Source organism: Lycium barbarum, chromosome 12, assembly GCF_019175385.1.
Source record: "Lycium barbarum isolate Lr01 chromosome 12, ASM1917538v2, whole genome shotgun sequence".
NCBI lineage: Eukaryota > Viridiplantae > Streptophyta > Magnoliopsida > Solanales > Solanaceae > Lycium > Lycium barbarum.
In genome coordinates, this window is record NC_083348.1 from 89,460,355 (window position 1) to 89,603,541 (window position 143,187).

Genomic DNA, 143,187 nt, shown 5'->3' on the forward strand with positions numbered 1-143,187 from the left:
AATGAAAGAATTATTATTTAGAGGTTACGAGAAGAATGTGCATGAATATTGAATTAATGGAGAAAAGAGTTACAAGAATATTATTACCACATTCTTCCACTAAATAAATGAGTAATGAAGTAGTGGTCAATGAAAATGTTATGGCAAAAAAACCCGTAGGAAATGGAGTAACATTCTGCCTCTTAGCATGCAGAAGTTATTAGGACATAGTAGACACTTTATGACACATTTTTTTAATATTATGCTAATAAGTACCATCAATATATATTTGCATAAAAACAGTGTAAACTAATAATGTCAAAAAAAAAAGTGTATCCCATATTAAAAAATCAAATAATATTCATGTAACTTCCAAAGTATCTCATTAAGTCAATAATGATGGATTCATTGCCACATGCGTATCAATCCATTAGTGGGATCAAATGAAATTATTGTACAGCAAAAAACATGGACTCCATATTATTGCTTTTCTTCAAAAGGTTAAGTAGCCAAACCATACAATTTTCATTCTTTTTTTATATTAGTCTGAGATCTAATCTAGATATTGAACTGTTATATTTACTATTCCGCCGTGTCATTTATTTGTTATGTTTACTAAAATAAATATACTTAAAATATTTATATTTTAAAATAAGATAGAATTTAATTATTTTTTTATTTTTTATTCTTACTTTAATAATTGTGAAAAGAGATTAATATCATAAAAAAAAAATCAAATGGAGATTAAATAATGAAAAAGGTAAATTTGTCAAATTATAATTCTAATCGATGTTTTCTTAAAAAACCATGCAAAAGACAACATGACAAGTAAAATGAGCTAAACCGAGATTATTTACCAAAAATTAAAAAATAGTATTTCTTCGTTTAAATAGAAAATCAATTTCTACTTTGTTTCATTTTAAACATGTAAAATTAATTTAATAATTTGAATTAGAATTATTTAAATCAAAATTTGATAAAAATAATAATAAGTATTTTACACCTTTAAATTAATCGAATTAAAACTGAAAGTATCAACTGATGCTTAAATATTGTTATTGTTTTATCTCAAAGAGAGGAAAATAGTTTCCTTTTAAACAAGTCTTCTTTTTTAAAAAATATTAATAAATTTTTGCCGATTTTGTATTTGTAGCAAACACTAATATAATAAAGTTTTAGATACGGAGCACAAACTACAATGTTATATTAATCGTGTTTTGAATATATATATATTCAAAACACGATCAAAAATGCCCCTCAACTATTGAAAATGGATCAATTTTACCCTCCATTTGCAAATGGGGTTAAATATACCCGGACCGTTAATGAAATGGGTCATATATACCCTTTGAAACTAACAGACATCCATGTCATAATTTACCCATTTTAAATTTATTTATTTGCTGACATGGACTGTCACTTTGCAATAAAACATACTCCACCCTTTTAAAACTTAATTTTTTTCTTCATCTTTATTCTTTGCTGGGTCCTTCAATCTATTCTCACTCTGCTTCCGTCCTCCTTTTTTGTAAGGAAGAAATGAGCATTTATTTAATTGGAATTTCACCTCCAAATTTTTTTACTTCCTGTATTTAGTCGCGGATTCATCGACATCACTCCAACTTGACGAAACATATTATCAAACTGAACTTTTTTTTTTTTGTTTTACCGAGAATCGAATTCAAGCATTCCAAATTTTCATCTCATTCAGAGGAAAAAGAACAAAAAACAAGCATAAAATTATAAACAAATTTAATGAAATTGACAAAACATGAATTATCCATTTTCAACAAAAAAGAACTCTTAGACTCCAAGCTCATCTGGGTCAAGTTGACAACTTTCTCTCTCGAGTATGCTATATTGCTTTGCTTTACTCCTAACACTTACCCACCTCCTTATGTCAGTCACCCTCATTTTCTTTCTAATCTAATGTATATATGCATTTCAATTTCAATACGGAATCAAATGATCCTAAAACAATTTTTCCGCGAAAATCAACATTTTCACACATATTTACACTTCAATATAAAATTGTTTCCTTGAATTTCTCTCTCGCTCTCATCCCGGTATTCTGTTCGATGGATACACTATTCAGAGAAGTTTAGCTTCCGGAGGTAACAAACTAACAATGGATATACGACCAGGTTTCCCAGTAAGGCTGAAATCCAACCATTGAAGTATAAGAATTCTTCAAAGATGAAAAAAAAAGTTTTAAGTTTAGAAAAAAGGTGGGGTATGTTTTATTACATAGTGACAGCCCAAGTCAGCAAATAAATAAATTAAAAATGGGTAAAATTATGACATGGAGGTCTGTTAAGTGTTGGGCCCGTGCTGCATAGGCCGTCTGGTCTTACATATAAATCCAAATATTATGCATTTATTGAGCTAGTTTAAACTAAGAGTATGATTTTTTTCGGTGTGGCCGCCCTTAGCATTGTGTTTGCTTTATTTTATCACTAAAACTCGACCACCTTTTGATAGTTCTAATCTGAAAAGTCACATATTTCATTTTTTTATTTTTATTTAAAGCTGTATATAGTGAATATCAAGTTGAAGAATCTTAATTCTTAAATCTTCTATGGCTTTTCAATGTGCATTAAATATCTAAGGTCCCCCACTATCATTCATTTCCTGGATTAAATATGGTTGAGGCTTAGATAAAAGTGCTTCTAACCCTTTTGAAATTCTAAGGGGCAAGACTTTCATATTCTATCAATTAAGTTTTATCAGTGGGCACTCCATAGCCAGAGGTATCTTTTCCCCATTATTGTTATTTTTATCCTGATACCTGCGTTGATATTAATAAGACTTGCTGTGGGGAAAAAAACATCTACTAACTGGAATATAACGTTGTCGTTTACCATCGAGGCCCTTGTCTGTCTCCTCTTAAAACCAAAAAAATAAAATAACATATGATAGCAAACCCACTAAGGACTCGGATATAATAATTTGACTACTCCTACAAGTACATAGGAGTATTATAATAGAGTCCGGCGCCTAAATGGACTAAAGTTTTCAAAAGGAGTTGTGAAATATATTATAGACCACAGGGGATTAATTGTGCAGCCCTACACGATTTATCGCCAAACTTTAACGCCTCATTATTAGTCTGTTAACTAAAAAAAAAAAAATAGCAAATCGTGTATCATAACATAATTTGCCAAAATTTCATTTTGCAAATCGTATTATGGTACACGATTTGCACCTCTTTTTTTAAAAAAATAAAAATTTGATGTTAACTTATTTTTTATTTTTCATGTGTTGTCACTGTAGATATCGAAATTTTACCGTATTTGAAATAGAACTCTACAAGACGAGTCCAATCCATCTTCAAACTTTAATGTTCATTAGGGCTTCTTGGAGGCTACTCTACCCTAAACCCTAGATTAAACCTATATAAAGGGACACACATTCCCTTGAAAAGACATCTCAAATATCCCATAAACTCTTGGTATTTACAAAGAGATCAAGATCTCAAATATTCCATAAATTCATGGGTATTCAAAAAGAGGTCAATATGTGGTCGGATATTTCTTGACAACCAAATACTTCAAGAAGATCCACAATATCCTTTCATGGAGATCAAATACATCCCAAGAAAGTCCACATATCCAAATCCAAATCATCTTACATTCGAGAAATAAGCTACTAACGACCCTCGAATTACAGAGAAATATTAAGAGAGAAGAATCAAGGGAGTAAACAGATTTTGTACCCGCAATATTTATCGATCACTACAACATAAGACATCTATAGCTACGAAATCTTAGCTATGAATTTAAAAACCGTGGCTAATATCTAATAATAGCCACAAAATTTAAAATTTCGTGGCTATCTACAAATTTGTTAAAAAATTTAGCCACGAAATTAAATTGACAAAGCTAATTTCTCATTTTTGCTATATTTGCTAACAATCGTGGCAATAAACACCTAAATGGCTACAACTTTATTGCTATGAAAAAGTTCTGTAGCTAAATTATCACTTTTTTCCACGAGCTTAAACTACTGTAGCAATAGTTAACCTTTTAGCCACATAAATTATTTGAAACAAAATGTTGTAGCTAAATAAATATTTTAGCTTCAAGATATAAGAAATTGTGGCAATAGTTAAATGATATAGCCGCAAAACTTTAGCTATAATAAAATTTCGTAGCTAATTATTAATTTTTTGCCACGAATTGAAATTTACTGTAGTAATAGTAACTTTTTAGCCACAATAAATTATTTGGAACAAAACATTGTAGATAAATAAGTATTTTTGCTTCAAGTTATAAAAAAATTATGGCAATAGTCCAATGATATAGGCACAAACTTTCTTGTTGTAATAAAACTTCGTAGCTAATTATCAGTTTTTGCCACGAGTTGAAACTTGTTGTAGCAATAATAATTTTTAGCCACAAAAAATTATTTAAAATAAAATATCATAGCTAAATAAATATTTTTGCTTTGAGTACTAATAAATCGTTGAACACTTGAATTAATAGCGCTATAATCATCAGTTCCGAGTTTTGATTCGATGTCTTCAATAGTATCATTAGCTAAGATGACATCAGTTTTGGTAATATCAATATTATAATTAAAAAAACATCAACCTTATCTAATAACGTGTGAATAACTAAATATATATAGAGGTTAAACAACTATAATATTGTATAATTGCACTGTATAACATACTATATTTGTTTAATTTGGACAATAGAAAGTGTTATTAGATTCAAACTACTATGTTCTTGTATATTTGTTTATCACTGTTGTATCTACTTTAAATAAATAAAAGTTGTCAAATTAAGGGGTTAAGGCTATTTTAATAACTTGATAGTTATTCAGGAATCTAATTAAAGCACGAAAAAAATAAGAATTTTAATATAATTGACAAATGAGCATATAACAAACTAGCAATATTATTTAAGATGAAAATAGTTTTTAAAGAAAGATATAATTTAATTATGAAATCTATCGCTAATTTGACGCTAATATTTTAAAAATAAATGTCGTTGCTAACAATATTATATATAATAATTGTTTGTAGACAATATTGTTTTCACCATATAGACTATAATTTTCTAATTATGTAAACTATAAGAATATGTTTTCTTACACCTAGTTACACTAACAATGAAAAATTTAATGTGGTTGAATATGTAAGTCCATTAACAAAACGATTATATTATAATATACTTATTAAATAAGTATTATCTATAAGTTTCAAATATAATTAAATTAACAATAGAATTTTATCAAATTAATAATTTAAGTAACAAATTATAAAGAATTTAAACAACTATGTTTATAATGGTTTGGTGCTTTACTAATTTAATCTAGACATAAAAAAAATTGGTCCATTACTACTTTAATAGTTTATTAATCATATAATACTAAAAGTGGAAAGTCATATAATTGAAAGTTGGATCACTATTCGCTTCTTTTATCTTCCACATTAATAGTAATAATTTTGCACAACGTTTTCACCCCATTTTTATCTTTCTTGGCTTTTCATATCCGTCTACACTATCTACAAATTGCACAGCAAATGACAGATCTAGAGCCTGTTTAGAAAGCCACCAGGTAATTGGAATTGAGTGTAATTATGTGTAATTACACAGTACTTGACATTTTTGTTTGACCAAGTAATTTCATGGTTAGATGGGAATTGAGCGTAATTGAGAGGATGTAACTACACTCTCCAATTCTCGGAGGAGGGGGTGCTCTGTGCTATTATTCTAATTTTTGAAACTACACCTCTTAACATTAGAAGGAATGTTCATTAACAAACTTGGTATATAATGAGTGATGTTATTAAAGCAGAATTTCGTCGTAAATAAAGTTATATACTTATATTTCTCCTTTACGTTAGAACTTACTTATGTTATGTTGAATTTGACTTAAGAGTATTATGTTAAGCTTTTTCTATTGGATTTTGAATTTAGGTTATGTTTTCGATTTTACTTTATTTGCTTTAGTATTATTGACTTGTTATTTCACATTCCATAATGTTTATTTTTCACTTACAGTTGATATATTTTTTTTGGTCAAACATTTGAATAATGTTAAGGAATTATTTTTATAAATATTAATTTTTTTGTCAAACATCCAATCCATGATGTTCTCACAAAAAAGTCTGTTTTTAATTTTTAAAATTAATTAAAATTATAATATTATTAATTTAAAAAGTATATATCAATTATTTGTTACAATATCAGTTACAAATATATGATTATTAATTAATATATTTTCAAGAAACAATGTGTTGTTAAATACCTAAAGAAACAACGTGTTGTTAAAATACCTAATTTAATATCATTTATAAAGGCACATATGTTTCAAATAATTAATTTATTTTGTCCTGCTTAATGTAGTTATGATTCTTTCTGTTTTTTTTATAGGTATACTTAATTGTCATTGTTGTTATCTTATTTACATTATCGTATTTGCATATAAAGAAGTAAAAAAAAAAATAGAAGACATATATAAAACAAGAAAAGAATGGCAATTAACTAAAGCTAAAAATCCAAAACCTAATCCTCGTATTTTTTTACCTCCAGCCGTCACACCCCTCTACGGTTCCTTATTCCCTTTGTCAATTCCACCCCAAATCTTATTCCATATCAAAAAATCATAAGGGGTTTTCTGGTGTTATGTAATGGAGTTGGGTAAATGACTAATCAATTTTTTTTTTTTTAGAATGGAAGGGCAAAAGTATTGCATATATTTTAAGTGATGGTTCCTCTGTATTAAATTTACATCAGCAAGATCTTCATAAATGGTCTATCATAAATTTGAAGCGGGTCTTTTTTCTTTTTGAATATGATTCTTTGTCTATTTTCTTTTCATGCAGATCTATTTATTGGTTACTTTCTCTCATCCTCTTTATTGTTTTTAATGTATACTTCAACTTTCATTTGTAACTTTTGTTGGATTCGGTAGAAGCATTTTTATTCTTCCTCTTAGTTATTAATAGAGAAGAGAAAAGTTTGAAACTTTATGTTCCTTTGTAAGATTGGTATACCAATAATATATTATTTTTTTTGGTTGAAGGTTTTGAAATGCGATTAAGGAGATGCTATTGATCGCTTTTGATAGAATTGTCTTGATCTTTCTCCAAGGTAGGTGGTTATTGATTTTTCTACTTAATATTCGCAATTTATCAAGTGGTAACGATTGAAATGTATTCTGATATCTGGAGTTTTTCTATCAATTTTAAGATTAGTGAGAGTTTCATTATGAAAATACATGAGGAGTTTTCATGAGAAGTTCATTCATGTATTTGTCATAATATATGATCGACTGTTACATATACTTATATAATCATTTAATTTATGTTTCTGATATTAATTTACTTTATCAAAATTAACAGGTACATTTATGGAATTACTATAGCAGAAGCAATGACAAACTAGAGGGTAGATATTGATCAAAGTAAGATTGGAGGCTGCGTGGGAGGAGCGAAATCAGAAGGTTGTGCGGCTTTGAGTCTCAAGCAAGATACTACTATTGTAATTGGTGTCATAGAAGAATTATGTATTGTGAATGTTTGAAATTTTAGATATGTAACTAACTATATGTAAATTGAAACTTACTCTATATGTAAATTGAAACTTACTCTGGAATACAATTTTTTTCATTTGTATAGAGGAATTCTTCTAATTAACATTGCTTGTGGGTTATTCTTTAATTTGTAGCGATGAATTTTTTTAGTTCGTAGCTAATTATTATATATATAATCACCAAAAATAGGGCCACACAGTTTTACTTTTCGTGGCATATGAAGAAAACATTTAGCTATAATTTATACATTTCATGGCCAAAAAAATGGATTTTTAGTTACATTTAAAAATATTTGTGGCAAATACTTCAATTTATAGCTATAGATTCTTGAACTTGTAGCTAAATACAATATTATTGCCACGAGACTAAAGTATCAAAAATAGCCACCAAATTTGTATTTTCATGGCAAATAAACTAAAAATTTTGCCACAAAAGAACACATTGTAGCTACTACATAAATATTGCTACAAGTTTTAATTGTCGTGGCAAAAGGATATAATTATTTGCTATAAATATATTTTCCGTGGCAAGAATATTTTATACTCACAGCTACAACACAAAAAAATATTCGTAGCAATAAGTATTAGTCCTCAGCCACGGATCATGTAAAGTCCGTAGTTAACTTTTAGCTACGCTACATTTTGCTACGGATGCTACGGAAAAAAATATTGTGGCTAAAGTGTTTAGCCACAAATTTTTTCATATTTAGCTACAATGTGTTTCGTAGCCATAGATGCCTTATGTTGTAGTGGATAAAATATATGTTTCTTCATATTTTATTTGTGGTTATAATTTATTTCCGCATATTAAAATTTGTTGCAAACAGTCACATTTGATTCAAAAATATTTTACCTCAAACAAAGTCATACAATAATTAAAAATTTATGAAATAATATGTAAAAATACAAAATACAATTTTTAAAAATACAAAATACAATTATTATTTTTAATAAACGTCTCACATTATCTGAGTAAAACGTCACACAATTAAGACAATAACATATTCGTAGAAAATTACATAAGGAAATAACGACGTACAACCTAGGAAAAAACATAATAACGAAAAAAAACAACAACTACTGATTTCGCAAGGGGCAACGATTCTTGTTTTGACCCGTTTCCTTGCACGTAAGTACTACACTTCCTAACCATGCAAACACTGAATATGAGCGAACTTCAGGAGCGCGGAGTACACGTAGAAATGGATATAGCACATGCTTGCATGGTTAGAAGGTGTAGTACGTGCAAGGAAACGAGTCATAACAAGAATCGTTGCCCATTGCGAAATCAATAGTTGTTGTTGTTTTTTCGTTATTATGTTTTTTTTCCTAAGTTGTAAGTTGTTATTTCCTTATGTAATTTTCTACCAATATGTTGTTGTCTTAATTGAGTGACGTTTTATTCAGCTAACGTGTGATGTTTATTAAACTTTTTTTTTTTTGTATTTTGTATTTTTAATTATTTCATAAATTTTTAATTATTGATGACTTTGTTTGAGGTAAAATATTTTTGAATCAAATGTGACAACAAATGAAAAATAAGTTAACAACAAGATTTTTTTTTTCAAACAAATCGTGTACCATAACATGATCTGCTGTTTAATTTTTTTTTTTAGTTAACAGACGATAACAAGGCGTTAAAGTTTGGGGTAAATCGTGTAGGGCGGCAGGATTAACCCCCTTTGGTCTATAATAAATTTCACAACCCATTTTGAAAACTTCGATCCATTTTTATGCCATTTAGGCGCCGGACTCTATCATAATACTCATACCAAACTAAAAAGAACTACAGTCTAGTGAAAGACCATTAGTAGAGTATTACATACAATATACTAGTATAGCACTTAGAATTTTAGCATTTAATTATGGTTAATTAACACACAAAATTTGCATGTTTGTGTAAGCACAGGTAAATATTTACTTTAATAATGGTAGAGTTAGATTTAAGATTTTACACACCATCCAGTGTGTGAAGACTGCTGATTATCAGTAAACACAATCTTTCATATGCCAATTAAAAAAAAAAATTGCAACCAAAATCTCTTTATGTGATCCATGAGAGCTTTGAGATGTGACAGATCTTTTTTCTTTTTAGTTTCAGTTTTTTCTTTTAGTTTTTTTTTTCCAAGGTTTTAAGGATAAGAATCTTTGTTAGATTCTGAGCATTTTTGCCAGACATCTAAATGTGAAAGTAGTTAACAGCCATGAGGCATCCATAAAAGCAGATTGGAGAGAGGATATTTGTGGAGAGAATAAGAGAACACCAATATTTTTGGAGTTGGGATATACTCTTATCACATTTCTTGGTAATGAACAAATCGGAATTCACACAGCTTGTTTTAGAGTCAAACTAATTATTAATTGCTTAGAGTTGAATTTTTCATCTAGCCATCTAATTTAGGGACCCGTTTGGATATAATTGTCATGTAAGTTATGCAGAGTTTATATACTTGAAACCAAATATTTGTGCTGATAATGTAGAGTTGCATGCGTAATATAAACTTTTCACTACTTTGAATATATTACAATATCTGTTTTTTTCACCTAAATTATGTCAGGAGATTATCCCCAAATCTTTCGCAAAATATACAAGTAGAAGCCACAAATCTTAATTCGTCAAAAGCAAATTAAATCTAAACCAGAATCTAAAGAAACATTTGACTGGTCAGAAATGCACATTCTCTCACCACCACGATTCTTCCTTTCTCTTGCCCGCCACATGCATGACCCAAGCGCTGATGCACAACTGGATCCATCATCCAATGATATTACGCCACGTCATACTACATTCAAAATCGAAATCACGTCCAGGTTCAATGAACCTATAAGGCCGCCCTGTCTTCGGGTTCCCTTTTAATACTTGTCACCATGTTTTCATCTTTGTTCAAACACAGAGCCTTCTTCTTCCCTATATTTTCACAAAGAAATATTTAGTGTTTCTTTGGTTGAAACAAATCTTTCTTTGTATTGTTTGTGTGTTGATATCTCTCTCTCAAAATGGCTTTGGCTTTCACTTCTTCATCTGCTATTCATGCTTCTACTTCATCTTCTTCTTATCAACAGCCAAAAGGTACCCCCTTTACCTTTTTTTCCTTTCTAAGTTTTAATCTTTATCCTACAATGTGATAATTTGTAGCATTTGGGTTTCAAGTTTCTTGAATTATTCTTTCAGATTTTGGCTTATTTTTTACTTCAAATTTCAATTACCCTTTTCTTGTTCCTTTCAAAGTTTTAGTGTTTATCCTAGAATGTCATTATTTGAAGCATTTTACCATCTGGATTCGAATTTTCTTTCAGATTTTTTCTTTAAAGTTTCAATTTTTATCCTTATTGTTGGATCAATTTAGCATCTGGGTTAGAATTCTTATTTCAGATTTGTGCTGTATTTGAATTTCTTATTTGGATAATGCATCTGGGTTGAAAAATTCTTTTGATCTTTTTTCAGATTTTAAAGTTGTTTTTCCCTTCAAAGTTTCAATTTTGAGCTCAATATTTGTGGAAGAATTTTGCATCTGGGTTCATATATTCTTGGGTTCTTAAAAAGTTTTGGCTTTTACTTATTTATTTATTTATTCTTTTTTGTGTTTGCAGTATCACAATTGGGTACCTTTCAGCCATTGGATAGGGCTCAAATCTTGTCGACTGCTTTGAATTCAAGGAGACGATTGGCAATGAAGCCATTGAATGCTGAGCCTAAGAGGAATGATTCAATAGTTCCCTCAGCAGCAACCATTATGGCTCCTGGTATATTGATTTTGTGATTGCATGTGTTTGTTTTGATGATGTTGAAGGATGGAACTAAATGTTTGTTTTTTGGTGAATTTGCAGAGGTAATTGAGAAAGCTGACGAAGAGGACTTTGAGAAATTGGCTAAGGAGCTTCAAAATGCTTCTCCTCTTGAGATTATGGACAAGGCCCTTGAGAAATTTGGGGATGACATTGCTATTGCTTTCAGGTACTTGTTTTTTTTAAATCTAGCTTCAGTATAAGTGAGTTTGTTCACCCAATTATGTTGTTGATGTTTTCTATGATAGTATACGAAAATCCACTTTAATTAATGTGCATAATAAATGTAGAGAAAACAAACAGTGGCTTCTTGTAACGGAGAAGGTTCATGATTTGGGGACAAAGAAAACTTTGATCATCATAGCTATCTTCATGATGCTTATTTCTATTTCTTCGATTTCATATTTTGTATATGTTAACTGAGCATTTCCTTATAGAGATCACATGAGTTTTTGAATGCTTTCAAGCTAGAATACTGATGAATTTTAGTATTTGAAGCGAACGGAAAGTTTTTTATTTTTTAAACGTTACATGTGAATTGCCTGAGAAAGAAAATCATGCTATATCATAAAAGTGGATTGTTATGAACCTTGCTGATCATGTCATGGACTTCTGCTGAATTACTCCTTGATTAATGCCAAGAGGCACTCGTTTTTGCTTTGCGAAGTTTTCTAATTCTTCTTTTTTGCACACTATCTGTATTTTGTTTGAAACTTTGTTATGAATATCGTGGTGAATCCAAAGCCTCTAGAATAGCATTTCATTTGTTAACAAGTATAGCATTATGTTCAGCTTCCTGATATGTGTGACTTCACTTGTCCATCAAAATGTCTTCATTTGAGAGCTCTCTCTCCTTTATTTTCTAGCAAAATGACGACCTTGCAAAGTGATTCTCTTCCTAATGCTGCTCTCTGATGATTTCCTTATTCTGCAGTGGTGCTGAAGATGTTGCTTTGATAGAGTATGCACATTTAACTGGTCGACCATTCAGAGTTTTCAGTCTTGATACTGGGAGGTTGAATCCGGAGACGTACCAATTATTTGACACAGTGGAGAAGCACTATGGTATTCGCATTGAGTACATGTTCCCTGATTCAGTTGAAGTTCAGGCCCTAGTTAGGAGCAAAGGTCTTTTCTCTTTCTATGAGGATGGCCACCAAGAGTGCTGCCGTGTAAGGAAGGTTAGGCCTCTGAGGAGAGCCCTCAAGGGCTTACGCGCATGGATCACAGGGCAACGTAAAGATCAGTCCCCTGGAACTCGATCAGAAATCCCCGTTGTTCAAGTGGACCCTTCTTTTGAGGGATTGGATGGTGGTGCTGGTAGCTTGGTGAAGTGGAACCCCGTGGCTAATGTGGACGGAAGTGATATTTGGAACTTCCTGCGAGCCATGAATGTGCCAGTGAACTCATTACATTCACAAGGTTATGTCTCCATTGGATGCGAACCTTGCACAAGGCCGGTCCTCCCTGGGCAACACGAGAGAGAGGGAAGATGGTGGTGGGAAGATGCCAAGGCCAAGGAGTGTGGCTTGCACAAGGGCAACATCAAGGATGAAAGTGTAAATGGCACTGTCCAAACAAATGGTACTGCTACTGTTGCTGATATTTTTGATACCAAGGACATTGTTACCTTGAGTAAGCCTGGAGTTGAGAATCTACTAAAATTGGAAGACCGAAGAGAGCCTTGGCTCGTCGTTCTTTATGCACCTTGGTGCCAATTTTGCCAGGCAATGGAAGGATCCTATGTTGAATTGGCTGAGAAGTTGGCTGGTTCCGGTGTGAAGGTCGGGAAATTTAGGGCGGATGGTGAGCAGAAAGCATTCGCACAGCAAGAATTGCAACTCGGAAGCTTCCCTACAATACTCTTCTTTCCAAAGCACACTTCAAAGCCCATTAAGTACCCTTCAGAGAAGAGGGATGTAGACTCCTTGCTGGCTTTTGTGAATGCTCTCAGATGAAAGGCAAATGGTGCTTGATCAATCACCATTGTTTTCACAAAGGAGTAATACAAGAGGGAGAGATAGGGTTGGTAGAATATAGTGAAGAATGGTGGCTAAGTGCACATTCCTCTTTGGCCCTTTTTAAGTTTTTCTTGTATAGTGTTGGTATATGGCGGCTCTCCATTCTCCTCTGCATTTTATTTTCCTTAGTTCCTTTCTTAAGACTAATAAATTCGCACTTTCCCATCCTTCTCAAGTAGAGAAGTATATATGTCTGGGGGCTCAATTTTGTGGGTTGAAGAAATGAGTTTTCTCATGTTTACTTTCTCCATATAATAGATTTTGTCCATCTTCTCTCATTCTTGATCTAATTCTCCTGTCTCTATTATTAAGAACAACTCTTACTTTTGATAGTAGATTCTCTATTGTATTTATCCGAATTCATTCACTTTGTTAATTGCGTGTAACCAATTGACGGGGAAAAACTTTCTATGTTTTCAGTATAATAGACTAAGACTAATGCATTCTACTATGGAAAATCCATATACCATGTGTTATGCAACCAACCAAACATTTACAATCTCTTCAATTTTTGGCCCACACAGAACTTCTTGTTAATCTCTGTCTCTGTTAGCAAGCAGGGCGTAAAATTTTGACAACACAAATGTTGTAGCTGCAACCAACTTTAGACTAGACTCTAGAATTATAACACCCCATATTTTCGGGCTAAGGTTTAGCCTGTAATATGGGGATATCACGGAACCAAGATGGGAGGTGTAGAAAGTGTTTGGAAATACCTTTTCATCCATATAAGGATCAGGTCAATCAGAGCTATGTGCAAAAAGTTATGCACGTTTTACTAAAGAGCTATCAGTGGTGCTCGTCCACGGGCATGCAACGCGTGCAGACTGACGACCCAAGGCCATGTCTCGCGCAGGCGGACAACGAAGCGAGGTCCATTGCGTGCCTGTGCGCGTGCCCCTGCGTGCGCTGCTTGGGCACGCAAAATGTCCACCTTGACGTGCGATCCCTGCAACCATTTTAAGTGCGTTTTTCTTGATTTTTATTCCGTTCTTCACTTCTTCAAACCCTAGCACGAATTTTCTCTCCTCTCCTCATCCTCCCACATCAAGGTAAGGTTCTTCCGTGAATACTAAGCGAAATCCTACTCTACAATCCTAAGGTTTTCAAGAAAATCCTTCTCAAGGGTTAAAGTGAAGGAATTGAAGTTCTTCATCAAAAGTTGGATTTTCCTTTGGGTTTGAAGCTAATAAGGTATGTAAGACTTTCCTATCCTAATCGATTATAGATTTGAATTGGTGATTATGGACTGTAAGTTCTTGAGAGATAGTGGGTTAGATAGTAAGAAATATATGAACTATTGTATGGTTTGGATTGTTGACTTAGGATTGTTGTAATCATATGGGTGACGAAGAATGATGTTAATTATATCTATTTGAGATTGTAGAATCACCTAGAAGCAAGAGAATGAGAATTGGGTGGAGAAAACACCATTAGTAAGGGTTATGAAGCTTTATGCCCACGAAGCGTTTGATAAATGCTTAGATGACTAAAGCATGGATATTATTGCTAATATGGAATCCCTTTGACTTGTATTGCTATAGATTAAACTTGAAAGGGTTGACGAACGTTGTACTACGCTCAAAAGCAAGAAAGTTAAGGTATGTGAGGCTAACTCTCTATGTTTGGGATGTTAATGATTCTCCCCACGCTATGTTTCTTTTACAACATTATGAATTGCCTCAGAAATATAGTTCAGCTTAGTCTCCTTGAATAGTTGCAAAACTTCTATTCCCTAGTTTCGTAGCTTGTTCATGACTTTCATTCCCAACGTTGTGAACCCAGAACGTAATCAAATTACTTGTGTTTTATACCCATGAGTCTCAGTCTAGAAACTCAGCATGTTTATAAACTAGTTAAAGTTTTAGTTCTCATAAACAGTTCATAAATTCATGTCTCAGCTAGTATAGTAATAGTCAGTACTGCATCAGCACCTTGGTATGCTTGAATGTCTCAGTATAAATTCATGCTCAATATCTCATATCAGTATTTCATTATGACTCTCAAAGCCATGTTAGTATGATTTCATGTCTCAGGGTAGTAATGCTCAGATTGCTTACGAACAGTTTGCTTTTAACTCCATAATGAGTTCATGAATACATGTCTCAGTCTAGTTCTATTCAGTATTATGTAGTCCAACATGATTCCATATTTCAGTATTATGCATTATAGTATGACTTTAAGCTCCTTGATATTCAATGAGTCTCAGCTATGAAAAAACAGTATGTTTAAACTCCTTAATCAGTTCAGAAATAGATGTCCCAGTTCAGTGCTGACCAGTAGTTCAACATCATGTATTATAGTATGATTCTCAGTTCTTGATTTTAAATTCCTGAATGTTGAACACATGTATTTGGGCCTGAGGCCGTAGTTTATGTTTTATACATCTTTGGGCCTCGGGCCGCAGTTATGTATACGTATAATTGGGCCAGAGGCAGCAGCTTGTGCACATATATATTGGGCCTGAGGCCGCAGGTTATTTACTCAGATAAACAAATGGTTTCTCATCAAGGTAGGGAGTACTTATGTTCAGTTTCAGTTTCAGTACTTATTACATGTTTATTGATTTGGATTGCCCTTTCCCCGAGCACCCCACTTACAGTTCTTTCTTTCAGTTGCTTTACATACAAGTGCAATTCAAATATACTGACATCCCTTTTGCCTGGAGCCTGCATCTCGCGATGCAGGTAACGATTTACAGGACGACGCATATGCTCGCTAGTATCTCCAGTATCAGCTGATTGGTGAACCCCAATTCTTTCGGGGCCTTATATTACTTTACAGTCTTTTAGTATTTACAGACAGTCAGTGTTTTCAGTACTTCATTAGAGACTTCGTAGACTAGAGTAACAGTTAGACAGAGTCGCAGGCTTTTCATGTTAAGCTATGTTGGCTACAGTTATGCTTCAGACTTATATTAGCATTTCCGCACTTTAATTATGTATCATTCAGACTTTCAGTATATCAGCATCACAGCATGTGTTAGTTTATTTTCCGCATTCAGTATGTTAATGCTACCACTTGTTGATACAGTCAGCCAGTTGATTCGCTCGGTCACATGTAATCAGACATCGAGTGCCGTGTTACGTCTAGGCCCAGGTTCGGGGCGTGACAAGAATTATGCTGATATTAAAATGATTGGTTTTTGTGGTGGATATGATTAGGAAAGGAAAAGGTTAGGAGAAGGTATTTGAATATGTTGATATTTTTTGTGCTCTATTGTTGAATTAATAATTTACAGCAAATAAGCTGCTATTTGATGCAATGAACGCAAAAAAGGAAGAAGAATAATTAATGATAACTCATTAACAATACATTTTGTCTTGTATTTGTTCCTTCTTGCCTCAAGTTCGCATTTTACCAATCTGAGTCTTAATACTATATTAAGGGGCCGTTTGGTTTGAACACAAATTATGATGGGATTAATTATGTTGGAATAAGTTATATTGAGATTATTTATGTTGGATTAGTTATCCTGACATAATTTTTTATTGATTGTTTGGTTTGTTGTATTAAAAATAATATGCATTGCATAACTTTTAAGAAAAAGTTATTTGTTTACAAAAATACCCTCCACCTTATGTAGTAAAAAAAAGGGTTTTGAGAACCTCGAGTCAATTTCACTGTTTTATCCTGGGATAAGTTATCCAGGATTACTATTCCACCCTCTGATGGCTATAAGTTATCCCAGCACTATTTTTAATCCTGGGATAACTTATCCCACGATTAGTAGCCAAACAAAGGATAAGGTTGTACTAAATTTTTATCTCATCACTATTTTTGCTTATCCATCGTACCAAACCATCCCTAAGGGGTCGTTTGGTAGATAGTCGAAATTATCTCGGGATTATAATTCCGGGACTAATTTATCCCATCTATTGGGATTATTTTATACCATCTAAATGTATAAAATAATCCCAGTATAAGTGGGATAAGAAGGTATAAGCTGAAATATTCCAACACTAATTCTTGTACCATGTTTGGTACAAGGTATAAATTTATCCCAGAATAAATTCTTCTACCAAACATGATATAAAAATTAGTGCTGGGATATCCCAGCTTATACCTTCTACCACCGAACGACCCCTAAGAGTTTCGTAAGCTTGAAAAGTATTTCTACTTATATGATGATTTGGAAAAGAATTAAATTCCATTTTCATCTAATAAATTATTTCAGAGACTTAACTATTTATTCTTACCATTAAAGGAAGTATTTATCTCTTCTTAGTTCAAAATCTTAATATTAGCTCATTCCATGTTTAATTTTTTAACATATAGTAATAATTTTATTCATTAAGAATTCTATTTGCAAAGAATAGAAAAATTGATCAGATATTTCACTTTTGAATTTTGTGTTTGTAAATACGTGGGTGATATTTTCTTTTCTTTTTTCTCAGTAGAAAGTACATTGGTGTTTTTAGAATATCTACGATATTCTAAAAACCCATATCTCGATTTGTACTAAGTTTTTACTCTTTTTTTATTTTTTTATTCGAAAAATACAAATTTAATCAAACCTAAACAGAATACAAAATGGTCGACACTTTTCCTAGTACGAATTAAAAGTTTTTGAAATTTATACTCCTATATCTAAATTGAGTTGAAAGTGAAAATTTTATTCTGAAAAAAAAACAAGGAAAAGAAGAACCCTAGGCAACGCAGGGTTTCCCATTAAAGTAGTGCTTGCCAGGGACTTTAGTGTTTTGGTCTGTTTGATTTTGTCTTTACAGGTGCTTGGTGGTTCATTTTTCTTCCTCCCGGATTGCCCCTGAGGTGAAATTTAATTTCCTGTCTTTTCTAAGCTTTCCCTGCTCTGTGCACTATTCTGCAGACAAGTTTGAATTGCCTTCTGTTTTAAAGGGGTTTGGTTTTCTCTGTGATAGCAAGTGGGAATTGGAAAAACTTATTCTAGGAGAGAAGAGTTGGGTTGTTTGGAACAAAGATTGACATCGATATAGTACACGTTTAAAATGAGATAGTGCCTTTTTCTTTAGCTAAATCTATCTAGTCACATATTGAGCTTTCAGTGATATATAGAAGAAAACAGTTGATTTTAGGTGGGCTTCTTAGTTATTTCTCCTACTTGCCCAAGATAAATCTCCTCTTTCTTTCTGTATTTGACATCTGTTTGTCCTCTTTCTTGTTTCATTGGTATTTCATGTATCTCTATTTTCAGTATTCTTGTGGTTTCTGCTTGATTTCACCTTGGTTGTAGCAATAAAGTTTGCATCTTCTGATTCTTTTATCCATGTTCAATTATTGTCAAATGATCTTCTGATTCTTTTATCCTTCACCGTTGACACCCAATTTTGTCACTTCTTTACTTCAATTTATTTCTTTGAGCTTCTAAATTTACTGACGAGCTAAATACTTTAGTTTCACTATTTTATTTTTACTGCTACTACTATTAATATCGCTACTTTTATTTTCAACATTACGAGCATTACTTTATCACAAATTTTAAATGGTTTGTCATCGTTTCATTTTTGGGTTTGGACTTGTTAAATTAATTACAAGACAACACTTTGTAAAATCTTTTTTTTTCTACACATTAATTATTAATTGCCTTCACATAGTATATATTGTACTAGTTGTTAAATTAGAAGTTCAAAAATAATTAAATAGAGGAGGAAAAATCAACAATTTTCAGCCAAATTATCCATTTCAGTACCCAACGGACCAGCCCAATTCCTACATCCGTTACCTCTACCCGATCCAGCCCACTTATTTTTTTTCTTCCTAAAACCTAATCCCTTTCTCTTTACTTCCTCTTTCTCCTTCAGCCGCCTCCCTCACCTCTCTCTGTTTCACTTCCCTTTGTCCCCCGCTCCTTCGTGTCTCTCTCTCTTCAATTTTCCCCATAAAAGGGGACTCCACTATCTTCTCTAGGAGAGATTTCGGAAACGGAAAAACCGCATTTCTTTTTTTTGAGCAAGAAACCTGATCAACTTAGAAAAATCGATACTTTACGATCCTCAACATTTGTATTTTACTCTAAATCCAGGATTTTGTTCAAATCCCATTCTGTTTTCAGCCACTTTAACCACTCCTAATTATTTTGCATTTCTCAATCACTATACTTGAGAACACCCACTTGAAAATTAAGTCGTTTTACTCTTTTGGCTTGTTACCTTAAGATCGAGTGTAGATTGGGACTCGAAGCCCCACTTCGCTGCACCCGCGAGAGGTAAACCCAATACCTTTATTCGCTCTGTCTTCCGTTTGAGATGGTGGCAATGAAATATGACTACTGTTTTTTTAGTTTGGTTAATTTGGGATTCTGTTTTCTTTTGTGTTGCGTTTGAATCATGCTGTTGAAGTATTATGAGGAAGCTCTGCTTATGTGATTCGTATTCTCGGATATTGTAAAAATCATATTCGTTTGTTTAAATTCGAGGTCATATTTTCTGGCTGCATGTCGTCTAAAGTATGAGTTCGTGAGTGTTCCAGAATTTTTGCCTTATGCATTAAGAGATTAATTCACATTCCCTTCGTGTATTTACTGGTCAAAAACTTATTCTGTGTTATGTGGTAGAATAGTCTAAACTCGTGTTGGAAGTCTCCCATGAGTTGGAAATTCTGTTAAGGTTAAGTTTTCTGTCAATCTGCTTCTCTAAGTCTTTTAATGTGTCTTGTTTGATATGCCTAACTATCCATGTATGTTTGATAGTAGCTAAGCAATAATATCACCTTGGTTAACTCAGCTTAGCTCCTTCCCTTCATTGTGTGATCAGGCAGCTTGGTTTATTGTCGAAAATATATGGTCTGGCTTTAGTCATTGATGTTAGTTAGATGATGTTTTTTTGGGAATTGAAATCTGAAGTTTGAGAGGGATGTGGTAAAGAAGTGCTACCTGTTAAAAAGAAAAACAAAAAAGGTAGAGAAAATTTTCTAGTGTTATATATCATAAGGTGTTGGTTAATCAGTTAACAACATATAGTATTGTCACGTTTGTAGATGTAGCAACTCCTGGCAAGAAAAAGCTTTAAATTGAATAGTTCACACTTAATGGAGAATATAGGATATTGAGAAGTTAGCAATCCTATATGATCCAATCAGACGTGATTCGACCTTCATGACACTACTCTGTTATGCCATGTTTTCATATTCTCTCTAGGTTCAAGTGGTGATAGTACCAGCCTTTGTTGTGTGTTCTTTGAATTAAGCTCAGTAGTGTTGTTGTAGAATGGGTGTAGATTGAGGAATGCTTAGGTTCTAATTACCCGACGATATATGACATCCTAGATCTTAAATTCTTTTCAACCCCAGTACTGAAACTGTCTTTTGCCCCTTTCTTTGCTTTGCCTATGATCCTCTATTTTTTACAAACCAACAGCCCCCTTGAAAAAGGATACGGGCAGAACATATTTCAGTTTCTGGTTTTGTTCTTTTTGCGTTTTGACCCTGCACAATCCACTGGTCTGCTTTAAATTTTTACATCATATATGGCTTGCCTCTCTCTATGTTCTGTTATTGGACTGGGATTTATTCCGTTAGTCATTTAAATTTATCTAGGCTGCCATTATTTATGTGATGCTTTTTTTTATCTAAGTTTCGGTTGTTGCTTTTTCTTTTTATATATACTTGAAGTATAGGTCTCATAAATCCTCACCGTACTAATCCTTTTCTTTTTCATTTTATGCATGACATCTCGCATACGAGTTCGAGGACTCGTCATCTCCCGCATTCGGTGTTGGGCTAAAAGCCCAATGGAATTTCCCTCGAGTCAGCCCCCATCAGCCCATTCGCAGCAATCTGTTAAAAATTCTGCTGGGCCGAAGCCCAACAGTAGCGGACAGCAACAGCCCTATAATGGGCTGAGCCTATTTAAATCATTCTCACTCTTCTATTTATTTTTTGTGCCTTTAATTTGTATTGCGCAACTAGTACTTTACTTGATTTGTTTGCTCTATTTGTTTGTGTGGTATTTGGTGAACAATAAGACTAATAACCGATTTTATTTAGTCATGCTAAATTTATCTACAACTAGTAAATTAAGGGAGTATTTTTATCACAGGTGGTAGTGTACTTCCTCAAGGGCAGTAGCTAAGATATTTTGGTTATTATATAGAATGTGATTTAAGTTTAGAGATTAAAATCAACAACCCAACTGCTTGAGTAAAGGAATTAATTATCGGACGAATAAAATATCCAAGAAATATTGATAAGTAGTAATAATCAAGAGTCCATAAAGAGGATACATACAACAATGCTGTTTATTGGGGATGAGTTAAGTGACACTTTGACCATAGATTTTATGCAATTCAGTTAACACAAAACAGAGAGACCCAAGTTGGAGATTTTAAGAGATTTAAGATATAGAGTTGCATCCACATTTTTAGCCTTAACTAATTAATCTAAGTCCGGTCGGTTAACCATTATTGATGGAATTTAAAGGATGCCTAATACCTTCCCTTTAGATTAGTTGAACCCGTATCTAGAATCTTTTTTGGTTTCGTAGACTTTATAATAATATCAACTTTAGATAATTACTTTAATTGACCTTAGGTGCCCTAATTCACCGTAAATAATTAGGTGGCGACTCCCAACTTTAATTAACCCCGGAATTACCGGGATGTTGTAAACTATTTTGACTCCGGTTAAAACGGGGTATGACAGTTACTACATATGCTTTAAGTGTTATCTTTCAGTTAGATAAGCTTTGTCAGTATTTTGATTAGTGCAAGCCTCCTAATACAAGGAGTACTCTTAAGAAGATAGTCACTGCAGACATGTATTTAAATTTATTGTGATGTTCAATACAAGATACAGTTTTCCATCACTTTTTCAAGTTTTTATAGACCTCCAGAAGGCAATTAAGAAAGTTGTTTTAGCGAATTGACCCTTCTCATTCATTCATTTTTCTGCATTCCTTGTTAGGTGATGGATGATAAAGTTGTACCAGAGCTTCCTGTGGATGATAAAACTGTAGCAGAGCTTACTATCCCGGAAAATGTTGCCAAATCATTTTTACTTGTGTCAAACTCATCTTCTTTAGAAAATGCACTAGAGAAGCTGATAGAAGTTGCCAAAGAGGCGGGTGGACGGTTAGATCTGTCATCCAAAAGTTTTGTCACCACTGTTCTCCGTCTCTGCCAGTCTCTGTCATCTATCTCTTACCGCTACCTCCTTTTATTGTCTCTTAAGTTACTTAGGAACCTGTGTGCTGGGGAGATAAAAAATCAGTATGAGTTTCTTCAACAAAGAGGTGTTGAAATTGTCATGGATGTTATTACATCTGTAGGACTTACTCCTGATCCTGATTGTGCGATTATTCGAGTTGGGCTGCAACTTCTGGGGAACTACTCTGTGGGTGGGGGAGAACGTCAATGTGATGTATGGTACCAATTGTTTCCTCATAAGTTCTTGAAATTTGCTGGAGTTAGAAGCAGAGAAATATGTGATCCTTTATGTATGGTCATTTACACTTGCTGTGATGGTACTGATGCACTGCTAAAAGGTTTATGTTCGGAGCAAGGGTTGCCCATTCTGATAGAAATTTTACGTACTGCATCAGCCGGTAAAGACCAGTGGTTTTTGTAACTGTGATATATTCAGAACTTTTGTTAATTGATTATTGTGGTAAGCTTATGCTTTCATACTCTTTTGCAGTTGGTTTTAAAGAAGATTGGTTAACGCTGTTGCTCTCAAAAATTTGCATTGAAGGCTCCTACATTTCGTCAATTTTCTTCAAATTACATTCATATCCTTCCATTGAGAACAATGGTGTTGTTACACATGTAGCTGATCAATTTGTTATTGAGCAACCTTATCTGTTGAGTGTACTTTCAGAGATCTTGAATGAGGGAATAGAGCATATTGTTGTTTCTGATGATTTTGCTTTAAGTATCTTTGGGATATTGAAGAGTGCTGCTGTGGTTGTTGACTTTTCAATAAGAGGGAAAGGTGGTCTTCCGACGGGGTCTGCTCCTATTGATGTTCTAGGATACTCTGTCACCATCTTGAGAGATATTTGCGCTTGTGATCACTTGACAAGCTCTAAGGAAAAAAGTTCAAAGGATGTCGTGGACGAACTTGTTTCCTCTGGGCGTATTGAATATCTTTTGGACTTGCTTCGAGATCTTGAACCGCCAACGACAATCAGGAAAGCAATGAAGCAGGATCAGATCAAGGAGGAGACAGTATCTTCTTCATTTAGGTGTTGTCCGTACCAAGGTTTCCGGAGAGATATCGTTGCCATCCTTGGAAATTGTGCTTATAGGAGAAGGCACGTCCAAGATGAGATTAGAGATAAAAATGGGATCCTTCTACTGCTACAACAGTGTGTTGTAGATGAAGATAATCCTTTCTTAAGGGAGTGGGGAATCTGGTGTGTGCGAAACCTATTGGAAGGAAATGCAGAAAACCAACGAGCTATTGCTGATTTGGAGCTTCAAGGAACTGTTGATGTTCCAGAACTTGTTGGACTTGGGCTTCGAGTAGAAGTTGATCCCGCAACTCGACGTACAAAGCTTGTAAATGTTCCATGATATGTTAAGAGATGAAAGTAAAAGTTGTCGCTCCTGGAATTGACAAACTGATTGTTCAGGAGACTTGTTTCTGGTTTGGCTTAAGAGTGATTGACAGGTTTAGGGATGGCCCATAAGAGGTAACATGCAGGACTTCATCTTACTACAATTTTAGTAATAACTTGTTTTTTTTTTTCCTTTCTGAAACTGAAATAACTTGCATTTTACCTCCTACGAGCTAGACTCAACAGCCTCCTAGGTCGAACTTGAAATTCACTTAGAGGAGAGCTTGAGCTTGATTCTTAACTATGTACTTGGAAAACACATAGTTTTGAGAGTATAGAAAATCTTCTCTTGTAATTAGGTTGTGACAAAAGCATGCAAATTGGGAGGCCATATTCTTGAACTTATTCATGCTTGTGTTTCCTGAATCTCTTTTGTTGACCTCAATAGAACACATTCATTTTGGTAGGTGGTAGGGAGGGGACTCTTTTGATTTACTCGTATTACTTCCGTCCGTTTCGTGGAAGGATCTATTTTTCTTTTCTTATTTCTGTTGCTCTCTTTGCTTTGTTTTTTGCCTTTCAAAGGGGTTTTAAATCTCTCTATGGAGAATCAGTGGGAGCTAGTGATGGTCATGTATCTTAGTGCTCGTAGAAAGAAGTAAACCATGTTGTATTTGTGTATTGTTAACTTTTTTGTTTTGTTTCAGAGTACATAACAAGGAATAAAGGAGGTGGGTATCACACCAAGGTATGAAGATTATGTTGAAGTTGTGGAGGTAAAGATGCAAAGAATATGGCAAAATGGACACGATGATTCTAGTTCTCCTCCAGACCAACCTTTATGTAGTATGTGAATGTTTTCTTTAATGTTTAAAACATCTTCTATCTCATTTGTAAAAAGGATAATTTAGCTAAGAGAAAAGGCTCGGAGTGACCCTAGCAAGAAACATTTCGGATGGGGATATTCCTAGCTGATTGTAAAGTCAATATCCTCTACATAAATTAGCTATGAGTTTAGTAATCCAAGCTAACATTTGCAAATGTTGCCTTGCAAAACGTCATAGCTAAATTAGCTATAACCAATATCTTTAGCTAAAATCAACTATGGATGTCCGGCAAGGGTCATTTAGCTAGAACAGCATTAGCAGGATTCTACAAGTTAGCGATTTCGTCTCTAGTTAATTCCATGTAAATTTTAATATTGTTAGACTTGTACCGTTCGAATTCCGTGTGCATAGTGGAGTATATCGTTACTAAACTCATATTTCTTCTTTAACGCGTCACTTTAATTTCTACTAATCATCTTCTAACTTATCACAAACGTAAACGGATCTAATTTCACATGTTAAGAGTAGAAGCTTGTATTTGTAAACAATATACAAATCTTTTATGTTGGCGTCTTTTTTCTTCCATGAAATTGAGTAGTATTTTTTTTTTCCTTCCAACTCCCTAATTTAGGTAGGTTAGTTTTATAATCTCTCTTTTAAGTTCCTTTCCCTTTTTCCCCTTAGTATAACTAGTATTTCCCATCTTTATATGTTTCTTTCGGAAATCTTTAATACCAGAAAAGCTCTCCAGTACTTGTCTTAGGGTTCTTTCTGTGTCAGCCAAGCATGCGTCTCCCTCCACATGTTTTATTTTCAACCTTTTTACTTTTTCCTTCTATTTTCACCTTTTCTTTACACAGAGGCAAAGCCAGCCTGGAATTTGAGAAGCATCCCAAAGAATTCCAAGAGGAGCCTAGAGTTCAGTTAAAATCTTGTCTTTACTTCTAAGTTCAAGCATTTTATCTTCCACAAAAGTCCCAATTATTTCACTCATTAAGGAATTGTTTGGTTAGAATATTAATCATGTAGAGATTATATAAAAATGTGGTCATATATAGTAAGTACTACTCTCTCTTTTTCAATTTTTTTGACTAGTTTTGACTTACACAAAATTTAAAAATGTAAAAGAAGATTTTTGAATCTTGTGTTCTTAAGTTAAAGATATATGTAATGTATCAAAATACCCTTTAATCTTGTAATTTTAAATTTGCCATGTAGAAAGTTGAAGTTAAAAGGTTATGAAAAAAATATTTTTTCTAAACGGACTAAAAACAAAGTATAACCAACAAAATTGAGTAAGGGGAACAGTAAAAAAAAGAAGAAAAAGTCCCAGTTATTTTACTTATGCTGTTCCAATTTTTGTACCAAACCATCATAGAAACAAAGAAAGTGCCCTCCAGAATTGTCACTTCTTTTCTCCAACTTTCTTGTCGGTTCACGAGGTCATTATTGTCATTTTAATCCCACAGGAACAGCATATAATGTAGCACTGCAGTAAGATAATGCACCAAAGCTTTCTTAAAGTCCATTTTTCTTTCAAGAAGTATTACGAATATATGGTTTCTTCTTATGCGTTGCTCCAAATTTAGCAAAAAATATCCAAAGATAATGCAATCCCTACCTGACCCTGAAACAGAAGATGATACAAGAAAACCACAAGCTTCTCTTTAATGGCAAATACTAAAAAGTTCCCTCCTTTCTTCTTCTTTGTTCTCTTCTGCTGCATCTTCTCCACATCAAGTTCCAAGTTTTTACCAGGTAACACATTTGAATCAATCTTCTGTTAAAAAACCATGTCTTTTTTTTTTTTTTTTTTTTTTTTTGTGGGGTTTCTTGATTTTGTGTTTTTTTTCCTTATGAAAATTGTTTTGCAGAGATAAAAGTGCAGCAAGACAAAGATGAGCCATATGTGGGAGTGAACATAGGTACAGATGTTTCCAATTTGCTTTCACCTGCAGACTTGGTTGCTTTTCTGCAATTACAGAAGATAACACACATAAGGCTTTATGATGCTGACCCTGATATACTCAAAGCTCTAGCCAAGACTAAAATCAGAGTGATTATCAGTGTACCTAATAACCAAATTATTGCAATTGGTTCCTCCAATACTACTGCAGCTGCCTGGATTGGGCGCAATGTGGCAGCTTATTACCCTCAAACTCTTATCACAGCTATTGCAGTTGGGGATGAAATATTGACCACTGTGCCAACTTCATCTCCTTTGCTCATGCCAGCAATTGAGTCACTTTATAGTGCTTTAGTGGCTGCAAATTTGCATACCCAAATCAAGATTTCAACCCCAAATGCTGCTTCCATTATTCTTGACCCTTTTCCACCTTCCCAGGCTTTTTTCAATCAGTCTATGAGCTCAGTTATTTCTAAATTATTGCAGTTTTTGTCAAGGACACAGTCACCTTTGATGATGAATTTGTACCCTTACTATGTGTTTATGCAGAATAAAGGGGTTGTTCCAATAGACAACTCTCTTTTCAAGCCCTTGACACCTTCTAAAGAGATGGTGGATCCTAATACTTTGCTTCATTACACCAATGTGTTTGATGCAATGATTGATTCAGTCTATTTTTCCATGAAAAATCTCAATGTTACAGATGTAGCAGTTCTTGTTACTGAGTCAGGATGGCCTTCAAAGGGTGATTCTAAAGAGCCTTATGCTACAATTGACAATGCTGATACTTATAACTCCAATTTAATAAAGCATACAATTGATCGTAGTGGTACACCATTGCATCCGGAAATTACTTCTAGTGTGTACATATATGAGTTATTCAATGAGGATTTGAGGTCACCCCCTGTGTCTGAAGCGCATTGGGGGCTGTTCCATGGGAATTCAACGCCCGTTTACTTGCTTCATGTGTCTGGAAGTGGTACATTCTTGGCTAATGATACTACTAACCAAACATATTGCATAGCTATGGATGGGATTGATAAGAAGACTTTGCAGGCTGCTTTAGATTGGGCTTGTGGACCGGGGAGGGCAAATTGCTCCGAAATTCAGCCAGGGGAGAGTTGTTATCTGCCTAATGATGTGAAGAACCATGCTTCATATGCATTTGATAGCTATTATCAGAAGGAAGGGTCATCTCCTCCTTCTTGTGACTTCAAGGGAGTGGCCATGATCACCACAACTGATCCAAGTAAGTCTATCATAACCTCAGTCTCTATATAAGTCTATTATAACCTCAGTCTCTATATATTTCAAGAAAGATTAGTTCAATGCACTAAAAATGAAGTCTTGAAGTTCTAGTTGTGGATTTATGAGTTACAATTAGTTATTCATTGCCAGGGGATTTAAATTTGGTCACCAACAATGTTATGTTCAACATTTTGGTGTAAAATATTTTATGAACCATCAAAAACAGAATGTTTAATAGCCTTTTTAGGTTGATGCAATGATACATTGACACTGTAATTATAAATGTCGCATTCTGCAAAATAATTCATGAGCTAGTGTTTTCCAGGCCCACAATGGAGCTTTAGAGCCCACTTATGGAACCAAAAGTTGCTGATTTTACGTGAATGGTGGGAAAAATGTTGGAAATAGGATTTTAGTTTTCTCATAGTTTATGTTCCATTTTAGTGGTGAACAAGTAGAAGGGTACTTGATATTCATTAATATAAAATAAAATACTTGAACGGTTGAACCCAAGGGTATGATTTAACGGCCAATGAAGTAAATGAAAACAATGAAGTGAATGAAAACCATGAAAGATCAAGGTTCAACAACTTTACGTGATTTCTTTGAATTTGCTTAAGCCTTGGTGGAATAGTTGATGTGCACATAAGTTGGACCGGACAATGTTAGAAAAAAGAAACATATTAATAATAGAATGGAACCATGGTGCCCACTTAGAATAGAACCACAAGAATGCATTTGTTGTTTTGTAGATTTTTGAACTTAACCAGCCTATGTTGTGGCTTCTAATTAAACTTTTTTACTTAGAATTGAGAACTTACATATTCGTATGTTCTGCTAGCAAGTGTAGGCCTCCATTTGTTTCTTTTTTCTAGTGAAGTCTATTCTAAATTATTTAGCTGAAACTCTGAACTTGTGTCTTTCCTTTTGTGGGGAATTTTTGCAGGTCACGGGAGTTGTACATTTCCAGGAAGGTGAGCATAATTTTTGTCCTTTTTTTTCCCATTCCATTTGTCCTTGTCTTTCTCATTTCCCTATGCTATGTAGCTGTAAAATCAGAGTAGTTTTCCTATTTCTTTTGGTGATTGTCTTGGATTAGAACTTGTACTTACAATCGATATATTACTAAAATTGCAGTAAGAAGGTAAACAATAAAACAAGTCAAGTAGAGAACGCGACACAAGCAAGTGGAGCAAACACAATAAGATATATTGGAGCACAGGCGGGAACAGTTGACAGGAATTTGCATGTTTTATTTAGTGTTGCCTTGTGTTTGTTTTATTATTCATTGATTCAGGTAAAATTAACTTAGTTCTTTAGCAGAAATCTTTTTCTTTGTTTAATAAAAAAAGTAGTACTAGTTCATTGTGGAGGGCAGTAATGTTTTGCAGAGGAGTGCTTATTCTGTGGATGAATATTTTTTGGGGGAGGATCACATGTAAGGGATTCTTTGGTGGACCTTTTTGTAAAAAAGTTGTATCTAATGAGATTCTTGGAAGCTCTGTTTCCTTATAAATTCAGGCAGGAGAAGAAGTGGAAATCTTGATTTGGTTCATTTTTGTTTTGGAAGACCATTTGTGTATGGATTTAGTTTTGAAAAACAGTTAGTACTCCATTTGTCCCAATTTATGTGACACATTTCAGATTTCGAGAGTCAAACATTTTTATTTTGACGTGAATCCGGATATATAATTTTTTAAGTTATTTTAAAAAATAATTTACGTATTTAGAAACTACATAAAAATTACTATAAGTTATATTTTGACGTGAATCTGGATATACAATCTTTTAAGTTATTTTGAAAAATAATTTACATATTTAGAAACTATACAAAAATTACTATAAGTTACAATAAATAACTATTTAAGGGCATATAAATAGATCATGGTAAAGATTTCTCTTGTTCGACTTTTGAAAGTAAAAAAAAATGTCACACAAATTAGGACAGAGAGTGTAGAACAAAATCAATGAAATATCTTTATTTGCTATAAGTATATTTTTGGATAGTCGAAAATTGGAAAATAAGATTAAGAAAAGAAAAACGGGATTAAGAATAAAGAAATTTTTATCTTTGAAAAAGCAGTCCTCTGGAGATCTCTTTTGTTTATTGGAAGCCAAAACAGAAAAAACAGTTCTTTTGTCTCAAAAGTAGGATATTTATTTTTAGTATAAAGCACCTACTTTAGTTCTGAAACTAAATAGGGCCACTTCTAGCTCTTTATTTGTTTATATTTTCTTTTCTGTGGAGAAGTTTTGCCATGAATCATGAGTATGGTTTCATTAATTCTAGATTCAAGTTATGATAGGGGAAATAATGGAAGAGCCCACATATTGGTAGTGAGGCTGCTTCATCATTATAGTCTTGTGGTCACTCTCAATTACTACTTATTGAATGGAGATTCGGATTTATTGTATATTGGCAGTTTATTAAATATTGGTCTTGTTGGTTGGCCTATCAATTAATCAAATTTTCTAACTCTGCTGGAGTTTTAGTAGGCGTTTGGACATGCGATTTCATCTCTGATTTCATCTCATGAGATGAAATTCCAAATCATCCAAAAAAACATGATTTGGGATTTGAAATCATGATTTAAAAAAATATAAATGTAAAATTTGACCCATACGTTTATATTTTGTAAAAAAAGACCCATAAGTTGGTAGATATATTTAACAATCATGTTTACTAATCGGGAAATGCATGCTCGGCGTGAAGATATTGTTCGTACCTTGTGGGAGGATTATATTAAAGAGTAGTTACATTACTATTCATGTTAAATTTTTCTTTTGATTAAACTAAAGTTTGATCAATTGATGTTGTATTTTTTAGAAAGACCTTCTAGTAGCGTATTAATTTTATTATGAATTATGATTTACTCATTTCGTAAGATTGTATAAGAATTGAGAAAATTTTGATGGTTTTCACAATTTGTGGAGTTTTATGTTTATAAAAAAAACTACAACTTAAGAAATCCAAACTGCATGTTCAAACATGATTTCATCTCATGAGATGAAATCACGTCCAAACGGCTCCTTAGTTCATTTGTGGAGGGTAGGTGGGATGCTTTTGGTGAATACCCATCGTCACTTAAAAATAAAGGAGAAAGAAATAAAGCAAGAATCATGCTTACTCCTTGTGATAATTTTGCACTATCCTATTGCTGTTCCTTGATGTAAAAATAAAAATAAAATAAAAAAAATGGTTTGGGTTGGTTTTGTTTGGGGTGGGGGGGGGGGGGGGTGTGGAAGGAATGGATTGGGTAGGGAAGTGATGCTCAAGTGACCTTTTTCCTTTGACTAGATTCAATTAGCAGTAAGCTGCATTAATTTTATTCTGCATACTAACATTGGCTGAAGGGGAAAAAAGAAAAAAAACTTTGGTAAATGGTTAAACTACAGTTTACAAAGTTGTTAAGAATGTTACTTGCCTACTTCTAAGAGAACTATTCTTTTTACATATCACAGTTCACAGCCACAACAACTAATGCTAATAGGAACAATTATTTATTCCAAACTTTTACTAGACAAAATCATTTGAAGTGTGAGTCTCCCCAAACAATTAAGAGAAAAAACATGGAAAAGAAGACATAAGAATATACGAATAATAAGTTAATGTGACAGTTTAATGAGTTGTTCGAAGCTATTGCAAATTCTAAAAGCTATCAGACATAAGGAATGTCAAAGATACCAAAAATGAGATAGTGCTGAGTACACAGTAGTGCTGAGTACACAGTTTTGCCAACCCAAAGTAGACACGTAAAGGATAAGTTCCAGCATGGTCAATTTCTGAAAATGCAAAGAGCTTTTCCACTTATCATATTTTGTATTTTATGTCTTGTCCTTATTTTTTTTCTCCTAAAATTTTCACGAACCATAATACAACAATCAAATATGATTTGTCAAGAGAAAAGTAAAAGAGATTTTGATGCAATTAACAAGAAAGACGACTTCTAAATTAAGCCATGTGTCAATTGTATTGTGACCTTAAATATTTAGCATGCAATTGAGGGATAGTGGTTGTCTATCATTTTTGTAATGACAAAATATTGTTTGAAGAAAATTCTTTGCGAGATCCTTTTCCAGTTTATTATATAGACTCCTCTAATTACTGAGTTGAGGTTAAACTTGATTTTCCATGTCGACGGAATATATTTTTCTGCTCCTCTCCTGTTTAAGAGTAATTATGTCTTTTCAGGGTAATGTTTACTCTACATAGAATTGTCATCATTAGGAAAGAAACTTGTAGAAATCAAATGATCAAAGAAACCAAAGGAGCAATCATATTCCTTAAGGTTAGGCTAGGATAGGGAGAAAATGCATAGAAATACCTATATACATGTGCAAAAGAATCAGTCTTTCTTAGGATCACTGATGCCTCTTCGGAAAACCTAGTCAGAAATGGAATATGTGTGTTGAAGTGTGACCATCTCATCTAAATGATTAAGCTGTTTGAGAGAGCACAATTTATTTATATAATTATATCTCAATAGCATGTCAGTATCTGAAAGCGGATGCGAGAAAAATGTCAAAAGTCTCTTATCCCGTAGTCCACTCTATGGAACAGTTTCATCTTGCACTTGGCTGTGGGACGGTGAAGAGCATAAAAATAGAGAACACTCAATTTTACGTTCAAGGTGTAAAAATCACGAACTACACGTATGTTTGGATTTCAACTAACTCTTCTACTAAAACAATGACTCAAGTACACTTTTCAACTTGGTTCAGCACATGATCCAACACAGACTACCAATACGAATCCTATTTGGCTCAGTGAGTAGTATTTAAGATAAAAACCATTTTCTCAAATCCACTTAACAAGTATGCTTTTGAGTAAAGCCTCTAAAATCTAGGCTTTAAGCCCCTCATTTTTGGGGCCCCATTTTTCATCAATATAGATTATTTTTGAAAAATTATAAAGTATTTTAAGTACATTTTTTACATTAAAAGAAAATAGTTAATTAATTTATAAAAATTAGGCCCCCAAATCAATAATTACTGTATAGTATACAAATACTCAATCTATATTTACTATATTGACAAAAAAAAAAAAAGGACCTCGATTGGTTGTTCTACAATGCTCAATTTACTTTTAATCTTTCTCTAAATTCTAGTATACTTCTATGCTTTCACATTCTTCTTTGTTTCTCCAAGAGAGTCTTTGACTATATTGCTATGAAGGACGAGCCACAGTGTATGAATTTGCTATTTTTGTTTTTCTCGGAAAACAAATATTGCAAGAGGTATATTGAAGCATCAAATAAGTATTCTGAAATCAAATTATCAACTTCGTAAATCAAGTTTTATTATTTCAAATTTTCATTTTTTTTTCATCTAAAACTTGCATGTTTTTGATATTTTACTACGTAATATATATTATCTCTTTAACTATTTATTAGAATATAAAATATGTCAACTAGAAAATATGAATCCGGTTGTTTAAAACTCAAAAAGGAAGAATTGAATCTTTGATACAATCTCAAAAAAGAGCTCTTGAGAAAGTAAGCAACATATCTGACATAGATCCTCGAAAAGTAGACTTCAAATGAAAAATAATTATGAATTCTTTTTTCTATTCTCGTTTTTGTGATAAAAAAAGTTTAAGGCCCTTCATTGAAATTTGGCTTTAAGCCCCTAACAGTATTGAGCCGCCCCTGTATACAAGCTTTGTTTGTTAATCATCAAAACATCACATGAATCAACACTCCTCCCCTATCTGAATTTACGCCAACAATTTCCCCCCTGCTTGTGGCAGAAGGGAAACAAATCCAGTTTACCTGAGGAGATGGTTACAAGCTCCTCATCATAGAGTGACATTGCCATATGTAGCGCAGTGAAGCAAACCGTCTTTGTAAACAAAATGGAAGAATTTATAAGCCGGTTTTTGTGTCTGCCAAGATCGATCCATTTGTTGTGGCAATTGATAGACCAACCTCGGCAAACTTAGCAGATATTAGGGATCCGGAAGAGTATTTTTAAACAGGAACATATTTGAACTGCTCCAATATTTTATTGAATGCTATATTAATTACATTAAGTCTTGGACAAATAGTCGTTCGGATAATAGGGTGAGGAAACAAATCAAAAACACATGATGACTTCTTCAAACAGCTTCTAGATGATCATATGATCTGACCAAGTAAAATAAATTAGGAGGTAATGACATGCATTAAGAGATCTATTCAAAGGAACCTTCTTAAAAATCAGATGAAAATAGAGTACTTGCTATTTGGCATCTATCCATAAATTGTAAGCTTTTGACTTTTGAGATATGTGTGTTTGTAATCTATGGACTAAAATGAGCAAATGTATCAATCCCCAGATTTGCCTCAGGCATTGACCTTACCCTTTGCTTGTCATCCGTGATTGCTACATAACGAAACCTACTCAAGTTTACTACTGTCCATAGTGTCACTTTGAATTGCTAGATACTTACAGGCTTCTCCATTCTTTTACTTTTGGAGAGATCAATGGCGAATCCCCTGCAGGTAGATTGCACAGCAATAGAAACCTGAAATTACACCTGAATGAGACTTCATTTCTTTGGTAACCACATTATATATGTGGCCCTCCCAGCCCAATTACAGAAGGTTAAACACTTCATTAGTCCTAGGAATATGTAAAAACAAAGGTTGAAAATTTTCAAACACACAATTGATATCTGTCCTGGTCTCCTGGAAAGCTCCAATTAATGGACGTCCCAACACCCCTGGTAAGCAGGGATTTTGAAGTTTTTTTGGACCATACAATTTCTTTAAAAAATAAGTTTAAATGATCATTGTAAACTACTGAAACAATTCTGTTTCACCAGACTTGAGGTCCAGAAAATTGTCTACTAACTCCAAACTTTATGCTTACCAACAAATCTGTGATTTTGATATAGGAAGTCTCACAAGCCCATTGCCCAGAATAACCCCTACATAACATCCTCAATAATCAGAGAGCAAGCAGAAAAAAAGATCATTAATAGGGGTAGAAATAAGATTGAAGAAAGAATCACAAACACAGAGGGAGTGCCTTGTGTGATCAAATTCAAGATTTCTTTACCATTGTAAAGGGTATCACTTGTTTTTCTTGTAATGATTACAGGATGTGCTGTAGGAAAATATCAATTTTCAGAAATTCAAAATATTGTCTTTAACTTAAAAAGAGTTGCACTTCAAATTATAATTTGGATAATTTGTAATATGCAAGTGCTTAATTACTACTACTAAAAAAAGGTGCACAACTTTATGAAATTATCATGTTATATCAATGAGAACATTTTTAGCACTTTCGAGAGAAAGAATAAGGTCAGACAAAAGCCACGACTGTCACTTAAAGAACTATGGTAACAAGCCTGCTGTATCCTCGAACATTGTTGTTTGCTGCCTAATATTTTCTTCTGTTGATTTTTATACATCGATAGTGCGAAAATAAGGTGCCGTTTGGCCATAAATATCAAAAACAAATTTACTTTTTTTGGAATTTTTGAAGTTCGAGCTGGAGTTGGAGTTGTGTTTGGTCATAGTTTTTGAAATTGTAGTTTTTGGTGAAATGTAGTCGTAAAAAAGTGAAAAAAGTGATTTTTTTTAAAAAAATAAGTTTTTCTTGTTTTTGGTATAGTTGTATTCCGAATATTTATGGCCAAACGCCCAAAAGTAAAAAAAGTGAAAAAAAATTCCAGAAAAAAGTGAATAATTTTTATGGCCAAACGGCTACTAAGTTTAGCCCCGCAGTGTTAAAAAATTAAGAATCAATTGTAGTTAACTTTTTATAGGAATTATTAATTGATAATCTAAAAATATGATATTTTTACAACGGAAAAGGGTCAAATATACCCCTGTACTATCAGAAAAGAGTTAAATATATCCCTCGTTATATTTTAGGTCTAAACATACCTTTTTTGTTATACTTTAGGTTCAAATATACCCCTCTGTTATACTTTAGTCCATATATATACCCTCTTCCGTTAAAATTATCCATGGTGGATATGAAATATGACGTGGCAACTGACAACTCGGTGAGGTGGACACCACATAACATGCCACCTCACCACCCCAACCCATTTACCCCTCTCTTCCCTTCTTCTTCCACCACTATCATCTTCTTCCCTCCGCAACCTTTGTTTCCATTAGCACCACCACACCACCATCAAGCCGTGATGCTACTGACTTCATTTTCTTCCCCATTTGAATTATCTCTTTTAATAATATAACTTATTTATCCTTTTCAATGGTTTCGATTATCTCAGGCGATTACTATCGGGTAGATTTCGACGAGTTAAGCGGTGAATATTATTGTATAGTATTTTGTAACCAAAATGTTTGGGTGTGGAAACAGTTGTTAATTGCCATTGGATTAATGAAAACTTTTGGGTTTTCATTTGTTAGTTTTGCCGTTTAGAATATTAACGTTTCAAATTCTTCCAAATAAGTTTGGATTGGTTGGTTTTTTTAAATTCAATTTTGAATTAATGGTTTAGTTACTTCAAATTTGTAGGCAATTTAAAGTTACAATTTTGAATTAGGAGTGTTTTTTTAAGCAATAATTAGGAGTGTTTTTTAAGGAGATATTGGTGTGGTGGTGCTAATGGAGACAAAGGTTGTGAGAGAAGGAGATGATAGCGGTGGAAGAAGAAGGGGAAGAGAGGGGTAAATGGTTTGGGTGGGCGAGGTGACATGCCATGTGGTGTCCACCTCACCGAGTTGTCAGTTGCCACGTCATATCTCATGTCCACGATGGATATTTAACGGAGAAGGGATATATTTGAACTAATGTAGAATAGAAGGGTATATTTGAACCTAAAGTATAACGAAAAGGGTATGTTTAGACCTAACATATAACGAGGGTATATTTAACCCTTTTCTGATAGTACAGGGGTATATTTGACCCTTTTCCAATTTTACAATTGGTTAAAAATCAATTGTAGCTTAATTCCAAATCTAGACTCTGATTCATTGATTCACGTCTGAACCCCTCAGTTTTCAGCAAAAATACAAATTGGTCTGACTCAAATTGCAGAACCTTGTGACTTTCTAAAATTTGATAAACTTTGTACCAAAAAGACAAAGCTGTAACTGTTGTCGACAATTTTTCTTCTTTTCTTTTATCACCCTCTCCTGAATCCAATTGAATTTGTAACAGTTGGCCCTAACGACGAAGCATATTAGAATTTGACCACACCATGATCCTTTTGGCTCACAAGAATGATTAGGCTTTGAAGAAAAACTTAAAGATTGAACATTATATTCTCTTTTATGCATATAGTCAAGACAAAAATAAATAATATTTACATGAATATAAATTAAAAAATTTATATGGATTAATAAGCACAAATATAAATATCAATATTAGAATAGAGCATAGATAAACTACATCTTCGATTACCGGATTCTCTTTAAAAACGAAATAAAAAAATCAAGGAGATTTTCACTTTTAAATAAATGTGTGTATATGTGTTTATAGATAATCCATTTACTAATCCCTTAGTCATAAAATATGTATTTAATATATATGTAATTCATTTACTTTTTCATTACACAATACAAAATTAGATTTTTCTAATATTCTTAAATCAAATAAAAGAAATGAAGGGGAATGCAATTACATTTTCTACTCGATGAATTAACTTATTTTCCTACTGCTTTTCCTTTTTTTAATTCTTAATCCCTTCAACTCATCCTTTAATAGGCATTCTTATTCAACAAAAAACATTATTTCCCTTCAATCATCTAATATTTTGTTCTTCTCTCTTTTTTCTATTCTTTTTTTTTTTTTTTAACTTCTTATTCATTCCCTTTTCTCCCTCCGCAGTGTTACTTCAAAAAGTAGAAATTTTACTTCCCCCTTCGTGCCTACACATCTCCATTTATTTCATCCCTAATTCTCTGCACTACTATTCAAAATCTTTCTTTCTTAGGACCCGTTTGGCCATCAGAATTATTTACTTTTTTCTATTTTTTTTTTGCACTTTATTGAAAATTAATGTTTGGTGATAAAAATTCAAATACAAATTCCAAATACAACTTAAAGTTTTATTTGAAATTTGGAGAATACTTAAAACCATGTTTTCACCTTTTTCAGTTTCGATATATTCAAACAATCAAATATTATTTGTAAAAACTATAATCAAACGCCATTCCAATTTCAAAAGTTCCTAATAACGTGAAAAATATTTTGTTTCTATGACCAAACGCCTACTTAATCTTTCAACATTCACATTATGAATTGTAAAAATCATATCTATAAAAATCTATCTAAGTACGACATAGCAAGAGATCCCAAAAATTAGGGGAGAAGGTCATAAAACCTATTGCGAAAAAAGGAAAGTTTCAAACCCGTTTTTATCTGCAGTCGCGTCAAGTAATTTTCTCCGCTCCTTCGATTCTTGATAAGAAAATCTTCTAAAAAGAACATCACAACTATGACCTGTATGTTTTGTTTTCCGGATTACTTCTTTCACTCTTCATTTTCCTCCGGTAACAGAGAAGTCACCTGTTTATTTTTGCCATCAATTTCAAAGCTCATCAGATGAGCAGACTAATTAAAGAAAAGAAATAAATCAAAAATGAGAGGTAAAATAGTTGACACCTTATTTTTCTTGCTTGTCTCTTTTCCTTCTGCTGTCAAGAAATGTTTAACTCAAATTAACATTCATTGTTCTTTAACTGAGTCGACCAATCAAAGAGAATATAATCAAAATTGTTAAGAAGTTTTTGGGCAAGATGAGAGGAAAAATAAGATTAAAGATAAAACTAAATGAGTATTCTAATTTAAAGGAAATAACCTATTATTTTCCTCCACGACTCTTTCTTCTTATGTTGCAGAGAAGTGGTAAAACAACCATGGTTAATAATTTAAAAGATCAAATAAAATGAAGAACATAGTAAGATGAACAACCTGAGCATTATCACATATTAATATATATAGTAATTGTTTGATTTGTTATATGGGAGGGGAAAAGGTAGGAGTGATAGAGTAGGTCGGAGAAATTTGCAATGACATTTACTTTTATCATAACCGACGCAATCGCATCATTTTTTTATCATAACGGACATTTACTTTGTAAATGTTTGTTTCCAAATTAAGAAATAAGTTATTTATTTTGACACAGACTAAAAAGAAAATAAGTTTAAACAAATTAAAACAAAGGAAGTATGATTCATGACCATAGAGATGTGTCACATCACTCTTCTCTTGTCTAGCTTATATATATATATATATAGATAGATAGATTTAATACAATGTAATTACAATAATTATAAGGGAAATAATGAAAAATAATACTATTAAATGGTGAGTGAATCTTTATTATATGTGGGGAATGAACCTTTAGTATTTTATTTTATTTAGTAAAATAGAGAATGAAGAGAAAAAATGTCAAAAAATTGAAAAAAAAAGATAAATGCTAATGGAGGGCATAGAGAGGTGTTACATCACCTTATTGATGCCTAACTCTATATTATATATAGATTGGATCTCTTTTGTTAAAACATTATATTGTGCATAGGTGAAATTATTTGTTTATTGGTTATCGAATTCCATTTACATTTTACTCAAGAAAACTTCCAACACAATGGTAAAAAGAGATTAAAAAAATCTTTTAGATTCTGAATTTGGTTTCCATTTGTGACATTTTAACTTTTTCTTTTTTGAATTTCCTCTGTCCAAGATTTACCTATACCATATAAATAAAATGGATATTTAACAAATAGGAACTGAAGCATTAGATCTCACAGCCACTTTAATGATTGACAACATGTTCCAACCAATTGTTACTTAGTTGTTAGCATCAAATATTTAATATGGGAATTCTTTAATTTGGCAATGAACAGAACAGAAATTCTAGGAAGCCCACAAGAACATGATTTTGAATTCTTGGCACTAGCAATTGAACATGCATGTGCCTTATAAGTGCCTTATAATTGATGCTTGATCAAACTTGGGGTTTTGTGATGCCAAGTATAACAATTTCTTATCTTTACATCTTGTCGGGGAACAACTTTTAAGTGCAAACTCAAAGTAAAACCTTTATTAATATCCGCTGACTACATGCATTAAGTATTGCATCCAAGAACACAAATAAAGTACTAACTTTTTGCATTTTTGCCTATACAAGGCTGCTAGAATTTCTTCCTCGACTTTTGAGTCTAACTTGTTTTTAGTATGGCTTTGAAAGGGATGTTGAAAATTCTTTTTTTTTTTTTTCATTATAAGTGTACTTTTACTATTTGGAGAGCCAAATAGTGTTATCTTAGAAAGATTCTCTTCAATATCTTTTACCGGTGAAGAAAGAACGTCGATGCCCTTGAAAATAAAATAATTATCCCCTCATACGTTCTTTACTTTCATACCTCTAAAGCTATTTAACCAAAATGTCTCCAAAATTGTGATACCAACATGATATTACTCTGCCTTTTATATACCATGATGATATAACATATGACTTTTTTTATTTCTTCAAAAATACTTATCAGCTCTCTATGAAGCCCATATGGTATATGGGCAAATGTTACAATTAGGGTAAATGTAATTTTTTGGGTGTTTTCATTTTTTACTGTATTTTCAATTTTGGGCCTGACCCATTTTTGGGTTGGGCTCAATGAACCTCGTTTCTTTCTGGCATATTAATAAAAAGCCCGGATGGGCATAATTGTTAAAAAAAAAAAAAAACCATATGGTATATATAATATACTGACATGGTATCATAGATAATCATGTTCATTTATTCAAAAAATACACTTTCTTTAAAAAAACAAAAAATCCTCTATGACATCATCATCTTATATACATATAGTCAGTGGCGGAGCCAGGATTTCTGCCGAGGGGGTTCAAAATATAAAAATGTAAACATACGAAGAAGTCTAAGGGGGTTCAACATCTACTATATATACATACAAAATAATTTTAACCTTGTAAAAATAGTATTTTTTTCCGCTGAGGGGTTTCAGATGAACACCCTCAGCTCTATGTGACTCTGCCACTGCATATAGTGAGATGATATAATGGAGGACTGCTTCAATACTTCAATGAGACACTCCTTAGTCTTCCATGATACCATCATGATATATTCCTTATATTGAGATGGTATCATGGAGGGTTACTTCAGTCTTTCAATGAAACACTTTTTTAGTCCTCCATGATACCATCGTGGTACATAGATATATTGAGATAATATCATGGAGGAAGAGTTTTGTGCGAGAGGGTACTCGGGTAAATATTTTCGGCTGGCTGGGTAAAAACGAATTAATTATGGATGCATAAATATTTTACTTTTTTAGAGGTATTTTGTGTTGTTTTCTCTTTATTTTTCTTACCATTCTTAAGATTTTCGTATTATGAAAGTTGAACCACTTTCAGCCGACCTTTCTCCGTAATCACCACCTTTAGTGATGGACCCACTATTTTCACCAATAATGAATCAAAATATAAAAAAAATAACTACATAAAGAATTCATGGGGTTCAACCTATATATTTTTCACCATCTAAACAGTGTAGTTTTCAAGATATAAAAAAAATAACTACATAAAGAATTCATGGCTCCGCTACTGAATACTGTTCACCTTGTAATTACTACCAAGATAGAAACTGATTGTTTCACTTCATAAATTTGTAACTCTTTTTATTTTTCTTGCTTTAAGTACTTGACAGTTGGACAATCCATATTTACTGATTTGACCAATCAAGATGTCGTCTAGGAAGACCCCAAAGGGGTTAAAATTCCTCTACTAAATATTAATCTCTATATTTTCAACTCAAAACCTCTCATCAAAGATGCCTAATTTGCTGGTACATCGTGATGAAAAGATGCCTAATTTGCTGTCTTCGAGACTTCAGTTAATTTGTTAATGTGGATGCAATCTTTCCTTTTTATCATTTTTAAAATCAGGAATTCCTAGTTGCATGTGAAAGGGGGTCACAGGGGCTTAGTCCTTCTCACTTCACAATATATTTTGTCCACTCTCACTGACAATTCACAAGCCTTTTGATAACTCTCTCCTTTCTCTTTCTCCAATTCTTTTCCCTCCCAACTTTTTTTCCATTTTGGAGAAGAAGAGAAAGGAGAAAAAAGTTCATTTTCTTTTCAAGAAAAACAAAAAGAAACAACACAATGAGGGAGAAGAGCATTGTTCATTATTCTACCATTCTCACTCTTATTCTTGTGTGTGTTAGTACTTTACAAAGTGCATATGGTGGCAACCCTTATCGGTACTACACTTGGAAAATCACTTATGGAAATATTTACCCTCTCGGTGTCAAACAACAGGTATATGTATAGTTCTTCATAATCTTGAAGTTTCTTGGATTTTCACTGAGTTGATTTAACTAACACTCTGTTTATGTAATGGTTGTGGCAGGGGATCTTGATAAATGGGCAGTTTCCAGGTCCACAAATTGACTGTGTAACCAATGACAATTTGATTATCAGTGTCTACAACTACTTGAATGAGCCTTTTCTCATTTCTTGGTAAGATTTTAATCAAAGTGTATTCTTTTTTCCTTTTTTCTTTCTCATTCCCCTGTTAATGTTATTCAGATTAAAAAAAGAAAAAAAAAAGGTACGATCTTTTGGCTGTTATGCAATGGAATTGACATTTTTTAATAGAAAGAACTACTTTTTGATGCAGATCTATTTGATATTTTGCCTCCTAATTTACGTTCATGAACAGTGAAATGTCTATGATAAAATCATTTTGTCTCATTTCTTCTTTTACTTACTAACGATTTGTAATGAAAGATATGGGTATGGAGGAATGTGGTTGGTGCACCACTAGAAAGGAGAAAGAAAAGTATTAAGTAGGAATCAAGGAGTCCTTAGTTCTCTAGCTAAATAGTTCAGCATTCAACTAAGTGCACTATTTGATTTTTTTGTATTATGGGTATTAAGTGCGAACCTATTATATTAGATCAAAATTCTAGGAAATATGTGAGTTCGCGTACATATTAGTGTTATTTTCATAGTAAATCCGGATCTGGATTAGTTATGATTATGAAGAAAGATGGGTAGGGATTTGTCAACAGAGAGTAATGTGCTTTTGGTCTAGTTTACAACTGAGATATGAGCTGTAGGCATTAGACTTGTCTAATCATTTTGTATGCTGGTCCACGTGAGTAGGTCCTAGTCCTGTTATCTCCTTTCATTTTTACCACTGTAGTTTTATACTTCTCAAACTTACCTTTCATGTCTTCTCTTGCAACTTAATCCGCAGGATACTTTACTGTGAGACATGGAATTAATATGGTATGGGGTTACAAATCCTTGGTACATCAAAGAAACCCACTGCCCACGTGCTAGATCTCTAGATCTCTGACATGAACTATTACTATATTTTATATGTGGAGTACAATGAGGCACACTCCTAGAAAACAGAGAGAAAGTGGCATGTTTTTCTGTAGGGCCAAAATGATGGAGCACTAGCATTATGAAGGGTGAATAATGAAGGCTACTGAAGTCTAATCCCACCAAATTGTACCAAGTGAATCTTTCAAGGATAAGTTGTAGACCTTAAAACAGTATTAGTAATAACTAAAAAGCCCTTTTTTGATATTTTAAACCGTTTGATGAGGTTGTTCATGTCATTCAATATAGTATCAAAGCAGGTAGAGATTTTAGGTGCCAGTTTCGCCGATAACCGCCAGTAAAAGATTGACACATACTTGGTCGAAGGAAAAAAGAAACATGCCTGCAATAGTTTAAACTTTTAGATAATGTAAACGCAATTCAATCTGATATAATCTCGTGCATAGGTGACCATGCATACACATTGAATTGGGGAGGAAGTAGAAGCAATTCAACGAAAAATCAAAGTTTTATCACAGAAATAGCTGAATTAATAAAATATAAGCAGATAGATTTCATCTTAGCTCTTTTCATTTACTCTATACTTCTTGCAGCATAGGTTAGTCTTGTTGTATGCCATCGATTACATTGGTCTAACAAATTAAAACGGTCTATGCTAATAGCATCTCTTAATCACATAACAACCTTTTACTCTTATGTTTTCTATAAAGTATTAGTTAGCAGTAATTTAATGAGTTCATTGGTATAGACTAACTAAAGAATTATTCAGCTGGCAATATTTTTTGCTTCCTGACAATTCAAATTTGCTGAAAATTGTTTCAGGAATGGTATACAACAAAGGAGAAACTCATGGCAAGATGGAACTTTTGGTACCACTTGTCCAATTCCACCTGGGAAAAGCTTCACTTACACTCTCCAAGCAAAAGACCAGATAGGTAGTTTTTTCTACTTCCCATCACTTGGAATGCAGAAAGCAGCAGGGGGATATGGTGCCATCAGAGTTTATAGCCGTCCTCGAATTCCAGTACCTTTTGCTCAACCTGCTCATGACTTTACTGTACTAGCTGGAGACTTGTACAAGAGAAGTCACAGGGTGGGTGCCATCTGTTTGGATCAATTATCATTTTTTTGTTATCTTTACAATTTTTTACGGAATGATCTTGGTGCTAAATTTACGCGGGGGTTTGATTCTTGCAGCAACTGAAGTACATTTTAGATAGTGGTCATAATCTTCCATTACCTGATGGTCTTATTATCAACGGTCGGGGATGGAATGGATACACATTTACAGTTGATCAAGGTAAATTGCTTACTTGTCTGATTACAATAATACTGTTTTCTCTGTGCCTTAGTTCTCCACTCAATGTGCAGGTAAGACATATAGGTTCAGGATATCTAATGTGGGGATTGCAACATCAATAAATTTCAGAATTCAAGGGCACACGATGAAACTAGTTGAAGTTGAGGGATCACATACACTCCAAACAACCTACACTTCACTTGACATCCATCTAGGACAGTCTTATTCAGTTTTAGTGACTGCTAATCAGGCTCCAAAGGACTACTATGTCGTGGTCTCTTCACGCTTCACCAGACGAGTGCTAACCACCACAGCTGTGCTTCACTACAGCAACTCATGGACAAAAGTCTCTGGACCTCTCCCTGGTGGGCCTACTACTCAAATTACTTGGTCAATTTACCAGGCCAAATCTATTCGGTAGTAGCATCATCTTTTGTCTAATTCTCTTTACTTATCACAAAAATGAAAAGATAAGTCATTACTTCAGAAGGTTAGTTACCTATTCTGAAACTGAAAACTCTTCATTTGTTGATTGTTAAATCAGATGGAATCTAACTGCAAGCGGACCAAGGCCTAATCCTCAAGGTTCCTATCATTATGGGTTGATCAAGCCTACACGCACGATCATGCTTGCCAATTCTGCTCCATATATAAACGGCAAACAGAGATATGCTGTCAACAGTGTCTCGTATGTTGATCCAGACACCCCATTAAAGCTGGCTGATCACTTCAACATTGGAGGGGTGTTCAACCTTGGTAGCATTTCTGACCAGCCCTACAACGGAAATGCGTATATTGGAACCCCTGTTATGACTGCTAACTTCAGATCTTACGTTGAGATCATTTTCCAAAACTGGGAGAATAGTGTCCAGTCATGGCATATAGATGGCTATTCTTTCTTTGTTGTTGGGTAAATCATCTCTTACTTCATCGAAAAAGCTGATTTACACATTTAGTCCTCTTGATTATTAATTTATCTTTGTGAACGAACAGCATGAGTGGTGGACAATGGACTCCAGCAAGTAGATTGCACTACAACTTAAGGGACACGGTTGCACGTTGCACCACTCAGGTCTGTCAAAACTTCTAGTATAATAGTGCACATGATCTCAACTTTGTTCAATGCTAAAGCATCCTTAAACTTATGTTTCCAACGTATTTGTTTGATGTAATTTAGGTGTATCCCAAGTCATGGACTGCAATATACATGGCATTGGATAATGTAGGAATGTGGAACATAAGGTCTGAGGATTGGTCAAGGAGGTACTTGGGTCAGCAATTCTACTTAAGAGTTTACTCCCCAGCAAATTCTTGGAGAGATGAACTTCCAATACCAAAGAATGCTCTTCTTTGTGGTAAAGCTAGACATCACCACACTAGGCCTCTTTGAAACAGTAATAGTTCTTAGTTTTCTGTCACGACAGGGTGACCGGGAAAGATTTAATCTGGGAAGAGTTAAGATGCTGAGATTGAGCTATGATTTAGAGTCGCTTCTTTTCTTTCTATATGATGTGTATCCTGCTTTCTATTGTTGGAATTGTTGGAATGTATCATTTCACTACATTTCATTTTTTGTTCAAACTTTTGGTTGGATGCCAAATAGATAAGCAGGGAATAACTTCTTTATTTCAAGGCAAAAGTATCTTTATTTGGTGGTTCTTTCATTTATCACATTGTTCCTCGAGAAATGACTATGAACAAGTCTTGTGGTGGAGCCAAACTAATTCGGGTTAGCTTGCATAATTCTTAATTTATTGAGTACCTGCAACCTCCCATCATCACAATTTTATCTGGTGACTTTGTCTATAAAAACTTAGACTAAAAAAGAAATCACCAAAGTCCCAAATTTATATAACCTTTTCACGACGAGTCATTAACCGAAATTGTTGAAGTCTTTGAGTTAGCAGGAGTTACTCTACTAAGTTTATCATTATGCATTACGAAATCCATGGATGGGGACTTAGAGTAATTGGAGTAAAACAAAATTCGGTATTCTAAACAAAAAATTTATACACTAATAATACAAGGTTGCCTATTAGTGTTTTTTTTTTTTTAATTTTTTTTTTTGCCTATTGGATACTATTAGGTGGTATCTACAACAAGTAGGCATTTGGACATGTGATTTCATCTCATGAGATGAAATCAGCATTTGGACATGCGATTTCATCTCTCATTTCATCTTATGAGATTAAATCCCAAATCATCCAAAAAGGCATGATTTGGGATATGAAATCATGATTTCAAAAAATATAGATGTAAAATTTGACTCATAAGTTTATATTTTATAAAAAAAGACTCATAAGTTGGTAGATATATTTACCAATCATGTTTACCAACCATATGTTGGTAGATATATTGTATGTACCATGTGGGAGGATTATATTAACGAGTAGTACATTACTATTCATGTTAAATTTTCTTTTTTATTGAGCTAAAGTTTAATCAATTGATGTTGTATTTTTTAAAAAGGCCTTCTAGTAGCGTATTAATTTTATTATGAACTATGATTTACTTATTTCGTAAGATTGTATAAGAATTGAGAAAATTTTGATGGTTTTCACAATTTGTGGGGTTTTTATGTTTATAAAAAAACCTGCAACTTAAGAAATTGAAATTGCATGTCCAAACATGATTTCATCTCATGTCCAAACGGCGCCCAAAAGAAAAAATTTCTCAAGTGGTTGGGCTTTGGTTTGTACTTGATTGTTAATGGCAACTCAGCCCAATATTGTCTAAATATAATACTACTTTGTGTCCAGTAATCCAATTACATAATATTTCAGCTTTAGTCATGTAAATTAAACAAGTCAAGTTCGAACTTAGTTCAAAACGATCTAGTTGAGTTGAATATTCTCCTCCTCCTTTCTTCTTTAATTTTTTTAGAAACTAAGTCGCCCTTGAATGTTTGGAGGATAAATAACTAAATAAGTTTGAAATAGAACTCTATCTTGTCTTGAAAAATTAAGAAAACCTTGATTTGACTCGATAAAGTCTCCTCCAAGTGCAAATTAAATACTGATTGAAAGTGATTATAACATTTAATTTTGCTAACTTCACATTTTAGAATTAAAAGAGAGAATATATACTAATTACTAAGTATATTTTTACGTACAAATATCTAAGAAACATATGTTTGATCTGTAAAAAAAGAAAAAAAAAGAAATAGATAAGAAAACAATAGGCTTAAGCCCCCTGAACTTGTCCCTTTTTTCCATTTTGACACCTAAATTAAGTGTTGTTCCTATTGAACCCTTGAACTCATCCTCAAGTAATGTCTATTAAACACAATCTGGCTTACACAGTATTCAATCTTCAATGTAAGAACATGCTAATATATATTCAAATATAATTATGTCATCTTTTAGCTAAGATTAGCAGCAATTGAGAGGGGGAAAAAGAGTAGCTCTTAATTAAGCTCGCAGTGAAAAAGTAGAACCAGAAGAAACCGACACATCCATGCCTAAAGAATAGCTTACCACATGTTTAAAATATTACTCCACCTTCATTTCCCTAATTTAATTATTGTTTCTAATAAAAATCAGATTTAGGGGGTTTGATAGACATACTTGGGACGAGTTCAAGGATTCAATAGGAACAACACTTAGTTGAGGTGCCAAAACGAAAAAAAAAGGACAAATTTTGAAGGCTGCATATGCATTAAGCCAAAAATATAAAAAGCAATGCATGACATGTCGACCCCAAGTCACCTCTCATTCACTCTTACGAAAGGGAAAAAAATGTTCTCACTCGTGGTTACCAAGCCAATAAATGCATAATATGTGTATTTGCACGTAGTTTCATCACTTAACTATGGTTAATTAATATGTATTCTCACCTCTTAAATCACTTAACTATAGTAAATTTATATGATTTGGTGTAAATATCCAGTGCGGATAAATATTTGGGCATTCTTACCAAACTATCTGAATGAAATTCTCAACTTTCTTGAGTGTTCAACTGTTCATTATTCACGCTTACGACTTCCCCTAAACATTTGTCCATGCTTCTCCAGAGAATATTCTTGAACATTTGCTAAAATAGCTCCTTCCCTTTTTCATCCAATTTTTTGTCCATTTACGTACCATAATTTGGTTACATTCCCAAATTCCATCCTTCAACTAATACAGACGTAAGACAATTAGAAATTTGCACTCACCCAAAAATTATATACAGTACTCTAACTATCTTAGGAGAGCCAGGACAATGATGACGTCGAAAGTTTGACATGCTATCCTTTGAGAAAAATAAACATGAGTTGGTATTTCGAGGTCTTACTAATTAATGACCGATCGACTAGTTTATTAGAAGAAGGATATCAAAAATTAACCTCATATATGTAACGAAGCTTTAAGATGTATCTTTTCGCATCGCTATTTTACTAGCTGCATTTAGCCAGACTCATGGCTAAACTAGTGGCATACACTGAATTTTTTGAGGCGATGTCAATATTTGAGGAAGTGAATGAACAGATTAATATAATAACATTATATATCAAATTATGTTTGGGCAGGGGCGGATACATGGTGTCATTAATGAATTGTTCATAACTGAATTGTGAAGGGCTTCATCAAATGCCAAAAGAGGTTTTCTCACACTTGTCTTTTAGCTATTCTTAAGATTGTTGATCATTTTTAATTTAAACAACCGGTGACGAATTGTCTTTACTTAATTAATGTCATCTCTTTGAGCCATTTAAGTGGGAAAGTATATCTTCAGTTCCAAATATCAGTCATTTTGATAAATTAAATTTGTTTTAAAATATTTGATACTCGAAAGAAAACAAGAAATTGTTTACTATATCTTTTTGTCATATCTATCCTTATCGTCCCAATAAGTGAGACGTTCAGAGTGATATGATGTGAATAATTTCAACAAATACTTTTATAATTAAATCTATAAAACGGCGTATCTTTTTCAGAGATGTGTAAAAATCTTGCAAGACACAGTAGAATTATGGATGGTGAAGTGGGGTGGGTTGAGGTCCCTAATGGTAGATATATCTCATGTTATTCTCATGTATGAGGGGCATACGAATGTTGGATACCGACTTCAAACAAAGTATATGTCCTAAAAAGTAAGACTATCATAGCCCTTTTCAGCAGAATAATTTTTTGTTTCCTTTTTCAGTTCTCCCTTTCACAATTTTCATCCAATAATGAATTCTAGGTTGAAACTTATCCCAAGAGCTAGCTTCTAATTAAAACCCCGTCAGATTTTTTCAGCTTCATAATCAAAATTCAAAAGACTTAAAAATAACCTCTTCAACATGAACTCAAGTTATTGCAAGAAATTCCTTTTTCCAAAAGCATGCACAAGGACACAAAACATGACAACACCCACTGGTATTATTTGTTCTCTTTTTGTTGTATAGCATAGAACTTAAATCCTTTAATTTTCCCCTCCATCTTCCAACCTCTCATCTTTTAAGCATGACGAAGGGACTAGATTTCTCTGAAAGTAATCTTTAATTTTATATAATTTAAATAGTAATTGTTGGTGAAATTACAACTGAAAGTATAATTACAATGAAAAATAAATGAAGAAATAAAAGTATCTTTGGCTGAGGCGCGGATATCTCGCTCTCTTTAAGGAGATTCAAGCCCATTGTAGCAAATCTTTACCCCTCCAACAGTAATTTTTTTGACTTGTCCCCGCCAAGATACAACAACCCGATCACGTCATGTAACTCAACAAACTCTGGACAAGATGTTGAGTCCAAAGCTCCACTAAAAAGAACACCTTCCTTCAACTAAATAAAACTCTCTTTTTTACTCACTCACTTTTCATACACTCTATATTTTTATCTCTACTCTCACAAAGTAAGGATGACTAGTTATTTATAGCTAGAAAATCGTCCTTGAATTGAATAGGGTATGAATCGGGTAGTAAAGTAGGTAGATAATGAAAGAATTATTACTTGGAGGTTACATGAGTTACAACACTAAAGAAGATGAATAAGGGTGAGTAATGAGTAGGAGGTTACAAAGGAAATAAGACCACATTCATCCATAACTCATATGAATTATGAGATAGTGAAAGAATAGAAAGTAATGGCCTATTAAGGCTCCAAAACGTAAGAGCAAAAGATATCATTTCTCTGCCTCTTAATGGCCAAAAAAAAATGGTAAATGCTCTTGAACAGCAACTTTAATATAATAATAATAATAATAATAATAATAATAATAAAAAAAAAGGGTCAAAATATCCTTCAATTATATGCAACTCAAATCAATATCATAATTGGCTATCCTATAATAAATGGTAAGTAATTTTTTGTAACTGCAGGTTAAGTACAAATATGACATAAAAAATTCATTACACTCTTATTAACGTATATACATTTTAAATCCTTATTATTTATTTGTGATGTTTATGAGCAACCCCAAAGATGGTGTTACAATTGATGGACGTACGTGCTACAATTTAAATCCTTATTATTTATTTATCCGTTTTGCATATTTGTGTATATGTTGCATTTGTTCATGAATTGCACCAAAATAACTTAATTTAATTTTTCGTTTCTTTTAAAATTCTTCCTACCCTTTATACCGTAGAATGTGCGTATTGACTGAATTGGGACTTGACATTTTTATCTATTTTAACAGTGTTTATTGAGAACTGTATATGATTTTTAAATTATTGAGACATTTACAGTAGTTAGTAAATGTGTGCAATGATGCAATCAAGAAAAGATAGAGAAATACCCTTCTTCAAGAATCTTTTTATGTTATATTTGACCTTTCGTGTTTTTGCCGACTCCATATTCCAATGGATAACCTGAGCATAGAATATGTGAATGTGAACGGAAGTTCTTTCCCGAGGTATAAATAAAGTGTGTATTTACTGTTATTCTGGAATTCGTTGAGCTTGACGACAGAGGCAACTAGCGTACAATTTCGTAAGGTTCTCTGACTTTAAGTAACTGAAAAGTTTGACACTAAGGATTGGCTAAGTTGGTCAAACCAATTTAATAAGTTATTTTTAACTTATTTGAGTATTTAGTAAAATAGAAAAATAATTTAAATTAAGTTAAAAAGTGCTTAAAATAAGTCAAAATTAAGAAGTTGCTCAACTCTAATTTTTTTTTTTTTGGCTTAAAAGTTATTTTGGTTTGACCAACAACTTTACCCTTTTATGCGTTATATTTTCTATTAATTCCAATACTACCCTTACTTCTAAAAACCCTTTAAACACTTTTATCCAAATATGTAATTACTTATTTATAAAATAACTTCCAGCACTTAAAAAGTACTTTAAGCACTTATGCTTAAAAACTACTTTTTTTTCAGCTAATCCAAACGGACTCTAGAATTGCTAGGATTCGCTAGCAAGATCTTATGATGATGCTTTCATCAATTTAATTAATGAAATTATGATCTGTACTTTTTGTACGTGTATTTACCATATAAGCTACGAGTTCACGTGAATTCAGTAGCTTTTATTGAGACCTTATACACGTAGTTCACAGATTTTTCCAGTTAACTTTAGCTACATTAATCTCTTGGCGGGATTGACCCACTAGGCCAGTCTAGCCACTGATTTGATAGGGTTAGACAAAGATTCTTAGAGCCCATTTAAGAATGCAGGTTTTTAGCCTGATCCAAGTAAGTTCGTTCGCACGTAAGAATTGAATAAGGTTGGGCTAAACTAGCCAACCTTAAAAAATATATAAATAAATACAAAGTTATATTGATAGAAACTACAATCAAATCTTTACCTGAATTTAAATTTAAATTGAAAACAATCAAACTTGTACTAGGACCGACAAATCAATAAAAGACAACATATGCTACTAAAATTTTATTGAAACAACAAACCAATACGAAAATCCCCTACATAATGGTATCACTTACAAATTGATAGCATATTGAGATAACTTAATTATACTTTGGGACTTTGTTAGAAACACTATGTAAGATTATCTGATAAATATTAATTTTAACATTTTAGGTTAAAATTTGGATTAAAAAAGGGTAACTTACATAAATAATTACCTTTTAATGCTTGCTTTCAATTCGTTGCTACCTTTTTGCTATTTACAATTCGCAACTTCATTTAGACACTTTCGCTGTATTTGATGTATTTCAGTGTATTTGAATACACTATTTAGTTGTATCCAAACTTATCTGAGGTTACATGTATTTGGCTGTATTTGGATACATGCAACCTCAATTTTTCTGAATAGATGTATATTCAAAATGATGTATTTAAGTGCATTTAAATACACGATGGGGCTGTGTATTTTATTGAATTTATGAATCCTTTTGTTTTGGTTGTATTTGGTTGTCTATAAATCATTCAAACAACACATACAGTCAAATACACCTAGTTTTCCCAAAAGTACAAGTTATTTATCAATATAATTTCTCTGAGTACATGTGTATTCAAAATGATTGTATTCCAGTGCATTTAAATACACGACGGAGCTGTGTATTTTATTGTTTATATATATTGATGTATCCTTTTATTTTGGTTGTATTTGGTTGTATATAGATCATTCAAACAACACATATAGTCAAATACACCTAGTTTTCCCAAAAATACAATTAGCCAAATACATTAAACTTATATTTACACTTAAAAAATGACGAAAATACACTCAAATTCTGAGATACAAGAAGAAGAAGAAGAAGCCATGGATTCCAGTCAAATACAAAAAAAAAAATACACTAAAAAAATGAAGAATACACTCAGATCTGATGTACAAGAAGGAGAAGAAGCCATGGATTCGAGCCAAATATTTGATCAAATAAAAAAAACACACTAAAAAAAATGACGAAGACTATATTTAATCGGAAGAAAATTGGTTAAGTGACCAAAAGGGGTTTGGGTTCATCACTAGTGATGATGGTAGTGAAGATCCGTTCGTTCACCAGCCTCGTATCCAATTTGAGGGTTTCCGTAACCTAGCTGAAGCTGAGGCGTTTGAGTTTGAGGTTGAATCCGGTGGTGACGGTCGTACTAAGGCTGTTGACGTCACTGGCCCAACGGTTGTTTCAGGTGGTTCACGTAGCGGCGGCGGCGTCCTTAGTGGTGGTGGTGACCAAATCTGGCCAGAGAGGCACCAGAGAGAGGAAAAGAGAGAGAGAGGGAACGAGAGAGAGGTGAGGGAGGAGAGAGAGAGGGGTGAGGGAGAAATATCCCATAGAACCTAATGTATTTGATATAGCTACGAATGGTAATTTACCAAATCACTGTAGCTACTAAATATAAATAAATTAAAAGGTAGTTATATCAAGTAAATTTTCCTTTGAAAAATGTTTTCTAAAAAAAGTGGGCTGGCCCGGCCAGGTTTGTGGCCCATGTAAAGCTGCTTTGGGCTGGCCATCACGATGAGTCGGCTCAGCCTGACCCATCAAATTCCAAAGCCGCGTGGGTCGGATCACGCTGGCCCAGCCCATATTTCCTGCTCTTACCTGAAATTACGGCTAAGTTGGCTTTCCTCATTCTCTGCATTCTTTCTTTCAAAATGCAGTACTGTGTTCACATTTTCCGCCCTGCCTGACGTCTATATCTAATCACCCCTTTAAATACCATTTGAAGATAACTCTCAAGTCGCTTGAGTACTTTCCATATCATTCATATGCTTATGAATTATCCTCAAGTTCTTCCAGAGAATATTCCGGCCATTTTCTAAAACCATTCCCTTCCCATTTTCATCCTGAATTTTTGTCCACTTACGCACCATATTTTGGCGACATTCGGCCGTGAATGGAATTTTTGAATGGATATTTCCCAAATTCCACCATTCCAACGTAAGACGTTTAGAATTTGTGCACACAGCCCACTAGGTTATAAGTATCACACCGAAGTCCGGACAACAATGACGTGAAAAATATAACATTTCGTCATTCAAGAATATCATAATGGACATATATACTTCGGTATGTTGAGAGCTCATTTAATGATCTATCTTAATTTATTCGCAGAACTTATCACGAATGAGCCATGTGTCAAGAAACTTTAAAACGTGTCATTGCGCGTCACTATTTCATTGGCTCCATCTAGTCAGGGGTAACGTTATTAAGGTTCAAAGGGAAAAAAGAAGTATAAAGCTACTTTATGGATGAGAGGATAGGGAGTTATGGTTTCCGGAAAGAGGAAACGGAGAATTGTGGTGGGATTTGGTATGTTTCCTTGAGGACATACATTTGCATATGTCACCCTCATCTTTTCCTTATTTGTTTTCCTTTGATCACGGCCCATCATTCTCGTTCCTAAAATAAAAAATAAACTACTTAACTTAATTAGCTCTGCCAACTGCATGCCCCCACAAAGAAGGTTATTATTGTACTTTTCGCTTAGTTAATACTAATAGTATAAGATATAGGAGGTTCAAATCTCATTTTACAAGTGTAACCGTACGTCAACTTCTTTAATTTAAGATAATCACACCATAAATAACAAGTTATGTCTCTTCCATACCAAAATAAATGTCACCTTAGAAAAAAATTACTTATGAAATCCATAAATATAATGTTGAGTTTACTAAACTACACCCGTTTATTAGATGTTTTTTAAAAATTGAGCAATATTAAAATGGACTACTTCATTAATGCTAAGGGCAAAATTATAAATAAATGTCAATTTTTTTCTTGAATTCCTAAGATGATATTTATTTTGGGATAAATTTTTTTTGTTGCTAAGGTGACCTTTATTTTGGGATGAAGGGGGTATAATTCTGGGGAAATAATGGACATAGAAACCTTAGATACAAATACTTGTATAACTCATCCTGCACAGTACACGCTTGCAGTCTTAGTTGTTCGTAACCGACTTCCAAAAGTTTCAGCAAATGCCAAAAGAGGTTTCCCCCACACTTGTCTTTTAGCTAATCTTAAGGTTGTCGATTATTTCTAAGTTCAGTCACCACTGGATGTCCATTAGTGCCATCACTTTAGGCCATTTTGGAGGTGTATTTTAAGGTTAAAAGCTATCTTGTGGGGGGTGAGGGGTTGGAAGGGGGGGGGGGGCGTTGAGGTGGCCCTACTGGTAGATATATCTCATATGAGGGCATACAAGAATGTTTTGAAACTGACTTCAAAGAAAGAATGTCCTGTAAAGTAACATTATCATCAATCAGAATCTTTTCTATGGAATTATTTTCTTCCGTATTCCTTTTAAAGAAAATTTCATCTAATATAATGAGTGAAAAGTTGAACATATCTCTAGAGTTAAATTAAACTCTTCAAGATGAACTCGATTTTATGTAAGAAAAATCCTAGTTGTAAAAGCCTGCAGAAGTAGACAAAACATGACAACAGACTCACTAATATTTATTCTCTTTTTGTTGTATGTATACCTCAACATAGACCATAACTCCTTTAATATCCTCCTTCATCCCAGCCTACCTCCATCTTCCCAACCTCTCATCTTTTAACATGATAAAGGGGTTAGAGCTAGACTTGTCTGAAAATTCTTCAAAAAATTCTCCTTGTTTATCGATGGGAATTGGGGAGCAGCCAATAATATTAGAAAATAGCAATAACAATAAATCATCAGCAGGGGTAAGACCATATCTTAGATCCAAAATGCCGAGGCTGAGATGGACACATGATCTTCACCGTAGCTTTGTACATGCTGTTGAAAGACTTGGTGGAGAAGATCGTAAGCTTGTTCTCCATTCCCTTCTCTTGCATGAATACTACATGTTTTTTGAATGGGTTTTATATATAGTAGTGCATGAAAAGGGGGCCTTTTCCTTAATTCTTAATTATAGATTTTCATTCCTTTTGGTTCTCTTAAAAAAGTGGAGTGGACCTATGATGACCTAATTATTAGCTATTGTTTATATGTTGAATTGTTGTGGTACTAATTAATTAGGAGCAACTCCGAAGATGGTGCTACAATTGATGGATGTGAAGGGCCTCACCATATCTCACGTTAAGAGTCACCTTCAGGTAATTATTTGAGACAAAGCTTTCTCTGGCCAGGGTTAATTGAAAATTCAAATTCTTTTTGCTTCTATTTTTATTTTGTATCAACAGCAGCTTTAAGATGTATTTTGTTATGAACAGATGTACAGAAGCATGAAGCATGAACAGATGATGCAAGGTATCCATCTACTTTTTTTAAATCAAACTCCATTTTTCTATGTTATATGCTTTTATGTGTACTATTTATATATCAAGGAGTTCATGAACACATCTTTTCATTCGGAGTTCTTTTCTTTATTTAATTTTTTTCAAGTCTTTATAGCGAGGAGCTTGTAGCTTGATTTTATTATCTAAAGAAGCTCAGTCGATATAAAGTTTATGTCAATTTTTGAGAAAATTGTAAGCAAATGAGTGAGCGGTGATGCAATCAAGAAAATATAGAGATATTCCATTTGAGGAATATTTTTATGTTTCATTTGACCCTTTAATTTGTGTTTTGCTGATTCCATATGATAGCACCTTTTGGTTACTAAAGTCTAAAATTGAAAAGGTTCTTAGAACTACTGATCTAGCCTTATTGCTAGCAAGGCCAAAATTGTTAATACACTTTCATCCTTTATTTTATTTTGGGTAGAATATATTTGGAAGAGCTAAAAATATTTGTGAGAAATTGCCAAGTGGTGGTGGTGGTTGCATTCCACTATCCAAACAAATTAAGAGTCTTTAATACAAGGAAAATGTTCATAAAATAGAATCCGGATTCAAAATTTAAAATTAGTGCTTGGGTGGGTGAATCTTATACATGCGTTTCTACTTTTTTTCTTCTTAATTTAATTTTCTCAGACATCGATATAACTCATATAAGTTGCAAGTTAATTAAGTTTACTACAAATATGATCATTTGACTTTTTCTTTTTGTTGGTTACAGCTGAAGTAGAAGCAGCAAATGGGAGTAAGAGGAATAGAATGGATGGTCCAGATCAAATGAATTATACCCATGAAAACTTTCTTAAATACTATAATAATGGCAAAGCCTTCTTTGATGGACATCCTAATTCGACAGTAACGACTAACTATTCGGACCTTGCCTCCAGGCCTACTATTTTTCCTCCTTCATGGTTCGTCTCAATTTTTAATTTAGTACTTTAACATGTTATAATTAATAAGTTGCATGTTTTATTTTTGGAGGCTACTAATTCTACTAAATTTATGAGCTGCATTATATAAGTTTGACTCTTTCTTAATTAACTCATTAACAAGTGAAATTAGTAACATGAAAATAAGTGATAAGAGTAAAAATTCTCTACGCTGATGGTACATATAAGTGCCAGCTAATTCTTGCTTAAAGCTCCCCTTGATTATGCATAGACACTTGAAAGGAACGGTTAGTACTAACTCACCCTTCCCACTTGTCTTAATTGAACAGGAAACATTTGCAAGAGATGAGGGAAAATAAGATCATGGGATTCGAAGGAACATCCGATCCTAACACTATGTTCAAGGATTTTTTCAATGGTTGCAATGTTCAAGTAATTAACGAAATCCTTAGCTTTTTTAAGTTAACTTCCTTAATACAATTACAGTAGTTTAATAGATTGGTTTGACTACTTAACTAATTAGATTTATATTCTTTTGCTTTTTGCAGGATGGCACTAGGAACAAAATGGTACGACAATATGGTAGCAGTACTTTGTCAAATAAGAGTGCATTTTCAATTATTGAAACAGCTGAAGAGGAAGACTCTGGTAGCACTCTGACGTTGTCCTTAGGAGCATCTGCCAGTTTAGATATGACTAATATCTCTCTTGAGCTCACCCTTGGTTAAATTCCTCATTATTTGACTCTCTTTTTGTGGGCTAGTCCAACGAAGTAATCTTCTTCTTGTTCAAACTAGCTAGGTTAGAACTTTGTAACTTAATCAGTTTTTCTAATCTATAGACTGACCAATATCTGTCCTATAATCATGATATAGTACATAATGTACGGCTTTTAACTTTATGCGATATTGTTGAAATATTTAATCATCTTATCTAAAATTTAAAGTCGTTAAAAATACATTTTTATGTTTTTAGTCATATTTTATAACATGTCCCTTCACGTTTGGGTTTGATTTTTTTTTAATGAGCCAAACATGTGAATTTTTTTTGTTTGATAATGGATGGTGGTGAGACTTCAACTTAGGACCTTGTCCGCTCTGATCTATGCCACGTTAAAGAGTGAGATTATTTCATCTAAAAATTTAAGTTATTAAAAAGATCATAATTTTATATTCTTAATTATATCTTCAACAATGGACAAAACGGTAAGTAGAAATGTTTTGGGTGATTGAGGACTTATACGCGCACGAAAACAGTATGAAGTTGTTAACACTAAATAGGATAAGACCTTCAACGAGAAGTAATGGAAAAATATTGAACGTTATAAGTTTTAGTAATTGATTTGTTTGCTATGTGTTAAGACTTAGGTTGATCATGAAGTCGAGAAGGTGTTAAATAAAGTACATCTCTATAGAAGGATGTAGTTGGCTTTTTCTTCCCCTCTCTAATACATGATTATATTACACGCAACATGCATGAGTTAGTGATATTCCTACCTTCAAATTCTACATTATTGTAGCAATATCTGGACACCTATATAACTTGAGCTTGCAAACCCAAAGTTTCTCACACTCAAAATTACATCCTTTAACTCTCTAGTACTTCTACTAGTTAAAATGGCAACAAAGATTCTCGTTATTGTTCTTATTATCACCAGTGTTGTTGCTTACCCTACAAGCGCGAGGAGCCTAATGGCAATGAAGGCAAAAGCAGCAGCTGATGAGCAGAAGGAATATTTTCGACACCCTTTACCACCTTTTTTTGGCGGTTTTGGTGGTATGAGAGGTGGAATTAGGCCTCCATTTGGTTTAGGAGCAGGTATTGGTGGACTTGGTGGTGGTATTGGAGGTACATTTGGAAGTGGTTTTGGCCCTTTTATTGGAGGTGGTGGAACAAGTAGTGTTGCAGGTGGAGCTGGAACTGGAACAGGATTTGGTTCTAGTATTAATGAAGGTTTTGGTGACAATGGTGGCGATAATCCTAATAATGAAAATGGTGCACTTGGTGCAGGTGACCTAGTTGAAGGAGGTGATGCAGCAATTGGACATGACCTGCCTTGAACTTTTCTATGAACTAGAACAAATAATATAACAGTAGTAACTTCAAATTGCACCTAGGAGAACTAATTAATTATGTTCTTTTTTTCCCAATATTTCTAAGTTATTCGAATGCTGGCTGTAGCACGAAATTTCGCAAGTCAGATCTCTAGTTATTTTCTGATCAGTGTGCAAGTTCAATGATCCTTCCGTTCAATTCTTGGTTGCTCGATAAGCGAAACTCGGTATCTTTTCTTTCTTTTTTTGATTTTCCTCTTCTTTTTTAACTCCAAGTAAATCAGAAATGTCTCTAGCTTCAAGATAACTATATGAATCGTATCACACAAATGTCACAAATCTAAATAGAAATTTGAGGAGACGGAGAGGAGCTACTTCCATAAGCTATAGACTTTTGTTAAGGTGAGCAAGACGAAAACAGTGACCCTCCAAATTGTGTCAATTGCACTTATGTCCTTATTTTGTGCTGGTCTTTAATGTTTGGCCCTCATAACAAATAACTTTATCTCAGGTCATAAGTTTATATTTTCACATCATAATATCCGAAAGTTATGCCTTGCATGACTAAAGAAGTTCGATTGCTAAAGGGAAAAAAATTAAAGACTAGCTCAGGCAAAAGTTAAAGACCAGCGCATTGGAAGGACAATTCATGCAATTTCTCCCTCCATATTCCAGTACTTGGTAGTTAAAACTTGCCCTTGGTAGATTCATGTTCCAAATGGGCCTTACGTATCCTGAACGGGCTAACATGTGAGAATGAAACCCAATTAATCCCCTCGCTTGTTCTGATTGGTACCTGGAACAATTCCTCTAATCTCCCACATTTCCAAAATCTCAACCAATTTTATGATCTCTTCAAATCAATCAGCTGTATAAAGGGAAGAATTAACTCGCTTGAAAATCATCTAGAGATAGGTAAGTATTTACAAGATGGTAATCAAGAAAAAACGGTGCCTAATTTTTAAAAATCGGTCAAATTTCGCGTGCAAAAGTTCTCTAGCATGCCAGTGAATGAATTTTAAATTCTCTTGGTTTTGGCGGTCCAACAACTTGCCTGCCTTTCTAAGGAAAAATCCTTTCAAATATAGTGTCAAAGACAATAATTGAAAGCCAGGTATGCATAATCTATACACAATCAGCAGGTTTAATCACGGAAATTTCTTTGATTAGATTACTGATTTGCTAATCCACTACAAATAATCTATTTTTTTTTTCTAAGAAACAATGATTAAGAAAAACAAAGAGGTACATTTATTTAAGGGAAAAGGGTCAAAAATACCCCTGCTGTTATAGCCCGTATTTTGTACGTTTGGATAATTCGAGATAATTGCGAGAAGTTAAGGGCAAGGCCATTTTCCAAAATTATTTTAATGTACAAGTTGCTTATGAAAATTATTGGTGTGGAAATATTAAGAAAGGCTAGGGGTAGAAAGGGAAATTCACAAGGTGGCCCATGGAAATATTAAGGAAAATTTGGGGTTAAAAGTTGATTTTGGAAAACTTAAAATTCTTGAAAATAAGGCCATGTGGCCGTCCATGAAGGTATGGGCCTTGGCCCACATGAATAAATTATATATGTGAATATAGATGATTAATTCATCACATTTCTCATTCTCATCCTTAGAAATTTCAAGAAGCATGAAGAGACAAAACCAAGAGGGCCATTCGGCCATAGCTAACTAAAGAAGAACCTTGGAAAATCTTGATCAAAAAATATTTTCTTCTAGCTAATCAACTAATTGGGAGGTCCTCTTTAACATGGAGTGGTTGTTGGAACAAGCAAAGTATTCATGGTGCAAGATAGAATCTCTAGCCGAATAGAGGAGTCAAAGAATAAAGGTAAGGTTTAACCCCTTCTTTCATGTGTTATGGATGATTTGTGAGTGTTGAAGTATGTGGAAATGGATGAAGTTCATGAAATGTGCATGTGTGTGGTATGGCCGAATGTAGTTGTATTGTGTAGAACAAATGAATTGATTTTATTTAGTAATTTGATTGTTGTGGTTGTGAATTCCATGATGTAAAATAAGGATTTAATGGGTTGAAATGAAGTTGTAATCGTTTGTGGATTATGGAAGAAGTTAATGTGATATTAGTATGGTTTCTTATGATTATAAGAATGAATGATATTGCTAAAGTATAGATTGTTGGTGTAGTTTATGAATTTGGAAGAAAGGAAATGTGTTGTTAGTGTTCTTGTGGAATTTGGAAGGTTGCGGGTAGTATGGTGGTTGGGCCGTTTGCAATGTCATGCGGATTGTTGAAGTGTTCTTGAATATTGTTTGAATGGTTTCGGGTTAGTACTTGAATATGTGAGCAATTATGAATTGAATATAAGTGAAACGCCATTGAAGTTTGTAGAAAGAAGTTGCTAATGTTAGTATGCGTTTTGAATCAATTGTGGATATTGTTAGAATAATTGTTGGTATTGTTGTTGATATTTTGGCCGAGTTAAATTCTCGGATTGTTGTTAAAACTGGCCGAGTTAGAATCTCGGGAATAGTGTATTTACAGGGGAAATGCTGCCGAAATTTCGGTAGAATATAAGTGAATTCATTTGAAAGACTAAGGCAAGTGAATGACAATGAATCTAATGATTATGTGAATTCTTTTGTATGTAGACTAGCAATCTTGGACAATTAAGCGTAGCTAATAGGACGTGGAGCAGGTATGTAAGGCTTACCCTTTCTTTCTTTTGGCATGTCCTAGAACTCAGTAAGGTATGACATGACACGCACTTTGGGGTAACTCTACTCTTTGATTCCGAGCTTGGTTATGATGCTTATTCTCTTTGGTCATGAGCATGTTTCATATGGTTGAGTCTATTGTATGATTAATAAATGAATAAGCTACTTCATATGGTTTGGATATGTATCCATGATTCCGAAGCTCCGTTTGATATGTTTCCGAGTTTGTCTATGATTCTTATTCACTTTTGATATGAGTACGCTCGATATAGTTGAGCTTATTATATGATTGAATAACGAGACGAGCATAAAGAATTCTGTTTCTAAATGAGTTTTGTAAGTTTTAATGCCCCTAACTTTCGTAAAAGATCTTGGATTTGCTTTGAAACGTTCGTAAAAGTTCTGTGGTAAAAATGTCCGTAACTTTCTCATACTAACTCGGATTGACCCGAAACATGTTTATGATCCTTCAAATGTCGGTAAGTGTGCGTATCTATCGAGTCTTGATTTATCTGCATATGGTTTCGCACTACTCTGTTCGTGCAAGTCTTAGTATGTCCTTCACTGCGTCCCGAGCCAGGGTATGTTCTCGTGCGTACTTCTCTGCATTGTTCACCGCGTCCCTCTCACTTGCGGGCCGGGGCATGTTATATATTGTCACGACCCAACCCCGTAGGCCGTGACTAGTGCCCGAATTGGGCACCCGAACATACTTATCCAATCCGAATCACATACAAATAGCATATACTGACACAATTGTCACACGCTGCCTTAAATTATATCAAACTGTCTCAAACGCATTTCAACACAACCATAGACATATATATATATATATATCAAAAGCCGACAAGGCTATCAAATGACTCAACGGCCCCAAAACATATACGAATGCACGCCGACAAGGATGCCATAGCGAATAGGATCATACAAACACATCTGAACAGAAGTAGGCACACACACCCACAAATACGTCTACAGACCTCTAAACAGACCAATCGAAACATATGGCGGGACAGGGCCCCGCCGTACCCCTGAACAAATATATACATATGTAACAAACGAACATATATACCAAAATGTAGGCTCTGGAATGAGAAGAGCACTCCAAATAGCAAAAGAGGGTGTCCTAAACTGGTGGATCACCAAACTGTGCGTCTGTACCTGCGGGCATGAAACGCAGCCCCCGAAGAAAGGGGGTCAGTACGAAATATGTACTGAGTATGCAAAGCAGAAGATACAGAAACAAATCTGAGGCATAAACGAAATAGTAGTACAGAAAATAAGTACAAATCCAATATATCAAAATGTTTAATTTTCAAAATATAAGTCATGCATAGGGTACAGAAGAATATGGTCGCCCGCCCGTCAATTGCGCCATAACACAGCATAACACCAGAAAGGTTTCGAATCTACGTATCCCCGTCACATATCATAACACAGCATAACGCCATACACAGCATAACCCCAAATATACGTGGAACCTGGCCATCTAACGAATGGCTCGGTAAATCATAAACACAGCATAACTCCGGAGTACATCAAAGCGCGCACGACAACAGAACCGGCCCGGGACTCGGCGAAAGATGTAACAGAATGCACGAGTAGAGTCGTGAGTAGTCATATGCATAAAATCATTATCATGAACTCAAACATAGATAAAATGATCATACTTGAAAATCAAAATAATAGTCATACCAAATTCTTCCAAAAATTCTCCGAATTACATAAAGGAAAGTCGCGGGACCCACGGACGGGTATTGCCCGAGTCGGGCCCGCCTATGGAAAACATACTCATTATACATCATGCAAACTCCTATAAAAATATTGGAGCAATCCGAGCCTTTATGCAAAAGATATGGCATTCAAAAATTACGAAATTCTTTAAAGTGAAACCTTTCTATGCAAAGTTCGGAAAACGATTATTTCAAAGACATAATGGTTCATATTTCATCAAATCATACATAAGAGTGCCAAGGAGTATATATAAGGATCATAACATGCTCGAATTTCGAATCTTAGGATTTTCCTCAAGGCTTATAATCTAGCCTATTGAAAACTAAGGCATGCCAAAAGAAAGAAGGATTGAGATTTACATACCTCGTACGCACTCCAAGTTAGCCAATCTAAAATTAATCCCAATCTACGCCTCGGGCTCCCCAAGGTCTACAAATATGCCAATGAATATCACACATTAGTTATAGGCACTTAAGCAATTTATTCCAAACCAACACGAAAATTCTACAGGAAATTCGGCAGCATTTCCCCTGTAAATAGGCCAACCCGAGAATTTAACTCGTCTAAAATCAACAACAACAACAACAACAATAACCAACCTAGCAACTCCAACAACCAATCCGAAAGGCCATATTACATTAATAACTCTCTTTTACACCATTCGACAACATTCATAATATTCAATTCAACGGCTTACATTCAAGCCACAATATCGCTCATACATTCAATTTCCAACCCGAATCCTTACCAACAATATTCAAGAACATCCTACACAATTCACATATTTCCAACAATCCAATAATTTTTCCCACTTTGGCCGAAAACAGTCCCCAACCGAGAACATCCCCTTTTTAACACATTCCTCATTTTCAATTCATGATTTGTATCGACAATTCACAATATAACGATATCATTTTCATGGATATACAAATTACGTCAAACGCACAATAAGCCTCAAATCAGCCTGCAACAATTCACCATATCATTTTGGGACATTAAACCCTCATTTCCAAAATAGAAGTCATCACAACAACCATTAAAACGCTAAGCGACATTAGTGTGTTCTTTGGCATATAGCATGACCCATATTCATCTATCACTACACATATACATATATTGATGATTCTTAGCCATCCTACACACTACAACAATTTAACATGCTACAAGGAATTTATTCAACAACCCAATCACAATACCCATTTACACGGCTAGCACACCCATCACACAAACCACTTCCAACATACTATATTTCATGATTTTCATCCATATTAGCATACTACAATACGCATAAAACATTTATAACCCATAAAACAATACCAAAACTCACCTTTCTTCTTTACTCCACAAGAAGGCTAGGGTTTGCGATTCACAAAACAGATGACTTGATCGCTCCAAAGACACTTCCACGCTACTTAGGGACCTCCAATTAGTGGGTTAACACCAAGAAATTATTTTTGGGAAGGCTAGAAATGGGGTTGGATTTTTTCTCCCCTTGGCCGAGAGCTTGAGGGAGTTGAGGCTCTCCAAGTCTTGATATTTTTCTAAGTGGTGAAATGAAGAAAGATGAATACTTGGTCATCTTTTAAGTCTATATGTATTGTACAAGTGATCATGGCCCACACATGTGGTGGACTAAATAAAATTGACCACAAAAATTGTGTGGGCCATTTAAGGACCTACACGGCCAAGGGCCTTATTTTGTGCAAGATTTTTAAATCTCCAATTCATGAATTTTTTTGTCCCAATTTTTTCCTAAGTTTTTCATGCCAACAATTTTATGCACAACTTATGTCTCAAAATAAAAATCAAAGATCAAAAGTCCCGACTTCAAATCCCAGAATAGTCTTGGCCCTAAATTATCATAATTAATCCGGGTTGTCCCAATGTATAAAAATACGGGACATAACATATATGATATGATGACATTATGATATGATGACGGGGTGGTGGCCAGGATGGCATATGATGACTCTATTCACCGCGTCCCGCAAAAGAGGGCCGTGGCACGTTACATGCATATGTGATACATGACATTGGCATACATGATTCCATTCACCGCGTCCCTCACTAGAGGGCCGGGGCACGTTATATGCATACATGATATATGATTCACCGCGTCCCTCACTAGAGGGCCGGGACACGTTATATGCATATATGATATATGACTTACCGCGTCCCTCACTGGAGGGCCGGGGCACGTTATATGAATATGTGATATATGATTCTGACATGCATGATCCGTGTTTGAAAAGTAAGCTCTTTTGGCACTCTGGATGATTCACTTATTTTCTGTATTTCTTCTGACATACGACATCGGTATACATGATTTGTGTCTGGAAGGTAAACATTTTGGTATTCGGGATAGTGTACTTACTCTGGTACTGGTTGTTTCGGTTATGGTTCTTCCTTCTGTATTTCATGCTGTCACACCCCGATTTTACTAGGGTGTGATGGGCACCCGACCCCATATCTGGAGCCGAGCGAACCCGCTGACTCTTGTTACATATAGAAACTCTTGAATCAATTAAGAAAGAAATACATAGTGAGCTCTCCAATATTTTTTTTTCTTTTCATAAGTAAACTCTGACATCATGTAAGACTCGTGACATGAAACATAATAACATATCGGCTGCTGGAGCAGCTTACAGACTGACAACCCAATACCCATGACTCTGTCTGCAAAGTCTCTAACATCAAACAAACATCATGGCTCAGATACTCTAACTCGGCAGTACTCCAGAACAAGTGGAGCCTGCCAACTCCGCTGGAACATCTTCTATGATAGGTGCGGCTCATCTGGTGTACCTGCGCGGCATGAACGCAGCCCTCGAAGAAGAGGGGTCAGTACGAGTAATGTACTGAGTATGTAAGGCATGAATAGTGACATAATAAAGGAATATATAGTATGAATAATAACGGAATAGACATATGGAGCTTATCTTGGGACAGAAGTAACCTGTACATATGGATGCCTTTCAGGCAGATGCCATGCATGCTTAGTCCCTTTTTCAGAAAAACAGTACTTCTTATTTACATGTACAGAAAACAGAACATTTCAGAAAACGGTATCCTTTATTCACATTTACAGACGCCGAGTACATCGGCTCTCCCACCCCCCTCCCTAACAGTGTCCCAACATATTATATATAAATATATATCACATATACAGACGCCGTATTCGGCTCTCCTATATCCCGCGTCCGGGCATCCCGCGTCCGGGACGAAATCCAGCTGAATCAGGTGGTGATATAACAGTGGCCCTTCCCCTTTTCCCCATATACATATACATATACATATACATATTCACATTCATATACATATGTCATACCATTGGCATGCATGAGAGCCCAAGGAAAGTCATGTGTCCATCGGAGTGACGTAAGGTCGGTGACCTCCGATTACATTATGGAATAATCATGGTCACTTTGTCTCACGTTGAAGGAATGAGTATTTTAAGGCGAGACTACCAACGGAAAATAGCCTTAGAGAGAGCATAGAATGAAATCATGGACATTATAACCGCCAATTCATATGCTTTGAAGTCTTTTAGAAACTAGTGTCATAGCTAAGGAATAGAATTGAGGTTCAAGAACTAGTATAACACTTTCACATTCACATTAAATTCTTAGCTCAAGACTCTTAATCATGGAATCATTCTTATCGTACTTATCATAGGCATATTCTCTTTCTTAACATCATCATTATCATTATCATCATAGGAGTATCCTCGTTAGCATAGTTACAGTACTTGTCATTCGATGAACGGAATAAGGATCAAAAGTTTTCTTTGGATTCTGCTTCAAAATAGATCGAACGGAACAATAAGGAAAATTCGGGGACAATGCGCCCACCTCGGGTCAAATGAGGCGGCGTACCAAATTTACGTACATTACATCTCATGATATCATTTGTAAGGGTTTTAACGTAGTTGGATCTCATTGGTGCAATTTCTAGCTGTTTAGGAAATTTTCCAACATTTGATAACATTTTCAATTCAGTCTTACTGAAGGAAAAAGGGCCAAATTCAGTTTCGGATTTCTAGGGATAGGGTCATCCCCGAGGCTCGTATCCAATCCTATTACATCTAAGACATGCCAAAAAAGGAAGAGTGAAGCCTTACATACCTTTTCTGCTTCTTATGCGACTCCAAATTCACGTTTCAAATCCGCCAAAATCTACAAATTGGTCATGTTTACCAAAACTTAATTAGGGCATTTAGAAGTTGATTCTTTAAAGTAACACTTTGTCTGCCGAAATTTCGGCAGCATTTCCCCTGTAAATACACCATCCCCAACAATTCAACTTGGCAAATTTCAATCAACAATAATCCGAGAATGGAACTCGGCCAAACCAACAGCAATATTTCCCATCATAATAGCAATATCGGCAAGTAATTCAAAATGTCCAAACCAACACCCAACCTTACCCGAAACCTTTCAACTTAATGAATACAACAACAATGCTTTTCTTTCTTTCCAATTCATAAACTATGTCAACAATTCCATACATTACCACATTATCTTCATAAATATGGGAAAACATATTAGAATCATATTAACTTTCAAAACAGCCCACAACACTTACCACTTCGACATGAGTCCCTAAACTTTCATTTTTCACCATAGGGTTCACAATACGACGACCAATTCATACCAAATAAAATCAGTCCATTTCCTTCACACAAGCAGCCATCATTCGGCCAACACATCAACACACACAATTTCATGCATCTCATCCATTTCGACATGTTACAACACGTCTAAAACATCCACAAAACACAATCCAAACATGCTAAATAAATTAGTTCTTCATTCTTATACATTCCTAGCATACACACGACCACACACACACAACTCACCACACTTCATGAACTTCATTTATCTCTACACTCCACAACACCTACAAACCATGCATAACATATGAAAACAAGGATTAAACCTTACCTCTGTTATACCCCGTTTTAACCGGGTTAGAGCGGAGTACAACATGTTGGAGATTCCTATATTGCTTTGTTTTAAGGAGTCGCCACCTAATTGATTTTACGGTGAATTAGGACACCTAATCATTAACTAAGGTAAAGTTAAAACTAAACCTCCGTTAATGGTCTGCTTAATCAATGTGATTCTAGGTAAGGGTTCTATATCATCCTAAAGGGAAGGGGTTAGGCATCCTTTAAAATCCGTTAAATACGGTTATCCGGCCAAACTTAGGTTAATTAATTAGATTGAATAAGATGCTTGAAACTAAAAGGCTAGAAAATGTTGCTAAGGTTTATAAAATATAAGAGTGTTGCTTAAAATAAGATTTAAATAAAATATAATAATTTACATGAAAGAAAGATTTTAAATGCTATTAAAAAAAAACTTATAGAAGTTGATGCGGCTTTAAATAAAAATGCTGTTTAGATTGAGATTTGTAAAAAAATATACAATAAAAAGGAAGCTTCAAATGCCATTTAAGATAAACTTGTAAATGTTGCTAAGGCTTTAAATAATAATGCTATTTAAAATAAGATTTGCATAAAATAATAAATAGAAGAAAACGCAGGTTTGTGCAGTGTTTTAATAAATACTTGAAACAAACTACACGATGAGGTACTAATTGACTTTGCATTTTTAGAAGTATAAACAAAATTATGTTTTATTAACAACATTCGGCTAAACATATGCATAATTTAGATAATCTTAAAAAAAAGTGTTTTTCAAAACATTCTTTAATTCCTTTTCCTTAAACTAACTACCCATTCCTAAACTAAACCTACTAATTCATCTAAACTAAAAAAAAGTTAGTTGCATAATACAAATTAATGTGCAAAAAATAAAATGAAAGGGTAAATAATATCAAATGGGCCAGCCTATTTTGAGACTGCTGGACCTATTTGCTATTGGGCTTTGGCCCAGCAAATTTCTTTATATATTGCTGCGGATTGGACTGCTACTGCTACTGTCTATTGGGCCTCGGCCCAGCAGAACCTTTTATTTTGACTGCGGATTGGGCTGACCCGATAGAAGGATTTTGTTGGGCTTTTAGCTCAACACCGAATGCGGAGGAGGACGAGTCCTCAGACTCGTATGCGGAGGTTCATGCATAAAAACAAAGAAAAGAAATTAGTATCTAATCAATGAATGTGATTAAGCATGTAAGATATAAGTTCAAAACAAATCTGTAGATTATGTATTTTGAGTGAAACTAGTGAAGATACTTAAGAAAGTATGGGACACTGTCATACATTTCTATCAACAACGTCTTAGTAAGTCAAAGTGTTTTGCAAACTGTAAAGTGGTCAATCGTACCATATACGACAACCAAGCAGTTCCAATACCAATGCAGGGAGGGCAAGCCCATGTTAACATATAAATGATGGATGGACGGAAAGACAAGTAGCAGCAAAGAAGGAATAATCAACTCTAAATAAAGCACAGCCTAAGCGGCAAACTGAATGTGACAGTAGGGATGCGTCAGGGTCAACTAGCACATTCAATAGAAAGGAAATAGCCAAGACAAGTAGTATAGCAATCACCGTATAAAACAGATAAATTCAGAGACAATCCCGGAAACAGATGTAGGTGTGAGCAGCAGGCAATGCACGAATAGACATGTGTGAGATTCATATTATAAGACCTTAATGACGCAAAATAATGATAACAAATCCCAACACATACTCCTTTAAAAGGGGAAATACAAGCAGTAACAGCAGCTGCGAGCAATCAAAACATTGCTACTAGGTTCATGTTCAACATGGCACATACAAATGTCTGACGACCGTAAAATGCAGCAAGGAAAACAAAGAGAGAGGTGCAACAAGATTAAACTGATCCATACAGATTCGAACCAACAAGATTCATGACTATCAAGGTTAAACCCAATCAACTGTAAATGAGGATTAAAACAGATTCGACCTCAGCTACAGAATAATAGACCGCATAGCTAGACTGATCGATATAAGACTTAAGCATGCAAAAGTGGTTGATATATTTCTATTTGTATTGCACATACAACCGGCCACATAATCAAGCAGGACACATAAGTAAGGCCTGCCACTAACTTAACACTGTGTAGAGAAAAAGGAATAACAATACTGATTAGGATAGAACCAGAAACAAATAAACCATATTGTGAATTCAGGCTAGTTTATTGACATGTAGAATTTATGCTTAAACTAATAGATAGCATTTGGACATTTAAGCACAAAAACAGACAGGGGCTGAGCTAACATATACTGAAAACCAAACTCAGAAATCAACAATGTACTGAACCCATCAATAAGCATACTTGACCCCTTTAAATTTTGTAGACTATCCAACCTATATGATTTGCAACCAACATTTTAAACTCATCTCAGAGAACCACGGCAGCAGCAGTTTGATCCAACTTAATTCATGAAAATCCTTTTAAAGTACTGGAAATGACATGTCCCCTGGTTTCAGTTAGAGATTATGAGGGCACCCATAGCAGTCGAAATTTATGCACATTAAGGGCAGGCTTGTAATTAAGGAAGACCTGATGATGCTGATGAGAACAGGAATGGGTAAAGATGCTAAACTAATGCAGATGGATGAGATTCAGAACATAGGTTTATGGCTTAATCCAACATGTTAGAGCTCATTTTTTCCTTAATTATCAGCTGACCTTAACAACATAATTTAGTCAAATAAGGAAGTCAACTGCCATATTTTAAATGAGGTTATAATGACACAAATGACAACAGGCTCAAATTAAATCAACAACTACAGAGGTCCAAAGGTAGATATGCTTGTACTAAGCAAACATGAAAAAAGATACTAGACTGAAACAACATTCATTTTATAGTGAACTACTAAAACCTCTAAATAAACATATACAATGGTATCAACAGTAATGCTGCTAAACCAGTAGGTGGAATAGGAATAAACCTAAACTAATGTGTGATACCATATAAGGGCATAACCAGGCAAAACCACAGGTTAACTGATGCACAACCAGTCAAAGCTGGACATGTATGGCACAGCTAAGCAGTTGAATTATTTCTATGATCAATCATCATTTGAGCAGACAAACCATGCTTAAGCTACTATAAGCTAAATGACATATGGATAACCAAGACAAAGAATAAAATGAGCCACTGCAGAACAACTAAAAGGCAAGCACATACACATGATTAGCAGACTACAAACTGATGTATAGAACTAATCAAATAAAGAAATAAATAAGCAATGTAAACCTACTAGCACATGACTATCCCAAGTTGATACCTAATGTGGAACTGAATAACTACAGAGCTATAAACAAGATTAATCTAAGCTTAAACATGCATAATGCCACCTAAACAACTACAAACAGGGAACTGAAACATAACTAATCAAGCAAAACACATAAGTAGTTTAAAGCACTCAAACGATTACTAAAAGTTTACTAAGGGGAAGTGAATTGCATACCAAGGGAGAGAACACTTAACTGACTTCATACAAACACAGGAAAGTAACATCATACATGAAAACAAAGGTAAGTAAGTTTCATTCAAGACAGGGGAATGCCAAAATCATAGCAAGGAAACAGCAACCTCAAACAAATTGAAACTTCCTTCGTTTAAATATAGAGTCCAACAAAAGGGACAGAGTTGGGTTTAAATATTTGCATTCTTTTAAAAAAGATTATTTAGCTGATTCATATTAGATTGACTGGGTCATACTGGGTTAGGTTTAACTTAATTAAACTAACCCGAACAACTATAAACAACAAATGGTTATGTATGCTTAGACTGGTCATTAATCAGATTATCTAGGAACGAGGCCCCAAATAAATCTATACAATTTACTAGGTTGAATTATCAGCATGCAAACAAACGACATTCAGACTAAACCAAACATCTTAAACTAAATAACAACGGCAACATCCGACAAGATTTCAACTAAGCCCAAGCGTAATAATGACTTATTTAATCACAATAACTAAGCTAACATCAAACTCAACCATATAAGCACACAAACATATGAAATTTGAAATAAAAGGAAATAAATGGGATTTACTGACCTTCTTCAAGTGCAGCGAAGTGGGTGCGAAGCCTTCGATACACACTCAAACACTTCAAAACTCAATTCCCAGAAATAAAAGAGATTGATAGAATTGAAATTTTTACTTGGGGGATTTTTAGCGACAAAAAAAAAACGAAGGCTTTCAGTTTCTATGGAATTTTTCAGGCTAAAAGACTCAAATTTTTCAAGGGGTTTTGTGCGGCTGAGAACTTAGTTCCTTGGGGGGGTTTTCCAATCCAAAAAAAATCCTCCGGTTCTTGGGGGGTTTCTTGAATCGGAAAAATCCCTTTTCTGCCTTTTTCCACTCAGTTCTTAGGGATCTTCTTTCTTTGCGAGGCAATTTTTTTTGGGGGTTCTCGAACCTGTCCTCAACGATTCAACCCGTCGCCCCTTTTATAGTGTTTTCCATTCGAGTTTTTTTTTTAAAGAAAAGGGAAGGGAAGTGCGGTGGGTGAAAAGGAGAGAGAAACGGGGAACAGGGGAAAGTGGGGAGCGGAGAAGAAGGAAGAAAAGGGGGGAAGTGGGAGCGGCGGCGAGGGAGGCGGGAAAGGAGGAGGGAGAAAGGGAAAGGAGAAGAGAGGGGTGCGGCGGTGGGCATGGAGGAAAAATGAAGGGGAAACCCTAAAAGGGTTTCCCTTATTTGGCTGAAGAATGAATTGGACCCGGTCCATTTGTGGACCGGGTCAAATTTTAGACTGGGTATTAAAAGAACGGACTATTAAATTAAACATGGACTGATCTAAAAAAATTGAGATAAAACATATGGTCTAGTCCAAAAAATATTAGGAATTAATCGGACTTTGATTTGTGGTCCGGTAAGTCAAAATACGGACTGAGTGCAAGAAATAGTTTGGCTTCTAAATTTGAATAAGAGACACATTTTGATTGACGATGTACTAAGGGCGCCAGAATATCACCTAATACGGAAATATGTAATTATAAAAAAAGATCCGGGTAAAAATTATATGATGTCGCAAATGACCGTGCTATAATATTTAATGACAAACGCTATCATTTAAATGTGCGAAATAAATGCGATGTGTGTGCGGAAGTTGGTAGAAACGTCGAGAAATGCAAGTTTCAATAATACTAAATAATAGTAGCAAATAAATAGCGGTAGTAATACTGCTAATAATGATAACAATAATGATAATGGTAATAATGATAATGCTGATGATAATGGTGATAAAAAATAATAATAGATATAATAATAATAGTACATAACAAATATTGATAATTAATAACAAATAACAATAAGAATAATGATAATAATTAATAATAATAATAAATATGGTAGTAATTAATAATAAAAAAAAATGACAATTATTGATAATAACAAAAATGATAATAAATTAATAATAATAACAGTAATAGTGGTAATAATAAAATAATAATGATAATAATAATAAGAAATAATAATGATGATAATAATAATAATAAATAACAATTATTGATAAAGCAAATGATAATAATTAATAATAAAAATAACTATGATAATGATGATTAATAATTAATAACAAAAATAACGCTGATAATAATGATTAGTAATTAATAATAATAATAACAATAATAATAATAATAATAATAATAATAATAATGGAAATAACAAGAATAATAATAATTAATGATAATTAGTAATAAATGATAATTTAAGAATAATAATAATAATAATAATAATAATAATAATAATAATAATAATGATAATAATAACTGCAGTAGAATAAAAACGTGGGTGTTAATAAAAGACTAATAATTATAGTAAAATTTAAATGCATATTTTTTAATTTCTCAAAATACCAGAAGTATAAATAGGTATTTCGGAGGAGAGGTGGGACAAAATTGGGTGTCAACAACCTCTTTCACCAAATACCTTCCTCGGCTAAGTTTGTTCTTTGCAAAGCGAATGGTTTCCTTGTTCCAACAATTACTCCACGCCGAAGAGGACCTTCCAATTAGTATGAAAGCATGAAGAAGGCAATTTTCCATGATCAAATCCATGGGGCTGGTTCGGCCAGCCCCTCTTTGGCCGGTTCCCCTTCTCTTTTTTTTCTCCACCTTTCTTGAATTTTCTAGAGTTCAATTGATGAATTTGTCTTACCATTTCATCACTTATACATATATATATATATATAAGTAGTGGCACATGACCATGCACATGCCTTTTGGACGTTTTTCTCCCTTCTTTTCCCTTCCAATTTTTCTCAAATTTTCTAGAAATTTCTCTAAGTCATAAAAGATGACTTGGTTGGCTTCTCTTGCAAGCTTTGTCCACACATGTACATAATTAACCCCCATTAAACAAAAATGTGGACATATAGGGGCATGCCACACGGCCAAGGGCCCTTCAAGAACATTCTTGATATTTTTTTGCGAAATTCCCATTTTGCCCCTATTCTTTCCGCAATATTACCATGAACCCTTTTGCGAATTTTCCTTCTTACCCTTGGCCTTTCTCAACATTTCCATTCTAGTAATGTCCATAATTGATATTTATAACCAACTTGTACATTAACATAATTTTTGAAAATAGCCTTACCCTTAACTTGCCACGACTACCTTGGAATATCCGAACGTATGAAATACGGGATATAGCCATATTCAGTGACTGTTGTATGGTTGATTGGCTGGAATGCTATCAATATACTTATAAGTGTTTTAATTTTTGTTAAGGCAGTGAGGTCGTATAGCTATGTATTGTTGAAGTATATTCATGAAAATACATTAATAGGGAGATTAGTTGATCATTATGGAATAAGCTTGAACCCTCCCGGATGTTAGCCATGCCTGGGATTCCTAGAAATCCCTTGGAACTTGTGCAACGTCGGGAAGACGGGTGCAAAAGCTTTCCGATATTAACCCTTTAAACCTCCTTATGAATGTATATACAGAATATACTCAAATATACATAGCATGTATACAAGTCGCTGATCTGTTTGTTTTGAATTTACATTATATATGTTTAGCCTTATTTAGTGATTACGTACTAATCCTTTTTCTTTCATTTTTATGCATGACCATCGCGTACAAGTCCGAGGGACTCGTCTTCTTCTGCATTCGGTGTTGGGCTAAAGCCCAACATGATTTCTCTCTTGAGTCAGCCCCCCTGTCCGTAGCAAAAAAAAAAAAAAAACATTCTGGGTCAAAGCCCAATAGCAAGCACAGATCGCAACAACATTAAAATGGGCCGAGCCCATTTAAACATTTTATTTCCGTTGCTCTGTTTTTCTTGTATATTTGATTGCTTGACTAACATTTACCTTCTCTTTGTTTTCTTAGTTTAGATGAATTCTAGTAAAATTAGTGGGGATAGTTTAGTGACAATGGGTGGTTAGAGTTTGAATTTTCTTTCGAAATAACGTATTTAAACGTTTAATAATTTAGTCTATTTCGTCGGTTCAAAATTTCTGTTAATTATTCTTTTACAAGTCTAAAATGAGTTGAGTAATCCGATTAAGAATTAAGTCCGATTTCAAATTATTCATCTACTTCAAATTATAGCCTAAACGTTATTTTATAAGTTTTTTTTTTATGTTCTAAGTTTTATGGTTAATTTTATATAATGGCATTAAATGATCATTTCTAGTAATGGCTATAGATGAATCGTTTTCCTCAAATTTAATTTAAATACTTATTTTTCAAACAAAGCCTAATTTTCACAAAAGAGAATAGTTATATTTTTAAACTACTTTCCATATAACAATAAGGAGCTAATTGCCTTCTTGACCTTATTTGATCACTTAATAATTTTGAGCAATTTAAATCAATTGACACTTAATCATTGAATTATTTCAAAGGCATATTAGTATATTGACTAATCCAGCACATTTTCTAGTATAACATGGCTAAAGTCTTTTTCTATAAATTACTTCCTCATTTAATTTAAATAGCAGCCTTATGTTCTCTATTTTTGAAACCTTGATAATATTTACAAACTATTTTCTAAATTATTTACAATGTTATATTTGCATTTTTAGGCCTTAATTAATTAACATAAGTTTGGACGGTAACCGTGTTTAAGGGATCTTAATGGATGTCTAAGACCTTCCCATTAGGATGTCTAGAACCCTTACCTAGAATCACACTAATTAAGTAGATCATTAACGGAGGTTTAGTTAGGCTTTACCTTAGTTAATAAATTAGGTGTCCTAATTCACCGTTAAATTAATTAGGTGGCGACTCCTTAAGTTTAATAATTTGGGAATCACCAATATGTTGTACTCCGATTTGACCCGTTTAAATGGGTATAACAATATGTTAGAACTATATTGATAGTGCGAAAGAATTTACGTTGTCGATATCTTTTTTTTTTTTTAAGGGTACATCATTCGGGCACATAATGCCATTTGATTGTAAATTTCCTAACGTATATTAACTACATATTATAATTTTAAGTTAGGCACAATTTGACAGCCTATGATTGCAAAATTTCTGTCACTGTGGTAATTAGACACTTGGATTATCATGGGTCATAATTACTTAGGATCACAAACATGCCTAGTTGATTAGAAAAGAAAAGATCTAGAATATACAACTCGGGAGATTTTCAAGTCACAGAAGAGGGTACTGGAGAGTGGAGGGCACTATAAATATAAAACTTAAAATTGAAGTTAAAGATATACTATACCTATATATAGTAGCTCTAGTGGGAGTAGTTTGTACAATTGTTTTCCATTTAGAAGATTTAAGAAGAAGCTTGAAATATTTGGTGCATAGAAAAAGACAAAATAGAGCATTCTCAAATCTCAAAATTAAATGGGCTAGAAAATGATGAACAGGAAAATGGAATAATATTGTGGTACTTTCCAAAATGTTTTTTCCCTACACTGCTTTATCGCATTCCATCTTTATGAGTTCATGATGGAAAAAGAAGATGCACAAACACAGACACTCCATTTGGGATGTTATTTGGTGATACATATAATTTTTAACAAACCAAATATTTGTAATTTTGATATTTTATGTTGTCCAACGGAAATAAGCAAATCCAAAAGGAAGAAATGTTTTTACATCATGTTGAAAATCAATTTTACAGTACAAACTCTAATGACCTCCCCCTCTATGCTTTGAGGTATTAATGATTCCTCTAATATTACAAACTTTACCACATTTATACTTTTTTCTGTTAGTTCTTGACTTAGAACCATAATTCCAACAATTGCTATCAATGTTGACATAATAGAAGTAAGTGGAATGATCAAGTATCCAAAATCTGAAAAAAAAAAAAAAACTATTATTGAATATTCAAAATCATACATATTGATTGAAAAAAAAATGTTATTTATTTGCTGAATGGATAGGCAAATTGACTGCTTCTGCTTGAACATAAGATTGCCTTTTTTGATGAAAAAGATCCGAATCAATAATTTTGATTTTCAATATGGACAATTCCTCAATATCTTGTTCATTCGCAACAAAATATTTTCTTTACATGAAAGTAAAAATAACATCCTTTTTAGGGAAGAGATACTATCTATTCATCAAGGTATTATTTTGAGTTATAAGTTCCAAAAGCAAATTATAATATAGTGACTAATCACATATGATAAAAACTTATATCCGCACCATATGTTTACGTGACCAAAATAATAGATGCATTCTTTCTCTTAATCACGACTATATATATATATATATATATATATATATTAATTAATTATTACTTCATTAAATCATTTAATTATAAGTATTTATCAAATAATTTGACGTAAATATCCGTAAATAAATTTTACCAAATCACATATTGCATCAAGCAGCCCAAGTTGGGGGCATCAAAATTGCTACATGAGCCAGGGCCCCTTGTATCATTAATCTGATAACCAAAAGTAATAACTGTTCCCATGTCGCCAGTCAGCGACCGTACCTGATGAAGATTATTGGTTGAGTAAAACTGTAAAAGTATAGTGATACAAATGATACTCGAATGATTAGATGCTTAGACATAGTAAATTAAATTATTTTAAGAGGTAAATAATGCAAGAACCACTAACTATAGTTTTCGATATATAACTATTACGTACCCTTTGTTGTTTAGCTCGCTCTTTTTATCCTGTTTTCACGTTCCCATCTGACTATTGGAGCTTTGATTATTTATGCAACTTAAATGAAGTCTCCAATAATCACAATAAAGTGTTCAACGCAAAGGAAAAAGCATCATAAAATTAGGAGAATTTTAAGGAGATAACAACTTCCCCTCTTTGTTGTGTTTTAGGTGGATTCAGCCAAGAGTTATTTCTTAGATCATTAAATACAATTTACGTAAAATTATATGATAATCTAGAAGATAAAGTAATAGTTATAATATAACAACGCAAATTGTGCGTATAATATTTTTTCACATCTCTAATATTTATAACTTAAATCCTTTGGACGTACCTGGATGCTGATTGAAGTAGTATGTCTAGTTGGATGAAATTAGTCACAAATGTGTTCGCTTATTGATCAAAAGTTAAATTAGAAACTTTATGTAAAGTGACCCTTAGGATTAAAAACTCGAAGTAAACGGAAGGATTGTTGACTTTCAGATAGTGTCTGGACCATGAGTGACAATTTGGGTGCCATTATCGGCTGGATTTTGTTCCTTTCTACGAGTACAATTCAAGGAGTCCCGAGCCTAAAGGGTATAAAAATACACGATATTTATCAAAAGGGGTTGCCCAAAAATTTATATACTAAAAGGGGTATATCGTGGGCTGATCCACGATATACCCCAAAGTTTTTTTTCGGCTGTCAGAGCCAATCAACGAAATTTTTTTTTAAAAAAAACTTTGAACGTATAACGTGGATCAGTCCACGTTATACAATATATTTTGTATAACGTGGACTGAAATATATTTTGTAAAACGTGGACTGATCCACGTTTTACCTCTAAAGTTTTTTTTTTTTTTTTTTTTTTTTTTTTTTTTTTTTTTTTTGCGCGAGCACTAAAAAAAAAAAATTGGTAAACTTTTTTTTTTTGTGCAACACTTAGTGTGTTTTTTCATACTTTGACCAATGATTAATCGTGTGTGAAAACTCCGAAACGTCAATATTTTATATAGAACCTGATATTTTTTTCTGCGTACAATAATGTAGGTTCAATACATCAAGGATACGTAGACGTTCGGATCGTCATTTTAGGGGTTGAAAAGGTGCCCGAAGTAAGTTTTGTTTGAAAAAACTTAGTGTTTTTTCATACTTTGACCAATGATTAGTCGTGTGTGAAGACTCCGAAACGTCAATATTTTATATAGAACTTGATATTTTTTCTGCGTACAATAATGTAGGCTCAATACATCAAGGATACGTAGACGTTCGGATAGTCATTTTAGGGGTTGAAAAGGTACCCGAAGTAAGTTTTGTTTAAGGTTTAAGTGTTTTGTTTTTTAAGGTTTTGATTTAAGTGTGATATTTTTTAATCACGACAAAACATTAGTTTGAATATAAATATAATTCTACAAGATATAGGGAGAAAAACTAGTTGTAAAGTGGTCAAACTTTAGATGGTCATAACTTTGCGCTCGGACGTCCGTTTTACGCGTTTTTTTTTTGAACTTGCGTATTTTTTCGAGATCTACGCAGACAAACTGCCGGAAGGCGGTTTGGCCGAGCCGATTTAAAAAAAAAAACTCCTTTTATCCCATTCAATTTCGATTTTTCCCCAAATTGGCGTGAAATTTTCAGTTTTATTTACTTATAAGATGATACGCAATAGATTTCAACGTAAAAATCGCGGGGTAATGTATCTGTGAATGTCAATTTCACTTCTGCGGTTTCAATTTTTGAAAATAAAGCTGATTAATTTTCTCGACATATAAAGTTGACTAAAATAACCTTACAGTCAAACACTAAGTTTTTTCAAACAAAACTTACTTCGGGCACCTTTTCAACCCCTAAAATGACGATCCGAACGTCTACGTATCCTTGATGTATTGAGCCTACATTATTGTACGCAGAAAAAAAAATATCAAGTTCTATATGATCTGATCGGATCCCGGACACGCGAGAGCTCAGCCCGGGAGGAATGCATGGTTCCTTGGCGCTTCATGGAAAAGTGGTTGGCTGATTAGTTAGGTCTTAAAAACGTCATAGAATTCATGATCGGTCATTCCATTTTTGAAAAACGCAACAAAAGAGAGAAAGGAAGAAATCAAAAAGGAGAAAAAGAATCATACTTCTTCTTCGTCCAAAATATTGACGTTTCGGAGTCTTCACACACGATTAATCATTGGTCAAAGTATGAAAAAACACACTAAGTGTTGCACAAAAAAAAAAGTTTACCAATTTTTTTTTTGTAGTGCTCGCGCAAAAAAAAAAAAAAAAAAAAAAAAAAAACTTTAGAGGTAAAACGTGGATCAGTCCACGTTTTACAAAATATATTTGTAAAACGTGGACTGATCCACGTTATAAAAAATATATTGTATAACGTGGATCAGTCCACGTTATACGTTCAAATTTTTTTTTTTTTAAATTTTTCGTTGATTGGCTCTGACAGCCGAAAAAAAACTTTGGGGTATATCGTGGATCAGCCCACGATATACCCCTTTTGGTATATAAATTTTTGGGCATCCCCTTTTGATAAATACCGTGTATTTTTATACCCTTTAGGCTCCGGACTCACAATTCAAGTATCCAATGGAATGCCACTATACCTATAATATTACCAAACAACTTCTTCCTGCTTCTTTTTTATTCATTTGTTTCTTTATTCTTTTGGTTTGCCAATAATTATTTTCCAATTATAACTCATACACTCACATGGGCTGCACAAACAGATATTTCTCAACGTTGAAACCCTTAATCAAACGGGCAATTTGCACGATTGTTCTTCAAAGGCGCTGGTATTTAATTTTTGTCCCTCAAATTGGTGGTCTTTAATTTTTGGTCTTTGCTTAAAAATGTGGTCGAGAATATTCGAGGTTTTGGGTTCGAATTCCCGTTCAGTTAAAAAAAAAAAAATCGCAAGGCATAAGTTCATATGAAACTATGCCTATTCGCTATGTAGTTATATAGGAACTATGCCAGACACAGCAAAAGTTTCTACGAAACTACATAGAATCTGTGCCTATAGGCACAATTGCGAAATTAAGGCAAAACTTTATTTCCGCGAATCTTTGTCGGACAAGACATAGGTTTTATGTAACTTCGCTCGAATAGGCGTAGTTTGCGAAATTATTATTATTTTCGACTCTGCTGGGGATCGAACCCAGAATCTCTGGTGCAAAAAGGGTACTTTAGCCCACAATTTGTCATTAAATGAGAAGTAGGGACAAAAATTAAAGACCAGTCTGTATGAAGGGAAATCCACGCAATTTTTTGTAATCAAACATCTTGGATTCGAGCCCACTCTTAATGAAACATCTCGGATTTGACACCTAAGAATACATTTTTGCGCGGATTGCCCTTCTTTTGGGGTAGTCTTTAAATTTTTCCCCTCAAATTGCTGGTCTTTAATTTTTGCCCTTCACTTAAAAAGGTGGCCCAAAATACCCCGAGGTTTTGGGTTCGCATCCCCGCTCAGTAAAATAAAATAAAAATCGCAATGCCTTAAGGCATAACTAAAAGTCTGTCGGAGACGACAGACTTTGCGATAAGGCATAACTAAAAGTCCGCCTTATAAGGCAAAGTTTGCCTTACAAGGCAAAGTCTGCCGTCTCCGGCATAGGTTCTATATAACTTCGCTTGAATAAGCATAGGTTCATAGAAACCTATGCCTTGCGAAATTATTATTATTTTCGACTTTGCTGAGTTTCGAACCCAGAACCTCGGGATATTTTCGGCCACCTTTTTAAGCGAAAGAAAAAATTAAAGACCAGCGAATTGAGGGACAAAAATTAAAGACCAGTCCGTATCAAGGACAATCGTGCAAATTGGCCAAAAATATCCAAGTAGAGAGCTATTTTTTTTTTTTTTTTTTTTTTTAATAATGAACTTCCAAAATTATTCGGATCCGATACGTGAGAAACCAAAGGAAAGAAATGCTACTACTTGCCCTTTCCCTTTCTCTATGCCGGCCAATAGAAATACAATCTTTCAACTCTATAATCTTTGGTATAATTCGAAAATGGAATGTGGAACTATAAATAAAATAGAATGACAGCTGGAGCTCATGATCAAACAAATCCAAAATCTTTGTTAAGAATACCTTAATTTACTGAAGATATAGGCACCAACTCCACTATTTCATTGTCGATTATCATAATATACGACACTAACATGTGTTAGCCATAGGCTTAATCACATGCAGTCCCATTAATGTCGATACCACGTTAAAATTTTCATAGATATCTCAATTTGGTTTGCCACTTTTGATATTTTTCTTGTCGTTAAAAATAATTGGAATTGGACCGAACCAAGATCCTTTTGTTGGGGGGAATTTCTAGTACTGGCAGATGCAGAAACTAATGACAATACCAGTGATATTCTTTAACAATTAAATATCGAAGTTTTTAAGTGTCTGGCTAGCTAGTTAGTGGCCTGTCAATTCAATGTTGACCTTTTTTCTTTTTAAAATTCCAAGACATGCATCTTTCAACTTAGTTGTGGTATGACCAAATGATTGCATGAATAATATGCCTATAAATAGAGGAGGCATTTTGCACAAAGAAGAACCAAGAAGTGGGAGCTCAAGCTAGTCCATAGACTGACTACTCAATACTGAGCTTACACTTATTGTTATTTGATCAAGAGCATGGCTAATTTTAGTCGTTCGTTGTGTGTGGCTCTTCTTGTACTAAGCATTGTTATGGCATGCATGGAGGAGGGACGTGGGGAGGATGGAGATGATTATTGCAACTATGGTGGTTGGCGTGGCTGCAAAAGCTTTTATAATCGTGTAGGAGGAGGAGGTGGTGGTGGAGGAGGAGGAAGTGGCAATGGAGGTCCGGGACACGGAGAAGGTCATGGTGCAGGGGCAGGTGTTGGTGTGGGAGGTGGTGGAGGTGGAGGAGGCCATGGTGGTGGTGGTGGGAATGGAGCTGGTGGTTCTGGTCATGGTGAAGGATTTGGAGCTGGAGTTGGTACAGAAGGTGGTGGTGGAGGTGGTGGAGGGTCTGGAGGTGGAGGTGTTAGTGGTGTAGATGGAGGGTATGGTCATGGTAGTGGTTTTGGAGCAGGTGCAGGTTTTGGAACTTTTGGTGGACGTAAAGGTGGTGGCGGTTTTGCAGGGGGAGGTGGAGGAGGTGGTGGTGGTGGTGGTGGAGGTGGTGAGGGTGGTTCTGCAGGAGGATCAGGTCATGGTAGTGGCTTTGGTGCTGGAGTTGGTGGGGGAGTCAGTGGGGCAGGTGGAGGTGGTGGTGGTGGTGGTGGCGGCGGCGGTGGCACCAACGGTGGGTATGGTCATGGAAGTGGTTTCGGAATGGGTGTAGGTTTTGGTGGAAATGGAGGTGGTGGTGGTGGAGGGGGAGGTGGAGGTGGAGGTGGAGGTGGTGGCAGCAATGGCGCTGGTGTAGGTTCTAGCCACGGAAGTGGTTTTGGGGCAGGTGGTGGATTTGGTGGTGCTGGTGGTGGCAGTGGTGGAGGAGGTGGAGAAGGAGGAGGAGGAGGAGGTAGAAACACTACTGATGACAATGGTCTGGGTGAAGGATATGGGCATGGAGAAGGCAGTGGCTATGGTAGCAATAGTAATAATGGTGGTATTGGAATGGGATTTGGTATGGGCATGGGATTTGGCTTTGGCATTGGAACAGCTACAAGTGCAAATTCTAGTCCTGTTGATGAAGCTAGCAAGATTGGTGACAAACAACCCTAAAGTCTCAGTACCAACTTTGCTCAAAAGTTAAATGGTCAACCAATCATTTTCCATGCAAATTGTACTTGTTTTTCCCTGTACTAGCATAAAGAGAATAATTCGGATAAGGTCACTGAAAGAGAGAGAGAGAGAGAGATTCATGAGTGACATTTGTATTGTACGATGCCACAGTGAGCAGAAGTGATATATTTGTATTATTTGTTTGCCATTTCGATTCGATTAAAGGAATTTTTTTTTCCGTTTTTGGTTGCATGATTGAATCATTTATGTCATTCTCCCACTGGCGTAATATAGATACTATCTTTGTTTGTCTAAACATATACGTTCAAGTCAGAGTCAAAATACTATTGTATGAAAAAGGCATGAGATAATAGTAGATACCAGTTTGTCTATGAAATTATGAACGTGTTACGATGGAAAAAAGTGATTAGTGCAATCGTTTTCTAATTTCATAGGAGCATATGATATTAAAAGGAGTTAAATAGCTATAAAAAATGCTTTAATTTTTAGCAAATTGGAACCAAATTCAGGAAAACGTTTTCCTTCCATCAAAATTGGATGAAAGGAATAACATGACATGTCCAAATTTGATCAAACTTGATTTCCAGCAAAGTGGAACAAGATTCGGGCAAACTTGATTTTCAGTGAAGTGTTTTTAATCAGGCAAACATTTTCAATGGGGTGTGTTTTTATGGAACTTTGACTACTAAAGATTAGTAATAATACTAAAACATTATTTGAAGCAAATAATATGAAGTTAAAAGTTAAGATAGTCATTAGTCACCTACAAACATTAGACAACTGAAAACCTCTTCCACTCTTTAGATAAAACCTCTTCCACTCTTTAGATATGCAGAGCATACCTTGACTCAAGCTGTGTATAAGTATAAAGGAAATTCAAAGACAGGTTTTGAAGATATGCATATCCACACAGTGATCAAATTCAAAGAACATGTTAAATCCTAGATCCTCTTTTCTGCTGAGATAAGCGATCGAATTTGACTTGGGAATTTACTCAAATTTTTACTTGGAAATACTGTTCCAATTTTGATTTTAAGGTGTCTTGCCCCCTTCGATTACTGAGCTGCCCCTGTTGACTAGCCTATCTTGATCAGCATCACAATTCAGAATAACATTCAGTTATATGGTTTTTGATCTTATATGCTCTGAGTCACTGTGAAAGTATAGCAATATCAACATGCTTAAGCAAGTGTTAACAGTGAGCAAGCTCAAAGCAGCAGACTAGCTTTACTCAATTTATCCTTTTGAATTCTTTGCCCTCTGAAGTTATACTGAAAGTTTGCATGTCAAACATACATTTACATAGCAGAATATTCATGTTAACAGAGCTATGGACAAAGAAAAGAAATGTAGATATATCTTGTTGAACTATGTTTCTTATTTGTGAAGTCCAATTCTGGATCTACTGCTTCATACTTTAGGCCATTGTGGACTCACAACCTAAAAGATCAAGGGAAAAAGATACTTGGTAAATAACAAGAAAGACCATGTTATGAACAAAAAACCAACAATTCAAGTTTTTTCTTTTCTTGGTCTACTAAAAAACCATAAAATTTTGAAACCGACAGCTACTTGTATTTATGTTAGTAGAAGTTATTTTTAGTTTCATTGTAAATATAACTTTTGACATCTTGTTATGTAGAAGATACCCAAGAATAATCTCCATCTATTGCTAAGTCTTCGATCAGTTCGGATATAATTTATATCTAAAGTAGACTTTCTTTGAGGTTAAAGAAATTAGTTTCTATGTTTATATTAGTGGTCATATGTTTTTGTTAATATGTAATATTTTGATCATAAACAAGAGAAGATCTTTATATTCGCTACCTTTTTCTTAATGATATGCCATTGCTATGTTCATTTGTTTCTTTTTTATTATTATTGTCTAAGTTATTTCAAGATCCATTTTTTAACAGAAGGGAGAAAACGTTTCTAAACCTCGTCAAATCAAATCAACCCGAGCTAAACCTGGAAACCTCGTTGGCTTTTAATAGTCCTTGTTTTAGTTTTAGTTTTAAAAAATTTAAGACTGTTTGGTTCGGGTTTGAGGCAAAAAGTGGACCATTTGAACCATGAACACTGGGAGTTCTGTCATGTTTAGGAAATTTAAGATTGTTGTATCATGTCTGTTGTATCATGTTTCTGATGGCGGATTTAGAACTTAAGACATTGTGAGTTATGAGGTGAGATATAAGTCTACCTATAATTGTTTTTCACATGCCTAAACACCGAGTTTTGTAAACCGCCGAATCTATCTTTGAACCATCCACTGCATATTTCTATTGGCGTTGTTTTTGAAAGATTATTGGAAGTAGAAAGTTGTCAATTGAACTTACCTCTAGTGCGGTAAAAACTAATCTCATCCGGCTAGCAACAACTGATGGCTCTTCTGCATGACCCACAACTGCCATCTGCTCTAGTTGGAGAGTCTTCACTGGTAGCCTTCAGGAGAACAGCATGTTAATACACATGAAACCTACTCTCTTATTGAACTGAATGGAAGTATATGAGCCAATTAACTACACTCAGTTCATGAACTATAACGAAATATTGAAATAAACTTCTAATAAGTTCCTCAAAAGTAAACTGGTTGATGACAGGTATTTTCTTTTTACGGAAAAATATCTATTTTAGGGTGCCCTTACCATGCCATTCCTCTCACAAAGTACGCATTTGCTATGATTGCACAGAAGCCTTTCCACTGGACTATCATTTCATCAGAAACTGGCGGTGTGGATGACCATCGAACTATTGTTGGTTGAGGTGTACATAGGATGGTGATGAATATAATGCTCAACCACATAATACACTCATCAACCTGCACCATAACCAGGTAGTGTAAAATAGTTGTCACCACAGATATTTAGTAGTTATGGTGGTTCTAATAACAATAGCAAGACTTGCATAAAATAGATGTAATCAAGTGATTTACGAATGTTGTAGATGAGGAAACTCAGAAAACTTGAGAGAAACTTTAACACCTACGGAACAATTCTGGCAACAGAGCTCTATGCAGTAGCATGAATGAATTGTAACAAGTTATTAGCAAGCCTGTTCTTTTTCAGACACCTTTTCCCATCCCAAAATTTGGGAGGAATCCCTGGAAAAATCAGCCAAAATTTTCAGAACAAGAGTTGATATTCAGAGTTCCCAAGGAAAACTCTCAAGAAACTAGTCTCCCTTAAAGCAAACAGCAATAAAACATTATATTTTGGTGTATGCTGGTGTTCCTTTAAGAAAAAAGACAGTCTAGTAAGAACCTTCGAGATATTCTACCTTGGTCCCTATAGAAGTGAACTTTTCACAGTCAGTGGAAATGAAGTTAACAATTTGGCAATTGAACAGCAAAGATATGGCGATACTTCATGTTTGAATAGATCTGGCTAATTGAATCATCAGAAAACACAAATCAAAAGCAGGGTTCTCACTTTATTCGACTCCGCAATGATTAGGTTGAAAAACATCACTAGTTGAAAACACTGATTCTGAAAACCTCTTTTCTTGTTTTGACCCTAGAACCTACTTACTTAGACAGATATAAACACTACAGTTACTTCTTTAGTTACAATGTCATTATTCTCTTGAGAAGTAACCAAAGAACAGTATGCTCCTCCTTATCACATTCCAGGGGTGAATTTATGCATAAATTTTGGGTCACGTGAACACATGGTTACTCGATTAAATTAGATATATTATGTGTATAATTCTAAAAATATATGTAATATTAACTAAAGGAACGCATGATTAAAATAGGCTGAGTGGAGCACTGGGTGGAGACTATGTTTACATCCTCAAGGTCATGGGTTCAATCCCTTGCTCCTGCATGTTTTTGCTATTATTTAGCTGCCTATTGACCTTCCTTTTTATATTATTAACCAAGTAAAAAACGTGTTTTTATTTTATATTGCATCATATGACTTTTCTTTCCTTTATTTCTAATTATACCAAGTCCCAAAAAGTAAAAAAAAAAAAAAAAAAAAAAAAGTCCATGGGATAATGTACAACGAGAAATGGATGTCACTATAAAATTTTATATCTTATCTTAAAGCAATGGTGAACCCATCCTCGTGAAATTCTAGATTCGGCTCTGTCACATTCCACCATATTATCTCAGTGAAACTAATTGGTTAACACAGTCTCAGTAAAACAAATTGGTTAACACAGTCTTTTATCTTATTTAATCGATAATTCTCTCAAGAAAATAAAACCATCTTGTATCAAATCAATGTATATCGTTAAAAACATAATCTAGGATTTCCTAATGCATCTTTGTCAAATTTACAGGTGATAAAACATATTGTTCTACAACAGCAACCTAGAACCTTTTGGAGCTGTCTCGATTCTGGATCTAAACAGTTAGTGTGGCGGTCAACTATTGATAATTCCGGCAACAACAAATTTGAGGCTTCAGGAGCAGCTATGTATTTTTCATCCCCATACTGGTTGATCATGCTATGTAGATTATACATACAACAACACTTTGTAGATGAGTTTCTAGCGTTTATTGCGCATAAACTTTTACTTTCTCTGTTTTTCCCTTTTGGGTTGCCAGCATATCCTTAATGCTGAGGAAAACAACATTACCAGTATTAACCAAAAAAAAAAAAAAAAGAGACACAATGCCGGTAACTAATCTGGATACTTTCTCTATCTTTTCATGAATGGTAACAACTGTAACCCTTAAGCGGTTAAGCCTAGTTACGTACTTCAGTTTTTATAAAAGCTGATTAATCAATGGAATGTTGACAGTGGTGCCATCAGTTGTTGACAATGATCTGAAGATGAGACAGAACAGAAACGAAGCATAGAATTTATACAAGAGTAATACATATTCACCTATATTAGGTTGGCCATCCAGCCAACTGTAGAATAATAACATCCCAAACAAAAAGGATAGAAGAATCAAATCTTGCTTCATAACCTCATGATGAAAAAACTTAATCTGCTTGGAGTATTTTACGAGTATCTCTACTGAAAAATCTTCATTCAATTTCCTGCGTATCATATAATGGAATATGTACATGTTGCAAAATCCTAGAAGCATAGGTAGTAACTTCCAGAAGGTGCCAATCATATGATAAAATATGTGCCACCTGACCTGGTTGTGTATTAAAAAGTGACTCACCTCCTCAGATAAAATCATAGACTTGAGGCTGGTACTTCCTCCATATGTTTCCATGGCTTCAATTTCAGCACCAGACTCCTTCAAAGCAATCAGTTCTTTCCTCAATCCTTCATCAGTACATCCCAAAGCATATGCATTTACACCAGCACTGATGAACTCCTGAAAGATCAGAATCATAACAATGCACAAAGGAAACAACAACCAGACGTTACAGAGGAAGGACAAAATGAATTGAGAATACTTTTAAGTTGTCACCTCCTCCACGCTCAAGAAAATTCTTGTATCGCTTGAACAGGCTGATAGCTATATTTCGGGAGGAGCGATACTCATTTTCAGGTGAAGTAGCATCTTGTGACCGGCACTAAAGCAACCACGAAATGAGAATTGCATAAAGATAAGGTATATGTCAAGAGAGCTAAAAGGTTCTAATAAGCACTTACCAGCAATCTATATGAAGTGACATGATGAGAGAGTTTACAAGATTTCAGTTGACAGCCCCGATTCCAAGAGAAAGAAAAATTGCTGACTCCTTTAGCAGTATAACTCACAAGGCTAGCATAACTACGGCTACTAATCAAAGGATTGACATATATACTCTTGCAAGGTATGAGTTCACTAGTATCTGGAAATGAATGACAGCTGCTACAGGCTTGTGGATTCTGAAGCCTTAGCATGGCTGAACCATGAAACGCTCACCTTGAAGCAACAACCAAATAGAAAAGAATAAATTCAAAGTAATTTTGTTTCCTACTTACCATCTTCAGAAGCATTATCAGAAATATACAGAAATCCAAAATCTATAACTGCTGTGCAAATTCATACTTTATCAAGTTAGTACAAATCCAAAGGATGACTGTGTAATTTCTAAGCTTTTAAGAACCGTTCTGCGTTTGAAACTGGGATGCTAAAAAGAAAACAAATGTTGACTTCAATTTATTTGTTTCTTCTTGACAATGCAACATCAAATGACTCGGCTTTCACTCATAATCTACTATTTCTTCTGAATAAAACCTTAATTTAATGATTAGTAACTAAGAAAGTGCAATCTACTGAAATTGACACATGGAACTAGTTCACTTACATTATGATCATATCTACTATTTGCTTTCACCCTTCATGGATAATCCTCAAGGAGGGTTTTGTCTACTAACAAGCATCATCTACAAATCTACACACAACAACAGAAAGGTGCTAGCATGGACAACTAGACCTTAAGCTTAAACTAAGTTGGCATCGGCTATACAGATTCTCTAAAACCATTCAGCTCTGTTCGGATGCATTTCATTCTTATACTGGAAAATAAATTTGTGCTGAAAATTTGTTAATCCAAGAATGAAGTTGCACTTATGAGGTAATAGAATATTTAAGATTTTGATGAATCCATAGTACTAAAGAGACCACACCAACAAAGAAATGAAGAGGAAGTGGGAAGAGGAGATACAGTTCAAAATCAAGAATCAATCAATCACTAAGCTTCAATCCAATTAAACCCAAAAAGTTCAGTATTCATCCAGCTTTTCAGGTCCAATGAATTCATATATACAGAGTTCATTGTAACTAAACTCAAAATCAGGAGATCATTTTGACACACGAAAAGATGATGCACAGTGGTTATACAAGAGTATGAATTAATCTAAACTTTACAGTAACATATACACAGTAGTAAAGTGGTAATTTTCACAATTTACTTGAGTTTTTTGTTGGAGCGAAAAAATGAAAACCAGGTGTAGGGACAAAGAAAGGTCAACGTAAAAGAATCAGCAGCCACTAAAAGAAGCAATTGAAGTTTTTTGGTGGAAAATAAAAGGAATAGAGATGAAGAAAACTAGTAGTAATGTAACGAGGAAATGAGAATTCAGTTTAACAACAACTGAAATATCAAGAAGATATACTGCCACGTATTTGCACGCACACACCTATAAATATGCAAAAACAAAAAGGATACTTGGATTTTGTGAAGATATATGCAGTGGAGAATTTGCTGGGGCCACGAATTTCATGAATGGTTCTTAAGTTTTCTTCATCTCTATTCCTTTTATTTTCCACCAAAAAACTTCAATTACTTCTTTTAGTGGCTGCTGATTCTTCTACGTTGACCTTTCTTTGTCCCTACACCTGGTTTTCATTTTTTCGCTCCAACAAAAAACTCAAGTAAATTAAATTACTCAACTTTACTACCATATGTTACTATAAAGTTTAGATTAATTCACACTCTTGTAAATTCGACGTGTTAAAATATTTCGAGAGTAAACAGCTAATTTTATTCCTAAACGTTTTGCTATGATTTAAAATTAAACTCAGATTGAGGCAGGGTCAAGGGCGAAAATAAAACTATTTTATAATGGTGAGATAAAATTAATCTCAAAGTATAATTGATGACAAAATTGCTTAATAAATGAATTTCATTTGTCAAAATACTTGGAGAAAGATGTTCATTTCCTAAAATTTTAGAGTCCCGTCCAATAATTAGCAGTATCGTGTTATATAGGAGCAGTTTCATTGCTCTAAATGGTGGTCCTATTTCTTTTCGGAGATCATATGAGATGTTTCCAATTAAGATTTTTAGACTTCTGTCAATTTTCTTAATATAGGAATAACAGTCCTCTACTAATATTTGGGTAACTTTCAAATATGTAAATGTCATTTACAAAAATCTAATTGATTATTCACCTACTTTAAACTCAATTAATTCTTGATAGTAACATTAGAAATAGAGACTAATTTGAAAAAGAGTGACAATGAGATTACTTCTGTCCAAAATTTGCACTATCTCAATAAGAATTTGTTAGCCTGATATTATAGATATTTGAGGGGCCACTTTGGTGCTCCCCCTCTCCCCTCCCCCAAAACCAACACACACCTTCTCAAGAAAAACTATTAATTTGATTAAAATTCCGTTCTTATCTACTACAAGTAAATACTTGCCTGCATTGAGTTTTAACATCAAACTAATAAATGCATGACACGTATTTTCATATAGTAAGCACTACAAGTCTATGCAAATACATTCATACATTTATTGAACTGGTATAAGCACCCAGCGCAGATGAGTTTTTAGTGAACAGAGGTATCATCAACATTTTGCTCAACAAGAAGATACTGATGAAATAATACACACTAAAAAGAAATGTGTCAGTAATCAATAAAATCTTTAAATCTCATATTACAAGGATCATCTATATCGTAAAAGGTCTAATCAGTTATCACCAACGTCTAAAACTCATAATCTTTGATACAACATGATTCAAACCTATGCACATCTGAGCTCTCCACTTAAGACCAGGGAGAGAACTAAATATGGCTCCTTCCCAAAACATGGTGGGAATGGGAGAAAAAATAATTTATTTGAACCAAACAGGATCTCTTACTCAGGGTACATGAATGTATGGTGCTGCACACTAACAAGTTGGCTTCAAAAGTTAGCAACTCATATGTGGTTGGAAGGACAGCTTCCTCAATGTTCAAACTTGGCACCTTATCTGGGAGAATTCCTTACTCTTAGCTGCAAATGTCTCAGCTACTAATATGGGAAATGCAATTGTGGCATCACAATGCACCTACATTAAACAAATCAAAAACAGTAACAGAAATTAGAATCACACACCCTTTGAAGCCTATAGTCTGATACTTATCAGGGGTGGAAAGGCCAGTGAAAGAACCTTATTCGTGTATCGATTTCTGTTACCCTAAATTCAATCCCAGCCAGAAAAACATAAAAAATTTAACAAATAAATTATTTGTCAGGTTGAGCAAAGTGCATATTCTCTCTGAAACTTTTGCCACTTTTAGCACTTCCCTCTCCTCAAGAATTTTGTGATATTTCCTCTTGAAACTTCACCTCCTCTTAATCTCGTGGACAAACCTTTTTCCCTATCACCAATCACCACCTGTCAGACAAACCTTTTTCCCCTCTCTATTTAATCGCATGACAACAAATCCAAAAGACAGCACCCAAAAGGAGATGCTTGCACAAACTGTATTAGAGGTAAGTTGTTAACCTTAACGGTCTTGGCACCACCCCGTATCTTTCCCCATGATACAGCTTCATCAGGACGGGCACCGGAGTCACTACCATCAAACTCTTGTGCAGTGTTAATGTAGACAGCAAAATCTGCTCCATTGCGCATCATATTGGCATTGCAAACATGGTGCTTAGGCAGCCCTCCACCCAGGATAATCATTCCCGTCTTCCTCGAACCAGCATGGACAGCTTCACTATTCACGGCCCTGATATCTGGTTATAGAACTTAATTATGTTAGTTCGTTTGTCAAACAAATTCTTGATGAGAGAAAAGAATCACTTATACCTCCTACAATGTCTATGACTAGACCAGGATTAAGATCTGGATTATCTGGATCTCCCTTTTTGAAAGAATGGAAGTATAGCATGTCACCCAGTGATCCATCGGTTAAGCCAGGGCAGAAGACAGGAATCCGGTTCTGAGAATGATAAATACGAGAGTAACATTAAATTAAAAGCTCAAAGAAAATGCATGTCTTTCCTTTTATTTTCTGGACTGAAATAACCACTAAACCATCCATTCTTCTCAATAGAATGATTATGACTTTTTGAAAAACTGCCCAAGTAAAAATTAGGAAAATTTCAATGATGAAACTTCTGATCATCCACAAATTATCATAACATGTTGATAACTGGGCTCAAATCAGTATACTGGAATGGGTAATAATGGGATCACGCCTAAGTTCATTCTGTTGTCTATTATTCAGGTATTAAACCCGAACGTGCAACTAGAAGAAATTCTGGATTGAAGGGGGAAAAAAGTTTTAGGGACAAACTTTAGTAACTTCACGGAAACGAGATTTGTTCTATTGGGAATTAAGTCATAATATTTCAGCAGGCAGTCTTATGCTTGTGACAAAATTTCACTTTGAATGTCTAGGGTGAGCTCGCTCACATTGCCGGTCCCAAGCCCGGATAAAGGAGGAGGGGTGCCGAGGGTCAATCGGAAATAGCCTCCCTACCCAGGTAGGGGTAAGGCTGCGTACATCTTACCCTCCCCAAACCCCGCTATTGTGGGATTACACTGGGTTTGTTGTTGTTGTAATGTCTAGAGATAAAACGGGTACTTCTAGAACCTTCTTTTTTTGAGAAGGTAAAAGGATTTTCAGCTTGTCAAAACAGCACTAGGTAAGATTGCGCCCAAAAGAAGAAATAAGAAAAAAAAATAAACTAGGCTGACTAGTTTCCTACCAAAATATAAGGTGTAATTATTATATGTTGGACGAAAATCATTTGGCATTCTAACTTCACTAATATAATTTCATCAAATATGTAATGAAAGGGAAGTGATGAGAAATGTACCTTGTAAGCCCAATACAAGTATGAGGTCTCATCATTAATTTCTTTACCCAGGCGAGCAATGACCTTGGATGGTGTCCACAGAACCTTCTGTATTACAAAAAGAAGCTAAAAATGTCAGATGTCAAATTATCACAAGCCAAAGCTGAGATGGCTGATAAAATGAATAGTAAGCATCATCCTTAAATGACAAGTCTATCATATTCAAAAGAATATCACAAACGCAATAACCCAAGCCAAAATCCATTTGTATTTGAAAGTAATTCCAAAATACAGGTTAAATGCTAAAGCTTCAGCCAATATTAACAAGTCGGGAATATCCAACACTGGACCAGACAAGAGTTGATACCTCATTAATCTGCTCCTCATACATTTGGTCGAAAATTGGGATGATCCAATTCTCAAATTTGCAGTAGTTGTCATTAGGAACCAATAAGTTACCAATACGGTTCAATCCTTTCGAGCGTAGAACAGCTCCAGGTAAAGAAAAGTCCCCCTTGTAGGTTGGTGCGAGGCATTTTATGAGATCTTCCTCAATACCACCAGCTGTAGTAACAACAACATCAACCTGCAGGGACGGAAGAAAATTTGCTAAGGTCCAAGAAGCAATAAATAATAGAAAATTCTTCCATACGGTAACAATGATTTCATTTCACAAATGCTAAGCATGACAGCTATAACCTAAAACTCAAAAATAGTACTCCCTCCGGATCAAAAAAAGAGTCCACTTAGCCATTTGCACACCCCTTAAGAAAATACTAACTCCTAGACAAAAATAGGTAATTTGACTAAACTACTCCTAATTAAATAGGCATTGAGATTTGATCATATAACACTTAATAGGGGCAAATATGGAAAAACAAGGTTAATTCTTTCTTGATTTGCTAAGTGGACTCTTTTTTTTATCCAAGAAAAAAAGGCTAAGTGGACTCTTTTTTTGATCTGGAGGGAGTAGTATTTGTCTACCATTTAGTACTTGTGTGGCAGAGAAAGGGGTTCGCATAACCAATAAATCAGAGAGACGAAAAAGAGGGGAACATGGTAATGTAAAAATCCTTAATCTTCAACTAATACAAACCAAGCCTTGCAGCGATTCAGTGCTTGACATAATAAATCATAAGAAAGAGTTTGGAGGTTTCGATTGAAAGGATGTGCTAGTATTATTGTGGTAAGTACAGCTTTAGAGTTTAGAAGGGAGTGGACACAAAAAAAGTTGGAGAGTATATATTAAGATGCTCTCATAAGAAAGTAGCCCTCAAGCTTCAAACTTGACAGTACAACACAGTACAGACATAAAAGTTAATAGAACAGAAACGATTGAAACGGTCCCTTAAATGCTACTACTCACCATACGGTGCTGAACAAGGTAGCGGACAGTGTCTCTAACTCCAGAAGAAACAAGGTTTGAAGTGAAACCCAAAAAGATTTTGCAGGTCACCGACTCTCTGTATACAACATCTCTTTCTTCTTCACTGCAATCCTCCGTGGGTAGCTCATGTGAAAGCCTCCAATCTAGCTTCAAACACATCACAACCCCAATCAGATACACAAATTTCAAACTTCAGGAATCAATTTCAAAAACTTTAAAACTAGTTCAAAAACTTCAAGAGTTCGAAAGAAGAAGGTAACCTGTTAATAAAAAATCAAAACTTTTTTTAAGAAGCACATCATCAGCTATAAAATGAACGGCGAGGTCAGTGTATGAGGGTGACATATTTCCCAATGTAAATTCAGATATTAATTCTATAAAGATAAATTTTTACATACTTTCAATATACATCAATGTACAATGAATCATAATATCTATACCCACCCAATTCCAATTTAATTAGCATTTTTTTTTCTATTTTAACATGAATTCTTTTACCATATTTTGCCTACATAAAAGTTCTGCTAAATGTTTAAACTTTCTCCATTCCAATTAATACGATACTCTTATACTTTATGACTTCCAGAAAATGTTTGAATCTATTTCTATATTAGAATCAAAATTAATTAATGGTATTAAAATTATAAACTTTAATGTAATGCTTTCTCAACCAATACTTTTTTCCACTGTGACTAATAATGTAATACATAAGTCAAGTTAACATTCCAAACCTTGTTTCCAGTCAAATACCAGTCATATAAAATGGAAAGGTCAGAGTAGCTAAAAAAAAAAAAATTATAAGTGATTTGAAAAAAAGAAATTGAAACCCACATACCAAAATACAAAAATTTGTGTAAAGCAATTTAATTTTTTCCTAAGCTCAAGAAATAAGTGACTCGGACTATTCAGCGAACAAATTCTATAGCATACAATCTAAATTAATTAACTGAAAATAAGATAATTAGCATAAAGAAATAAGGTTTTCAAGAAAAAACTGACCATTTGATTAACAATTTGAATGGCGTCACCAAGATTAGAAGCTTGGAAACCAGTGGAAACCATAGACTTGAAAAGCTGAGCATAGTTAACTCCTTTATTGAAATCATAGCCTTCGATTTTTTGGCAAGAACCTTCAAGATTTTCTGATTCTTTGAAAACAACTGATCTTACTGACTCCATTATGTTCTCTTTCAAGGCTTCTCCCATTATTGTTGCAGATTACTGCGCGGCGACTTTCTGCGGTTTTTGAAACGCCAGTTTTTATGTATTAATCGCTCTCTTCGAGATGGGCCGGTTAGTGTTCATTTATTGTTAGATTTGCACAAATAGGATTTTGTGAAACTTACATAAACAGCCATCTTTTAGAGCCCATTTGAATTAGCTTATAAGTCTTTTTTTGAGTGTTTAACTGACCAGCTTATAAGTTATTTTATGCTTAAAATAAGCTCAAAAAAATAATTGGGCCCGTTTGAATTAGTTTATCTAAAGCAGCTTATTCTTTTGGGGTGGTCTTTAAATTTTGCCCCTCATATTTGTGGTCTTTAAATTATGCCCTCATATTGCTGGTCTTTAATTTTTGTTCTTCGCATTGTAACTCTGAGCGTTCACGTAGAAATCATGAGGTTCTGAGTTCGAACCCCCGCTCAAGCATAAATTAAAAAAAATTACAAGGCAAGATTTGGGTCGCGTGTATGCCGGACCCGACATACTCTTGTTAAGGAATTACTAAACTTATGTCGGACCCAGCATACTCATGCCTTATGGGCAGACTTGGCATAAGTATGCCGGGTCCGACATAACTTTGGTAATTCCTTAACAAGTTTATGTCGGTGGGGGCATACTTTTAATGGGCAAACTTTTATGCCTAACCCGGCATAACTTGGGTAATTCCTTCACAAGTGTATGCCGGTGGGGGCATAGCGAAATTTAAACTCTGCCTTGCGAATTATTTTTAAAATTTTGACTGTGTGGGGGTTCGAACCTGGAACCCATAGATTTTAGCCGAATGATAAAATTTAAAGATTTCAAATATGAGGGGCAAAATTTAAAGACCACCTCAAAAGAAGGGCAATTTTGTGAATTGCCCGCTTATAAACTGAAAACAGCTTATAAGCCAAAAAAAATAAGCTGGGCTATCCCAACTTATTTTCTTTGGGCTTATAAGCTGCTTTTTTTAAGCCCATCCAAATAGGCTCTAATAGCTTCTAACAATTTATAGCTATTTTTTCTATATTCACAAACCGTAGCTAGTTTTTGTTGTATTAGCGTTTTTGAAATACAAAATCCGGCATTGCGTTTTTGAAATACACAGAAATACAAAATCTAGCAAAGTAAAAATAGGTTGTATTTATGGAACAAATTCTTTTCTTTCATTTTAAATGGTAAGTCAAATTAAATCAACTATGTATCACGCATAACGGCTGAAGCTCCATAATAGCTCACGTTTCTCTCTCCAAATTACTCCATTCCAAACTTTTTGAATTCAAAAAAACTCAGCACATAATTCCAAAAATACAGAAGTCTCCCAGAATACATCGTTTTGCTGGATTCGGTTGTATTTCAATTCTTTTAAATACACGTAAAATACAACAGTTGTTGTATTTCGTCGTTTTGAAATACAGCGAAATACAAACGTCCCAGCAGCTTTATATCATTGTTTACAAATGTCCCATCGAAGCATTCACTATATTTACACCAAAAAAAGATGAAGACATTAAAATACAGCGAAATATAAAAATCGTGAAAATGAAGTGGAGTAAAAACATGCTTTATATTTGGAACATTCACTATATTTACACCAAAAAAAAAAGATGAATACATTGAAATACAACAAAATATAAAAATCGTGCAAACGACATTTAGTTGCTCGAATCTTCATAACGATTTACTGGAAAAGCTTAGCAAAGGCGTTGATCTTCACAGAAAATAGTGGCGAGTAAGGCCTCTTTTGATTGCTCCGGAGATTAGATAAGTAATAACTAAATCCTTCTTTGAGGCAAAATTTCAAACAGGTGGTAGGCAGGAAGGAATTTTAGTTGAAGTGAACAAATGGGAGTGTCAATTCTCCCCCTTACTAGATTTCAGTCACAAATTGAGTCTCAATTCATATATCAACTGCAGGTGTTGTTTCCCAAGAGGCTTCAACTATTTTCAGGAATTTGATAACATGTGGAGCTGTGGATACTAATGAATCTGGAATTGTTCCACTTAGAAAAAATAAGACTTCTTTAACTGCTTCTGGTGAAAAAATAGTGAGTTTTTCTTCAGAGATTTGTAAATCAGAGAAACTTGGAGGGTCTCAAAGGATTTTTGGTACTGCTTGGAATCATCAAACTAATGGAAGGAAAAGTTGTGATGGGGCATTCAGTTTGTCGAAGAATAAAAGTGAATTTGGTATTGTGGTGGTGGTGGTGCTGACGGCGGTATTGGTAGTGGAGATGGAGGAGAGAGGGAGGGGTAAGGGGAAACGAGCAAGGGTGGCGTTCGAAGGGTCCATGCAAAGGAAGTAGATCTCACAGATCTGGGAGTAGGAGAGGGAACAGAGAGAGAGAAAGAGAAGGGTGAGGGAGAAGATAGATTTGAGAAATGAGAGAAAATCAATTTAAAAGAGAAACTTGTGAAATACAGGGCACTAGTTATGATGTGTAATTTAAGAAAATGTTTTAGCTACAAAAAATAAATAAAATAAAAGGCAATTATTATTCATAAATAAGCCTTAGAGGTAGCTATGACAAGTAAATTTTCTTAGGATCTTTCGGTCGATGCAAGTATTTAAAATTGGGAAATCTACATGGTGTGGCAAACACTAGTAGGTAATTATATTTAGTAGCTACATTTTATTTTAATTACATCTCATAGCTAAATTTTGTATATCAATTACACAATGCAACTATTCTCTTTTTATTGCATTGTATCAATATTTTTCCCTCAACACCCCCCACCCCACCCCACCCTCTCTCTCCTCCCTCAATTCTAATTTGATGAGACACCAAATATGCTCTGATGATGTGGACCGTTGTTCCCATTCAAAACAAATACTTGTCCATAGCTTCTTTGAAAAGACAGTAACGCAAATGGCGATTAGACGATCTATTTTGATTGTTGCTATTACTGCTTTGCTATCTATATTATTACCAGCTACAGTACTCTGCATCCAAGATAAATGTGTTGCTTGCTCCGCCGGCGCATCCCTCAGATCTGGTTGCTAGCAACGACGGTATGCCTCTCGTTGCCGCCATAGCTCCGTCGTGACCACTGCCTGCGCATCCTCCAGATTTGGTTGGTGGTGTTATTGTTGTGGTTCGCCGGAGAAGTAAGCTCCGGCGATGGCTGCTGTTGTTGCTGTTGGTTGTGGTTTTCTCTCTCTCTCTTGTTGTTGTTATTGTGAAATTTCTGGCAGATCTGGCCGGAGCTAGTGGTTGGTATTGTTGTATTTACGAATATGCCGATTATATTCACTTTTTTGAGCTTTTTTTTCGTTAAATGTTTAGAATGTATTATTTTTTTAGAGTGTATTTGTTAATTTTTGGTGTATCTATATTTTTATGTATTCAGTTTTTACTTATTGTATTCATCAATACAGCGAGCCCGTTTATGAATACAGATAGTTATTTCATGAATACAGTAAAAAAGTAGCTACAAATGAATACAGTTGAGTTGAATATATTTGATTTGAATACAATTTTATTAACAAAAAAAAAATGAATACAACTTAGTTGAATTCATCTGACTTGAATACATTGAAATCTGACTTGAATACAGCGAAATCTGAACTTGAATACAGTGAAATCTAATTCAATCGAATTTTGAATACAATTCGCTGTAGCGCGTATCTACTGTAGCTACGAAATGTAATTAGCTAAAGTGTAGCTATGTCAAATTTTTAACCCTCAAAATGTAGTCATTTTTGTAAGTTTCCCTTTAAAATTTGACCTCCTTAATGGAAACTGTGCAAATATAACCATAAGCAGGAGAAAAATTCCCCCCCCCCCCCCTCCCCCCGGCCTTTTTTTATTTTTTTATTTTTAATTTGGTATTGGATAGACTTCCATAATGACAAGTTAAGGTGGTCGTCTGACGAATCACTATGATTTTAATTGTACAAGACTTACCTTAAACAACAAATTATGGTGATCGCCAGGATTTTAGCTATACAATCCTGAAAAATCGCCAATATTTTTTAAGCTTTTGTAATTGAAATCTTGACGATAACTAATATCTTGTTGTGTAGAAATCTTAGCAACATGTTTTTGCTTCAAAATTGATTCAAATTGTTCAAAATCAAGTCCAATTAAATTCGATGTCCAGGCTTGTAATGCCAAGCGCAATAATTTGCAATTGTTAGATTTAACTCTAAGCCTTCACAATAAATCTACTTTGTTTTATTTAACAAACAAGCTCAATAAAATTCAAAACAATAATGTTCTTCAAGTTTCTGCAACCAAAATTAATCCAAGATGATCACAAATAAGCAACGAGTCTCCAATTTTCTACTGTGCATATCAAGAAAATGGAGGAGGAAGAGGAGGAGGAATCCTGACGGAAGTGTATATATTTGTACAACTTATATTGATGGAATCAAATATCAAATTGGTATCCTTACAAAGAATACCAAAGGTAAAATCATTCCATTTGAGGACCTTCAATTTGAAAGGGTTTGCAATAATATAAAATAAAATAATAAAAATAAAAAAACTAAGGCCATATATGTGCTTTACACCTTCCATTATGTTTGCCTCTTCAAAATTGCAGTCCCACAGTAGGAGAGTTTCATCTGATACTAAAATTATAAATGCCAAGATTTGCATAATGAGTAGAGACCAACTTCAATGGAGGCAGGCCACACTAACTTTATAATTCATGTACACACTATATAGTGAGATCATGAAACACCGCTAACCTTAAAAGACCAAGTCCGAGGAAAGTGAAAGGGAAATACAAATATCATGCAAGAAAGAAAGAAATTTGCCCATGTTGCATTGAGAGGAACTCATAAGCAAAAGAAGAAACATGTAGATTGAAGTACTGTATTCCCAGTTTCACTTTCACCAAAAACATTAAGAACAAAGTAGTAATTAGAGGAATCAAGTTTTAAGAGGCAACAACGAGTTATTATGGCTTGTAGTACTTGGTGGGTACAAAAGGCATCTTGGTAACCGCCCCATCATAAGACTTTCCTCGAATCACAATCTTCACATTGGTCCCTGCCTTGTGGTTACCCGATTTTACGTATCCCATTGCTATGTTCTTCTTAAGACAAGGGCTGAAACCACCACTGGTGATTTCCCCGATATTTTGTCCATTCGAATCTTGAATCTCACTGTGACTTCTAGGGGGTGGGCCTGAAGAGAAAAAGCCAGCCCTCCTGATTTTAGGACCTTCTTCAATTTGCTTTAGTATTACCTCAGCACCAAGGAAGCCTCCTTCTGCCCTTCTTCTTTTGCCTATGGCCCATGTCAGCCCAGCCTCTACAGGTGTTATGTGCTGCTCCATGTCATTACCGTATAAGCACAAACCAGCCTCAAGCCGAAGACTGTCACGAGCTCCTAAACCTGTTAACCGAATCTTCCCTTCTGATTTCTCCAGAATAGCTTTTGCAAGGTCAACAGCATTTTCTGAAGGTACTGAAATTTCAAATCCATCTTCACCAGTATACCTGAAAACCTCTCAAAATACAGATTATTATGTCAGAGGCTGTCAATCAACTGTGAATCGTACATCGGAAGTACGAAATGATTGCATGGAGAAAAAAGCACACTGAACAACAAGAAACATAGAGAAGTTGCCTTATGGATATAGATGGAGCTATTTTACACATTAGTGTGCAATAAGAAAGGCGCTTTTCATTTTATCTGAAATGATTCTGATTTGAGCTTTGAAAATTTAAAAAAGGTTTAAAACTAAAGGATTAATTTTTTTGATCTTTTTTCTGGGGCACAGACTCAGCACTCAATTTGAAGAGGAAAGCAAGAGAAGAAACATACCCTGTCCTTGTGAGGAAGCATGGTGCCCCATTGATATCCAATACCCTAAACTCCCCAAAGTACATCTTGCTCAAATCATCTTTTGTCAGATATTGAAGAACTGGAGCAGCAAGGGGTCCCTGAATGAAAGAGTCAAGAAAAAATTTCTGTAAATATCGAGACAATAATAAAACTCGAACTTATAACCATGAAAGGGAGCTTCTCTTTGTTTCATAAGATAGGTGAAGTGATTTCATCAAGAACTTGAAAAGCAAACAAAAAGAACAAATGCTGAAATCTTCAGTTCCTCTGCAAGTAGGGTATCAATACAAGTACAAAATACAGTGTAAGTATGTAACTGCATTCTGTCCATCTAAACTCGGGGGAAGGAACAATTTATTCAAGGAACAAAACTAGCACGGAAGGTAAAACTGAATTATGGAAGCATTTACCCCTTCCAATGTTGGACATCAACTGATACTAAACAATCCCTTTCCTTGTCTAAATCTGCTAATTTTCCCTCCTTAATACTCCCATTCCTTGTTTTTCCCCTCTCAAACTAGAGAAGGAGAAAGTTCTTTTTTCCTCGAGGAGTAAGACATCCAGTATGATACGATGACAAAACACCAAAAAATTCACTAAACAACTTAATGAAGAAGTGAAATTCAAAAAATTCCTTTCCTGAAATGCAGAAGGAGGAGGATATTCTTTAATGAACTTGTCAAAGACATAAACTAAAAATCTAGAGATTATTGAGAGATAATAAGATTCACTAATTGGAGGAATGATGAAGATGATTTGGTAATATCTCACATGCTGCAGGCACATTCTTTTGGTCAGTTGAAGGAGGGATTAATATGCATGGATTCGGCAATATTTGCAGAAAGGGAAAGAAAATAACTTAGTAATAGAATGAGAAAAAGGTCATCTGGAAAGTATATTCATTTGGATCTATATATTATCACCAGATATGATCATGGAAAATTACCTTAAGCTAGACAAATCCTACATTTCTACATATAATCTAATACTTAATAATTAGCTGGATCTCAGTTTTTTTGACATTCTGTTGGACATCACTTTCTCTTATCCTTGTCTACTAAGTCAAACTCTTAATCAGTTCTTAGTGGCTGTGATTAACATTACTTATAATTCATGATAAGAGAATATTTATATAAAGCACATTAATTAGCATGCTCAGAGCAAGCTAACCTGAAGGGCTAAAAGTGACCTCTCATCATGGATGTGCCATGAAACATCACCACCTTTGGACTTGAATGATTTCATATGCTCCTCAATGTGTGCAAGATCCTTGTCCCTGCAACCCGCATTTACAACAAGGTATATGTGATCATTTGTCACCTTTGTGACCACTGAATCGTCAATTGCACCTCCCTTCTCATTTGTGAAGACTGTGAGAGTACCAGTCCCAGGAGCAAGCCCAGCAACATCACCGATTACAAGCTTTTCCAGGAAAGGGATAGTATCCTTCCCCTTGAGGCTTAGCCCACACATATGAGAAACATCAAAGAGGCTACCATTCTCCCTACAATTTACTGTAGAGTCCATAATTGAGTCCTTATACTGGATAGGCATACTCCAACCAGCAAAAGGCACCATCTTTCCCCCATTCACAACATGGAAGTCATATAAAACTGTCTTCTTGAGATCAGCATCCGAAGCAAAGCATCTGCGACCAATAGTCTTCTTATCAGCCTGACCTAGACGCCTGGTGATCGATTGCCCTAGTTGCCACAATCCTCCTCTCATCTTTCCAAATAATCTGAACACAAATCATCAAAATTCAGACAATGACACTGATCATTTGAATCCATGTAGTTCAAAATATCAAAATCAGACCGGGAAACTACCAAAAACATCCGAGAATAAACCGAAAGTCAGAACATGTAAATAATAGTAACCAACTTATAAATCTTATAGGAATGTAAAATATCTGTGTTAATTTTTTTTTTTTCCAATAAGTATGATGATTTAACTTTTCATGAGATACTTTGTGTGAAAATCGTTTAAATGGCAACGGCTAAAGTAAAAGAAGAATTTAAAGAGCATTTGAACTTTAACAGATGCATTAATCCGTTTGATTCAATAACCTTCAACAACACTCTTTCTTTCTTAATACTAATGATCCTTAACTGCTTTATCCATCCTAAATCACATTATAACTTCTAAATGTTGAACTCCCTGAACCAACCACTTTATAATTGCTCTCATTTCTTGATGTAATGTAGCCTATCCTGGGATTATAACAACATTAAATCTATTTTTTAAGGGCCAATTGCTTTTATATACACAATTGGATGAACAATTAATCAATTAGGACATCATTCACCAGTTCAGATCCAAATACAATGATCTATAAGGTCATACAATGACAGATCTCTAGCGCTGCTGAAAGAGAATAAAATGAAGGACAAAAAGATACAATCTTGTGTTTCAAGAAGAAAAGGAATGCTAATTACATGATAAGAGTTGATGAAAAGAGAAAAGAATATTTACCACCTTTGCAAAAAGATTGAATCTTTATATTCTTGAAAAGATAAATCTGAGAGCTTAACAGAGCTTACTCATAGCAAGTGATATATGGGCAGAGAAAAAAGACACTGCCTTTTCTATCGATAAATACCAATCTTGGAGTTGGTGGTAGGCAACAAGGATAATTATTTACTATTTTTTTAAAAACTATATATATGTAAAAACTATAAATATAGATATATTATAAAAAGGAAATAAAGATTTTGTTGGTGGGAAAGAGTGGGTGGAGGAGGCTTTCTATTCCAAATCAAGAACCCATCTTTAGTGAGTGGTAGAAATTTGGATAGTCCCTCTCTTCTTGTCCTATAGGATTTGGGGTTGTCTTCTCTTTGGTTGGTATTTCATGGTAGAGGGTTAACAAACTTGCAATTTCTCATTTAGTTGAGATGCCCTTTTCAAAAGTGCTCTAACTCTATTCTTTGGTTTGAGGTATAAGTTAATTTAATCTTGATATATATTGGTATTATTGTATATCATGTTTGGTTTTTAAGATTAAAATTTGTATAAGTTATGCAGATTCAGAAATCAAATTTGTATAATTAATGTGGGTATAAGTTATATGGAATTTTATGTGATTATTTTATACGGTATCAAATGTGGAAGAAATATTATGCATATTAGCAATACATGGATAAGAATATCTAAAAACAAAAGTGCCCTTACAATAGTAATCCCTAAAAAAAATTCATGTTTTTTTTTTTTTTTTTTTTGCTAATTCGAAGAACTTTGATATATAGAAAATTAAGAAAAAGTAAATTGTATTATTTGGTTCTCCCCATAACAATCCATGTATTACAATCCCCTTTACAAATAATCCATGTATTACTAAGGGGTTGTTTGGTTTAGATAAAATTTATGAAAGGATTAGCAATGCGTAACTTAGTTACGCAGAAATTAGTTCTATAAGGATTAATTATGTAGAAGTAACAATGGATAAATTATTTCTTGCTGGTGCTTGATTTTTTGCTTTAGAATTAGTATACATTGTACATAATTTAAAGTTTTCATGTTTTATTTCTTTCTAATAATAGAATTAGTTTATAGTTAGACCCTTGACCCTCTTTAGATTTGTATTTTTTTTTTTTGCTTAGCCTTAGTTATTCCCTTTTTTTTTTCCTCAAAAGTTTATCCTAAGGGAAAAAGCAAAAGCCTTGGCCAGTCTTTGTAAAATCAAAAGCGAGATTGCAGTCTGAAGAGTATTTGGGACTAAAGCCTTATTCTTATAACATATATTCAGAAAGTTCCAACTTAAGACTTGTCTCTTCTATTTATGATCTTATGTTCAAGGTTTTACATAACGAAACTTTCTATAAATAAAAAAGGTCAAGCATGATTAGACGTCCTTAGACTTTTTGTTTCATGGCAGTCACAGTGTCCTAAACAGAGGTTTAGATTTGTGAAGGGGAAATAACACCTTGTGGATTGGTTGATTTCGTGATAACTTAGCGCGTTATCCAAATGGGCACTGATGAAATTAAATCATACAAAGCATATCAGTAGAGATCAAACATGAAATTGAATGAAGAAGTACCCAATGATGAATTCAAATCACATTCACTAGTAGGAATTATGTCTTCCATAGATTCCAACATTGCAAATTAAAAGCGTAAGCATATATATTATAACCACGTACATGTAACGCAATATATTCACCTAGAGCATGTCAACAACTTTTAGGACCTGCTTCTTTACTGCTGTAAGTTACAAGATGAAACATTGAGCAAAAGTGAGTCTAAACTAATACGTAAAGTGACATTATTTGTCATTTTCTGGCAAGGTCCTGCGACAGATAGGACATTGATTGTTTATCTCTAGCCATTTGACGATACAATGTAAGTGAAAAAAATGCCAGCACGGCAAGACTGAAATAATCTGTCCAAGTGAAGGCTCATCCATACAGATGGAACACATAGGAGGTATGGGATGACCATGTTTTAGAGTCCATCTGTACAATACTTGAAAGTATGATGGATTTACACCTTTGGTTGTAGGATTAGGAGGAGGAACAATGGGAGGAAGTGGTGGACATGTCACATTGGTATTGACACGAGCACGAGCATCATTAATATCTTCACCATCATGTTGGAAATAAAAAATAGTAAACCACATTACCATAGGCACTACTTTACAGCCAGTGTTTTGAGGATCATTTAGTTGTGATCTGGCAAAAGTTGAAACCTGTTCAGCTACAACAGAGGCAGAGTCTTCAGAGATGCCTAATATATGGCAAACTACTTGTGCCATTATTCTGCAATGTTTTAGAATCCAGTCAAATTTCAACAACCAAGGTACCGCGACGGACTCAAGCAGTTCAGGAGAATGACCATCTTCTTCATCATCAATTCTTCTGTTTAATTTTTCTAGCATATAATCAATTCTATATTCGATGCAGAAAACTTCCTCCTTTTCACCATAGCTAGGCCAATCCCAAAAATTCATGATATTGTCCTCCTGAAATATGCTAAGCTCATAACGGTCGCAAAAGTTACAGTTTTCTACCGGCAGAGGCATATCTTTTGTTGAGCTCTAGAACTTGTGGAATTATGATGATATTTGTCAAAATTATAAAGAGCAAGAAGGAAATAAACTAATACGAGAACAAATAGTAAGTTCAACAAGACGAAACTAAGAGAGGCCTCAGTGGTTGCCTATATACCTAAGGTTGACAGAGGTTTTGTTGGACTACAAGTTGGACTCATTACTTCAATTCCTACACAGTGTAGGATTTGTTTAGACTACTAACTTAGATTTTTTTTTTTTTTTTAAAAGATCAAAGTTGACCCTGTATGATGGAAAATTTAGTAGTTTTGTCCTTCATTAAACTTTTGATTTAGTGTCACTCTGATCATTAGGAAAATATTTCATCTTTGCTGTTGACCTCTAATGGATTTCCAACTCGAGGGTAATTTTACGCTATAGATAACAGTCCACAGGTTAATTTATATTTATTTTTTCTCAAAGAATTTGGACACGTGAAGTCCACGCATTTCATGATGGAACTCTGTTAATACCAAAAGCAAATACGAGACGATTTTTGTCGCAAAGATATAAATAAAGCAAATATCGGGCAAAATTGAGGAATTTCCAATGGTATAATAACAATTTTGACATTTTTCCTTAAACATGAAGATCCCACCGAAGGAATGTTTATTCAATCTAAATAAATTAAAGAAAAATAATATAATTTGAAGTAGAACAATAAATAAGAAAACTAAAATAAATGTGAAATTTTTATGCTACGATTGCTCATGTCGGTCCTTCTGAGACATTCAGAAGCTTAGATCATTTTCGTTGACCAGCAATTAGTTGATATTGTACAAGGAGCACTGAACCTTCTCTCCGATCCCAAAACAAAACCCCTTCTAGTATTAATCCCTGATCCTGAAACCCTCCTCCTGCTGCTAATTCTAACATTGATAAATATGTAACTCTTCTGGGAAGTGGTAATAATGATTTTGCTAAAAGGTGGCCATCAAGTGAATTTGACTCTATTAGTGTTAAGTGTACTTCTGGGACAATATTCAGCCTAAAGGAGTTGTTTACAGTAAGGTGGCCATCAAGTGAATTTGACCCTATTAGTTTTAAATATACTTCTGGGACAGTATTCAGCCTAAAGGAGTTGTTTACAGTCACAGAGGTGCATATCTCAATGCTATTGCTGCTTCTTTTATTCACGGGATGAGCTCAATGCCTACATATGTTTGGACTGTTGATCCAATGTTTCCTTGTAATGGTTGGTGCCTTTCCTTGGTTTGGCTCCACTTGGTGGTGCTAATGGCCTAAGAAGTGTCCCTCCAAAAGACATTCGATAATACATCCATCAACAAGGTCACATATATGAGTGGAGCACCAACAGACTTGGATATGATTGTATGAGGACATGTAATGAAACTTTCTGTGAATAAAAAAGCTCAAGCATGATTAGATGTCCTCGGACATTTTGTTTCTTCTGGCAGCCAAGAGGTTTAGATTTGTGAAGGGGAATAACACCTTATGGATTGGTTGGTTTCTTGATTTTTCTTCACATTCACCACTTTGCGCAGTTAAGGAGGGTTTCATTAAAAAAAGTTCCTTTGTAAATCCTGCAATATCAGTGTGTACATTTGATTAACTCGACAAGCACGTGTAGACCAGCTCTCGTCATCCAGAGTTTTCGACTAAATAGCAGTGGAATAATAACATGTGCAGACAAGAAGAGTCAGCAATTACAAGATACGAAGTAGGCAGAAACTCAGATATCATGTGTAGTATTGAACTAGTAGCATAGATCAATTTAAATTTATATAAAGCATATCACTCGAGAGTCGAGTCCAAACACGAAATTGAATGAGGAAGAATCCAATGATGAATCAGAATCACAGTTACTGGAAGGAATTATGTCTCTCGGAAACAGTCATCCTACCTTGGTAGGAGTAAGGTCTGCGTACATTATACCCTCCCCAGACCTCAAGATGTGGGATTTCACTGGGCTGTTGTTGTTGTTGTAGTATCCATAGATTCAAATATTGCAAATTAAAGGATAAGCATATATAAGACCACATGTAACGCAATATATTCACTGAACTAATACTTAAAGGAGCATTATTAGTACTATTTGCCATTTTTTGGAAAGGCCCATCGACAAACAGGGCATCGGTTATTTATTTCCAGCCATTTGATGATACAGTGTAAGTGAAAATAATGCCAGCACGGCAAGATTGCAATAGTCTCTCCAATTGAAGGCTCATCCATATAGACGGAACACATGGGAAGTATTGGATCACCATGTTTTAAAGTCCATCTGTACACTGCTACTTGAATGTCTGATGGATTTACACTTCTGGTTGTCGGATTAGGAGGAGGAACAATAGGAGGAAGTTGTCGAAATGGGAAGATGGCATTGACCCGAGCACGAGCATCATTATGACCTTCGCCATCATGTTGGACATAAAAAATAGTAAACCACATAACTATAGGCACAACTTTACAACCAGTGTTTTGAGGATCATTTAGCTGTTGTATGGCAAAAGTTGAAACCTGTTCAGCTACAGCAGAGGCAGAGTCTTCGCATATGCCTAACATATTGCAAACTACTTTTGCCATTATTCTGCATTCTTTTAGGCAGTTAAATTTCAACTCCCAAGGTGTCACGACAGACTCGAGCAGTTCAGGAGAATGACCATCTTCATCATCATCAACTCTGTTTAATTTTTCGAGCATATAATCAATTTTACATTCAACGTAGAAGACGTCCTCCCTTTCACCATAACTGGACCAATCCCAGTAATTCATGATATTGTCCTCCCTATCTATGCTTAGCTCATCACGGTCACAAAAGTTACAGTTTTGTACCGACTGAGGCATATCTTTTGTTGCGCTTTAGAACTAATACAAGAACGAATAGTAAGTTCAACAAGAAGAAAAAAAAAACACAGGTTCTGAATGGTTTGGTTGCATACAGGGGTGTACATAGACCGGATTGGTTCGGATTTTTTAAACAACAAACCAAACCAATTGAGTCGGGTTTTTAAATTTATACACCAAACCAAACCAATAAAATTCGGGTTTTTCAACCTCGGATTTTCTCGGGTTATTTGGTTTTATCGGGTTTTTTTGGTTTTATTTTTTCCGGAATAGTCTTGATACAAAACATATACACTTTTACTTTAAATATTTCTTTAGTCCTAGTAAGATACAATTATATAATTAAGGTGTTTCTTAAGGAAATAACACAAAATGTGAGAAAGAATGATGACATTGTATAAAATATTCAACAAAAGATAATAAAATTGGTTAAAATAAATGTTGCTAATTAATAAGCCATAAAGAAAATGACCATAATCTAAAAATATTAAGTCATGTTAAAATAGTACCCCTAATGAGTATTGTTTCATGATAAAGAAAAAAAAACTTAAGGTTATGTATTTTCACTCTCCAAACCAATTATGCAAAACTAAAGAATAGATATCTAACATTATTGTCATTCCTAGTGGTAAATTGAATTTCTTTTGTTAGCATTAGTGTTGAGTTGATTTTGGTTTGGACTTTATTTGAGTTACTAACATCCTCAAAATTCTAAGTCAATCTTGAATAATATGATAATAGATAAAAAATTTAAGAAATATTTATAAATTACATTACGATTAAAAATTGAATACATGTAATGTAGGGTTGGTTTGGTTTGATTTTATTTTTTTTTAGCTAAAACCAAACCAAACCATTATGGTCAGTTTTTTTTTTTTTCCAACACCAAACCAAGTTTAACCAAACTACTAGTCGGATTGTTTTCTCGGTTTGACTCGATTTATCGATTTGGTGCGATTTGTCGGTTTACTTTGTATATCCCCAGTTGCATATATGCAATTTATAGAAGACGGAGTTGGAGGTAAACTACTTACTCAAGGTTAACAAAAGTTTTGTTGGACTACAAGTTGGACTCGTTACTACAATTCCGACATGGTTAAGAATTTGCTTAGACTATCTTACATAAAAAAAAAAAAAAAAAAAAAAAAAAAAGGAATATGGTCAGATTTGGCCCTGATTAGAAATTTAGTAACATTGTCCTGGGTTAATTTTTTTGATTTAATATCACTACGGTAAATGTTTTAATCTTTGCCTTGATTTCTAATGGAGCTCCAGCCAAAGGGTTACACCGTAGTTAAAGCTGAGGGGTAAATTCAATTTTTGTCCTCGAAGATTTTGGAGACATGAGTCTGCCTATATCATGCTGGAATTCTCTTAATGAGAAAGACAAATACCAGACGATTTTTATCGCAAGGATGTGAATAAACCAAAAATGAGCAATTTCGAATTCTTTATGGACAACTTTGACATTTCTCCTCAAATCATTGACATCCTATATAAAAATAAATGTTTATTTAATCTAAGTAAATTTAAGATAATTTGAAGTGGAACAATAAATAAGCAAACTAAAATAATTGACAAATTTTATGTAACAAAGTATTAAATAGCTTACATGTTTAAAGTGTAATAAAGTAATTATTAATTTATAGTCACAGCCATATTTTATTAATTAAGGGTGTGTTCGGTATGGAGGAAAATATGTTCTTGGAAAAACTATTTATTTTTTCATGTTCGTTTGGGAAGTGGAAAATAAGTGAATTTCTTACTTATTTTCTCATGTTCATTTAGTTGGTAGAAAACATTTTCCGAAAAATATCCACCCAAGCCCCGCCAACTCCACGCCAACCCCACCTCCCCATAGCACACCAACCCCCCCCCCCCCGGCCATGGACCCATACCACACCAACCCCAACACCCCCCCCCCCAATTTTTTTTTTTAAGTTTTTAATTTTCTTTTCTCGGTTTTCTACACCACCACAACCCCTCACCCCCACCCCTCGCACAGACCCCCCCCCCCCCCCCCAAAAAAAAAAAAATCTTAAAAAAAGTTTTAAAAGTTACTTTTTTTTGGGATTTTTACACCACCCACCTCCCCCACCACCCCCTCCAAAAATCATAATTTTTAACCACGTAGACTTTTAATTTTTATAATTTTTTAATAAAGATAAAATTAAATAGGAAGTAGAAAATTCGGGAGGGGGTAGGGGGTACGTGCGGGGATGGGTGTAGAGAATCAAATCAAAACTTTAAAAAAAATTGATTTTTTTGGAGGGGGTGGTGGGGTGTCGGGAGGGGGGGGGGGGGGGGGGCGATCGTGGGAGTGGGTTGGGTGAAATTTTTTTTTTAAAAAAAGAAACTTTTAAAATCTTTTTTTAATAAAAAAGAAAAATAAATTAAGGGGATGGCAGGTGTCCATAGAGGGGTGGGGGGTGCATGGGTTGCAGGAGTGGTTGGGGTTTGGTAGTTGGGGGTTATGAGGTGGTGCATGAGTTGTGGAAGTGGTTGGTGAGTGGGTTGCATGGGGGGTGGTGGTGAATGGGTTGCAGGAATGTTTGGGGTTTTGTAGTTGGGTGGGGGTGGGTGGTGCATGGGTTGCAGGTGTTACACCTCAGATTTTCGCACGTTAAAGTCGCATCACGAGTTAGTCGATGCAAGTTCAAAAAGAAATTATCTTGAAGTTAAAAGGGATTGATCTTATTAATATAAATGGTTATAAGAGTCTATAAATAATATTAGTAAGTGGCGGAAGATTTGGAGGGTGAATGAATCAAAGAAGCATGAGTTTCGTCAAAAGTCGGCAAGTTGGGAATATGATAACTTGTACTTTTGGGTGAGATTAGGAGTTCTTCACATGCTAAGAAAATAATAATATGAAGTCTTTAATTGTATAATGGTCGTTTGTTAAGTTTGGAAGTCAAACGAGTTGTAATACAAAAGTCGACAAAGGGCGTCGTAAGTTAAGTTTGTAAATTTCATTAAAATTTGGGTCAGATGTCTCGGAGATTTTCTCTCAATATACTTGGAGTTACGGGGTGATCCACCTATCAAATCAAAGGTCTATAAGTCTAGTCTCCAGCAGATTTTACCGTTCATCGATACGATATTGGAGTAGAGAGATATTCGCATTTCCGTCCAGGGACATAAACTGTTGCGGGAACAGTGCTCTAGGTCGGTGACAGGTTATTCCTTTTTATATTAAAGACCTACAAATCAGATTGGAACCTCATTTCTCTTCAAAGAACAAACCCTAGACACTCCCTATACTCTCTCAAACATTTCTCCATCAATCATAAGCAAATCCAAAGGCTAATCAAGTAACTTTAACGTAAGGAATCACGTGGTAATCGTAGAATCGTCGTTTCTTTGTTGTTTTGCTTTTTGAAAGAAATCTTCAACTTGAAGAAATCTCTGTTTTGGATTGATTCTGGGAATCTAAGGTATGTTTTATCCTCTTAATCATCTCCTTATGATTCTCCAAGTATTTAATCTAAGAAATTTGGAGGAAATCCCATGTATATGAACCATATGAACTAGTATGGATGAAATTGATTGGTTGAGCTGATTTATGTGGTTTAAACGTATTTTCTTGGAGCTGTGAAGGTATGGATGGATTGATAAGGAAGAGTAGGAGTAAAGGAGAAGAAATATGGTAGTCTTGAATGAAGAAATTGAACTACAAATGACCCTACGAATTTATGCCCGCAAGTTGTTCGACGAAATGTCTCATTGAGTATTTCCATAAGCTATGAACTTGGAATTGATCCCATATTGGTCGTATGATGTAGGAAATCATTCGTAAGACGTTCGAGGACTCGGGAAAATGTATATAACTCCATCGAGGTATGTAGGGCTTTCTATTCTCTTTGTGGCATGGCTAGATTTCAAATGACCTTTCATTGAAAAGTTGTTCCGCTAACTTGGATCGATCGCGCTCCATGATAATTGAGCTGACACATAATCATCTATGGCTTGTACCAAATTATGGTCCACATCTCTTTTTGGCTATCGATTAAAAGACTTTCCGTTCAACTTGTGTCGATTATGTCCCAAAATGGTTAAGCTTACCCTTTTCTCATGAATAACTTGTATTGAAGTATCTTTCACATTTCGTATCCCTCTTGTTTATCGAATGAAGAATGATATTAGTTATGGAACTCTTCACATCAAAGTTGAGTTGATTGTACTTCCCTTAATTGAGTTAATCCTTATCTTCTTGTCTATTGCTCCAACGTGACGAACCTCTCGTTAGCACACTCTTTCCGATAAAAATTGTGTCGATCATATTTCATAAGAGTTTGGCTAACTTTGGCTTCGTGAATAATTCATAACTAGATGTTTCCTTGTACTTTTACTTCTTTGGCCTAATGATCAAATAATGATAAATGTAGCGACAATAATGATAGTCGGAAGATAATGACGATAAGTCACCCCGACTCAACGACGATAGGCCACCCCAACTCTTTCCATGATATTTCTTTTGAGGTCAATCTTTCATTGCACTTATATATATATATGTATTTATTTTCATTGCCGAGCCGCGCTATAGTCGGCCGGGTAGGCACTTATATGTGCACCTAGACATGTTTCTTTCTTTACCGAACCGTGTTATAGGCGGCCGGGTAGGCACATAGCTGTGCACCTAGATGTATTTCTTTCTTTACCGAGCCGTGTTGTAGGCGGCCGGGTAGGCACGTAGCTGTGCATTGCCACTGATCAGTTGGTCAGAGATGATGTTATGATGATGAGCTCACCCCACAGAGGGATGTATTATTGTTATATGATATGATATATGCCTCCACAGTGAGGAATAATTTTACGGGCATGCATTTACATTTATGTCATGATTATGGTCGCCCTCAGTGGCCTCGTTCAGAGTTTCAGGTTGTCTCTACATCTTTTCCCAATTTATTTGTATCTCTTATGCTTATGTTATGCTTATGCTTATCGCCTTACATACTCAGTACATATTTCGTACTGACGCATTTTGTGCGCTGTGATCATGTCCACAGGTACATGTAGATAGATTGGTGTACCTTTCTCAGTAAGATACCAGAGTTCAGCAGCGATGTTCGCACTCCATTCTCCGGAATTGCTGGTCAGAGTCATCAAATAGGATGCATATATATATATATATATATATATATATATATATATATTATGAGTATGGCTATGGCTACGTCGCGGCCACTGTCCCGACCAGTTGATGCATATTAGTGCTCTTAGAGGCTTACAGACTATCAGTCAGTGTACAGGTATTGTGTTTGGCCTTGCCGACCTTCTGACTGGTTGTCTTTCTTGGTTGTAGGGGTGGGCGTTCGGTTTTTCGGTTCGGTTTTCTCATACTTCGGTTTAGCTATTTCGGTCTCGGTGTTTTGAAAGTGAACACCAAACACCGAACCGAACTAATTCGGTTCGGTTCTTTTGGTTTCGGTTTTTTGAAGTTTGGTTCGGTTCGGTTTCGATTTTTTTAATTCGGTGTTTTCAATTCAGGCTTTCAGCGGCAGCAGCAGTTGCGCAATTTCAGCAGGAGTAGCAGTTCAGCAGCAGGAGTAGCAGTTTCATACTTATGATTTATGAAACAACACTGTTTATTACCATCAGATCAAAGAAAATGTAATAGTATTCAACTTTAGTTCATATTCCCTTTCTAATATAAACTAGGACCTAAATAGCTTTGGACCAGTGCAAAAAAACTTCAAATGATTCAAATTTTCATCACATAAAACAACCCTGTACCCCTAGGCTAGGCCATGGACAATTGGACATCATATAAAAATTGCTTATTACCACCAGACTACAGAGAATGTATCAGCCATGAACCTCAGTTCATATTCCCTTTGTAATAACTTCCAGGACCTATATATATAGCTTGAGACTAGGTATATAACCAGACCAAAAAGGAATCCATTGCATAAAAAAGAGTTGATATGGATAAGGAAAAATTGAGGCACCAATACCCCCGTACTATTGGACAAGCCAGTAGTTTCTATTTAGATTGTGATTTAACAAGAGTGTGAATCAACTAGTATGCAATTTAGTGAGTCTCACCAGAGCATGGCACCTGAAGAAAAAGAAAGCTTAATAATAGGCCATAGATCTTTAAAGGCCAAAGAAGTAAATCCCTTCCATGTTTCTTTACATCCTCCACAAGTAACATATATTAATTGACCAATATTAGGAAGCCAATATGCCAATAGCGTTGATATCATGGCACCAGTCATTCCATACTTGAACTTCACGGTTAAAAGCCACGATAGGAAGATATGTCTCACATAACAATCATAATTAAGTCCGAAATTTACCAAATTCAAAACATAAGCTTAAAGTTGAAGGTGAATCCGCCTATCTTCAAGACATCTCTTAATATGCTTCATTAAGCTAGATGTGTCATTTGCTCTATTACAATTAAGTATCGCACCGCATGTTAAGCACCTAGCTTTACGCCCTTCTTCATTGTCTTGAACCATCATAAAATGTTCCCAAACTTGTGAGCGAGCTCTAGAAGGCATGGTTGAACTTGAAAATAACAAAAAATAGATAAAACCAAAAGTTAGAGAATAACTTTCAAGATAAAAGAACAAAACTACAAAATAAAGTATTGAACTTACCACTAGTAACAAAGAAGCAAATTGCAATCATACATCAACAATGCAAGGATCTCTTCCACTATTTGCCATGTCTAAAGATAATTTAATCAAATATGTCATACAACATAAAAAAGTATATTATTTTTTCACTAAAATACATAAAAAAATACAAAATCTTACCAAGTTCAAGTTCCTCAAGATGATCCAAACTTTCTTCCACACTAATAGATTTAGTCTCTTTCCTAAGCCAATCTTGAACACAAATAAGAGATTGCACACATTTAGGAGTCAACGAACTTCTAAACGAATCAAGTACACGACCACCGGTACTAAATGCACATTCCGATGCCACACTAGAAATCGGAATAGCTAACACATCACGAGCCAACTCTGAAAGAACAGGAAATCTAGGAGCATTAACTTTCCACCAACCTAAGATACTAAATTCAACGGCGGTTTCACTTTCATCTATTGGCTCTTGTTCTTCACCAATGTATTTATCCAACTCGGATTTAGCACACCCACTTCCAGAATCTTCCTTTTGTTTCTTCAAGTGAAGTTTAGTTCTCAAAGCATTTGATTTCACACTTGAGGAGGACCCGGAACTACAAGTTACATCAGATGTATCATGAGATGAAGTAGATAGAGAAGGAGACGATTGATGATAAGATGCTCTTGAATAATTCTTAAGATACTCTCCAAACAAAGATTTCATATAATCGTACACTCCTTCGCTTACTTTATTTCCAACTTCCTCCCCAAATAGCTCTTCAAGTGCAAAGCTAACATACACAAACTTATTGCGAGGATCCAATACGGAAGAAATAAAAATCATTTTGTTCATCTTTTCAGGATCACCCCAATACTTCCTAAACTTTTCTCTCATCCGCTCAGCCATTCTACTCAAACTAAGATCTTCACTTGCTACACACGCTTTCAAATATGCATCAAGCTCACATATATCCTCAAAATGAACATTAGAAGTAACATAATGTGAACCTGAAGCCTTTACGGTGAGCTCGTAAAATCTTTCAAGAAACAGTATCACATTCCTTACATTCACCCAATCATCACATTCAAGCGTACCTGCGACACTTCCATCTTCACAAACATGAGTAGCAAGATAAGTTTTAAAATTCTCATCAAAAAAATCAAACCTATCAAATGCCTTCTCAAAATTTTGTGCCGTGTTCAACATCGCATAGGTGGAATTCCACCTAGTAGGCACATCTAGAATTAATGTTTTAGCACATCCCACCTTTTGAACTTCACAACATTTCTTAAAGCTTCTTGTTCTTGCCGAAGATCCTCTAACATACCTTACCATTTGCCTAACACGTTTAACAGAAGCATCAATTTCCTTCAAACCTTCTTGCACAATTAGATTAAGTATGTGAGCCATACACCTCACATGAAGATGCTTACCATCCATTATATTAGTTCCCCACATATTTAACTGTTTAGACAATTCTCTAACTGTAACATCGTTTGAAGAAGCATTATCAACAGTAATAGTAAATACCTTGTCCAAGTTCCAATGAAGCAGGCAATTACTAATAGTCTCTGCCATGTGCTCACCCTTATGACTAGTGACGGGGCAAAAATTCAGTATTCTTTTATGCAACTTCCAATCTTTATCAATAAAGTGAGCAGTCAAACACATATAATTAATTTTTTGCAATGATGTCCATGTGTCTGTGGTAAGGCAAACTTTTGAACATGCTTCTCTAAAAGACTTCTTCAAATTTTGTCTCAGTTCATTGTAACGTTCATAACAATCCCTTGTTATTGTTCTACGGGAAGGAATTTGAAACAGAGGTTGTGCTACACTCATAAACTTATTGAAGCCTTCCTTTTCTACAAAGCTAAATGGTAGTTCATCAATAATTATCATCTCAACTAAAGCCCTCCTAATTAATTGTTGATCAAATTCCCAATGGTCCTCTATCTCATTCTTATCCTTAGATGGAAAATGTATTTTTTTCTGAGTGGGAGGTTTAATAAGGGATTTATATGCGTTGCACCTCAATAAATGTTGTCTCAAACCCGTTGTCCCATTTACAGTTGCAGCAGCAAGATCTTTTTTACAATACTTACACTTCGCTCTATCAATTCCCCGTACAACAATCTTCTCAAAATGACCCCAAACAATAGATCTAGATTGCATTTCTTTTCTTTTCTTTGTTACCTGGGTGTCAAGTGAGTTATCATTGCTATCAGTATCATCTGTATTAGGTATGCTACCAGTTGAATCGACAACACTTAATTTAGTTTCATCCGCCATCTACGAAAATTAAAGAGAAAATATAAGGCATTGTATTTGTAGGCCAGCACGTTAAAAACCAAAACCTCAACGAAAAATAAGTAAATAACATCACAACCACCAGCCACCAGGTATGATAAAAGTCTTTTTCTTTTTTCCATATACATAGAGATCTAAAAAACTACTCATTTAATTACAATCTCGGAAACTAACCATAAGCTTTAGAATAACATGTTGAATATAGGCATTTCACCGAACATAGGCCTGTAAACCCAAAATAAATAGGTAATTGCCTTAAACCCAAAATTTTCTTTATTGGTACAGACATTTCTTTATAATTAACCCTTTTATTTCGCGAGAATATTACTGCATTAAGATGCATAAAGACACAAACTTTCCTTACTAAACATGCTTAAGAAACCAAAATCAAGGCATTTAATTAAGGAAAAAACATCCTTTTACTCACCAGCAAACCAAAAACCCAACAAGCAAAATAGTTTTAAAATTAAAAAAACAAAAAAAAAAAAACTTCATGCATTAACAGAAGAACAAAAATGGCAGAACCCCATATGAATAAAACACTAAACAATGAATCAAAAAGCTTAAAAAATGCTAATACTTAAAGATTATTGAGGAAATCAGGCAGATGAATAAAGACAGGAACTTTCCTTAATTAACATGCTTAAGAAGCAAAAATCAAGGCTTTTAATTGAGAAAAGAACATTTCTTTTACTCACCAGCAAAGTAAACAAAGACCCAACAAGTTTTTTTTTTTTTTTAAATGTTAAAAAAAGCTTAATGCATTAGCAGAGGAACAAAAATGGAAGAACCCCAAATGAATAAAACACTAAAGAATGAATAAAAAATGCTAATACTTACAGATTATTGAGTAAATTAATTAGGCAGATGAAAAGAACATGTTTTTTTATGTTCTAGAAAATGAAGAACAATATTAGGCCACTGAAACTGAAAGTTCTTGAGAGAGAGAGAGAGAGAGAGAGAAATAGTGATGGGAAAATTAAATGAGATGTTTGAAGAAGAAGAACTGAAGATGGAAGAATGGAAGATGGAATGGTGGATGTGGATACGTTAGGTACTTAGGTTTGATACAAAAGTAACAAAACAATGAAATGAAATTATGAAAGTGGGCTTTTTTTTATTTTTGTACTTATCTAAAATCTGATAATGAAAGTGGGCTTGAGTTTTATTTATTTTGGACTTAAATTTAGTGGGCATGGGCCTAACTATTTAATATTTTTGGGCTAACACATAATATTTCGGTTTAAACCGAAAACCCGAAAACCCGAATACTAAACCCCGAACACCGAACCGAATCCCGAAATTTTTGAAAATTGAAACCGAACCCGAACCGAAAACCCGAAAAACCGAACACCGAAAAACCGAATTAATTCGGTTCGGTCCGGTTTTTCGGTTTTCGGTAATTATGCCCACCCCTACTTGGTTGTGGCTTTGTCGACCCTAGTTATGCATATATGTGTTGTTGGGCCTTTTCTGCTTGCAGGTTGTTATGATATACTTCTTACTATTGTTCTTCAGCGGCCTCGTCGGCCTATGATTCACGTTATAGAGTTTAGATATCACAGTTGGTTCGCTCGGCCCCATCGGGTGCCGGGTGCCGGCCACACCCCCAAGGTTGGGGTGTGACAGCAGGAGTGATTGGAGTTTGGTAGTTGGGGGGTGGGTGGTGCAAAAAAACCCAAAAAAAAAAATCAAAACTTTTTTTCCAAACAAAATTAATTATTTTTTGGGGGGGAGAGGGGGTGGTGGGTGTAGTGGGGTTGGGGCGGTGGGAGTGGTTGGGGGTGGGTTGGGTGGTGGTAGGGTGGTTTGGAATGCACTTGTAGACTGGTTTCCCTACTTTTATTAGGGAAGTCATTTTCTCCATTTTTGAGGAGCTTCGTCTTCCTAAAGAAAATATTTTTCAAAATTTTCTTTAGGAAATTCAATTGTCCTCGAAGATTTTGGAGACATGAGTCCGCCTATATCATGCTGGAATTCCCTTAATGAGAAAGACAAATACGAGACGGTTTTTATCGCAAGGATGTGAATAAACCAAAAATGAGCAATTTCGAATTGTTTATGGACAACTTTGACATTTCTCCTCAAATCATTGACATCCTATATAAAAATAAATGTTTATTTAATCTAAGTAAATTTAAGATAATTTGAAGTGGAACAATAAATAAGCAAACTAAAATAATTGAAAAAATTTAGGAAAAAAAGTATTAAATAGCTTACATGTTTAAAGAGTAACAAAGTAATTATTAATTTATAGTCACAGCCATATTTTATTAATTCAGGGTGTGTTCGGTATGGAGGAAAATGTGTTCTTGGAAAAGCTATTTATTTTTTCATGTTCGTTTGGGAAGTGGAAAATAAGTGAATTTCTTACTTATTTTCTCATGTTCATTTGGTTGATAGAAAACATTTTTCGAAAAATATCCACCCAAGCCCCGCCAACTCCACGCCAACCCCACCTCCCCATAGCACACCAACCCCCCCCGGCGTGGACCCATACCACACCAACCCCTCTACCCCCATCCCCCCCCCCCAATTTTTTTTTAAAGTTTTTAATTTTCTTTTCTGGGTTTTCTACACCACCACAACCCCTCACCCCCCGCGCGGACCCCCTCCCCCCCCAAAAAAAAAAAAAAAATCTTAAAAAAAGTTTTAAAAGTTACTTTTTTGGGGATTTTTACACCACCCACCTCCCCCCACCACCCCCTCCAAAAATCTTAATTTTTAACCATACAGACTTTTAATTTTTATAATTTTTTAATCAAGATAAAATTAATAGGAAGTAGAAAATTCGGGAGGGGGTAGGGGGTGCGTGCGGGGGGTGGGTGTAGAGAATCAAATCAAAACTTTAAAAGAAAAATTGATTTTTTTGGAGGGGGTGGTGTGGTGTCGGGAGGGGGGCGGTCGTGGGAGTGGGTTGGGTGAAAAAATAAAAAAAAAGAAACTTTTAAAAACTTTTTTTAATAAAAAAGAAAAATAAATTAAGGGGATGGCGGGTGTCCATGCAGGGGTGGGGGGTGCATGGGTTGCAGGAGTGGTTGAGGTTTGGTAGTTGTGGGGTATGGGGTGGTGCAAGAGTTGCGGAAGTGGTTGGGGAGTGGGTTGCATGGGAGGTGGGTGGTGAATGGGTTGCAGGAATGGTTGGGGTTTTGTAGTTGGGGGGTGCGTGGTGCATGGGTTGCAGGAGTGATTGGAGTTTGGTAGTTGGGGGTGGGTGGTGCAAAAAACCCCCCCAAAAAAAATCAAAACTTTTTTTTCAAACAATTTTTTTTTGAGGGGGAGAAGGGGTGGTGGGTGGGGTGGGGTTGGGGTGGTGGGAGTGGTTGGGGGTGGGTTGCGTGGTGGTAGGGTAATTGGTGGAATGCACTTGTAGACTGGTTTCTCTACTTTTATTAGGGAAGTCATTTTCTCCATTTTTGAGGAGCTTTGTTTTCCTAAAAAAAATATTTTTCAAAATTTTTTACTAAACGAACATGAGAAAATTAAAAAATATTTTTCCTCCCTGCCAAACACACCCTAAGACTGTGTACATCACTTCGGATCAATTTAATTTAGTGAGGCATCCACGGATGATTCGTAGTTAAGAAAACAAATTATGGAAAGGGTAAACTTACACTACAACACCCGCCACCCCCGGCCCCTTGTAATATGATTGAGTTGTTGATAAGCTTCTTGTATTTTAAAAACAAACACTTGCACACTTTATATTATGAAAATCTTACAGAAAATATAGTGACTCAGTTACAGACACCCTTATTTATAAAATCAAACAATTTACTCCCTTATACAAAGTAAATTTCTGGATGATGACGACCCTATCTCTATTTGTGGGTTGCAAGAAAATCCTCACCTTCTTGTTTATGAAGTTTGAACTGCCGGATTTTGTTTGAGATTGAGGCGAAGCATGTATGGAGACTTTACAGAACCAATGTACAAATGATCACCTATCTTAGTGGCGCTTGACACCATCGTCAAGTCCCTGTCATAATAGTGTTCGACCGGATTTCCTTGTAAATCAACAGATAAAACACCGCCATTGTTTTCTGCATGAGGTTGCCCCACATACTTCACCAATATAGCCATTATCTTCCTGATGAATGGGTAGCTTTGTGCCAAGTCCCATGCATATGTCTTTTCCTGCCAAGTTATCAGAAAAAAAATGAATAACAACAACATATTCAGTGTGATCCCACAAGTGAGGTTTGGAGAGGGTAGGATGTACACATACCTTACCTCTGCCGTTGTGGGGGAAGAGAGACTGTTTCCGAAAAACTCTCAGTTCAAAGAAAGGAAAAGAGAAGGAAAGAAGACAAAAGAAGTGAAAGAAACATAAAAATACTTCGAAGTAGATACAAAAAGTATAGCAGTAAAATAGCAGGATGCCACGCAAATATTTCAAAAAAATTGAATATGGTCATAAATAAAATATGAGATAGCCATATGGAAACCATGGTTGAACATATCAAATTTACATGTCAGAAAGAAACTTACCGAGGCGAATGCAATCCAATAATGGCCTTCACCATCGTACCGAATGTTGTCAGGAAATCCAGGCAAATTCTCAACAAAAATATCCACAGAGCCTTTTCGTTCACCTTTTATGTAATACTTCTTGCATTTCCTCCTATATATTAAACCAAAAAATGGATATCACGAGAAGCAAGCTAAGTACCCACTAAATTAAGACACACTATGAAGAGTACTTACAAAGGGGTTTCACAGAAAATAACAGAATTTTGATCTGGAGAAACGGCAACACCATTAGCGAAATACAGGTCGCTAAGTAGCATTTTGGTCTGTTTAGTTGATGGATCATAACTTAACAATCTGCCGTAGGGCCTGGCTTCAAGAAAATCATAAATGTAGTCTTTGAATTTATATTTGTAAGAAGCATCCGAGAAGTATATAATGCCATCCTCTGCAACGTCTACAGCGTCAACCAATTTGAATTTCAGGCCTTCAGCTTCCTCTATTAGCACTTTAATTTCACCCTCTGAGGTGACGTTCAGTAGTAAGCCCTGTCCCATTTAACATTTCATTCTAAAGAATTACATGAGGTTCTACTGATATTAACAAATTATGTAGTTATTACACTTGACAAACTGTTCTTATGCTTCTAATCAGTACAAAAGGCAGCCAATGCTGCACATGTTATCTAAATGGGCGTTAAAGAACTAAAATAACAATTATTTTCCTCTTCCTTAGCAGCGTGCTTAATCAAAATTAGATTACCAGATTCAGGATTGAAGGAATACTGGAGTATGACATAAATTTATACAGGGATCTATATTTAATCTAGTTAATATTATGTTTTCAATTCTTGTAAAAGGAAAACAAAGTAACATATAATGTCTTGTGTTTGGTCGATCGTGTAAAAACTGAAAAGAACTTTATTCATCCATTTCATATGACGCTATTTCATTCTCCATTTGTTTTTCTTTACTTCAAAATGTCTGAATATATATCATGACTACATATATGATTTTCAAAAGATTCTCTAAATCTAAATACAGTACCACATACTTAATATTACTTATTTTATGAATGTATATATAGAATTTAGTATCTTTTATTACAAAGCCAATGAACATAAAAATCAAATAAAAATAAATTTTAAATAGTACATCCACAAATATATTAAAGAAAATCCTAATTTACATGTTATTATAGAATTTTTTTGTTTGATCAAATACACTCTAATAACATGGTGATGGTTCGTGGTAATGGTTCTGAGGTAGTGGTGGCGGTGCGGCAATGTAATTGTTCAATCAACAATGGTGGCGGTCAACCGTGATGTGACTTGGCCGAAAGCGGACAATATCACATCATGTTAAGAGTATCTTTGGGCCGTTTTAGCCCAACAACTGGTATCAGAGCCAATGGTTTGGCGGGACGAGTATGAAGATGACGGAATGTGGCGTGGGGCCCGGTTTAATGCCTTTGTCTATCTATGGGCCGGTTTACAACCTTTACCCGTAGCTTTGAAGACGCATACACAGCCTTTGTGCTTCGGTGACCGTAAATACTCTGACAGTGTGGGTAGCACACAGACGTGTTGAATCTCTGACCCGTGGTATGATAATGAGCCACGTGGAACTTAGTTCGAGGGAGAGATTATTGGGTGTGCGAACAAAGTACCACATTGGTAGCTGAAAAGAAAAAGAAACTACTTATAAGGAGTTGAATACTTTTATGTGAGGCCTTTTGGAGAAAACCGTGCGGGCTTGGCCCAAAGCGGACAATATTACATCATGTTAATAGTATCTTTAGACCGTTTTAGCCCAACAACTGGTATCAGAGCCAATGGTTTGGCGAGGAGAGTATGAAGATGGCGGAGTGTGGTGTGGGGCCCGGCTTAGTGCCTTTGCCCGTCTATGGGCCGGTTTACAACCTTTACCCATAGCTTTGAAGACGCATACACAGCCTTTGGGCTTCGGTGACCGTAAATACTCTGACGATGTGGGTGGCACATTGACACGTTGAATCTCTGACCCGTAATGAGTCATGTGGAACTTAGTTCGAGGGGGAGATTGTTGGGTATGCGAACAAAGTACCACATTGGTAGCTGGAAAGAAAAAGAGCTACTTATAAGGAGTTGGATACTCTTAATGATGTGAGGCCTTTTGGGAAAAAGCGTGAGGGCTTGGCCCAAAGCAGACAATATCACATCGTGTTAAGAGTATCTTTGGGCCGTTTAGCCAACAATGTGGTGATGGTTGTACAGTAATAAGCTAGTTGTAAAGATGGTTGATGGTTAAAGTGGTTATGGTTGGTGGTAGTGGATTTGCTGAAGAGGTTTAGGATAGTGATTATCCGATGTTAATAGATAGAGTCGTAGAATTTTTTTGCATTCACATGAATTTTTCATTGTTTAACACTAAACTTTGTACAAGATTTAAACGAGTTAGATTCATTTAGTGCAAATAAATTATAAATAGTTGTAAAACTAAAAACTCATACAATCAATAGCTAGAAATTGAAAAAAGAAGAATCAGATTTCCGCTGAGCAGTGAGTACAAACAAATAGGACCTTGGTATAATTACTCCTCTAAAATGGGAGAATTTCAATATTTTCCTCAGTAATCATGCCAATTAGCAAAACAAAATATTGATTCCATTTGTCATCCTTTCAGTTAGGTAGTTGTGAGTAGTTTCCAATCTTTAATTTGCCAAGGGGCCATCATTTTGCACAACATGTGACCGAGTCTTTTAATTGACTTATTTTATAGTCCGATCCGTTTTTGTATAGCTAGCGCCTAGCATACACTAAAACAAAATTTTCCCGAAAAAGAAGGAAGCTGACAAGAGACAACTGACCTTGTCGGCATCAGCAACGATAACTTCACCATGATGTCCTAAAGCAAGTCCAAGTGGTCTGCCACCGGTGAAAACCCAGTTTTCCACCTTTGAATCCGCCACTGATTTATTCACCTTCACTTTTTTGACCCACCCGTCAACACAGCCCGTGTAAATAACTCCCGTATTTGAATCATAAGCTACGTCTTCGGGTGATAACAACTGGCCAACTCCGATTTTTTCCGACCCATAGAGCATCTTGTTATTGCGCTTTGGGAAAACCATGGCCGGCTCGTTACTGAGCACATGGGTCGGGTAAGAAGCCGGGTCGAAGGACTCGAGTTGGTAGAGAACTGTTGCTAGAATAACGGGTATTATTAGTACTGATATAAAAAGAGGTAAGCTAGATACAGTTCTTGTAGAAGACGATGAAGTTGGGTTTGACTGGGGCATGGCTATAGTGCTGCTTTAGCTGATACAAGAGTTTGATCAGTTATATCCAAGCAGATAATGTTCAGATTAACATTCAGAAATTAACAATATACAAATCGTCAGCAAAAGAGAGAGGATCTGAGAGTATTTTGTTGACTCTTTTTCCTCGTTGTTTGCTTTCTTACACTTATCTACTAGTGTAGTTTGACCCGTGTGCTAAGCCCGAGTCGAAGCTATATTAAAATTTAAATTTGTAATTCTTTTTTTTTTGTTTTTTTCCTACTCTTGCTTTTTGTGTTTTTTTGTATCATCATATCAATTTTAAAGGTAGGTTGACAATTTTTCAATGTTTCTAAGATTTTTAATTATATAAAAAAAATTGTAAGTTAAAAAACAACATTTTTTAGAATGTATTTAGATTTCCTTTTTATTTTCATACAAATTAATGCATGCATCAAAGTTTTTCTCCCTTTTATTTTACTACATTTTTTGAGAAATATTTATTGATCCAAATTGAGTTTTAACTTACGTTAGATTTCAACTTAATTTTTTTCATTAAACCTATATTGACTAACCCATTTTCTGGAAAAAATAATAATTACGATATTCAAGTATTATATATAAAAAAAATTATGGTACAAATTGTTGTATAATGACATCAATGAATTTAACTTATAAATAAAGATAGCATTTAAAATTAAATAATTAAAAGTCTTGATACAGTGAAATACTTTAGATGTTTCTTCAGATTAAACCATACAAAAAGAACTGAAAAGTTAATGAAATCATTTGTTTTTCTTACTTTAATCTTTCCTTTTCTTTAAAACTATTGTAGTTTGTTTTTCTTAATGAACTGTTATAATTTCTTAAACGTGTATGCAGTTTTAGTGTTTCATGTTTATATAACTAATTTTCCTTAATTATATAAAACATTGATTATCTCATATTTTGTAAAACATTTCAATATAAACAAATGTGAAAATGATTACTCTCATTTTCAATTATTTATTATTATTATTATTATTATTATTATTATTATATTATAATAATTTGGAGAGCTACAATATTTCTTTAATTAATTTTTTCAATTTTTTTTAGCTATATATGAAAAATAATTTTAAATTGATAATTAAGCGTATATTAAGGTATATAACTTTTTTATTACTTGTCCATAATAAATTTTATAGAATTTTTTTTTAATCATTTCCATATAAAAGAAAGACAATAAACTTTTGAATCAATTTTTAATTTGGTTGAATTAGTAATATTTTGTGGTGTCACTATCATCCTTCCACATCATCCCTCCTAGAATTTAATTAGCCCACATAATTATTCAAATTTACTAAAATAGGTGAGAGCTTACAAGGTAATTAAACCTTCAATTGGGGGTAAAATGAACAAAAACAATTATGTGACGACTACAAAATTTTGAGATCCTCCCTTATATATAATAGTAATATAGTAATATTTATTATTAAAAAGAGGATAGTTTGCAATAGAATTGTGACAAGTGGCGTCATAGGAGTATGACAAGTGATAGTTTTAGGACCAAAATTAGTTAATTAGTTAATAATTTGTTATTGCTTTTGAATTTAAAAATAATTAAATATCTATTTTCTAAAGGTAACATATACATCTATATATTGATTTAATTTAAATTAAAAGATAGAGAATTTAGGTTAGAACATAAATTATCTGGAATTGTTTTGAAAAATAAACACATTTTTTTATGAATTAGAATTACTTCCCTATTTTATCTTTACACTTACTTTTATTTTTATCTTTAAAAAATAAAAAGTAAAACAACAAAGATAAGAAAACAAAATGATAATAAGACACCCCCCCCCCCCTCCCCACGCCCGGCCGCAACAAATAAAACAAAAAAAGGAAGAAGAAGAAGAATAAACTAAGTAAAAACTAATCCAAGTGCACGTCACTTGCCCCATTTACCCAACTACCTCACAAACACACACATGCACGGTTAAAACTTCTAAAAATTTCAAAAAAATGAAAATAAGTTTTTTGGATCTTTTTATTGCAAACTTTATTTTCAGAAAAATATGAGCAATAAACTAACACGTTCCTTACTTCTATTACCCCACTAACTCACAAACACATTTATACGACCCGGGGGGGGGGGGGGGGGGAATGTGCTCCTTATAAATTTGAATTTGATTTGAAAAATAACACATTTATTAAAGACTAAGAATTACTACACTATTTTATTTTATTTCTATCTTAAAAAAAATAAGATACAAAAACATATAAAAAGTCTATATACTATTATTAAATTGAGAGGAAAAAGCTCTCTCCTTAGTAAAAATTTACAAATTTCTAATCAACTATGGTGCTTCTTTTCCATTTTATCTCACGTTCCAATACATTCTAAATTAGTAAAAATATAAGATAATTTCGGGGGGGGGGGGGGGGGGAGGGGGGGAACTACCGAGAATTACTACACTATTTTATCCTTGCAATTTTATTTTATTTTTATATTTAAAAAATAAAAACAAAAAGACAGAAAAATAGATAAAAAGATTATTTTTAAAAAAGACTAAACTAATTAAAACCTATGCACGTTCCTTACCTCAATTCCCCCACTAACTCACAAACACATTTATAAGGGGGGGGGGGGGGGGGGGGGATGTGCTCCTTATTTGTAGCAACTCAACACAAGATTTCGTCTCATTTTTTTTACTTTATTTTTAAAAGTTGTATTTATCTAAATCAATATACTAATCAGTTTAAGTTTTTGAATTTTACATATAATTGTTCTTCACAGTTAAAATTTATCATTATAGTAATCGTCCGTCTTAACCGCATCATAACGTTTCCTTCTCTGCCTCTTCTTTTTTTGCCCGTGTAAATCTTTATTTCTTCCTTCTCTTTTTCCCAATTGCCCAAGTAAATCAGTTTTCCTTTGTTTCAGGTTTCTTCTCTCTTTCCTGTTTTGTCTACGCTTTTTTTTTCTCTCGAATATGTATCTCATGGCAATTCTGTAATGGTAATAGCACAGATTCTGCTACCCAAGGTGATGGATTATGAGATTGCCCCCTTCAAATTAAGCAGGATTCTCACTCAGAAGAGAATCAAACAAAAGGGGCTTGCTCTGGGATGATTTTATTTATCTCTTTCATGTTTGGTTCCTGTTTACGTTTAGTATTCTTCTTTGCTACTTGAATTCTATTTCTCTTTCACTTTTGGGATTTGTTTGTTCTATTTTAAAGATGTCACAGCGGGAACAAGCACAAACAGAGTCCTAATAAGAATAAAGGTAGAACTATCTTCTTAATTCACAGAGCTTCGTCCTATTGACTTTCAACTCTTTTTTTTTTTTTTTTGTCTTTTTTTAAACTGTGTTACGCTGTTCGCGGCGTATGATGTTTGTTGCGTGTGAGCAATTTTTTCATACTCTATAGGTAGACCTTATGCCGTTTTACTTTTTTTTTTTTCCGGAGAAATTGAAAATCATGGCCAAAGAGTTCTAATTGAAGTCATATTGTTGTCTTATCCTATCTATAGTAAATTATATACGTTTTGAGTTTCAAATAAACTGGGGAAAAGGGCCTGATTTGCCCCTCTACTTTAAGAAATGGTTCATATTTACCCCTCGTTATACTATCAGTCCACTTATACCCCTACCGTTAGAATAGTTGCAATATTTACCCCTATATTTAACCCTTGTCCACTGTGGCCAATGTCGTGGGCCAGGCCTGTCCACTGTGTCCCATTACATTGCCACGTAAGAGGCCATGTCAGCAATCCCAATTAAATGAGTCTTAAAATTAAAAGACCAAATGATGCCTTCTTCTTCACCATTAAAATGCCTTCTTCTTATTATTAAAATGCCATTAAAATGCCTGCTTGATTCCGGCAGCTTTGCACCTTCTCCGGCGCCGCCAACAGAAATAGTTACCGGTTTTAATGCCAGTGTTCTTTATTTCACTGTTGAAGATTAAAGATCCCCGCCACTTTGCTGGAACAAATTTCACTGTTGAAGATTGACGAATTAAATATCGTCTTTGTTCTTTATCTTTCTAGACTCCATTATCACCCCATAAAAATGAAAAAGAAACTAATTTGACGATGATAATTAAGTTGTTCCCTTTCACCCCAATTAACTCTTTATCTCAAAATCTAGCTGATAAATGCACACATTAACTAACATATCAAGATTCAGATCATAAACAACAAAATTCAATACAATAATATCATTCAATTTACGTCATCGTCTTTTGTACACACCAGAAAAAAAGTAAGCACCAAAACAATAAATTCGTGTCAAAAAGTAGCATCACAAGTTCACAACAAATTAAAAGTAAAAAAGAAAAAGAAAAATCACGCTTTGAAGCACCAAGGGTTGTAACTATGGTGGCCGTGGTTGTGGTGGTGTGTTGTGGTTTCCTTATCAATCAATTCTTGAACATGTCAAAGACAGCATTTTAATGGTGAAGAAGAAGGCATCATTTGGTCTTTTAATTTTAAGACTCATTTAATTGGGATTGCTGACATGGCCTCTTACGTGGCAATGTAATGGGACACAGTGGACAGGCCTGGCCCACGACATTGGCCACAGTGGACAAGGGTTAAATATTGAACCTATTCTAACAGTAGGGGTATAAGTGGACTGATAGTATAACGAGAGGTAAATATGAACCATTTCTCAATGTAGAGGGGCAAATCAGGCCCTTTTCCCAATAAACTGCAACATCATTCTGTTATATCTTATCCTAACATAATTGACTCTGATTAATTTAAGGTTGGGAGCATAATGCAGTTAAATATAAAAGCTTGCAGGTCTTTTTAAAGGTGGACACTCGCCATTTGGAAGTCTCCGTATATCTTTCTTTTGGATTTAAAAGCTTTTTTACCGATCATTTTCCTCAAAGTCAATCTTTCTTGAAAATTCAACAAGGCTCACGCAATACCAAAATGCACGCAACATGTACGATGTTCTATATTTTGTCTCACAATCATTTAGTCACATTATATGCAGCTGCAATAAATATAAATACTTTATAGAATAAATCAAGATTGTAAGTTAAAAAAGAAAGTAAAAATGGTAAGCTTTATTCCAAAAATCATTGGCATGTGGGCTGACCATAGATTTCTTTGATGTTTGAGTATCTCTTCAGTCTAAATTTTTTATTACACTTTGTCAATAGAAATCACACATTTGACAGAGTAATGTAATTATTGCAGAGAATTTTGTCGCCTTATTATTTCAACAATAATTTGGGGATGCATATTGAAAGACCTCTACATTTAGTATGATTGATAAAATATGAACATCAGTTTATACTTAACCAAGGTTTATAGGTGATTGTTTCTTATTTCTTCATATTTTGAGTTGTATTAATAGTTTGGTTTATCTTTTTGTATTTTCATGTGCTATTGGAAATTCTCTGATATTGGAACGCCTATTATCCAAACAATTCAAATATAGTGTACTATTATATCACTATATTGTGGCCTACGAATGTAAAAGTCTTCCCTATTTTGGTGATTCTTTTAGCTGTTACTAAAAAATTTCATCGATAAATTGTGTATGTCCCTTGCTCAATAATTTTTAGCAATTAATTGTTTGCTTGATATATTTCCAATTCTATAATGAGTTTGTAGAATTATGTCCAACAGAGTATCAGGAATTGAAGTGAAGACACAAGTAGCTCAGATTTTCAAAATAATATATGTGAGATGTATGTATTCAATATGAATTGAAAAGAATGAAAGAGTATTAATTTGAGCAGAAGAGCATGAGTGTGGGAAAAATAGCAAAGAAGACAGCCTACATATGTAATGTTAGAGCTTCACAACTTATTAGAACTTCCCTTCAAAATCAAAGATTCTAAGCATAAAATATATCTTAGAGCGCTAGATATATGGTAATGTATTATGTAAGACTGACTTAAGATGTGTTAGCTTAGCTAAATTTTTTTGAAGATTCTATTGGTAATTATTAAAAAGTTGGTTACCAAAAAAACTGAATTTTGAAGATGAGTATATATAAAATTTTCTACTTATAGTCCACGAGACTACTGGTATTGACTATTCTATTTTTATCTTTTTTTTTTTTTTTGCAGATACATAAAGCTGCAATAAAGCAATCGATGGAACTTATGAAAACTGATTTTGTAACGACCCGTTTGGTCGTTATAGTCTCCTTGGCATTTTTTCCCGTTCCCCAGCATTGATTAGCTCACTTTGGACCCAAGGGGACCGTTGACATGCTTCCCGAGGTGTCTACGCCGGATGCAGACAACTTTTGTGAAAATATATGTTTAAAGTGAAAAATGGTTGACCCAAAGTTGACTTTTGGGCAAACGAACCTTTTTCCAAATTCCGTTGATTCCGAGAGGTCCGGATGGTCGTTTAGAACTTGTGTGTGTGTTTGGCTCGGTTCCCAATGCACTTGGGTGCATTTCAGGACTTGGGATGGAAATTTGCAATTAAGGCACCGGGAGTTGACTCAGTCAACGAGACCTCCGTTGGGAATTCCGAGGCCACAGGCGTGTTCGTAGCGTGTTTTTATGTGAGATTAGGTGTTTTGTATGTGAGCAGATGACCTCGGGAATTAGTCAGAAAATCGGATCGAAAGATGAAACTTGGGTTATGTTTCTGGTGCCTGCTTTGGCGGCACCAGCACCGCAGCAGCGGCACCGCTAGAGCGGTCGATGACTTTTAGTCATTACCGCTGAAGCGGCCAGGTGGCCGCTGGGGCAGTACAGGTACCGCTACAGCGGGTGACGGGCAGTTAATTACTATATAATATAAGAGGGAATGTGAGGACTTTTGTAGTCCTCACAAGAGTTTCCCAAATTTTTAAAAAAAATTTAATTAATTACTTTTATGTCCTAATTTTATTTATTTAAGTAAATTTTTTGACTTTTTATTTTTAAGGTCTACTTTTCAAAAGCTATCGAACCTGGGGACTTTTGTAGTCCTCACAATAATTTCTAATTCTTTTAAAAAAAAATTAATTAATTACTTTTAGGTCCTAATCTTATTTATTTAAGTCAATTTTTTTATTTTTTATTTTTAAGGTCTACTTTTCAAAAGCTATCGAACCTTCTACCTCATTTTTCATGTTCTTTAATTTTCTGGTTCGTGCTCGATATCCGCATTTAAGCCCAATTAATCTAGATAATTAGCACTGTATCGCGCCTATTCGGAGGGAACGCTTCCTCCAAAGATTTTTTCCATATCTATGTTCGAACCCCTAATCCCTAATTAAGAGAGGAGCAGCTCCATCCGCTGCACAAGTTAAATTATGTATTTGTCTTAAAAGTTCATTAACTATGTATAGATTATTTATTTAGAACTAAATAACTTCAGAAAATTAGGATACATAAGTTATAAATGTCAAATTCTGGCTCCGCATTTGATTTGAAGTAAATAATTTTATCAAAATGGAAGTTAAAATATTAAAGCAGTGGAAGAGGGTTTGGAAGAACATTGTTCCTAGGATTATTAATGTATAATTTGGTGATGTTTTGTTAGATGTTGACTAATCTAGGTTCATTAATCATAGATCTCCCACTTTTAACGTTGAATTTCGGATTTGGAGATTTAGGCTTTATACCCAATTTTGGGGTTTTGCATGAAATCAGAATCTAAGCTAATTATTGAGCTAAATCAACAATTAATGGTTGGATTATGATTGCCTAGTACTTAATTTGGTATTTTGCCTGCGAATTTTCTGTTTTGCCCTTGTGGGCCCATTTTCCCAAATTCTAGGGTTAGAATTAACCTAATTGAAATCATAGCAATATTAGTATCATTCTTCATGATTTCTAATATAGAATTCGATCATGCTTAGACTACTTTAGTTTTGAGCTTCAGCGGAAGGGCAAGGCAAACGAGTGAGTTGTTGGTATTGCAGTTCGGCAGTCTAGGTAGGTTATGGTTTACCTTTAGTGAGACTTCGTATAGTGAATCACATATTTAGATTATAATGTCGGAGACAGCAGGTGAACCTTCGAGTATGAAGTTGGGATGGATATTGCCTTAGGTTGGGCCCAGATGTGTGTTGGGACTAGCCACCCCGTTATGTGTACTTGATTGTTCAATTGCGTTGGCTTGATGCCATATGTAGTTGGTAAATATCGACTTTTGTCTTGTCATCTTGATTTGGATAGAATTGACATACCCGTGGGTGGTATTTGTACTTGGATATATTGTTGGCGTACCCACTGTTGGTACTTGACTTATTGATATATGTTGGCATACCCACTGTTGGTATTGTGATGTGATACTTGTTGGCGTACCCCGTTATGGTACTTGTGATATTGAACTTGGTCGATTTACATATGCATTGCACGCATTCTCTCATATTCATGCATAGCCGATACCCGGTGATGATCTAGTATCGTTGATTGAGCGAAACTGATATTTGATAAACTCTTTTACTTGAGTGATTGTAAAAAAGCCGATGTCCGAAGATCCATTTTGGAATCGTTGATTATATGAAACTGATATTTTGATGAACTCTTTTACTTGAGTGATTGTGAGAAGGCAGATGTCTGAGGTTCAATTCCGGAATCGTTGATTGTGTGAAACTGATATTTGACAGACTCTTTTACTTGAGTGACTGTGAGATGGCCGATGTCCGATGAGATATTCCGGCATCGTTGTTGCATGGCCGATTCCGATGTTATCCCTGAATCGTTGTTAGTGCATAGACTCCGCGGGTCCCCCAGGGTGGTGCTGGTGAGACTCCCCCTGTGAGCAATTATCCAGGGTCCCGTCTGTTTGTTGGGCAAAGATCCGGGACGGGTGGCACTTAGGCTTCGCGAGTCACGCTGGGTTGTGCTACTGAGACGTCGATATTTCCGTTCGGAGTACATGTGTACACCTCATTTGCATGACATTACATTTCATTCATTCCATCATTGCACTGCATTGCATTATGACTTAATGGAGATGTTTGGTGATTGGATTGTGATGATTTGATTTGATCGGATATACTCAGACTTGACATATTCGGGTTTTAGATGCGTACATAGGTGATGACGGATACTCAGTTGTGATTAAATTGTCTCATGCTTGGTTGGTTTATTTGCTTATCTGTTTTATTATCTGAATTGTGTTAACTATGCTTAGTCGGCCAATGATGCCTACCTGTACTGTTATTTGTACTGACCTGCACTTGCTGCATTTTTTTATAAATGCAGAGTACCAGGTCGGATCTACTTCTCTGACCCGTGGCTGATCGACTCTTCAACTCCACTCGAGTTCCCAGGGTGAGCATGGCTTCCGCTGACCTTGAAGACTTTCTTATTATATGTCTATCTTTTATTCCAGAGACATAGATATTATGTATTAGTAATTCCAGATTGTATTATTCTCCTTAGATGCTCTTGTATTCAGACTAGACCCTGGGGGGTATTTACTGTCTTCCGCACCTTTTACTACTATCTATCTATATATATCGTGAGGCTTTACATATTTATTGATTTTCGCTACTTAATTTTCTTCAATTTATATATTGGGAGTTGTTGGGATGAGGGTTCGCTTACCGAGGTGGGAAGGTAAATACCCGCACGGCCTAACCAAAATGGGTCGTGACATATTTTGAATGAAAAATTCAGGTGGTGATCCATACTGTTGGTGAATTTTCATAATTTGTTCATTTGTAAGGCTCTAATGGTTATTTGACTAATGTTGGCTGAGTAGTATTTCAATAAACAAAAATAATGTTCACTTTCGTTTTTCTTTACACTTCTTTAATCTACTAAGTATTATCTAATTTAGGGTGCAAACCAATTTTTTTCAGTAATACATAGAACAGTCGTAGACTGTTTTGCAGATATGACAAGCATCGGACGTTATATTCTTAGAATGTTAGAATACAAAATTGAACAGTCCTTTTAGATAAACATTGTTTCTCTATCGATCTTTAATGGGAAAAAGGAAATTCGAGGAAGAGAGTTCTTAAGTGATCGAAAAATTCTCTGTGCTCTATGAATTTTCATGATAGGTTAATTATGTTTAGTTTTTGATCTTATATATCGTTTGGTGGTTATTTCATTTGCTTTTAATTTTTTTAATATTGTCTTTTTAATTTTCTTATTTGGTTTATTATGTATTAAAAAAAGTATTTAGTTTTGTGCTATTAAAAGGAAATTGGCGACCCATACGATTTCCTCACTAAATGTTACATTAAAAGAAGATATAGTTGTGATTTACTTTTCAAGTTTAAAATGAGACTTGGTTGTCCCAGGCTTCCAAAAACATAGTGAAGGTTCTCCTGACCTTAACGTACAAACTAAAATCTAAATTTATCATATAAAAATTAGAATCTCTAAAAGCATGACACAACTTCAACAAAAATAACAATTTCTAGAACCTTAATAATAAAACACTGTGAGATATTGGTGAAGTATAAAGTATGATCATATGCACTTCTTTTTTTGTCTACTATTTATAGATTAAACACTAAATGAAAAAATTAAATAAAATATCATAGTTCGGTAAATAATATAGAAAGAGGGGGATAGAGATAATGGAACAGAGGGAAAATTTATTTGCTTAACATATAATACAAAAATAAAATAAAAAATTGAAGATTCTAGATCTTCTAACAAAAATAATAGAAGGCTTATCTCTTCGTAATTTTTATGGATTTAAAATAACAATTTAGTAATGAATTTTACATTTTTTTAATTATAAGTAAACTAATAATAAAATAAAGTAAGTAAAGCCCCTTAAAAATATTAATGATAGGTTTTAAAAATTCAAGAATTTTGAATAATAGAACACAAGTTTAAGAATAAAAAACTATTTTAGAAGTAATAAAATATATAAGGTTATATTAAAGGGAAAGTAATGCCTAAGTTAGTAGCAAGTTAATAAGAACAATCATATTAGCAATGTAAAAATAATTTAATTTAATAAAGAAAAATATGAGCAAACAAGCTAGCGATGACTATATGATAGCATCCTGTAATTTCATAAAACAATTGTTGTTGGGCGTGTTGCATTAAAAAAATAAGATAGCAATTGAAATTTGTCAAAATAAAATATGATTTAACGGGCTCAAACAAATTGTATCATATATTGATAAGATTAATATTTTTAATAATATCGCGCATCGTGCGGGTACATATATTAGTATTATTAAAAGAAGGATATTTTGTAGGGGCGGATCCACACCATTGGGTGTGCGTTCGTGGGAACCCACAACTTTTATCCAGACCTTATATTTATAATGTGAAACCCTTCAAATATATAAGAAATTTGAGGTGAGAATCCAGTAACAACAGACACTACTAGCCGGGAACTCACAAGCTTCAAATTCTGGATCCGCCTCTGATAGTTTGACATAAGATTGTGACAAGTGGCAGCGTAGGATTATGACAAGTGGTAGTTTTAGGACAAAAAATAGTTAATTAGTTAATAATTAGTTGCCTTAGTTATTATTTTTGAATTTGAATTTAAAAATAAATAATTATATACATTGGGAAGTTACCAATTTAAATTTGAAAAAAAAAAAACGTACACGATTAAGTTTCTGCAGCTAATATAGATTAGACAATCTGTAATTATTTTACAAGAAGTAAAAACAATATTACAGTAGTTTTTTATTAGAACTGCTATAAACTTACCCAAAAATTACGGTAGTTACTATTTTTAAATTTGAATTTAAAAATATTTAATTATATACATCTACATATAATATTGAAAATTGGGAAGCTACCATGAGAAAGCAACATATTTGCGGTAAAAAGAAAAAAAAACCTAAGGATTCTATTTTAAATCGTGTCCGCGGTATAAAGAAACTAAGGATTTGGAGAAGTTACCAACCTGCACGTGTTTGTCGTAACTAGCTTCTTAAGATTGCTAAACGCAGACCACGATCCCGCAACCGCCAGATTCCCAGTAATATGATTTCACATCTTTTTGAAATCAGTTTCCCACTTTCTGAAAATGTTTGCTATTGGTTTCAACACTTAAACTAATTTTGATAAAAATTGACAGGCGCAGTTGTAAGCAATATTAGAGCTACGCTTGCTTTCGATAGGATTTCAAAGGAGCACCTTGAAGGAAGGTAACAATATAAAATTTTTCTTTGAACAATGTGCAAGGTAAGCAGCAATTGTTATCTATAATTGCTGCTGTGACGTATGTTGGTTTTACTAGCTCCTACAATCTGTTTTCAAGGCCCATAGATACCAACATTTCTTCTATACAGGAGATGAAACTGGTATAATGAGTGCTCATCAGATTGATGCATTTACAAAGGCCACAACAATGGAGGGCCAAGAGACCACCTTATTACATATTATGTTTTACAATTATGCAGATCGTCGAAATCACCAGAATTACTCTATTATTCAGGTACTGCCAATGTTTATCATTCAATGTGTTTGATTTTTTTTTCTTCGCCTGGATTTGTACATTAGGAATTGTTATACTGTAGGCCTGCGGTGTTGTACCATATAATTTTATTTTACGATTCTACAATATTGTATATTTGTGCTCTGAATTTTATTGTGTTCCATGATTTTGTGGTACATTAATTATGTTTCTTGATTAAGTAAAACATTAACCATATTGTATATTCAGATGTGCCTCTGAAAGTTTCTTGCTTTTGATCCAGGCATTCTATTGATCGCGAGGTTGCTATAATGATAATCATCGCTTATCTATCAACATGGTTGCTGAAGTAAGTAGTTCTAACATAGGAATATTGCTAAATTTTTGCTCTCTCTGACGACATGGAATGGAATCACTATGACGGTGACAATGACATTAGTTATTTGGTTGCAGTTGTTCTGTTTAAGTGCGATTCTTGTTTACCCCGAATTCAGATAATCAATTAAATTTGTAAGTAGGTATAAGATATGTGCTTTGGGTCTTGATGTATGGTAGATAGAGAGAATATGCATATGAGAGTTCTTTAATAAAACGGCTACTGATGACAATTTGCTATGAGTGTAAACGTTTATGAACAATGTGAAACACTTGATGGAAGAAACACAATAATAATGGAAACAAACAGCATTGGCCGAATGAAATATTGAGAGAGAGATTGTATATATGAATTCTTCTATTATAAGTGTTCTTGGAAAGCAAAAGGAACCAACCCCTACAAAGGAGGGGGATGTGCTCTATTTATAGTGTGACCCCCATTGGTCTCATACAATGTGAACTAATAAAATAATAATAACAAGGACAGCTCTGCACGGATTTGGTGGGATTAGACTGACGGCGCCGTCTGACACACACATGGTGGGTAGTTGACCATGACTGGACGTTACTGGCGCGTGGCCTGCCTACAACAGCCACACGGACCAACGGCTACTCGGACAAATGGCTACACGGACCAACGGCCATGAATGCTCGAGTCACCGGGCTTGGCCATTTCAACGATGCAGAAGGCAGATCAGTCGGTGCCCTCACTCAGCTCCGGCCTAGGCACTACTCCGGTCAAGGGCGAATAGTATCCGGCACATTCTCATTCCTTCCTCCGGTTCCTCGTTCCACCGGTTTGATTTATATCAGGTTTTTACCGTATACAGATAGCCCCCACACTTCCCGGATCTCCGGTCTACCGGAGTAACGGGAGGTGGATAATTTCTGAAACCGGTGATTTTGTCAGCTCGTCGTTATCTTCTTATTTTGGCGGGAACGACTGCGTAATGCCTCCCCTTTTATCGGCCACGTGTCCCGCCCCGGATGGCCCGCCTCTGCCAACCGCCTTTTGCACGTCATTTTGAGTCACTTCGAATTAATGACGGGACACGTGGCGCCCCTTGATTGGCCGTCCTCGGTAACCATTCCTCTTCTTCGCCTATATAAGGCTCTTTACCTCCTCATTTTTTCACTTTCACTCTTTTGTTCTTCTCCAACTTCACTCCTTTTCTGCGCTCTTCCATCTACACTACATACAATCAACTTCCCATTTGATCTGCAGTTGGTTCATTGCTTCACACAATCGTGCAAAAGAACCAATTCTGTCTCCCTTTCTCTCAGTCATCACCAGTTCCTTCATTTTTCTTAAGTCCCTCTCTTGAACCTCCCTTCTTTCCTATTCCCAAGATGTCTGAATCCACTTCCCATGATGCTCCACTGGTATCGTCCCCGGGGGCCGAGCCTGCGTCTCCAGCTAAATTCGAGCCCACGGCTTCAGATATCATACCAGCTAAATTCAATTTCAAAAAAGACCTTGAGGTCGAAAAGCCTTCCTCCGTTTCAGACAGGGATTCGACGTGAGGCGGTATCCCTCATCTATCACCGAGGAGAAGCTCGACACAGTCCGGGCCGATTGCGGGTGGGACACCCGTCCGGTTCGGGTGTTCGCCCCCGGACCAGACGAATTCGTTACCGACCATCGTGAAGGGTTTCTGTATGTTTACACATACCCCTTCACTCTCAAACTCGACCCTCCGGTGGATCCGGTCATTCTCGACATGTGCCGGATTTATGGCGTTACGCTGGCTCAGATCGGCCCAAATGTTTGGAGGGTCGTAGCGTGTCTCCGGTTGTTGGCAAACAACGCCGAGAAGGAGTTCTCACTGGCCCACATGATACGCCTATACTCCCCGAGGCTGTTCCGGGGTGGCGTAATAAAACTGGCCAAGCGCAGCCGGAATCCATTCTTCTCGAAAATGGATGAAGACAGAGACCGGGGATGGTTGGAGCGATACGTCCGGGTGAAGACCGAGGACATTATTCCAGCCGACCACATGCCTTTCCCGGAGAAGTGGAACAACAAGCGTAAGTCCGAAGTCTCGAATAATTGCTTTAGCATTGCTTCGTCAAATTTTGATTCTGCTTTCTCACTGTTTCTTCCTTACTTTTGTCAGCCAATGGGTACGTTCCTCCGGTCATCCGGAATCTGAGTGACTGGGTCACCGTACTCCTCGCCCAGCATCCCCATGACGACCGGACATGGGCCCACCTGTCTCGTGGCCGATGGATAGCCCAAAATCACGGTAGCCTTCTACTTCTATTCTGCTGCATTCTCCTTTATTCGTTCTGTCCTTTGACCTTTGCTAACATCTTGTCTTTTCAGGTTTGCCTAAGGGCTCGGTAGCCCCCAGATCGGAGTCGGGAACGCTCCCCCAGCGCCGGCATCCGAGTTTGACACAGCGGGTTCTTCCCGCGTTCTTACCGATGCCGCAAAAAGAAATCGGCCCTCCGAAAAGGGGCAGACGCCAAAAAGGAAGAAATCAAGAAGCGTTGCTCGGTCTTCAAGGGAAGAGACGGAGCCCGACATCATTGTTCGGAGAGTCAGCTCCGTTCCCTCCGTGGCTCCAATACCGGAGGAGGCGGTCTCCGTTTCACCCCTTCCTTCTATCGGCGAAGGTCTGTTGGTTCCCGCTCCAC

At 34.8% G+C, this 143,187-nt stretch overlaps 12 protein-coding genes and 2 long non-coding RNA genes across 23 annotated transcripts; 8 read left to right on the forward strand and 6 right to left on the reverse strand.

Moving 5' to 3' along the window:
- Positions 1–6,419: 6,419 nt before the first annotated feature.
- LOC132623751 (uncharacterized) lies at positions 6,420–7,593 on the forward strand. The gene is made up of 3 exons (XR_009576376.1): positions 6,420–6,764; positions 7,015–7,082; positions 7,334–7,593. It is a non-coding gene; the product is annotated as an uncharacterized LOC132623751 (long non-coding RNA).
- A 2,797-nt stretch (positions 7,594–10,390) lies between these two features.
- On the forward strand, positions 10,391–13,608 carry LOC132621429 (5'-adenylylsulfate reductase 1, chloroplastic-like). The gene is made up of 4 exons (XM_060335696.1): positions 10,391–10,593; positions 11,115–11,267; positions 11,352–11,478; positions 12,244–13,608. The coding sequence occupies exons 1-4, from the start codon at positions 10,521–10,523 to the stop codon at positions 13,265–13,267; spliced, it is 1,377 nt and encodes a 458-aa protein (XP_060191679.1). The 5' UTR covers positions 10,391–10,520; the 3' UTR covers positions 13,268–13,608.
- A 5,338-nt stretch (positions 13,609–18,946) lies between these two features.
- LOC132625121 (uncharacterized) lies at positions 18,947–25,066 on the forward strand. Of its 2 annotated transcripts, XM_060339929.1 has the most exons (4): positions 18,947–19,517; positions 22,211–22,850; positions 22,943–23,939; positions 24,512–25,066. In XM_060339929.1, exons 2-3 carry the CDS (start codon positions 22,214–22,216, stop codon positions 23,818–23,820), a joined length of 1,515 nt encoding a protein of 504 aa, XP_060195912.1. In that variant the 5' UTR covers positions 18,947–19,517; positions 22,211–22,213; the 3' UTR covers positions 23,821–23,939; positions 24,512–25,066. The 2 variants fall into 2 exon arrangements, with proteins under 2 accessions (XP_060195912.1, XP_060195911.1); XM_060339928.1 differs by lacking the exon at positions 18,947–19,517 and having other exon boundaries at positions 19,524–22,850.
- An 856-nt stretch (positions 25,067–25,922) lies between these two features.
- On the forward strand, positions 25,923–29,340 carry LOC132625120 (glucan endo-1,3-beta-glucosidase 1). 2 transcript variants are annotated; one of them, XR_009576656.1, is made up of 4 exons: positions 25,923–26,389; positions 26,506–27,516; positions 27,594–27,786; positions 28,732–28,759. XR_009576656.1 is itself a non-coding variant. In XM_060339927.1 (4 exons), the coding sequence occupies exons 1-4, from the start codon at positions 26,302–26,304 to the stop codon at positions 29,095–29,097; spliced, it is 1,572 nt and encodes a 523-aa protein (XP_060195910.1). In that variant the 5' UTR covers positions 25,963–26,301; the 3' UTR covers positions 29,098–29,340. The 2 variants fall into 2 exon arrangements, 1 of the variants encoding a protein (XP_060195910.1); XM_060339927.1 differs by adding an exon at positions 28,923–29,340 and having other exon boundaries at positions 25,963–26,389; positions 26,506–27,786.
- A 4,406-nt stretch (positions 29,341–33,746) lies between these two features.
- LOC132625122 (uncharacterized) lies at positions 33,747–38,541 on the reverse strand. The gene is made up of 4 exons (XR_009576658.1): positions 38,352–38,541; positions 38,099–38,255; positions 34,638–34,695; positions 33,747–34,290 (listed from the first exon to the last, which is right to left on the reverse strand). It is a non-coding gene; the product is annotated as an uncharacterized LOC132625122 (long non-coding RNA).
- A 3,025-nt stretch (positions 38,542–41,566) lies between these two features.
- LOC132623523 (L-ascorbate oxidase homolog) lies at positions 41,567–45,989 on the forward strand. The gene is made up of 8 exons (XM_060338299.1): positions 41,567–42,028; positions 42,120–42,229; positions 43,886–44,156; positions 44,261–44,363; positions 44,435–44,780; positions 44,908–45,273; positions 45,357–45,435; positions 45,541–45,989. The coding sequence occupies exons 1-8, from the start codon at positions 41,873–41,875 to the stop codon at positions 45,751–45,753; spliced, it is 1,644 nt and encodes a 547-aa protein (XP_060194282.1). The 5' UTR covers positions 41,567–41,872; the 3' UTR covers positions 45,754–45,989.
- Positions 45,990–55,381: 9,392 nt separating this feature from the next.
- Positions 55,382–58,237, forward strand: LOC132622281 (putative two-component response regulator ARR19). The gene is made up of 6 exons (XM_060336864.1): positions 55,382–55,970; positions 56,187–56,263; positions 56,381–56,417; positions 57,168–57,357; positions 57,666–57,768; positions 57,885–58,237. The coding sequence occupies exons 1-6, from the start codon at positions 55,745–55,747 to the stop codon at positions 58,062–58,064; spliced, it is 813 nt and encodes a 270-aa protein (XP_060192847.1). The 5' UTR covers positions 55,382–55,744; the 3' UTR covers positions 58,065–58,237.
- A 648-nt stretch (positions 58,238–58,885) lies between these two features.
- LOC132623255 (glycine-rich protein 23-like) lies at positions 58,886–59,532 on the forward strand. The gene has a single exon (XM_060337988.1). The coding sequence runs from the start codon at positions 58,953–58,955 to the stop codon at positions 59,394–59,396; it is 444 nt and encodes a 147-aa protein (XP_060193971.1). The 5' UTR covers positions 58,886–58,952; the 3' UTR covers positions 59,397–59,532.
- A 23,953-nt stretch (positions 59,533–83,485) lies between these two features.
- Positions 83,486–84,544, forward strand: LOC132624625 (glycine-rich cell wall structural protein 1-like). Its single transcript, XM_060339374.1, has one exon. The coding sequence runs from the start codon at positions 83,486–83,488 to the stop codon at positions 84,542–84,544; it is 1,059 nt and encodes a 352-aa protein (XP_060195357.1).
- Positions 84,545–85,791: 1,247 nt separating this feature from the next.
- Positions 85,792–91,763, reverse strand: LOC132621191 (uncharacterized). 5 transcript variants are annotated; one of them, XM_060335359.1, is made up of 7 exons: positions 91,607–91,763; positions 90,131–90,386; positions 89,932–90,051; positions 89,691–89,849; positions 87,211–87,383; positions 86,902–87,007; positions 85,792–86,005 (listed from the first exon to the last, which is right to left on the reverse strand). In XM_060335359.1, the coding sequence occupies exons 2-7, from the start codon at positions 90,362–90,364 to the stop codon at positions 85,976–85,978; spliced, it is 822 nt and encodes a 273-aa protein (XP_060191342.1). In that variant the 5' UTR covers positions 90,365–90,386; positions 91,607–91,763; the 3' UTR covers positions 85,792–85,975. The 5 variants fall into 5 exon arrangements, with proteins under 5 accessions (XP_060191342.1, XP_060191344.1, XP_060191343.1 ...); XM_060335361.1 differs by having other exon boundaries at positions 91,636–91,745; XM_060335360.1 differs by lacking the exon at positions 91,607–91,763 and adding an exon at positions 91,379–91,600.
- Positions 91,764–92,808: 1,045 nt separating this feature from the next.
- On the reverse strand, positions 92,809–97,682 carry LOC132621190 (deoxyhypusine synthase). 3 transcript variants are annotated; one of them, XR_009575448.1, is made up of 8 exons: positions 97,379–97,682; positions 96,359–96,526; positions 95,360–95,578; positions 95,014–95,100; positions 93,998–94,130; positions 93,689–93,924; positions 93,350–93,560; positions 92,809–93,247 (listed from the first exon to the last, which is right to left on the reverse strand). XR_009575448.1 is itself a non-coding variant. In XM_060335357.1 (7 exons), the coding sequence occupies exons 1-7, from the start codon at positions 97,583–97,585 to the stop codon at positions 93,152–93,154; spliced, it is 1,146 nt and encodes a 381-aa protein (XP_060191340.1). In that variant the 5' UTR covers positions 97,586–97,677; the 3' UTR covers positions 92,809–93,151. The 3 variants fall into 3 exon arrangements, 2 of the variants coding, with proteins under 2 accessions (XP_060191340.1, XP_060191341.1); XM_060335357.1 differs by lacking the exon at positions 93,350–93,560 and having other exon boundaries at positions 97,379–97,677; XM_060335358.1 differs by lacking the exon at positions 93,350–93,560 and having other exon boundaries at positions 96,359–96,522; positions 97,379–97,521.
- A 4,689-nt stretch (positions 97,683–102,371) lies between these two features.
- On the reverse strand, positions 102,372–106,120 carry LOC132621590 (aminomethyltransferase, mitochondrial). Of its 2 annotated transcripts, none has more exons than XM_060335919.1 (4): positions 105,859–106,120; positions 104,554–105,124; positions 103,363–103,481; positions 102,372–103,034 (listed from the first exon to the last, which is right to left on the reverse strand). In XM_060335919.1, the coding sequence occupies exons 2-4, from the start codon at positions 105,109–105,111 to the stop codon at positions 102,491–102,493; spliced, it is 1,221 nt and encodes a 406-aa protein (XP_060191902.1). In that variant the 5' UTR covers positions 105,112–105,124; positions 105,859–106,120; the 3' UTR covers positions 102,372–102,490. The 2 variants fall into 2 exon arrangements, with proteins under 2 accessions (XP_060191902.1, XP_060191901.1); XM_060335918.1 differs by having other exon boundaries at positions 105,862–106,117.
- A 1,529-nt stretch (positions 106,121–107,649) lies between these two features.
- Positions 107,650–108,405, reverse strand: LOC132624626 (uncharacterized). The gene has a single exon (XM_060339375.1). It carries the CDS (start codon positions 108,403–108,405, stop codon positions 107,650–107,652), a length of 756 nt encoding a protein of 251 aa, XP_060195358.1.
- Positions 108,406–123,795: 15,390 nt separating this feature from the next.
- Positions 123,796–128,061, reverse strand: LOC132622352 (protein STRICTOSIDINE SYNTHASE-LIKE 6-like). The gene is made up of 4 exons (XM_060336953.1): positions 127,444–128,061; positions 124,834–125,144; positions 124,618–124,750; positions 123,796–124,263 (listed from the first exon to the last, which is right to left on the reverse strand). The coding sequence occupies exons 1-4, from the start codon at positions 127,873–127,875 to the stop codon at positions 123,985–123,987; spliced, it is 1,155 nt and encodes a 384-aa protein (XP_060192936.1). The 5' UTR covers positions 127,876–128,061; the 3' UTR covers positions 123,796–123,984.
- Between the last annotated feature and the right edge of the window lie 15,126 nt (positions 128,062–143,187).

Excerpts from the sequence above, each read along its gene's own strand:
- LOC132622281 (XM_060336864.1), top strand. The coding sequence starts at position 55,745 with ATGATAAAGGGGTTAGAGCTAGACTTGTCTGAAAATTCTTCAAAAAAT. Across the intron at positions 55,971-56,186 it reads AAGACTTGGTGGAGAAGATC|GAGCAACTCCGAAGATGGTG; the intron begins GTAAGCTTGTTC and ends CTAATTAATTAG. Across the intron at positions 57,769-57,884 it reads TCAATGGTTGCAATGTTCAA|GATGGCACTAGGAACAAAAT; the intron begins GTAATTAACGAA and ends TGCTTTTTGCAG.
- LOC132622352 (XM_060336953.1), bottom strand. The coding sequence starts at position 127,875 with ATGCCCCAGTCAAACCCAACTTCATCGTCTTCTACAAGAACTGTATCT. Across the intron at positions 124,751-124,833 it reads ATTTTCTGTGAAACCCCTTT|GAGGAAATGCAAGAAGTATT; the intron begins GTAAGTACTCTT and ends TTTAATATATAG. Across the intron at positions 124,264-124,617 it reads ATTGGATTGCATTCGCCTCG|GAAAAGACATATGCATGGGA; the intron begins GTAAGTTTCTTT and ends ATAACTTGGCAG.
- LOC132621590 (XM_060335919.1), bottom strand. The coding sequence starts at position 105,111 with ATGAGAGGAGGATTGTGGCAACTAGGGCAATCGATCACCAGGCGTCTA. Across the intron at positions 103,482-104,553 it reads GGTCACTTTTAGCCCTTCAG|GGACCCCTTGCTGCTCCAGT; the intron begins GTTAGCTTGCTC and ends TCTTTCATTCAG. Across the intron at positions 103,035-103,362 it reads TGCTTCCTCACAAGGACAGG|GTATACTGGTGAAGATGGAT; the intron begins GTATGTTTCTTC and ends AGAGGTTTTCAG.
- LOC132625121 (XM_060339929.1), top strand. The coding sequence starts at position 22,214 with ATGGATGATAAAGTTGTACCAGAGCTTCCTGTGGATGATAAAACTGTA. Across the intron at positions 22,851-22,942 it reads TTTACGTACTGCATCAGCCG|TTGGTTTTAAAGAAGATTGG; the intron begins GTAAAGACCAGT and ends ACTCTTTTGCAG.
- LOC132621190 (XM_060335357.1), bottom strand. The coding sequence starts at position 97,585 with ATGGGAGAAGCCTTGAAAGAGAACATAATGGAGTCAGTAAGATCAGTT. Across the intron at positions 93,925-93,997 it reads AGTCATAGACATTGTAGGAG|ATATCAGGGCCGTGAATAGT; the intron begins GTATAAGTGATT and ends TTCTATAACCAG. Across the intron at positions 93,248-93,688 it reads GTGGTGCCAAGACCGTTAAG|GTGCATTGTGATGCCACAAT; the intron begins GTTAACAACTTA and ends TGTTTAATGTAG.
- LOC132621429 (XM_060335696.1), top strand. The coding sequence starts at position 10,521 with ATGGCTTTGGCTTTCACTTCTTCATCTGCTATTCATGCTTCTACTTCA. Across the intron at positions 11,268-11,351 it reads AGCAACCATTATGGCTCCTG|AGGTAATTGAGAAAGCTGAC; the intron begins GTATATTGATTT and ends GTGAATTTGCAG. Across the intron at positions 11,479-12,243 it reads GACATTGCTATTGCTTTCAG|TGGTGCTGAAGATGTTGCTT; the intron begins GTACTTGTTTTT and ends CTTATTCTGCAG.
- LOC132624626 (XM_060339375.1), bottom strand. The coding sequence starts at position 108,405 with ATGCCTCTGCCGGTAGAAAACTGTAACTTTTGCGACCGTTATGAGCTT.
- LOC132625120 (XM_060339927.1), top strand. The coding sequence starts at position 26,302 with ATGGCAAATACTAAAAAGTTCCCTCCTTTCTTCTTCTTTGTTCTCTTC. Across the intron at positions 27,787-28,731 it reads GATCACCACAACTGATCCAA|GTCACGGGAGTTGTACATTT; the intron begins GTAAGTCTATCA and ends GAATTTTTGCAG. Across the intron at positions 28,760-28,922 it reads AGTTGTACATTTCCAGGAAG|TAAGAAGGTAAACAATAAAA; the intron begins GTGAGCATAATT and ends CTAAAATTGCAG.
- LOC132621191 (XM_060335359.1), bottom strand. The coding sequence starts at position 90,364 with ATGCTAAGGCTTCAGAATCCACAAGCCTGTAGCAGCTGTCATTCATTT. Across the intron at positions 87,384-89,690 it reads CTATGATTTTATCTGAGGAG|GTTGATGAGTGTATTATGTG; the intron begins GTGAGTCACTTT and ends GTTATGGTGCAG. Across the intron at positions 87,008-87,210 it reads TTTGTGAGAGGAATGGCATG|GCTACCAGTGAAGACTCTCC; the intron begins GTAAGGGCACCC and ends GTTCTCCTGAAG.
- LOC132623523 (XM_060338299.1), top strand. The coding sequence starts at position 41,873 with ATGAGGGAGAAGAGCATTGTTCATTATTCTACCATTCTCACTCTTATT. Across the intron at positions 45,274-45,356 it reads TATTCTTTCTTTGTTGTTGG|CATGAGTGGTGGACAATGGA; the intron begins GTAAATCATCTC and ends GTGAACGAACAG. Across the intron at positions 45,436-45,540 it reads TTGCACGTTGCACCACTCAG|GTGTATCCCAAGTCATGGAC; the intron begins GTCTGTCAAAAC and ends GATGTAATTTAG.
- LOC132623255 (XM_060337988.1), top strand. The coding sequence starts at position 58,953 with ATGGCAACAAAGATTCTCGTTATTGTTCTTATTATCACCAGTGTTGTT.
- LOC132624625 (XM_060339374.1), top strand. The coding sequence starts at position 83,486 with ATGGCTAATTTTAGTCGTTCGTTGTGTGTGGCTCTTCTTGTACTAAGC.